The sequence below is a fragment of the Medicago truncatula genome, chromosome 2 (assembly GCF_003473485.1).
Source record: "Medicago truncatula cultivar Jemalong A17 chromosome 2, MtrunA17r5.0-ANR, whole genome shotgun sequence".
NCBI classification, from domain to species: Eukaryota; Viridiplantae; Streptophyta; class Magnoliopsida; order Fabales; family Fabaceae; genus Medicago; species Medicago truncatula.
Genome location: NC_053043.1, coordinates 15,560,886 through 15,674,118, shown reverse-complemented (window position 1 = coordinate 15,674,118; position 113,233 = coordinate 15,560,886). Strand labels below are relative to the sequence as shown.

General features: G+C 31.8%; 7 protein-coding genes and 1 pseudogene across 8 annotated transcripts in view; 7 read left to right on the top strand and 1 right to left on the bottom strand.

Moving 5' to 3' along the window:
* The first annotated feature begins 2,465 nt into the window (after window positions 1-2,465).
* Window positions 2,466-15,166, top strand: LOC120578302 (ankyrin repeat-containing protein ITN1-like; annotated as a pseudogene).
* Window positions 15,167-38,130: 22,964 nt separating this feature from the next.
* Window positions 38,131-43,086, bottom strand: LOC25491946 (3-methyl-2-oxobutanoate hydroxymethyltransferase 1, mitochondrial). 2 transcript variants are annotated; one of them, XM_039830464.1, is made up of 7 exons: window positions 42,487-43,086; window positions 41,497-41,574; window positions 40,770-41,354; window positions 39,611-39,817; window positions 39,375-39,521; window positions 38,799-38,852; window positions 38,131-38,706 (listed from the first exon to the last, which is right to left on the bottom strand). In XM_039830464.1, exons 3-7 carry the CDS (start codon window positions 41,172-41,174, stop codon window positions 38,467-38,469), a joined length of 1,053 nt encoding a protein of 350 aa, XP_039686398.1. In that variant the 5' UTR covers window positions 41,175-41,354; window positions 41,497-41,574; window positions 42,487-43,086; the 3' UTR covers window positions 38,131-38,466. The 2 variants fall into 2 exon arrangements, with proteins under 2 accessions (XP_039686398.1, XP_039686399.1); XM_039830465.1 differs by having other exon boundaries at window positions 41,502-41,574.
* A 3,571-nt stretch (window positions 43,087-46,657) lies between these two features.
* LOC25488247 (uncharacterized) lies at window positions 46,658-50,678 on the top strand. Its single transcript, XM_013607922.3, has 5 exons — window positions 46,658-47,001; window positions 48,163-48,272; window positions 48,367-48,738; window positions 49,433-49,997; window positions 50,168-50,678. The coding sequence occupies exons 1-5, from the start codon at window positions 46,782-46,784 to the stop codon at window positions 50,245-50,247; spliced, it is 1,347 nt and encodes a 448-aa protein (XP_013463376.1). The 5' UTR covers window positions 46,658-46,781; the 3' UTR covers window positions 50,248-50,678.
* Window positions 50,679-67,719: 17,041 nt separating this feature from the next.
* LOC120578165 (uncharacterized) lies at window positions 67,720-83,089 on the top strand. The gene is made up of 3 exons (XM_039830463.1): window positions 67,720-68,142; window positions 82,352-82,707; window positions 82,957-83,089. The coding sequence occupies exons 2-3, from the start codon at window positions 82,385-82,387 to the stop codon at window positions 83,087-83,089; spliced, it is 456 nt and encodes a 151-aa protein (XP_039686397.1). The 5' UTR covers window positions 67,720-68,142; window positions 82,352-82,384.
* LOC25488245 (uncharacterized) lies at window positions 69,290-73,162 on the top strand. The gene is given in 7 exon segments (XM_039830970.1): window positions 69,290-69,624; window positions 69,979-70,115; window positions 70,439-70,756; window positions 71,136-71,294; window positions 71,376-71,392; window positions 71,542-71,793; window positions 72,211-73,162. Coding segments are annotated over 7 exon segments (1,833 nt in total). The 3' UTR covers window positions 72,826-73,162.
* Window positions 83,090-86,584: 3,495 nt separating the features above from the next.
* Window positions 86,585-89,426, top strand: LOC25488244 (uncharacterized). Its single transcript, XM_013607919.3, has 4 exons — window positions 86,585-87,057; window positions 87,958-88,116; window positions 88,191-88,612; window positions 88,728-89,426. Exons 1-4 carry the CDS (start codon window positions 86,778-86,780, stop codon window positions 89,349-89,351), a joined length of 1,485 nt encoding a protein of 494 aa, XP_013463373.2. The 5' UTR covers window positions 86,585-86,777; the 3' UTR covers window positions 89,352-89,426.
* A 20,347-nt stretch (window positions 89,427-109,773) lies between these two features.
* On the top strand, window positions 109,774-111,786 carry LOC120578301 (uncharacterized). Its single transcript, XM_039830969.1, has 3 exons — window positions 109,774-109,801; window positions 110,615-111,094; window positions 111,605-111,786. Exons 1-3 carry the CDS (start codon window positions 109,774-109,776, stop codon window positions 111,784-111,786), a joined length of 690 nt encoding a protein of 229 aa, XP_039686903.1.
* A 197-nt stretch (window positions 111,787-111,983) lies between these two features.
* LOC25488242 (ankyrin repeat-containing protein At5g02620) overlaps window positions 111,984-113,233 on the top strand; it is a 1,333-nt gene continuing 83 nt past the window's right edge. Inside the window, exons 1-2 of the mRNA XM_024775635.2 lie at window positions 111,984-112,395; window positions 112,550-113,233. The exon at window positions 112,550-113,233 is cut by the window's right edge and continues 83 nt beyond it. Of these exons, the coding sequence (XP_024631403.2) occupies window positions 112,168-112,395; window positions 112,550-113,173 (852 nt within the window). The 5' untranslated portion in view covers window positions 111,984-112,167 and the 3' untranslated portion in view covers window positions 113,174-113,233. The remainder of the gene's footprint in view (window positions 112,396-112,549) is intronic.

Below are 113,233 nucleotides of genomic sequence, written 5' to 3'. Positions count from 1 at the left end.
GGGTACCAATAAAAGTTTAAATACTTAAGCATTTTGAATTTTTTTTTAATGACAAATGTTGGTAGTTAATTGTTAGATTAATATTTACTCATATCACCCTATGATATGGCATTCAATGATTAGATAAAGAGTATATACCCGACCAAATTCTAGTTCACTTACTTAAAAATGCTTTGAAATTCTATCAACAACATATATCTTTGTAAATATAAGCGCGTATATAGTCTTCACATATGAGACGATATCCCAATTGATTAATGCCTTAATTATTATACAACTTATATTCATTTTCTATTGATTTTGTCGAATGTCGATCAAACTATTGTTTTAGTGTAAGGACAATAAACTCAACTTCTATTTAAAGGGGACAACTCATTCGTGGTTAAAATTTTGAGTGATTTTCCAATATCGGTCCACTAGACCACATGAGATTTTTCCACAACTTCGCAATTACAAAAATATTGATCATAATATTTTTCTTCCAATTGCAGACTTTGCATTAAAATTGGCAAGAGATAGGAATGAACTAGCTTTTGTACGTGATGTAAATGAAGAGACAGCTTTGCATCTCTTGGCTCGAAATCTAATGGTATTGGATTATCGCCCAGAACATGTTCAAATTCATATCACAAAGAGGAAAATTGTTACAGTTGCTTGGAAAAAGATTTGTGCTCCCTATGAAGAAGGAGGTTTAAATCTAAGATCTCTTGTTTGTCTTAATGAAGCCACTAATCTAAAGCTTTGTTGGGATCTCTTGCTGTCGGAAGAACATTGGGCAAAAATCCTTAAGAGTAGAGTCCTTAGAGGTACTTCTTGTATTAATCATCATATCTATTCTTCTATTTGGAGTGGTATCAAAATGGAATTCCAGGTTATTAGAGAAAATTCATCTTGGCTAGTGGGTGATGGGAAGAAAATCAACTTTTGGTTTGATCACTGGTGTGGTGATTCTTTATTTCAGATCCTAAATGCAACTAATGATTTGATTGCTCCCTTTCCTTCCTCAGTGAATAGTTATATATCTAATAATCAATGGAGCATTCCTCAATCACTAACCCAAGTCTTTCCCTCTTTGAGAAATCTTGTGCATCAAGTTACTCTTCCTATGCATGATCAAGATGACGGTTTGGTGTGGAAACATAATCCAACAGGTACTCTATCCCTCAAGGATGCCTTTGAATTCAAAAGAAAACATCTTCCAAAGCTGAACTGGACAAAATCAATTTGGTCAAGTGACATTCCACCATCAAAATCCCTCCTTGCATGGAGGCTCATGCATGACAAACTTCCCACTGATGAGAATTTGTCCCTAAGAGGATGTTCTCTTCCCTCCATGTGCTCTCTTTGCCTGTCTTGTTTTGAAACATCTTATCATCTGTTTTTACAATGCCCTTATGCAAAAAATATCTGGAGATGGTTTGCTTCTATATTGAACATTAATTTGCAAATCCAGAATTTCGAAGACATTTGGAAAATTTGTTCTAGAAATTGGAACCCTCAATGCAAGCTTACTATTACCGCAGCCATTATCAACATTCTGAATGCTATTTGGTATGCTAGAAATCAACAAAGGTTTCAAGACAAGAAGATCCACTGGAAGTCATCTATCTCTACAATCATTTCTAATGTTTCTTTGTCTAGTAATCTTTCTCAAACAGTAGCTTCATCATCTATCACTGATTTTATCATCATGAAGAAGTTTAATGTATCTATTCATCCTCCAAAGGCTCCCAGGATAATAGAAGTTGTCTGGCATCCTCCTATCTTTGATTGGATTAAATGCAACACAGATGGAGCAGCTACTAATGTATCTTCTTCTTGTGGGGGAATTTTCAGGAACAAGGACTCTATGTTTCTCCTTTGCTTTGCAGAGAACACTGGAATAGGTAGCGCTTATCATGCTGAACTTTCAGGTGCAATGAGAGCAATTGAAATTGCTGCAAGACATCATTGGAATTTCCTATGGCTAGAATCAGACTCAGCATTGGTGGTTAACGCCTTTAAAAATCATTCACTCATCCCTTGGAGACTGAGAAACCGTTGGAACAATTGCTTACATATTGTCAGTAGCATAAATTTTATGGTTACTCATGTGTATAGAGAGGGTAATTGTTGTGCTGATGCATTGGCTAATATTGGTCTCACTTTAGACCATCTTACTATTTGGCTAGATATGCCTGCTTGTATTAGAGGCTACTATGTTCAAAATAGGCTAGGGTTGCCTGGTTTTAGGTTTGTAAACTTTTGAAGAGGTTTGGTTTGGTCCCCCTCTTTCTTGCTTTGTATTTGTTCTCTTTCTTTTCTAATATATTTTGGATAGTCCTAGCTCACTCCTAGGCTATCTTTGATTAAAAAAAAAAAATGTTCAAATTCATATCATGACCAATCCTGGTAAATCCTTGCATTATATTTTATATTTTATTAATTCTTTTCCAAATTAAATCACCAAATTTTGTATTGCAGGCATGAAAAATCACGTGGTTTTCCAATTGGTTAAATTTCTTTGGACAACGATTTTGGACCAACACTACCCTCCAGAGGAGTTACATAAAATCATAAATCAACCTTCTCAACTGATTTTTGATGCTGCAGAAGTTGGAAATTATGGATTCTTATCAGAGCTTATCAGTGTTTATCCTAGCTTGATATGGGATGTGGATTGCAAAAATCGAACTATATTACACATAGCTGTCTTGAATCGGCATTATAGTATCTTCAATTTCATACATCAAATGGGGCATATAAAGGGTTTCATATTGACATATGAAAATGATGAAGACAGAAACACTTTATTGCACTTGGCTGCAAAATTAGCACCACAAGTTCAACTTGTGCCTTGAGTTAATATGGTTTGAGGTACAATCCAACCCCTTAATTTATCAAAAATTGCTGTTCTCCCTTTCAAAATTTCTCATTCCCTTTATTCATCGGGAGTTAACTCAAGCTCAGTATTTTTCAGTTAACTCCAGCTGATACTTATAAGATCAGTTCAATCACTTCTTCAGTCGATTCAACCGATCTTAAAAATGCCTGAGGGAGTATTAACTACTGCTGGAAAAATATTGAGCGTGAATTAACTCCCATGAGTTAAAGAAATGAACAATTTCATAAGTGAGAAGGGTAATTTTTTAATTTATTTCATGAATTTGCATTTTCACAAGTTACTAGAGCTGTCAATTTTGCTCCACTAGATGCTCCCGTATTTAAGGCTGGGCTTGGCTTTCATTTTTTCTTCCAGCCATCCCGAAATTACAATTTTTTTCATTGTTCAACAACACTTAAGTGCCGATCATTCCTTGCCTATCCTCTGCATGTTTTCACGTGTCGTGCCATATGCAGGGACGGCCGCACATACACTAGTATGTGGGCTTAACCTCACTACTTTTAAATAGTATGTGGGCTTGACTCACTACTTTTAAAAAGAGGTAATGATAGTGAAATTTGACTGAGTTATTAAAGGGCCACACTATAAAATTATAAAGAAAATATATCTAATTAATAATTGCTCGGTCGGATGGCATATTTAAATTAGAGTATCCAGATCTTCCAACTGTGTGTGTGAATTTTTAAGTAATTATTGTTACTTTGTCTATCTATAAAAAAAAGTTATTAATACTTTATTTTTACCAAATTACAAATTGCATAATGAAAACCCCAATTTCGGTAAGGTTTAATGATGTGTTTTGTCCTTGCAATTAGGTGTCATTTAAAAACTAGTCCCTGTAATCGCTAATCCTGGCAATTTACCCTTGCATTGTTTAATCATTTAAAATTTCGTCCTTTGACCAACTTAATCACTGCCCCGTCATCAAATTAGCAAAATGGCATGGGAATGGACAAAAATACCCTCGTCATCCATTCGTGAAATGACATTTTTACCCCTGCCTTCATCTTCTTCTCATAATAAAGATGAGGGTATTTTTGTCCATTCCCATGCCATTTTGCTAATTTCATGACTTGGTAGTGATTAAGTTGATCAAAGGACGAAATTTTAAATGATTAAACAATGCAAGGGTAAATTGCCAGGATTAGCGATTACAGGGACTAATTTTTAAATGACACCTAATTGCAAGGACGAAACACATCATTAAGCCTTTCGGTAAAAACAAAAAATGAAAACCTCTAAATTTCTAATTCTAAATAGAAGCAACATCCCCACGGCCACAAACGGAATTGAGAACTTTGATTTTCTTTTTAAATTCTTTTTCGACCTCTTTACATGATGTACTCCTTGTATTTTTCAAACAGTATCATCATGAATCTTTAATCTGATAGTACCTACTTCAGAAATTTCTAAGGCATGATCATTTTCCATGTACACTAATCCTTCTGAGATGGGTTCATAAGAGTAAACCCAATCTCGGTGCAGAGTCGTGTGCCATGTTACACCTGAATCCATTATCCAGACATCGTTGAGTCGTGTTCCAAATTTATAAATAGTTGTTGCTTCGCTATACAAGATTCCCCCATCATCTGAGGTACTTGCAACACATCCTTGAGATGTTGAAGCTTCATAAGTGTTCTCTCCATTCTTTTTATTATTCCAGCACACCTTCTTTAAGTGCCCTCTCATTCCACAATTATAACATCCGAGATATGCCTTTCGTTGATATGCCTTTCGTCATCTTCAAAGCCTCTGCATGCTTTGAACTCTCTGGCCTTTCTTCCTTATTCTTGCGCATGGATTCTTCTTCATGGATTGCACCGGTAACATCGTCAAAGTTAAGAGTATCAGCTATGTTCATTTCCCATGTCCACTGATCCTACTAAGATAGGTTCATAAGAGTAAAACAAATCTCGGTGCGGATTCAAGTGTCATGTTACACTTGATCCATTATTCAGACATCGTTGAGCCGTCTTCCGCATTTAGAACTAGTTGATGCTTCGCTATATAGCATTTCCCCGTCATATGAGGTACTTGCAGCAAATACCTTAGATGTTGAAGCTTCAGAAGTCTTCTCTCCATTCTTTTTATGATTCCAATACTCATTCTTTAAGTGTCCTCTCATTCTACAATTATAACATTTTAGATTTTTCTTTCTTTGAGATTTTGACCTATCATGATTTTGACTCCTAGTGGAGCCAGGTTAGGTTGATCTTCCTCGTGTCATCGTCAAATATTTCTCACAGGGAAAAATTTCTCAGGTTGAATCGGAATAACATACTAAGATATTTCTTACCACTCCACCAGTTTTTTGCATCGGAATAACAATTACGAACCAATGACTCTGATAGCACTGTTGGGTGTGAGAGTAAGAAAATATTATCACGCAATTGAAATAAGAGACGAGAAAAGAGGAATTGAACACAAATTATTTACGTGGAAACCCCTTATCAAATAAGGTGAAAAAACCACGGGGCAAGAGTAGAGAACTTTCACTAAGTAGAAGAAATTACAAGACCTCTCTCTAAATGCATGGAGTGTACAATTACCATTCTATCTTGTAAATAGGAGAATACTAACTAACACTTACTAAGAGAAACCTCATAGAAAAATCTAATTTTTCTTTCTATATTTTTCCTCTCATCACTATATGAGAACAAGTACTATAGTTTTGTTACTAGTGAGGTTTAGCATAGGAAAGGGAAGTTGTTTCCCACCATGGGAAAATATTTTTTGACCATTAGATCATTTGAAGAACATAATCTAATAGTAGACTATCAACACTAGAAAAGTCATGCCCCATCCATTTATACATTTATGGCACGGTAGAAAATTATTACTATGCCAACCAATCTGAATGACCATTTATGCTGCGAACCCTAATGGTCAAATACAAAGCCATTTTGTCAAAAAGTTTCCCTGTGAATGTGATAACAATTCAACCAAAAATGGCATTATGCCCTTCCCAATGTTCAATATATATATATATATATATATATATATATATATATATATATATATATATATAGGATGTATCATATGAGAATGACGAGAATGAATCTCAACCATTAGATCAAAAATAGATGGATGGGATTAATAGATTCATTTTAAACAACACATGGATATCTCTTTATTCTATCATCTATCAACTCTGACAGTTCATCTTCCCAGTTCATCTTCTCAAGTGAAATTCAAAGCAAATTCAACTCATGTTTCCTAATAATTTATTATCTCTTTGATTCCATTCTCTCTTCGATTTGATTTTATTGTTTCTTTGGAACAACAGACGTCAAAAACACCGGCGACCGTGGCGGAGATGAAGCAAGTCGAAAACACCGGCAAGGCGGAGACAACGGTTGATGTGCGCCTTAAAGCATGGTGGCCCCGACGTTTCTTCTTCCTACAAAGAGGGTCGCCGGAACCACCCCATTCAGTAATGAAACACCCAACCAGGCAACCACCACAGCTATTGTATTTTACCTTAAAAATAAGAGATTAAATTGAATATGGAGATCTAAAGATAATTTTAGGTTATGAGCAGTTTTATTGGATCTGCAAAATTACAAACACAATAAAAGTTGAATCCAGCGGTGCAAAATTACAAACGCAATAGGATCTGAATCGTCCATGGTGATGACGGTAAGAGCAAAATGGTGGATGTTCAGCTTTTTTTGTTTCTTTGTTGGGGAAATGAATCCAGCGCATGAACAACTTACCTAGACCATTTAATCTCAGCCATATAATTTTAATCCAATGGCTAATAAACATTCTCATCATTCTCATATAATATGATACATCCTATATATATATATCGATGTTGGTGTGGTGTCCCATATTTTTAAAATTAGAACTGTCAACATGTCCGTGTCGGAATTCATGTTTCATTGGCTGAAACCGATGTGCTCTAGGCTGACTGGCCGATTTTTCCGTTTGGTCCATTGGGGAAGCATAGTTAAAAAAAGACAATTTTCTAACTTCACCGTAGAAGCTTCCATTGTCATATTATACTATATAAATTTAACACCGATTCCTTTTATATATCTATTTTACTTAACATATATAAACATTTTCATATGATAGAAAGTAAAGAAGATAATGCTGCCAGCACAAATAAACATGAGAAACTCTGAAGGCCTTACTGCACAAGAAGTCTTCTCAAAAGAGCATCAAAAACTAAGAGAAAATGCAGAGTCATGGATGAAGAAAACCGCAGAGTCTTGTATGCTAATTTCAGCCGTCATTGCTACCGGAGTGTTTGCTGCTGCAACTACTGTACCAGGCGGTATCGATGACACAGGAAAACCAAATTATTTGAAGAAACCATCATTTTTGGTGTTTGTGTTAAAACAATTAATTACCATACTGGTTTAATGAGAGAATATCTTATTTTATTGAGAACAAGAGTTTGACTTTATATAGCCTTACACATAATTCAAAAATGGAAAGCGTGAGAATAGATGCGACCACATTACAAGCCTTATAATGTGTAGACTATGTCTCAAGAGAAAAACTAAGTCATACTTCCTAATAATAGAAATAGATAACCACAACATAATTGTGCTCGCGATTTTCGGATGTCAAACCATTAATTGATTTGAATCGTCAATCTTTGAACTCTCGATTTTTATTCTTGGGAAGGGAAAAAATGAGTAAAAACCATTTTCGAGACTTTGGATTCGGGGGTTGGTTATGCGAAGGGAAGGTGCTAGCATCCTAAGCATCTACGGTATTCCGTAGGAACCGCTTACCTAGATTATCTTGTGCTAAATTTATTTGCTTACTTGAAAAATTATTACCTAAAAATCTAAGTGAAAGAATGGAGGGAGAAGAAGTATGTTTTTGGTTATTTTTATTTGATTTGGAAGGACGAGTCCTCTGCCTACGTACCCTTTTTGGGAAAGGGATCAAAACCGACGTAGTTCCACTCAAGAATTTCCTTGGTGGGTTAGGTTGATTTTAAGATTTTTTCGAAAATGGGTTTTAAGAAGAGAAAGAGGCCTCAAGGCATGAGATAAAGAAAACAAGTGAGGTTGATTGATTTTAAATTTTGAAAATGATTGAAGTTGAATTAAAATTGATTGAGAATTTGATTAAGAAAATAAAGGAAAAAAGTTATTAAGAAAATGATTTTTGAAGTTTTGCATATTTGATTTTTTTTGAAAAAATGATTTTTCTAAACTAACGGTGAAAACTAACGTAACGTCGTAAAAACTAACGGAAAGCGGTAAATAAAATGTGGTAGTGTCGGTGCATGTGTCGGTGCTTGTGTTACCTACATTATTACATCAATTCCTAAATACAACCCTAAGGCCTTTATGCCAAAATAAAATGCAAGAAATAAAATTACATCAATTCCCTATTTATACACCACTAAGTCAATGACAAAATAAAATGATGGAAAAATTAAATGTGCATGCTATGATTCAAGACAAAAAATTAAATAGTTAGTAATCACAAGAAATATTATGATGAATGAGACATGAGAAATAATAAGCAAGAATTAAGACAAATAATAATTAAGGTCATCATATAAGAAATAAACAAAAAAAAATAAAATAAAAGAAAACAAATAGAATGGATTTTTAAAATTAGAGAAAATTAAAATAGTGAGAAAAATATTTTTTGGAATTTTTCTAAACACAAAAAATGTCAAAAAAATGTAAAAACAGTATTTAAAAATAAAGACAATTAAAAATAAGAAATAATAAAACATTGGCTCAGCAGGATTAATTCTGGACCATTGGATTAAATCAATGGTCCAGATTCAGTCACTGGATTCATCACAGCCGTTGGATCCAACGATCCAAGGGTCACAAAAACAACATAGAAACAAAGGGATTAAACTGAAAACACAGTGACCGTCAGATCAACGATCTGACGGTCCAAACAGAAGCCACACCACACTCACGCAGAAAAAACACACACTTGATTTAAAAACAGATCATACGGTAGCCGTCAGATCAAGGAACGATCCAGATCTGATGGCTACTAACGCGATGGAACATCGTAAGATTATGAATACGCGCACGTATGATCCAGCAAAAAAAAGAAAGCACTATAAAAGCAATTTTAACAAAAAAAAAATAACATAAAACTAAAACACTTCTCTCTCTAAGTTAAACTTAGAGAGAGAAGCTCTCCCCTCCTTCAAAGAACACGCGACCGGAGAAGATGAAGAGGGGCGGCCGGAGCTGCTCCGGCGCGGTGGTCGGCCGGAGCGCCGCCGCGCCGGAGTTTTTTTTTGCCTTTTTTTTGAAATTTTTTTTTACATCAAAATACTCCTCTTCCCTTCCTCTACTCGAATCCAAGCTCAAAATTTCGAAAACATGCACCAAAAATCCTAGATCTACAAATGAAAATGTGAAATTTTTACCTCTTTTTCCGGTCCCCTTCCTTCCTTCCGGTTCGTTTCTGCTCCCTTTTCCGGTCCGGTTCCGCTTTCCTTCCGGTTCGGCCCCCTTGCTGGTCCGGTTCGGCCCCCTTGCTGGTCCGGTTCGCTTCTGCTCCGGTTCGGCCTGCTTGCTGTTCTGGTTCGGTTTGCTTGTTTGTGATTTGTGTGGTTATATGAATAGTTTTGAGGTTTTAGTAAAGTTTTGGTGTTACTGGATTTTCCTATGAACCTATGAATGTTCTTCCTAAACTCATACTCTTTTCTTTGTAATTTTTGGGCTTGATTTGAAAAAGGGTTGGAAAAGTGGAAAATTAGGGTTTGTGAATTGCTGCTAATTTTCTGACGTGAACAGTGACTTCTTCTCTGACCCATTTCCCAATGATTGACAGTGTTTTTATAGTGACAAACTAGGGTTGGCTCTGGTACAAATCAATGACCAAAATGCCCCTGCAGCTGAGACTTGGAGAAAAAGATTTTAACAAATAAATAAATAAATAAATAAAATAAAAACAAAATGCATAAAATAAATAAATAAAAATAAAAAAGAAAAGAAAAGAAAAGGAAGGAAGTCACTCACGTGACTTTCACTTCTTTGTTGTTTTTGTTTTTTTTTTTTTCTAAAAAAATAAAATAAAATAATAATAAACAAACTAACCTAAAAAAAAAGAAAATAAAAAGTCCCTTCGAAATCTGACATGAGGTACTTCAAAGTATCCTCCCTGCCGAAATTTCGGTTGAAATGATTAATAAAATACGCCTTTTAACATACAATTAGCCATTTTAAAATGACTTGCCTGTTATGACTAAAAGGATTATAAAATGCGTTTATAAAAATGCAAATGGAGTGATTTTAAATGTTGTAGAAAATGCAAGCGAGGACTTAAATGTAAGATGAAAGTTTTTTTTTAAATGATTAATGACGAAAAACACGAGTTTTAAAAGGTAAAAAACGAATAAAAGAGAATCTGAACTATTAAAAAATGTGGACAAAAAAGATTTCAAATGGTCCAAATTTGGGGTATGACAATAATCTAACATTCCCTCCCTTAAACTATATGCAAAATGCATTTAGTTTATTTTTGAAGCTTCAACCATTCCCATCATCCTGCGAAGTTTCAGATATTGATCTAACTTTATGGGCTTTGTCATTATGTCTGCAACCTGTTCTTGAGAATTACAGTAGCTCAATTCAACAATTCCATCTTTTACCAAATCTCTCAAAAAATGAAATCTTATATCAATGTGTTTGCTTCTTCCATGAAAAACTGAATTCTTTGAAAGCTTTATTGTAGAGCTATTATCACACTGAATGATGGTGCTCTTTTTCTCTTTATGAGCAAGTTTCTTTAACACCCCCCTTAACCAAAGACATTGACAAGCACAAGATGCAGCAGCTACATACTCAGCCTCAGTAGTGGACAGTGTCACAACAGGTTGTTTTTTAGAGGACCAAGACACTGCTGCAGAACCAAGTAAGAAAACATATCCAGAAGTGCTCCTTCGGTCATCCAAATCACCAGCAAAGTCACTGTCAGTATATGCCACCATGTTTGAGTGACCTCCTCCTTTTTTGTACAAAATACCCAATTCAGTTGTACCTTTGAGGTACCTTAGTATCCTTTTTGCTGCAAGCCAGTGAGATTCAGTTGGGCAAGACATAAATCTACTAATGAGACTTACTCCATACATTAAATCTGGTCTTGTTGCAGTCAAATACATCAAACTGCCAACCATCTTCATGTATAAAGTTGTATCAACTTTGGTTCCTTCATCATTCTTTGATAACTTTGTTCCTGGTACTATAGGATTATGCACTGAGTTACTATTATTCATTCCAAACCTCACTAAGACTTCACGGGCATACCTTCGTTGACAAACAAAAATCCCATTTGGATTTTGTATCACCTCAACTCGTAAAAAATATCGCATCCTTCCCAAATCAGACATGTCAAATTCTACCATCATTGAATTTTTAAATTCATCACACATATTTATATCATTCCCGGTATATATTAAATCATCTACATAAAGACTTACTATTAGAATCTTGTTTCCTTCCTTTGTTTTTGTAAACAATGTATGTTCACAAAAACATTTTTCAAAACCTTCTCGAACAAAGTATGCTTCTATCTTGCTATACCATGCTCTTGGTGCCTGCTTAAGCCCATACAAAGCCTTTTTCAACTTGTAAACTTTGTTCTCTTCACCTTTCTTCTCATATCCTAACGGTTGCTTCACAAATACCTCTTCATTAAGTTCACCGTGAAGAAATGCACTCTTCACATCCAACTGAAAAACATCCCAACTGTGTTGAGCAGCCACTGGAGCAAATACTTCAGTGTAGTCAACTCCATATTGTTGTGCATACCCCTTCGCCACTAGTCTCGCCTTGTACTTATCTATCTCTCCATTCTCATTGAGCTTAGTTTTATAAATCCACTTAACTCCAATTGGTTTGATTCCATTTGGTAAAACAGTAGGCTCCCAAGTCTTATTCTTTTCTATTGATTCAATTTCTGCCCTCATTGCATCTCTCCACTTATTGCATTTTCTAGCTTCCTCAAATGAGAGTGGATCATCTTCAGCAACCATCATCATTGCATTCAAATTATCTTCATCAGATAAGCCTTCACCAGTTTCATAATCTGCCATCCATGAAGGTGTTTTTCTTACCCTCCCTTCAACGACATTGGGTGAGTCATCCTCATGAGATTCACTAGACGATGAATTAGATTCATCATTGTTATTGTTATTATCATTGCTAGCATCATTGTTGCCTCCTTCTTCATTTCCCTCTACTCCTTCAATGTCAATCTCATAATCATTTTTCCACTCTAAAAGATCTGGCCTACATTCATCTTTTTGGTTGTCCCAGTTCCAACATACATCTTCTTCAAAAATCACATCCTTACTAATGATTACTTTCTTGGAAACTGGATCATATAGTTTGTAGGCCTTTGATTCGTCACTTACTCCCAGCAAAACACATTTCTTGCTCTTATCATCTAACTTGCTTCTTTTCTGGTCTGGAATATGTGCATGAGCCACACATCCAAAAACTCGAAAGTAATTAATTGTTGGCTTCACACCACTCCATGCCTCTTCTGGAGTTTTGTTTTGCAAAGCCAATGTAGGACATCTATTGAGAATATGCGCACTCCATTTTACAGCTTCGGGCCAAAACATTTTAGGAACCTTCTTCTCAACCAGCATAGATCGCACCATATTCATTATCGTCCTATTTTTTCTCTCTGCAACTCCATTTTGTTGAGGAGTATAGGCTGCGGTCAATTGTCTGCTTATGCCTTGAACTTTGCAAAATTCTTCAAATTCATTTGAGGTAAATTCACCACCTCTATCTGTTCTTAAGGAGGTGATATATGCACCTGACTCCTTTTCAACACCAGCTTTAAAAATTCTGAATATTGCAAAAGCCTCAGATTTTTCATGTAAGAAGTAAATCCATGTCTTACGAGTGAAATCATCTATAAAACTGAGGAAGTACCTTTTATTGCTATTTGATTCTGGTTTAATGGGTCCACATATATCTGCGTGCACAAGTTGAAGCTTATATGATGCTCTCCATAAGCTTTTTTTAGACATAGAGTCTCTATGTTGCTTGCCGATCAAACACTCTGTACATAACTTCTTTGGAATTTGGATTGAAGGAAGCCTATTTACCATTTTCTTATAAAAAAGTGTCCTTAATCCTTGATAGCTTAAATGACCAAACCGACAATGCCAGAGATAAGATTCATTTTCTGATACATTTTGAAAGCACGTAGACTCATTTGATATCATGGAAGCCACCAAACAAAACATTTTATTTCCACTCATGATTGTCTCCATAATTAATCCTTTTGTTGGATGATATATCATACATTTCCCATGTTGAATCAAAATAGATAAGCCTTTATCTTGTAGTTGTCCTATGCTTAATAAGTTGTTCTTTAACTCAGGAATGTAGTAAACGTTAGAAATTACCTGAGTAATACCATTCACTTGCATACGAACACAGCCTTTTCCCATAACATTCATTCTACTGTCATTTCCAAGTTTTACTATATGTCGGAAGGCTTCATCTAAATTTGAGAACCACTCCTTGTTTCCACTCATATGATTGCTGCAACCGGAGTCAAGAAACCACACTTCTTCCTTCTCCCCATGTTTGTTTTCAACATACGACATCAGCAATACCTCTTCTTCTTCTTTCTCTTCAAATTCAGCATAGTTAGCCTTTTGCTCCCAATCAGGACACTCATATTGATAGTGTCCTAACCGATGACACCGAAAACACTCAATAACAGCTTTGTTGTAGGGTTGTCTCCCCCTTCCTCTTCCCCGACCTCCTCTAAACACGCCTCTACCTCTTCCTCTTCCAGTTCTATCTTCATAAGATATCTTAAGAACTTGCTCTTCTTCTCCATGGCTTTTCATCCTTTGTTCATGAACAAGAAGACTACTTTGCAACTCATCAATAGTCATTGTGTCCAAGTTGTTGGATTCTTCAATTGAGCATACCACATAATCAAATTTTGAGACCATTGATCTTAAAATCTTCTCAGTGATGATTGTTTGACTCATAGTTTCACCATGAGCTTTCATTTTGTTAGCGATGGTTAGAGTGCGGGAGAAATAAGCATTAACTGTTTCTCCTTCTTTCATATGAAGAATCTCAAAATCCCTCCGTAAAGCTTGTAGTTGTGCCCTTTTCACTCGGTTTGAACCCTGAAATTTTTGCTTCATTGAATCCCATATATTTTTGGACGTATCCTTGTTGAGGATTGTTTCAAGCACATCACGAGAAATTGCTTGAAAAAGGTAATTTTTGGCCTTCAAGTCCATCAACTTCTGCTCTTTAATCAACTTGCGTTGCACCTCAGTTTGCTCTACTCCTGCTTCCACAACCAAAATCCCATTTTCAATGAGATCCCAATATTCTTTCGAACGAAGAAAATTTTCCATCAACATTGCCCAATGATCATAATGACCATCAAACTTGGGAATAATAGAATGTACGAAATTACTACTATCATTTTCTGCCATTCTTCTAAACTCCTTTTTCTTGAAAGAAAATTGCAATTTCTTTCTTGATACACACTTATTTTCCTCACCCCAATTGTTTCCCCTCACACTCACTCACTCACTGTGGATCAGGCCCCAATAATGGAGCTCTGGTACCAATTGTTAAAACAATTAATTACCATACTGGTTTAATGAGAGAATATCTTATTTTATTGAGAACAAGAGTTTGACTTTATATAGCCTTACACATAATTCAAAAATGGAAAGCGTGAGAATAGATGCAACCACATTACAAGCCTTATAATGTGTAGACTATGTCTCAAGAGAAAAACTAAGTCATACTTCCTAATAATAGAAATAGATAACCACAACATAATCTAACAGTTTGCAATATCAGATGCACTTGCATTTATCTCATCTTCGACAACATTGTTGATATTCTTGTCTATTCTTGTCTCGCGGTATGGAGAGTATGACTTCTATAAATCACTGCCTTCAAAGCTAATATTTGGATTGATCACATTATTCATCTCCATAACAAGCATGATGGTAGCATTTAGTAGTTCCTTCTTCATAATATACTACCATGCTTCGGTGTGGGTTCCTAGTTGCATTTCAATTATTTCCTTCCTCCCAATACTTTTCTACATAAGTTTGCAATTCTCCTTGTTGTCAGATATCATTTACTCAATCTACTATTGGAGGACTCTATCTAAGCCTCGTAAAAATTTATTTATGTACTAGAAAAGTAGTGGATTGTTACCGTAAGGAAAATGTTTATTGTTACGAAGAGAAGTTTGATAATAAACGCAAGAATCCTATGGTATGGTCGGTCAGAATATGATTGGTCAAGTATCCTTTTTTTATGCATTCTCCTTGTTTTTTGTTAATAACTTAAAGTTGTATTATGTTATTTGATTTGTTTCTAGAAGTTGTTGATGTTAGACAACGTTATGTAATAATATAGTTTTTATGTTTTTATTTACCTGCTCTTCCTTGTAGCGTTTTTCTCCTCATCCTATAGTAATTTGATGATTGCAACATGAGTGTCTGAACAATATATTCAGATACTGCATAAGAATTTCTGGTAGAAGATCCTTACTTACATGCAACTCAATATACTACGGATATCATACATGTTTAGCTAGTTACCTTTTTTAATTATATACCCAAGAAGATATTAGAACGAACCAATAAAATGGATGAGTTGGGTGAGGGCCGGAAATCATCAGAGTGGACTTCTACCAACCAGCTAAATGACATTGATTTGAATATCATATCCCCATCGACAACCATAATACGTTGGTTGTTGGGTATATAAGTCATCTTACTTATATGTTGTTCAATATTTTTACTACCAAATCAACATCTGAAGCAAACCTTTTTTAAATGGATGCAAGAATCATGGACTATGGAAAAATAAAATGCAGAAGAGAAACAAATAAACAAAGACTACATATATACTCTTCATACAAAATCAAAGAACCAGCCATATCGCAATCTCAAACCAATCCCAAAAATCAGAAATAGCTAATACACGCTCGGGTATTAGACCCAAATAAACTCAAATAAACCAATTCAAACAGACTCAGGCCTTTACCTTTGTAAACTTCAGGTGTGTGCCAGATCAAAGCCATGGTGAATTTCCGCAAAATTTCTGTTTCAATTGATCCTTGGGCATTACGTAATGTTAAATTTCCCATTCATAAAGAGCAGAAACGGTCAACCATTTGAAAATTGCATATATGTTTTCATTCATAAACTTTGAATTTTTTAACCAAATTCCGAATTCTTTTTTGAAAATACTTTGTTAATTACAATACTTAAAAAAAATTAAGCAAGTGGATGTGGCTCTTGCGTATCAACAAGCTCATGCATCGTTAATTACAATTCTAAGAAATGGAAGGAATTACTATCCAAAATAGTTGAAGATGGATCCTTAATAGAGGATTTTACTAAAAATGATAAGGGTAAGTTATGGAATTAAAATTACTATCCAAAACAGACATTTATATTACAGAGTTTAACAAAACTAATTACTTTTAAGTGTTTTTCAATTAATCTGTTCCTTACAATTTAAAATAAAATAAATAATGAAAAATCTAAATTAAAATCCCAAAAGAGCTACAAATATAATTCCTTTTTTTTTTAAATACTTAAAATTGAAATATTTGCAACTCCTTTTTTATTGTCTAATATTTGATCTTTTCAAAATGGCTAACTAATCAATAAACAAAAATAAGTATCAAGCAGAGAAATTCCTTATGAACAATGCAAACAATTTCATAGGTATTTGCAAAAAACAATTGCACTGTAAACTTGGTAGTAAATTAAATACGATCAAATGAAGGGAAGCAGTGTAATTTAACAAAATCCTTCAAGTCTTTATCATAACCTGACCCACAAACAAATCCTTAAAGTCTTGCACAATGCACACACAATTATTCTCAATACCCTTACTTAAAACTCAGATTTCTTAATAATAAAAGAGTGAAATTCCAAGGATACTGTATCGAAATTGGCTATTTGTTTCCATTCTTTTTTCTTACATTTGCATACACAATCTCTCCAATCTTTTCCTTTTTTTTTATTGTCTAACATATGAACATTTCAAAGTGGGAAAACTTGTAATCGATAAACACCATTAAAACAGAGAGAAATCTTTATGAATAAACCAGATAGTTTCCCAAGTATTTGCAAAAAAAATATATATTATTACAAACTTGGGAGATCAAATGAAGGTTAAGAATGCAATTTATCCAAGAGGTGTTAATGATAAAAGTTTGACTAATACAACTTCAAAGGAAAAAGTTGAAATATCATCTGAAACAGTTGTAAAATTTACTGTTTTTTATTATGATTTTTCCTGCCAAATTTAAAGGAAGAAGAATAAGGGTAACAGTGCTATTTGACTCAGCTTAAGGCATTCAAAACTCCATTACACCCAGTTTTGTGTTGTCTCTAAAATGTTTAAATTTACCATGAATTGCATGGTACATTACTTGTATAATGCAGCCACCATAACAAAGTTTATAAATACGTCCATGAACAATATTTGTATTATCATAGAAAAATGAGTCCAATTAAAAATAATGATATGGGGAAGGGCTATTCAGTAAACCCTCCTGCAAATAAAAATCCTCAAAAACCTCCTGAAAATAAGAAAAATCCAGTCTCAGAACAGATGAAAGGTATAAGCCATTCGGAAAAGCCTCCTCCTCCTGCGGCAAAGAAGACTACTTCGAAAAGGCCCTTAAGTGATCAAAATGCCAAACTGTCTTATAATGGCAACACTAAGTGATATGGCCAACAGGTATTTGATTTTACCCTCTCATAATATATGTTTTAGGGCATTGTGACTATAAGTAATTAAAATAGTCATGCACCATGTAGACGTGTTTTTTTTTTTTTTTTAGCATTGCTGTCAAAATCCCGACTTAATCTTAAAATTCAGGATTTTGCGTCTTTCTTCACCTTCAACAACTCAAATACATAGTAGAATCTCAAAATAGACAAAATCAATCGTTTTTTATTGCGATTTTACGATTTCATATAAACTAAGTCATTTATGATTATATACCATTTATCATATATTTAGTATTATTTTTTTGGTAAAATCCATCGATTTTGATTGCGATTTTATAATTTCTTATATCGATCCTACGAAGTAATTGAGTAAAATCCTTCGATTTTGGTTGCGATTTTATGATTGTCGATTTTTCTTTTCTCTTTCGACCTGAAGCAAAATCTCAATATTGACAACCATTTAGATCAATAAATTAATCTTAACATATATCATATGATTTAACTCTTTAAAATAAAATATCTTCAAGCCAAACCACTAACTTAGAATAGGTGTCTAGGTGTAATACAAAGTCTTCTCAGGAGGTATTTCTCCATTTTTTTTATTGAAAATAGTTTTCTTTAAAGGATAATCAAACCAGTTTTTAGGATAAAAATCATTTTTTAACAATATGGTTAAAAAAAAAAACATACACAATATAATTAAAAGATCAAAACCATTTTTTAAAATTATTTTAAACAAATGGCCTAAATTTAATTGGTTTAAACAGTAGGAATTATATGTTCATCCACCAAGCTATAATTTTTTTTTTTTTTAAATTGAGTAACCTAATAAAAATTCAAAGACTCAACTTTACATTTTTTTACATGTTCAACGATTCAATCCAGCTCGATTCTTAACATTTCATGAGCCTCAGGTCAAGTTTGGGAAAAATGTCCCATTACATAATACATCATAAAAAATAAAATAAAAATTCATAAACGATGATCAAGACACACAATAATTTTGATAGTTGACATCTAAGTTATGTCGGCACCATAATACTATGTCTTAAAATCTCAACTATGTTGACACCACAAAACATCATGTATCAAATGCACCTCATCCTATATATTATTAATAAAAAAGAATAACAATAAAAAATGCCCTTATATGATGTTTTCAATCATAATGTATTTTAGTTTGAAAATTTATTTAAGAATTCTCAGTTAATTTAAGGAGTGTCTAATTATTTTATTATTAAGCCCTTATATTTTGCATCAGGAAATTCATCATTTCAAAATAATTGCAGGATCTTTTGCTTGTGGAAATTTGACATGAAGAAACTTTACAGCAGCAACAGATTCTATAGTTTGCGAAAGATTCATCGTTTGTTTGTAATTGTTGTATTATGATATTAAATTATTAATAACTCAACATGTTAGTTTAGTTAGTTTGTTTGTTAATAAGGGTTTGTTTTCTGTTACCAGTTTGTTGAAACTGTCATGGGTGTATAAATAGGACACGGTGTATTAATAAAAGTGTGTATTCCAATATCAGTTTCATTCTATTAAATATAATTTTTTTTTTATCATTTCATTCTATAAAATTTGAGAAATGCATCTTCCAACAAATTGGTATCCGTGAGCAAAATTCTCTAATGAATCTCTTTTTTCTATTTATGCACCAAGCACAAGTGACTTTTCTATTTGTTAGATATTTCGTAGCCATGATACACTGAGTGCAGTAGCTAATATACCATCTCTAATGTACTGAGAAATGGGTTAGTGAATAAAAACATTATTTTAGATATTTATAGGAATAAAAAAAATATTTAAATCTTTATTAATTATTTATGAAATATTTTTTCCGATGATCCTTGGGCATTACGAAATCTCAAATATATGCTCTTCCTCTCATAATATATGATCTTCTTCTCAGAATATTACATGAATTTTAAAATCGGCAGTTCCTACATGCTTTTATCCCACCACGGGGGCAATATGGTCAATTATATCACCGGTTAATGGATTAACTCAATTCCCTTTTTTTCTTCTTTCAAAATAATTTTTTACAAGCTATCTTCTGAAATGAAATAACTAGGTCATATTAGCAACTGTTCCAAAAAAAAAAAAAAAACAGAGTTAAAGTTGGGCCATTTGATATTTATTGTAAAGTTGTGGACTTTATATAAAGAGATGTAATGTTAATCTTTTAGTTGGTAAAGTGATAAATACCACGTAATACTCAAACTCAATTATGAAATTTTGGGTTCGAGAATTCAGATGAAATGTTCTGATCTGTAAATATCAATATTGTAAATTGAGTTAGGTCTTCTGAACGAAGAGATATGCAATATTCTGCTAGACCTTTCATTTGGTTATAAAGTTCATAGATTGTGTAATTAAACTAAACTACTGTGTTGGTGATTAAGATCAGTTTAATTAATTGAGGGGTTTTGTACGTGGCAGGGTGATTGATTATCTTCCTTATAAGTAAGAGAGAAAAGCGACGAGGACATGTTAGATTTGCAACCTATATTGTATATGTGACTGCAAACTATGATGACTACAATGTGTATCTAGTTGCTCGATTTTACACTTTTAGATATAAAATGGTTAGGTCATTTTCTTGATCTCTATCACTCTTCAATGGTTTCACTCCCTATTTTCCAAGCAAAAAAAAAAAGTTGGACCCTTTCATATTTATTATAAAGTTGTGGACTTTAGAAAAAATAAATAAAAAGAGATGTAATATTAGTTTTTTAGTCGGTAAAGTGATAAATATCTGGTAAAACTCAAACACAATTACAAAATTTTGGGTTCGAGAACTCAGATGAAGTGTTCTGACTTGTTAATATCAATATTCTAAATTGAGTTAGTTCTTATGAACGAAGAGATGTAATATTAATCTTTTAGACCTTTCATTTGGTTATAAAGTTAGTATCTGTAGAGATTGTGTTATTTAAACTAAATTATTGTGTTGGTGATTAAAACGAGATTAATTAATGAGAGGTTTTGCAGGTGGCAAAGTGATTGATTATCTTCCTTATAAGAAAGAGAGAAAAGCGACTAGGTTATGTCCGATTTGCTACCTAAATTGTTTATGCGACTACAATGTGTAATTCGTAACTCGATTTTACACTATTAGATATAAAATGGTTAAATTAGGTCAATTTCTTGATCTCTAACCCTCTTCAATGGGTTCACTCCTTATTTTCCTAGGTGAATCACAACCGTTGAAGGTTTAAGTATGTCGAAATAAGAGTATAATTATCCTTAGGATATGTCTATCCTAAGTATTAACTGGGCGGTCTTTACGGTGTATCAAGGCTAGGGTCAGTAGTCCTTGAGCGAGAATCAATTTATGAATAATGTCTTAAACAGAAACATACGAGTATAATTGAATAAAATGATAAAAGCAACCAACTAAATTCACAAAATAATTTAAAGTTACATGAATCAAACAATTACATGAAGCTTTCTTTTTCATGATCTAATCTAGAGTGTTTTAGCTACTCATGATGTCTAAGCACATATTAAACTATATTAAACTATATGAATAAACAAACATAAAAAAAGAATCGTCAGTGATGATTCCTTGCTCTAGAGGTGCTTTGAATCTCTCTCTGTTGTCCTAGATTGCACTTTCGTTGTTTTCTGCTAGTCAAAAGGTGTCTTCTCATTGACCTAGGGGTCAACCTTGTAAGGCGCGCGTTTCGCAAAATTTTTGGAAAAGTCGGCCGACGACACTAGAAGATATATATTGCGACGCAAACCTTGACGAGGCCGATTCTGTTGTTTTCTTCATCAATTGCTCGTGAAGTGGGGTCAATAGCCAACAACGTGATCTTAACAATGGCTGAACTTGGCAATTTCTTCATCAATTGATTTGATCTTATGATTTTATGAAGTCTCTTTTCAATTCTTGATGATTAAATTGCAACTATACAAACTACTTCTACTCTACAATGACTCTAAAAGATGACAAGAAATCCTATATAGTTTCTTGTCGTTATCAAGTAACTATACTTAACCAACTAACCAAAGCTTAACAACTTTGTAACTAACATTTTATTCACTATTATGGATTAACTAACTAACAAGAAAATCTATGAAAGTTGTCTCCGTGACATTGGCAGCAAAATGTGGTATCTCTCCAAGGAAGCCACTTCTTCTTTAACCCTTAAATTTGGATCCAAGTTTTTGTTCTGCAGGATGGAACATAGCACTGAAAACTTTGAAGTCTTTATCATTAAGATTTATTATCAAAAAATAGCAAAAAGCGAAGATAATGAACAAATTTGAGGAAATATTCTTGTCGTTTGATACATTTAAATGGAAATATAACACGTAATTGATGGTAAGTTTAAGCCACGTGTATATGATATATATTTCTTAAACCACAAGAACCAGAGTGTGGTCTAAATGTATTAATTTAGTGTGAAACCTTTGTTTGATCACATATTCATATATCCTATCCAGAATATTTCGGTGTGTACATTTTTTTCTCTCGCAAATACCCAGAAAATTCTTTCTCTGTTCATTAGGAATTTCTTTGCTTTCTTTCAATTTTGTGTATTGATAACAAGGGATACTGCACCGAAATCTCTTCAAATGGTTCTTTTATTTTTAATTGTCAAATATTTGACCGTTTCAAAATAGCTAACTTGCAAGTTATAACGGATAACAAAGGCTGAGAAATTCCTTATGAACAAATCAGATAATTTCCTAAGTAAATATACGATGAAATAAAAGAAACGATGCAAGTTAACACTAGTTTAAATCATTTTGACTCAGCTCATGTCATTCATTACATTGTACATTACTTGTATAATTCAGCTTAAATGCTTAAATGAATTTAGCTTGAACTTACCATGAATTACATGGTGCATTACTTGTCTAATTCAGCCAGCATCACAAGGTTTCTAAATTAAGTACCAGGCTGAATCATGTCACCAAAGAAAAGTTTGGTACTAACCCTCCGTTGTCGCTTTATGAGTTTGATACTTGTAAATTCATTATAACAACTGTGAAATTAGATTAGAAAGTAGATTTATATAAAATTAGGGTTCAAGGCTTGGTTTGATTAGGATTATGTCATTAGACTTATTCAACAATCTCAAGACAAGAAGAGTGAGTCTACTCACTTGAGTTCATTGTAGACATATAAGAGAAGAAGAAGAAGAAGAAGAAGAAGAAGAAGAAGAAGAAGAAGAAGAACATAAAATAAAGGGTGAACTTTTATTCAAAGAAACAGTTGTCACTTATTATTTCCAAGAACAAAAGATGAGAATACAAGTTTGGTCGCTGCTCTATTTATAGTCTAACAATGACTTAAACCCTAAGAAATAAATCACTGAAGTGTTGCACAAGAAACCATGGGCTTTAGGTCAGAAATAAACTAAAATAGGCAGCTTGTTGAAGAAGCAAAAGCAGCAAAAGGAAAATTGGGAGCGTGCCAAGCTTCTATTGGTTGGCTTCATATTTTTGTACCAAATCTTCATATTTTGGTTAAGGATCTTCAAATTCTTTGCGCAAGATATTTTTGTATAAGATCTTCATATTTTTGGCACGAATCAGCTCCAATTCTCCTTTATTTTGCTCCAAGATGCAATCTTTGAAATATTTGTTCCTGAAATAATTAAATAACTTGCAATTGAAGTAAAATAGTTCTAAAAAGAAAATAATATTAAATAAAACGGACTCCAATATAAATAAAAAGGACTCAAATATTATATTAAAAACACTAAATATTGACTCATCACTTCACCTAGTGATCTTAAAATTACAAAACATCTATAAATAGAGATGTAGTTTATTTCTGCAAAACCTAGTCAGTGTAAACCGGGACAATTAGAGAGATAACATATCTTATAAGGCTTAAGACACTATTGGAGGGCTAGGAAGCTTGGATTCCAACTTGTTGATGCTTATCCAACATCTATCAACCTTCTTTTGTTAGTTATACATTTCATTGGTAACTAAACTCTCTTTTGTGTTGAGATTAGATGTAAGATAGCTAGAATTCTTTGTAGTGCTCTTAATATGGGTGGTTGTATATGATTTATGTATTAAATATAATCTTTAGTTTAATTCTGTTCTTAATGCTTTGTCGATGATGTGATGTTCCACAATGATCTTTTGATTTAGTTTGAGCCTTAGTCGGCCTTACTATCTAAGGGACATGGTTTAAATTATGTATAGGTGCTATCGTATTAGAGATAGAGGATATGTCTATGCTCATGTATAATTATCCGTGAGTATGCTATTAAAACAATCGACTATTTTGGAAACGACACACTGGAAGTCAATTGGTTAAATGGATCTTGCATCGTTAACCAAATATGAAGAAGTAAGTCGAAGGATGCAGAGCTTGTTTCTGAGAATTTGGTGGCCTGCGGCAAACCTAAATTTGGGTCCTAAATAATGAATGAGTATACAAAAGATTTTTTTTTCCAAAGTATGAAAATAATTTGCTTGAAGAGTATAGTTTTTACTAAATTAAGAAATTATCTAACAAAAATTTAAAATTCATACAAAAAATATTAGGTTTTTTATTTAATATTCAATTGCTCATAAAAAACCCATTTTCTACAGGTATTTTTAGATGCAAAGTTACTAATAATTGTATCAACATCAATATGTTATATCATATCTTTCTCAATGCTAGATCATTCAAAACCTTTTTTGTGGCATCAACGATCTCAAGTAGATTTTCAATGATTTGGCAGAAGGGTTCGGGATGGTAGAATGCTAGAGATTTGAACTCCCTTTTTAACATCATAATAAATTATAAATAGGTCAACAAATAACTAAGCCATTAATTACAAACAACCAGACCTCCAATTAGAATTTATGTAATTTTTTTAGCGCCTAATGAACCCCTAAATTTTTGTTGGGCCCCAAATTTCGTAATTTTTTCAGACCTAGGAAGGTTACAATGCTCGCTCTACCTCAGATACAGCCCTGGATAGGTGGAGTTACATTTGAAGTATAAAAAGTATACGATCGATTAAGAGAAAAAAAATACGACGAATAACTATTGAAATTTCAACCCAGCACAACTTTCTCTATTTTGACTCGTTTACTTTTGATCACGCCAACAAAACGCTTTAGTAAAACCTTGTTTATAAATTTTGTCGATAGGAGGAAATCGAGCTAAGTGCGTCTCTGTGCTTGAATAATTTATTTTTGATAAAACTCAGCGTAATCTAAGATGATTTTTTTTCGTAAATTTAAAATAGGATGGGAACAAAGAAGAAGGGTTATCATAAAAGAAGAAGAGTTTACAAGGAAATATATCACGTAATTGATGGTAAGTTTATACCACATGTATATAATATATATTTCTTAAACCACAAGAAACAGAGTGTAGCTGAGACCAAGTCTAAATGTTTTAATTTAGTGTGAAACCTTCATTTGATCACATATTCATATATCCTATCCAGAAAATTTCGAGGTGTATAACTTTTCTCGCAAATACCCAGAAAATTCATTAGGAATTTCATTGCATTCTTTCAATTTTGTGTATTGACAAGAAGGGAAACACAGGATAATAAATAATTTCACCACGAACATGGTGGTAAAAATGATCAAACAAATGGAGACAGTGAAGTTTCATTCTAATTTAAATCAATTAGACTTAGGTCATGGCATTCAAACCTAAACGTCTACAATATGTTTCGTGTGTTTTTGTGAAATTATCAAATGCATGTGATTAAACTTACCATCAATTACATTGTAAATTACTTGTAAAATTCACCATGCATGCATCACTTGGTTACTATATATAATCATATTTGTCTTCAAAGAAAAGCATTCCAAAAATATACTATTATCTTATCTAGCACATTGTTTCAACCAAATATTATTTACATACCAAAATGAGTTCAAGAAATAATCATAATAATTTGGGATATTCACAAAAACCTTCAGATAAGAAGGATTCGAGAGATCCTACTAAGAAAAGTCCAATCTCAAACCAGATTGATATGGCCTACAACAATGGTCCTCCTCCTGTGGCAAATACTGGAAATCTTCCTGCAAATCAGAATCCTTTGGCTAACCAAATGAATATTGGTTACAACACTTGATATGGCCAACATGCAGGTATATTGAGAAACTAGGATTGTATTTGAATTTTCTTACAAACAGTAACAAATTAATATGTCTCATTAAATCTTTTAATCTCCTAATTTCATTACTTATCTCATTTGTGTATCATAGAATTTTCTTAGTACACAAAATTGAAATGAGTCTCAAAAAAATAGAGACGTCTAAGTTTCGATTTTTGTGCTACGAAGGAATGTTATTCCTTCCTAACAAATTAACTATCGTAAATTTGCATTTAAAAATTAATTTTGAATAAACTTAAAATTATATAAGATATTAAGAAAAGGGTTCATATATGTTAAGCCCCTGTCATTTTTTTTTTTTAAGATTTCAATCTTGTAATTTGAAGATTTTTTGATTTTGGACCTTCATGAATTTTGACCGTACAAAATCGATGATATGGCAAGAATAAACCAAAATTCTCTCAAATTACAAGAGGAGACAATACCTTAAATTTTGAAATTTGATGCCATGAAATTTCAAAACCAAGTTTGAGAAAAATTCCCCATTACATAATACATCATAATTTTTTTTCATAAATGATGATTGAGACAGAAAAATAAGTACGGTTGACATCCAAGCTATGCCGGCACCCGAAATCACCATAATAAGATGTCTTAAAATCTCATCTACGCTGACACCACAAAACATCATGTAACAAATGCACTTTATCCTATATATTATTAATAAAAAAGAATAACAAAAAGAAAAGTTGAGGGGCTAAATGTACCCCATCCTACATACGATGTTTTCAAGCATAATGTATTTTAGTTTGAAAATTTAGTTAAGAATTCTCAATTAATTTAAGCAGTGTCTTATTATTTCATTATTAAGCCTTTATATTTTGCATCAGGACATTCATCATTTCAAAATAATTGCAGGATCTTTTGCTTGTGGAAATTTGACACGGGAAGAAAATTTACAGCAACAGATTCTTGTTTGTTAAAGATTCACCATTTGTTAGAAATTGTTGTATTGTGATATTAACCCAACATGTTAGTTAGTTAGTTTGTTAATAAGGGTTTGTTTTCTGTTACCAGTTTGCTGCAACTGTCATGGGTGGTGTATAAATAGGACTCGGTGTATTAATAAAAGTGTGTATTCCAATATTAATTCATTCTACAAAATTTGAGAAAGGAAAATGATCAAAAGCACGACAATATTTGTCGTGGAATGTGCACGAATGGTTCTATAGTTTTTTTTGACAAGTGAATGGTTCTATAGTCGTCATTTAGCTTTTTCTCTTAACTTTGATTTGATCCAAAATGATAAATATTGCATTTCCTAAATTTTACTTGTGAGAAATCACAACAAAACACTTTCTTATGCGGTGGTCTTTATCCAAATCACTTCTGCATGTGTTTTATAACTAGAATGGGTGGATTATCCATGTATTTCTTTGATGGCAGTATTTTTTTTAATATATACTACATACAAAATAACTCAAAAGCATATATATATGCATAACATAAGCTATAAGGAAGTCACTGATAAAGTATATAGCCTATGATTGAACATGTCGTGCAATTTCGTGCTTGAATATGTCGGGCTATTTAGCAACGCTCTTTGAGAAATCATTCGGTCTATTTTCTGCTTATTTGTTGTGTGATTTTAATATTTGGCATCTAGACTCTTTCAAGTGCAAACAAAGGAGTTATTTCTAACTAAAGCAACTCAGGATTAATTTCGAAAATATCTTTAAATGATTTAGTAAAATGTAATTTTTATAGCCAAGATAAAATAATCAAACAATCGCATAAAACAATAATTAGAGAATCAGAACCCTTAAATCTAATACACTTTGAGAAATACGAGCTAGATGGTAACTAAAAGCGAAAAAGATGTTTGATCACTTTTCTCGATGACTGTTCTGACTATACTTATGTATATTTCATGAAAAATAAAGGTGATAAGCTTAATATTTTCAAAGTATTGAACATAAGAGAAAAGTTGATTTTACTACATGTTTCATATGTGCTAATAAGATTACCCAAGTATAAGAAAAAAAAATTCTTCTTGTGATATTTTGAAGAAAATACTACACAACTTGTTTTATATTCAAACTTAGGGACGTGTGGCATATGTTTTCATATTCCGGACATCAAGAGAGTTAAGTGTGGTAGTAAAGTCTATGAATGTATATTCGTTGTGCATGTTTTAATAGAAGAGCATATAGGTTGTATGACCTAAATGCTATAAGTGATAATAGAATCACACAACGTTCCCATTATGTTCGCTATGTAGGATTGGTCCGCAAAGCGAACTAAGATGGTTTCAAGAAATATGTAAAGACAACTGGCTTATTCATCCAAGGAAGAAAGCTCGATTCCCAATGCAAGCCTTGCTTCATGATGAGATAAATCCGCAAGTGTACGGTTTACCGAAGTAGTAATAAGAGTATCGTTCCGACAGGGAGTTATGAATTGTAAAAGATAAAGTTCTAAAATACATATGAATTTTAATTTTTGATAAAACTGTATTAATTATGTTTTTCAATTATCAAGGGTTTAGGTAACATGTATGAAGTCTTAGGTTCAAGCCTCATTTTCTACATTGTAAATTAAAAAATAGGAAAATGCTTTTTGGTGCGAGAGAAAAATTCGTCGGAATTGAGCGAATGACTTAGCAAGTTCAAAATATTCGGCTCTATCACCTTGACCCCACAAAACATTAACGTTTTACTACTATTTTTTATTTTTGTGCAAACCCACAAACATTAACTAATAAGTAACCAACCACTACTCCCTCTCTCCTTATAGTATAAGCCCCCTTATATTATTCACATTTCTTAAGATTTTTATTTTTATTTTTTAGCAACTTTAAAAAAAAAATTATTAATGTAGTTAATGTGTTTGTTTTGTGTGTTAATATTATCAAATTTTTCTTTATTTGTATGTGTTTTAAATTTATTTTTTCATGTTTCAAGATAAGTTAGTAGTACTTAATTAATTAAGGGTATATTTAGTAAAAAAAAATAATAAATGTATCTTGTAATTTGAAAATGAGTTTATATTTAAGGATAATTTTTTAGTTAAATGTGTGTCTATATATAAAGACGGAGGGAGTAATTTGTATATATGCCTAAAATTATTTTACACATCATTTGATGCATGTATAAAATTATTTTACACATGCACAAAAAAATATGATTAATGTGTAAAATAAATATACACCGACATAATATACAATTTGATAAATATTTTTTATTTTAATAAAGTGATAGTTAATTTATTGATTAATAAAGCAAATAATAGGTACACTTCAACTTGCGTATGTTCTGTAGAAGTATATACTCTCTTTGGTCACATTTATAAACAACTTTTACTTTTTTAAATTCATTAAATAACTGATGTATCTAAAAAAGCAAAAATTGCTTATAAATGTAACTAGAGAAAATATATGGGTGCATTTCTATGTGCCTAAGGTTAAGGTGGGAATACTATTTTGACCATTTTGATTTTTTTTTTTTTTTTTTTTAAAATACTTTGTAATTAAGCATGGTTTTTTCTTTCAAAAATATTGGTTTTTTTTAAGGAAGTATGAAAATAAAATTGGTTTTTTTTCTAAGAAAGTATGATTTTGCACGTAAATTACTAGTTCGCGTGTTTTGTGCGAAATAACGTTCGCACCATATAGCACAGTTCTAAAAAATAAACAAAAAAATATCAAGTGCTTCCCCAAAAGAATATATTATTATGTACAGATGTGCTTGATTTCTAACTTGTTATATTCTAAATTACATTTATGAAAATTGTAAATACATTAAATACTCTTTCTTGTTTTTCGGAATAACGAGGCATAAAAAAGGAAATAATTGATAAAGTTTTATGTAGGTAAAGTAAAATTTTAAAGTTAGTGTTAAATATATCATTCTCAAAATATGATTTCTTTTTTGAACTTCTTGAGAAAAAGGAAATAAAAGATTAATGTTTATGAAGAAAAAAGTCAAATTTTAAAGTTTTTAATGTATTCAATGTATTTTCCCTCAAAAAAAAAAAGGTATTCAATGTATTATTCTCTTTTTGAGAAAATTGAATATTATTCTCAAATTTTTAACAGTCGCCAAAGACATTTTTTTTGTGTCAAATTGCCGAAGACATTTGTTAGCCCCTTTATATATTTTTATTTGGGTGAATAAAAGAGGTCGCGTCCTAATGAAAGTACTAAAAATCTCTAGAAAAAGCAATACAAGCAGCATTTGCTAGCAAATCATTCGAAATAAAAACAGAAAAAAAGCAAAACAATTCTAAGATTGGAGTCCAAACTTAGACCATATTTTATGAAATTATATGTAACCTAACTGACTTTTTATTAAACATGGATCCACGCTTTTTTTAGATGAAACATGAGTACATTTAATGGTTCCCGAATCATCAAAGATATTACTTACCTATTTTTCTTTTCACATTAACATATTTGTGTTTTTGTAAGACATCTACATATTTGTTTTTGCATACAACAAAATTTCTTGATTGATGTACGATTTAATATTTTTTATGGATTGAAAATTAGACTTTTGTGAAACTTTGAATATATATTGGGTAGAATTAACATAAAATAGACCTCCTTCAAATACTAAATTGATTAAATTAACATATTAAAAGAGGCTATTTGTTAAAACTTTTTAAAGAGAGGCTATTTCTTATAGCAAACTGTAGTTTTTACTTTCAAAACACCAATAACTATAGTTTACAATAAAAAAAAATAGCCTCTTTTACATAATACTTTAAAATCAATTAAAGAAAATTCTCATATAAACAAATTCACCAATATCATATATCTTCCAATGCATATTTTGATTATTTAAAGTTAATCTATGCAATTAGATACTTTGCCACTTTCCATATTGTTTGTGTGGGTATGTGTGGCCCTTACCAAAAATCCACTTCTCACTATTATCCTTTGACATTTTCACAATGTCAACCTAACCTAATAACCAAAAAAACTTGTTTCAATAAAGTCAAAATAACAACAGAATCAGAATAGTACACAACAAGTATCATACTCACACTATGATGCCCTCCCTCCAATTATTGTACTAAAATATTTCACACATTTTGTACCAAAAGAAATTGACACTTTTTTTCCTTAAAGAATAGTTACAAATTAAAGAAATAAAATATTAGTTTTATCAGTAATGAATTTGTACTTACTGGTTAAGAATTTGACCAATGACTTTTACGTACCAAAAAAGTTAATCCTAAAAAATAAATTAACCATTTCTTTGGTACAACAAGTGCAATTAGACACCAAATTTTAAGTCAAAGCAGAGAAATAAAAAATTCATTCAAAACTCATATACCCATCTTCACCCAAATATGCTGCCTCCATCCCTTCTATCATCCATCACCACATATTGGGTTCATCTTCCAAAAGAACAAACTATTCGGCACGTATTGATTTCTCAAACATTATGGCACTTAAATAAGCAGAAAATTCTAACACTACTACTTGTTCAAACTCGACTTTGAACCCAAAACTATTTGATTTGATAAAGGTTCTGTATCATAATTCATAAGGTTTTGTTTGGTAAAAAGAAGTAGACAGTAGTTAATATAGTTAATAGCAGATGAACTTGTAATTAAGTGAAAGTAGATAAGATAGTTACTTAAATTTATATTGTTTAATAAAATTAATGGTTGAACAATCTGATAAATATAAAATGACATACACATTTAGTTTTTGTCGTCTATTTAATGTCATTTACACAAACATAGTTCACTGTTAGCTATCCGCATGGACATATAGATTACGTGGCATCCACACTGCAAGTGACTCATGACATTTTTTTTAAGAAAAATTACTCATCAGAATTATTATATGATATTACTAAACATATTTTCATTTGTCCTTTATGATGGAACTAAACTTAAACTTAAGAATTTATTTTCATTTTTTTTGGTCTAGTAGCCTAGAGAATGGATCTCACACATTTAAATGTGGAGTGCGGTGTTCGGGATTCGAACCCCGGCCCCTGCATAAATTATGCAATGTCCATATCGGTTGAGCTAAACTCACTGCGACAATTTATTTTCATTTTAATCCTTATATTAAGCAGTGCTCCTTTTTTTCTCATATTATGTGTGCTATTTGGACTATTTTACCATCTGAAATTATTTATCATTTTATAATATCTATACAATATTTATTATTTTTTAAACCTATCCTTATTTATTAATGCAATTGCAAGTCCATAGTTTAAAATAGTAAACTATTTGCGCATTCTTGGTTTTTCTCTAGTTAGTTCTCCTTTTAACTATTTAGGTGTGTGATAATTTTCATTGGTAAACCTAAACTTGTCAATTTTCAACTTATCATGGACAAGATCAAGCATATACTAGCCTCTTGGAAAGATGGTCTTCTTTCTTTAATGAGAAAAGTTCAACTTGTGATTCATGGCATGCATTTATATTTGATGTTCTAGATCTTGATAGTTCTACTGTTTCAAGGCTCAATTCCAATATTGTGGCAGGTTGTATCAGAGATGGAAAATGATATTTTGCTATTATTATGCAGCCAAAAGTTTCTGACATGTGTAATGACATCAAGAACATGACCATACCAATTAGTTCAATTCTTGACACTAGAGTTTAGGATCATTTCTAATATGGAAAACTTGATTTTAAAGATGCATACACTAGCATATGTCAACCTCCTTTAATAGGGTTTCTTGAGGCAAATCCATTTGGTCTCATTGCATCCCTTTTGCCAAGTCATTGCATTGCTTTTGTGTAGAATATTTCATAATGTAGTTGCTACTAATGATAAGCTGAGAAAGAGAAGTTTGAGTATGATTTCAAGTTGTTGCTTGTGTTGCAAGCATTATGAGTGTGATAACAATATTTTTCCCCTAAGATATCAATTTGTGGAGGAATTTTCAAAGATCGCAATGCGAATTTTTTTTGTAGTTTCTTTGAGTCTTTGCGAATTGCCAATATTTTCCAAGTTGAAATTAAATGTGATATGTGCGCTATATAATTTGCCTCTAGCAAATATTGGACGAATTTTCGGCTTAAATGGTAAAAGAGGTTGTTGAGTACCAACATAGTTGTGATGTTATATCTCCATGCCATGTTTTTGCATTATGATTTGCATTTTTTTTCCTTTAAATAAAACTCAAAAATTGGAAATAACTTGTACAATAAAGCAAGGATATGACCACTTTTATTAACAAATGGACAAAACATTTTCAAGAGTCACGTGTTTTCACCTAGAAGAGCCCTACATTAGCGTGAAATCAACATATTGAGCATACCAATAAGTTGTCACTATGTGCCATTTGCTTGTCTGGTTTCTTCTTTAAAAAGGCATCTGACAATCTCTAGTGGAATGGGTCAATTTGCCAAATTGTCCGACAAATATTGCGATTTTGCAGTATTATAGACAAAACCGTTAATCAAATTATATTGCTGATTAATTTTGCATGGAAAATAAAAATTATGAGTGGTATATTTTATAAAATTAGTCTTTATTAGTGGTATATTTTCACAAAGATGCTTGAAAATAAGGTGGCATTTAGGATGCACAAGGGGAAGATTTGTGCACCATGCACAAGTGAAAGATTTTTGGACAGTTGGCGGTAAAAACACCTTTTTTACCTGCTGGAATATTTTAATGAAACATATTATATTGTAAAATATTCCATTTATTGTTTCTACTGCTCACACCCCCCTAAAAAACCACCACTATCAGCAATAACTTGTATACCCCCTAAAATTGAAATATGGAGAGTAGTAATTCAGATTTTCCTTCTTCACACGTGAAACACCACTTTAAATCATTTTGAGCTTTGTTCATTTTTCTTCATCTCCATAGCCACCCATGTTCTTGACATTTTCAGATATGCTTTCTCCTTCATGCTTAACTTAAAGTTCTTCTTCATCAACAAAATTGTTCAACATTATTTCATTTTCCTTTATTGATCTGGAAATTGCAGCTTAGTTTGGTTTATAGATCTAGATTCATTTTCAACTTAAAAGTATGAATAAAACTTTGTTTATCATAGATTGTGCAATCAAAGATTTGATGGCAAGAGGTTTGGTTAGGTTGGTGTCTGCTCATTCTAGTTAGCAGATTTACACTAGAGCCACTAATACATAGGCGGTTTTGAGGTGTTTTTTATTTTCCTGATTTTGTTTAGAGACAACATTATTATGAGGATGTGTTTGGTTTTCATGTTTTTGTCATTTTGTTGAAGGCAGTTGTTGAAAAAAAAAATTAAATTAATGATGACAAGTTTAATTTTTGCTTTTATGAAGGGAAAAAAAAAAACCTACCCATTAACTTAAATTCTTCTTCATCAACAAAATTGTTCAATATTATTTCATTTTCTTTTGAAGTTTGGAGATTGCAGCTTAGTGTGGTTCATAGATCTGGATTCATTAAATCTCTTGGTTGATTTCTGAAATCTTTCAACTTAAAGGTTTTATTATGCTATATGGTTGTTGAATACTAGTGTTGTTGGCCAATAAAAGAGGCTGAGTAACCATAACTGAAAGAAACTTTATTTTTTTTATAGATAAATTTTGGTCAATAAAAGAGGCTAAGAGACCAACACTGGTTGCACGACAGTCAGAAATGTTGGTCTGCAGTCGCGCACGGTCGTGCATAATGTTGGAACGACCGTTCGTAAATTCACTGGAAGAGAATTTATTTTAGTTTATTTTCATGCACACAGTCGTGCTCTTAAATGGCACGGTCGTGCGTGACATCCTGGAAGTGATTGTGTTTGGTTTCTACTAGTTTTGTTATGTAATTATGCATGTCTTTGGTTCCTGCAATTTTGTTGATAAAAAGGAAATGTGGGTTTCGGTGAATATGTCTTGTCCGATTTCCTGCATCCCTTAGTGAAATTTTGAAAAGAGGAAAGAAATGAAGTTAGATGTTATAATTTGATTGACATGTATAGAACGATTATAGCATATTGAAAGAAAGAAAGAAAAAATATCCAAGTTTGTGTTGCCTGTGTTACTGCCTTGTTTTGTTTTCTGAGTTTGTTTTGCGAGTGCTTGTGATTATTTCAATATATGTATGTATTATGAACTGGAAAATGGATATTCATGAAATCCTATAAATTTTCATAATTCCAAATTTAAGCAACATAGTTGGGGAAAGCAACATTACTGGGGGAAGTTCAGAGGTATCTTGAAGTCATTACATTACTGTGTAAATTATTTTTGAAAGAATCTTGGAGTCAATGTACTCGGATGAACGTTCAATGACTAATCAAACTATTTATCGACTAACCAAGCTTACATCTCTAACCCTAATGACAACTATAACCCTAATGACAAGATTCTTTAACCTAAACTACTTCCAAGATTTCAAAACGACTAATCAAACTCACAACTCTTACCCTAACTGAAAGAATCTTGGAGTCAAAGTACTTGGATGAACGTTCAATGACTAATCAAACTCTTGTTATCGACAAATCAAGCCTGTAACAACGACAAATCAAACCCACATATCTTACGCTAACAACAAGAATCTTATACGTAAAGTACTTGGATAAATATTACTACCTCCTTCCCTATATATAAGACCCTTTTGCTAAAATCACGGAAATTAAGAAAGTGAATATTTATATTAAAGTTGTTTGTAAGTACTATTGTTTTTATAGTTTTATCCTTAAGAGAGAGAGTTAGTTTATGTTTTCCATATGCTATTTATTGCTGATTCAAGAAAAAGATGTATAATAAATAGGAACATGTATCTAAAGAAATAATTAATGTAGTTGGAAATAGCAAAAGGATCTTATAAAAAGGGACAAAAAAAAAATTCTTCAAAAGAGTCTTATAATTAAGGACGGAGGTAGTAATTGATTACTCAAGATATTCACCATGTGGATTGTATTTAATTATTTTTATCGTTATTATTATAAAACTAATTTATAAATTCAATATAGATAACAAATTAAAACTATTTTTTAAACACGTTAAAATAAAAATAACATAATAATACATTAATTAAATAAACTCAGGAATAAAAAATGCAAAAAAAAAAATCTTAACAATACATCAACTCAAACTTGCTAATGTATAAATGTTTTGCTTATTTTAATGTCCATTTATCTTGACCCATTGAACAATAATGTACACACTTAGGTCACTAAAATAAGCAAAACTTGACATTTTATATTTTTTTAATAATTAATATATGTGGTCTTTAATATACATCACACAAACTATTTATTAAATAAACCTAACATGTTATATTTTGTTTATAATAGTGACTAAAATGTCTATTTTTTACCAAATTTATTCATATTCTAAAAACAATTTCTAAATTTTTATCCATTATCTTATTTTTCGAAAAATAAAAAATAATCTAATTATTAAATTTTTATCCAATTATTAAATATTCTAAATTTTTGAAAATAAAAAAATCCAATTAGCTAAATTTTAAATATGATTTATCGAAAAAAAAATCCTATCATCTAAATTTTAAAAAACCAATATTCTAAATTTATCGAAAACAAAAAAAAATTCTACTAAATTTTATTCTTTTTCGAATTAATGTATCTTTAATTTATAATTATGATTTATTGTATATTTAATTTATAAATATAATTTATTATATATTTTATTTATATTATGATTTAAGAAAAATTGCTAAATTTCCTTCTACCAAAATTAATTGATAATGTTATGGGGCCTTGTTCTATTTAAGCTTGGGCCTGGTTTGGTAATATAAGCCCAATACAATATCTACCAAAAAAACCATTAAAATACTATCATTTATTCAATCTGTGGGACCCGCGTGTACAAAAGCAGCAGGCCACCTATCACACAATTGAAGCAGATCTGGACCGTTGGAGTTTTATATTAATAAATCAATGGTCCAGAATTGATTTCAGCTCTTAAATGCACAACTTATGCATGGTGCACAAATCTTTCCCTTGTGCATGCTAAACCCCACCTGAAAATAAAGGAATTCTTTATTCAAGATAATGAAGCATGTTTTATATACAACTTCATAAAAAAAACATGTTTATATACCGAAGATTACGGCTCTGTTTGGTAAAAATAGCGGATAGCTGATAAGCTATCTGATAGCTTTTAGCTGATAAGTTAGCCGATAGCTTTTAGCTGATAGTTTTTAACTGATAAGCTAACTGAAGTGCTTGGTAAAAATAGCGGTTCAACTAGCTGATAAATGTAAAATGACATAAAGGGTATTCTTAATTCATAATAAAAATTATATCAATTAATATTTAAGTATTTGTAATTTTGTAAACTAATTTTTCTTTAAAAAAATACTTTAAATTTATTAATTTAATATATCCTATGTATTATAAATTAAATTAAATTTTATTCACTAAAATTTTATCTTATATTTATTATCATTTAAGTGTTTCCACTTTATAAAGAAAATAACATTTACCTCAAAAACAAAAAAAAAAAGATAACACTAATAGAGTAATACTAATAACAGAGAATAAAGAAAATAACACTTACCTCAAAAAAAATAAAAAATAAAAAGTAACACTAATAGAGTAATAGTATTTTGTTTCGTAAAAAAAAAACGAAGGTATATATTTTTTCAAAACAAAAAAAAAAGTCAGCTGATATATATACAAAAATTGGAATAAAGGGATAGTAGTCTTTATTACGTAGCTTATTATAAAAATTGTAATGGTAAAAATGGAATTTAAATGAAATAATAAGGTAAAATTGGAAGAAAAAACGAGAAGCCATAAGCTATAAGCTCAAACGCTACTTGGAATAGCTTCTGAAAAATAACTTATAAGCTCGTGAAATAAGCTATAAGCTCATGGTGAAAAAGTGTTACCAAACAGAGCTTTTTTTGTCAAACGAGCTTATAAGCTATAAGCTAAGAGCTAAAAGCTCTTTTTTGGGGTTTCCCAAACAGACCCTACAAGTTAAGTAGCTACTGCAATACAATAACATAAATGACACATGCTATTTGTAACTAACAGCACACTAAATCATTTTACCTAGTACTTAAATTTGATTAATGATTATATGATGATATATAGATACACAAGTTGGGTTATGTATATCACATAGACCAACCTTGGAGATGAGGGATTGAAATGAAGAGGTTTATTTAGCAGATCAACTTGCTGAGAAGATGATGATAGTGACATTAGTCAGGTGTATAAGACCATTCTGAATAATTTTCAGATGGTATGCTTGTCTGTTTCTCAGTATTTGGTGAACTTATTGAAGGTGGATTATGTGCAAAATAAGAAAATGGACAAAATGCAAAAGGTGAGAAATGATAACTCAGCAAGTGCTCTATAATACAAAAAGACACAAGACTTTGGTCCATAATACAAGCTAAATCAAAAACAAATCAGAAAACAAACATGATGTTGTCTGCAATAACACATAAGTATGCAAAGAAAACTAATTTTACAGTGGAAGCATGTTATTTTTGATAAACAAAAAGGATAGATTAGATCAATTGGTGCATAAATAAATAAAAAGGAACAGATCAAAATCAGTTTTCAACATTTTTCTCTGATACAATGCTTCAAGAATTTTCTTTCGTGATAAGTGATATCGCATTAGATTTCTATAGGTTCCATATATGATGTGGGGTGACAAAATTTGTTTCTGTAACATATCAATAAAATTTCATGAATTTGACCAATGAAGCAGTTTGCCTAAAGAAAATAACTTAAATCTATCTATCTGTTCTGCCCAAATTCTCTTCACTTATGTCCTTTGGTTTATTCTGGCATTGAAGAGAATGAAAAACATCAAATGAAAAACTGAGGAGGATTCTTAGCTTTACTAAATTGTTACTTTGTTGATTTTGTAACCATCTTCTGAACTGCTTCAGATGCCGCAGAAGCAGCCTTGTCAAAACCTAACTTTTGCAACTCATTTAAGAAACCATTAGCATCAGTTTCACTGATTTTGTATGGACTGTGTTGAGCATCAGGAAATGAACCATTCATCACATCTTCCTTATATTCCAGTAAGGCTTTATTGATGACGTCTCCGACACGAGCATACTGTTTACAAAATTTTGGAGTCACCTGCAAAAAATATGGTCACCTCAACTTCAGCACTGTACTGTATATCCTATAAAAATTGAAAGAAAAATGAGGTTAACATTTGATCTAAATACCTTTGCATGGTGAGGGTGTTGTAACATACCAAGAAGATCATGGTAAACAAGCACCTGCGTAATTAATCAAAAATAAATTAGAAATTATTTTCTTACTTTGAATTGAGAAAAAGATTCCCTTTTCTATTTGTTAATGTAAAATTATATGCTCGTAAATGATCCTCTGTTTAATTATTTCTAAATAAATGAGGGATAATAAAATTAAAACTCATCCATAAGAGACACGAGACCAATCTTAATATATTCTCGAACTTGATAAAAACATCTCCATATATTGTATTAAAGTGAAAATATTATTTAAGAGAGACAATTATCAGGAAGCGAAAGCACACAACTTGAAGAAGAATAAATGCATTGAAATAAAGCAAAGGTCAATTATTATTAGCTAAACAAAATAATTGCAACTAATGTAGGCTACTCAGTATTTGGAATCACCGTGAGTTTCACGAAATCACGGCAACATTATGATTTTGTTGAAGCTACAAAGTGTGGTTTTTGCCAAAATCACGGTAACACATCATGATTATGACTAATTTGCTGTCAATCCAAACATACATGAATATTAGGCCAACTGACCTGTCCACTGCAATAGGGACCAGCCCCAATTCCAATTGTAGGAATTTGAAGCGCCGCTGTTGCTGCTGCAGACACCGGTGCAGGCACACATTCAAGAACAACAGCAAAACACCCTGCTTCTTGCAAAGCCAATGCTGTCTCGACAACCTACACAAACTCATTCCTTTTAGAATGACCAAAACATTGTTTAAATGCAAAAATACTTGCATCATGCATGAAAGAATAGAGATATAGACCTTGACAGCACTTGCAACATTCCTACCCTGAGGCCTAAATCCTCCTAAAACACTAATGGCTTGTGGAGTAAGACCAACATGCCCAATCACAGCTATTCCAGCTTCAACAATAGCTTTTGCTGCAACAATTCTTGAAGGTGAACCTCCTTCCAACTTTATGGCATCCATTTGTCCTTCTTTCAAAATTCGAACTGCCGTGTCCGCTGCCTGGTTATGATCAAAACAGCAGCACTTAAAACCATTGCACATTCTAAGAAAGTTAAAACAATTACACAAATAAGATGTTAAATCAAAACAAAACCTATTAAAACTATTTAGTAAAGCTTAATTATTAAGAAAATGGAGGGCTAGTATTGAAAGGTCTAGAGTAATTAGATAACGGTTGTAACTTACTATTATTACTTGGTTCAGTCAGTTTAAATGAAGAAGCAACCAACTGTTAGTTGTATAAATATAGTAGCAACTAGCAAGTGGTTTGGCTTTGCGGTGAAAATATAAGTTGAAGATTTGACTAGGAGGTTGGCTATTGGATTACTGCAGGTTGTTGAACCTCAAATTTCGATGAATCATGCTCCTAAATCTACTCAGATTGTTAGTTAATGATCAAACACTGCATGTTTAAATATGTTTTCCTCAATTTAATCAAAATGTTCTTTTTGATTATTTTGTTTTAAGAGGCTATTTGCCAAAACCTTCTCAAAATATCTAGGAACTTCTATTAACTAAGACCAAGTTATACACAGTAAGTTCCACACCATAATCTCTTTTCCCAAATCCAAGTTCTTAACCTACAGAACATTCCAAGTTTAATAAGTAATCAGATATCACTGTGTTGCATGTAAACTCATCAAACAGCAATTATGGCTTAAGGTAAGGTTTTAAGTTATACAATACGTTTTTATAATTGTTCATAACAATTGGTGCTTTCATTGAGAGAATAAGCTATACTTAGACTACTCTAGCATAACTAAATTCTTCATTCATTTGATTCTAAAACATGATGAGTCATGCACTAAGATATTTAACGCAATCAACTCATTTCCTATAGAAACAGCTTACATAAACTTATACATAAGTGCTTATCATAATCAAACATGCAAATAAGTTATTTATGAAAACATAGCCTAAGAAACAAACAAAGAAAAGAAAAGTAAAGTACCTGATTAGAACTACATTCATAGGTTCCAAAAGGCAAATCACCAACAAGAAGAGGAGTTTTAGCACCACGAGCAACCGCACGACAATGAACAAGCATTTCATCTAAAGTAATAGGCAAAGTAGTATCATGACCATGAACAACCATGGAAGCAGAATCACCAACAAGACAGATATCAATGGCGGCCATATCGAGGTGAACAGCAGAAGGGTAATCATAAGCAGTGACCATTGTGATTGGCTGTGAGTTTTTATGTTTTTGTCGTAGTTGTGAAAGTGTTACTCTTTTGTTTTGTGATGTTGGACCTGTGTATACTGTGTTTTCTGGGAGATTGCTCATGTTACGGAGAAGAGATGATGAACGATGAAGGGTTTTTGTTGCTTTCAGCATTGATCTTAGAATTGCCATGGTTGCTTTCAGAGAGAGAGAGAGAGTCAAGTACTTCCTTTTTGGGTAGTTTCTATGTACTTGTTGTGATGATTCGTTGATTCATGAGAATTTGGTTTTTGCTATCAACCCTGTTCGAGTTCAATTTCTTTCCACACAATACGTGGCCTTGCAAATGTAAGGTTCATGCACACCTTATGCCTAGCCAACACAATGTCAAGTCTAGTACTATCTAATTATTCAATTATATATATATATATATATATATATATATATATATATATATATATATATATATATATATAAGTTCCTTTTACATATTAAGCTCACAAAATAAATTTACCTTACCACCAAAATCAACATGACGCGAGCAGGAGTATTCACGATACGGCTCATTTTCTTTCAACAAAATAGATGTAACCTGAAACAAAGATAAATCATTAAATAAATTCCAATTCTCATATAACCGTTGAATTGAAAAAAGGAAACTCATCTTCGAAGAGATGGTGACGCTGTGCTATTCAAGGGATATTAGGGTTCATCATGGTCTCAAGTTTCAACAAAATCCCACTATAACTTATGTTCTCTTCTAACTCTATATACTCCAAAGTTTCCAACTAATCTAAATCTAACTTTCAAGAGCACCAACATCACAAGCTAAATATCATGATCCACCATAATATAGTATAATAAACCTTAGAATAATTACGCAATTACCAATTTGAATAAACAATTACTCGATAGCTCCATATACAATTTGAATAAATATTATGATTCACCTCTAACTTATATTTCCCCAAATACTCTCAACCATGCCATAATACTCTACTGTCTTTCCATCCTACTTCTAAGAATTTATCCCAATAAAAGCATCAAAGTTTTCAAATTTCTAAATTTATTTCAAGCCTATACAAATCAAATTCTTCACTTATAACTAAACAATCCCAAGAAACACCAAAGTAACTTAAACTAACTCAATCCTTTCTAGACACAACTAAAGAGAATCATGACATTTTCATTTTATTTTCTTAACAAGCTAATAGCACAACAAGAATCATAAGCTAATACCAAAATTAATCAAACTCAAACCAAGTTATTCTTAAATTCTAAAGGAAGAGAAAGTTAATATTCAAATTAAAAGTTGGTCCTTTTTACTTGTTGAGACATAATTGAGCAAGATCAAAATTTAAATCAACTCAACAATACATTCTATCATCTCAATGTGATTATTCATATTTTAAAGAATGAAGAAAAGTTAGGGTTTCAAAAATAGAGATTGGGGTTTTCACAATTTTAAAGATAGCTGAACGATTCAAGGAAGATATAAACTCACCCTTGATGAGGAAATTCTTGTGCGGTATCTTTTCTTCAAGTTACTGATTCAGAGCAAAAATTGAAGAAAAGTTAAAGTGAAATGGAAAACAAGAAAGATGAAGAAAAGGAAGAAGATAATGTGAATCTAGACATGCACTAATCGACACAAATTTGCATTCCATTAGTCATAGAAACCAAACGATTTCAACAAATCATTACAAATAATAAAATCATTCACAGATTGCAAAGAAGAAAATCATACACAACATGAACACCCATTTCACCATTTTTTTCAATTATCAATAATTTAAACAAAACAAATAAAACCAAAGTAATCACAGATTCAAAAACCCATTTTTTACATAAAAAAAAAAAAAAAAAAAAAAAAAACAATTAAATACACAGTTGCATACAATCTGAAGCAATATAGATTAAATTTGAAAACGACCCATTAAGCAAATTAGATTAAAGATGCAAACTTTATATCTAGAGATAGGGAAAAACGTCAAAATGATTCATGGGTCGATCTAGAGAGATTGGAATGTGTGAAAAGGAAAAAGGAACCCTAAGAGAAGATGATGATAGTGGTGGCAGTGGAAACAAGAAGAAGATAATAGGTTTTGATGTTAATTACCTTGATGGAGAAAAATACGTGTGTGGTGTGTGTTTATTTGGGAAAAAAATAATTAAATAAATTGAAACTAAAATTAGGAAAGAAAAAAAAAACCAATTTATAAAATTGAAAGTAAATCTAAACTATAAATTGAAAGTTCAAATTTGTTTTTTTATTTGGCATAAATAACTCAACAAATTATTTTGGATCATTTTGATGAAGGGATACAAATGACCGTAGGTAATTCGGATGTAGCTCTGGATGATGTTGTTGATGGTGGGGTTGTACAAGAAGAATACATTGTTATTGATTCTCAATCTCCTCTCTCTGCAAGTTTTGGTGAAGATTTTGTCCCCTGTGAATGTGTTGGTCATCAGACACAAAATCATGAAGATTTTAAATATTGCTAACGATGGACGTCGTTGACCTCAATTACCAATGATATGTATGAGAAGTTTTTAAAAATGTTTAAGTACTGTGAATGTTTTAGTTTTCGTTGGTAAGAACGTCTTAGTGTTGTGGATTTGATGTTCAAGATATAATATTTGCCTTTATTGAAAGTGTTGAACGCCATAGTATATATATTTTCGGAATTTTATTAGCTCTGTAGTTATTTTTGTCTTAAAGATTAATTTCAATAGTAATTACTTTGAATATTTATCAAAGTATTTGATATTAATATTAATGTATTTGTTGGGACGTGCTTCATCCGAAAATTGAGATGTGAATGTATGTCGTCGATACACACTTTGTCAAGCATCGCAGTACAATTGTATGTTGTTCTAACTTATATTGTCAAGCACGGGTCACACACCAGTAATAATACGTTTGCGATGTGAGCATTATTATGCTGCAAAAAGTATGGCATATATTTTCACTCAATAAAAATTTCAATCAAGGGTAAGTGTTCATAGACTCCTCTATTCCATTTTGATCTAATTTTAATAGTATTCAAATGATATAATATACAATTTTTTGAGTAGGCAATGAATAACAGATAGTAAAGTAAATATTGAGACGTGTTTTGTTGACACGCTTTTTAGCGGATAATATTTGGGTGACATTATGGTTGGTGATATTGGTGACATTACCAATCACAATGTTACAAGTGTGCAAAACAACAAAAAAATCCAGTGAATAAAAAAGAAGAAAGTCACATGTGACATTGTGGTTGGCCAATGTCATCAACCACAATGTCACCCAAATGCTACCCCTTTTTAACGTCCGACGTCACATAAATATATGGTTCAAAGTTTTTATGATTATTTTTTTTCATATCGGTTGGAAAACACTAACTCAAAAATGTATTGTATGTGGTTCAAATGAAGGTGAAGTTTAGCATGGGAAAGGCTAATTTTTCCCACCATGGGAAAGTTAGTTTTTAACCATTAGATCAAACCAAGAACACATCCTTACCATACTCCCTCATCACTAGATTTTGTAATTTTATTATTTTAAAACCATTTTTTAAAAACAAAAAATATATTTCGAAATTAAAATAAACATATGAAAATAAAAAATAAATTTAAAAATATGGAAATTAATTTTCCAAAATTTTAAAAAATATAAATAAACTTGTTTTCAAAAAATTTAATTATGATTTTCGAAGATTTAATTAAGTTTTTTGAAAAAAACTTGCTCAAAAAAAAAATTTGGAAAAATAATTTCCAAAATTAAGTTTATTTTTTATTTTCATATGTTTATTTTAATTTCGAAATATATTTTTTGTTTTTAAAAAATGGTTTTAAAATAATAAAATTACAAAATCTAGTGATGAGGGAGTATGGTAAGGATGTGTTCTTAGTTTGATCTAATGGTTAAAAACTAACTTTCCAATGGTGGGAAAAATTAGTCTTTCCCATGCTAAACTTCACCTCAAATGAAATCTTACTTTTATTTTTATTTTTTTTATTAAGTTATTGATATAAACCGCTGACTGTTTGTTTAACAAATATAAATTTCTTTTAATTTGGATCAATTTGTTGTGTTTTAGTGGTGGTCAATTTGTTGTTGATAATATTATTGATGCAATGCTTTATTATATATTTTTAATTTGTATATATAGTTTATATATATGTATATATAATTCCTTCAAAAAAAAAATATATGTATATATTATTAAATACTATTGAAAGTTACAATTAAATAAAAGTGCTAATATATGATCAGAACATTTGACTGGTCTAATATTTATGAAAATATATTCATATTAAACTACTTCATTTCAATATAAAACAACAAATTATTAGAAAAAATACAGAGTCAAACAATAAACTTATTCATAATAATCTTTACTTATATAGTAATTATTTCAAATAATTTTCTAATTTGAACATATAGATGTATTTTTTTTATATAACATAATTTTTTTTTACAAGTATAATATATATATATATATATATATATATATATATATATATATATATATATATATATATATTCTGCATACCATAATTTTCTATTGGATACAAATCACATAAATAATCACAACTACTTCTTTTGACAAATTTAATCATAACAGTTTTTTTTAAGGAAATTAATTGTATGTGAACACAATAATACTTGGTAAAGTAGGTATCCATCATCCAATCAATTAATGCTATTGTCATGTAAAGTTTTTATTTAAATTTACTTTAAAATAAATTTAAATATTAAACAAATTTTGTCTAAAGAATATCATTATCCCATCAAACTTCAATGTATATAGCACACTAGAGCTGTCAAAATAGGCCGGGCCGTAAGGGCCGGCCCGAAAGCCCGAATAAAATGTAGGGCTTGGGCCGAATAATTGGAGCCCGAAATTGAAGAGGGCTTTTTAGCCCGGCCCGTAAAAGCCCTTGGCCCGTTAGGGCTAGCCCGTCCGGGCTCCGGGCTGCCCGGAAGCCCGCAAAAAATACAACTGTTTTTTTTTTGTGGTCTGTGTGTGAGAGACTGATACGGGCCCAGGCTAGCCCGTTAGCCCGGCATATTTATGTATGTTCCGTATTTAAAAGAATGGAAAAGGGAAGAAAAAAATACGGGCCAGGGCCGGCCCGTTAGCCCGTATAGGGCCGGGCTCGGGCTCATTTTTTGCAGCCCATATTCAAACCGGGCTTTTTAACCCGGCCCTTAAAATCCCTTGGCCCGGCCGGGCCGGACCTAAACGGGCCGGGCCGCCCGTTTTGACAGCTCTATAGCACACCACGCAACGTAGCACATCCGCGCTACATGTGATGTAACACGGGTATCTTAACTAGTTGTAAAAAAGATTTTATCTTAATTAATCATAAGTAGTTGATTTCACTTTGTTCACTCCTATAATCTTTACTAGTGGGATTTCTACTATGATCACACATTGATTAAATTATATCCATGATGGGTGGGAATAGGATATTCTCCCGGCTTTATACTCTTGTACTCTTTCTTTTTCACCTTTGCTTCTCCTCAACGTTCGGTAGCCTAAAAAGTTAACCCTAAAATTAAAAAAAAAAGGAAATTAGTGATACGTGTTTACATTTGCCAGCGTAAATCACACTATAGAGAGGTTATTACAGTTGCAAAGTGAAACTGTGAATAAATTAAAATTAAATCAAATTTAATACTGTAGTTAATTAGAGAGAGAAACAGAGAGAAAGAGTGAGAGAGGCATAACCACCAGCAACAACAACATCATAACAACGCGTTGTAGAGAGAGAGAGAGAGAGATTCCAGATGCTTTGGCAATGGGGAAAATTGGAAAAGATGAAGAACATGTGCAACAAGAAGAACAGAGGCAAGACGATGAAGGTGCACGGTGTTCGGTCATTCGAAGAGCTTTCAGTTTCAAGTGTTTATTCATTCTCTTTTTCAGTTTAGCGGCTTTCGTTTCTGTAATCTTTTGGATTATTCCTAAACACAATTTCGAAGCTAGTTTTGTTGCTAATGATGTAATTAAGCATAGAGGTAAACTCTCCACTTTCAATTTCGTGTTTTCGCTATTTCATTTTCTTATTGTGATTATTTCAGTTATTTATTGTTTATTTTGCTGTATGAGATTGGATTTGAGGTGTGATGAAACCGGTTTTTGATTCTGATGATATAAGTCATAATTAGGTTTTGATGTGTTTTGAATGATTACTGTGTAATTTGAATTGATGAATTATAATTTTATACTGATTATGGTGTTTGTGATCACTTTTGAGTTTTGTTTGATGATTTCAAAATTCAAAAATAGGGATTAGATTTTTCTTTTTGATCGAATTCAGGTATAACGTGTTAAGTGGATCGTCAAGAATATCTGTGAAACTGTGATTCATGCTTATTATAGATTGTTGATTTCGGAGGTGAAAATAGTATGATAGCATTCGATGCACGTAATTAGGGTGTGTGATTACTATCCGACTTCCTTTTTATGTTAACGAGATATGCGTACAAACCTTCCTATTGAGGTGTGTTTATGGAATTCATTTACATTAGTGTTTTTTAAACTGAAAAATTAAAACATGATGCTAATGAAGATTTAAATCGTCAGTAAGTGGTTATTGACTCATTGTTGACTTGCTGTTAGACTCATCGGCAAGATCAGAATTTATTATCTTTGTAATCTTGATTTCCTAAATGTACCATTCTACTGAGTGTTCTACTCACTCAAGCATATTCAGAATCTGGGAATCAGCTGCTTACTACTGTAATACAGCCTGACAATGCTTCATCACGGATAATTCTTTTGCATTATAACTTGTTTCTAAATACAGTTAGAGAATTGAGGATATTTATTCCAAATCCTGGAAAACTGTGAGTTCCATAAATTTAAACTTTGAAGGAAAATATAATTCACTTCATTGATAGATTTGTAATGTGTAATTGTCACCAAAATAACTAATTTTTTTATGTTGCATATTGATATCTTTTACTGGTGAAAACAAATTTATTTTGCAGTTCATATCCTTTGTACTGCACTATACATGTGATCCGTGCAACTATCACTCATAAGTTTGTTATGGTTTCTTTTTCTATTATTTTCCTGCGATTAATCTTCTGTGTTGAGATCTTCATTTGAATTCTTATTGTTGGTGACATTACTGAGTTTATTGACGATAATTGTTTTCCTCGACCAAATTTCAGCTCATGTTCAAGCATCCTTCAGGCTGGAAAAACCAGTTTCACAGCTTATTCCATACATTGAAAGATTAGAAGATGAAATATTTGACGAAATATCTCTGCCAAACACGAAGGTATTAGCCAAGCTTCTTCTCTTACATTTTTTTTCCTCAGGTGTCTCTACCCAGACATAAAAAGTGGCTAATAAGCTAGTTACTCTTAACACAGGTGGCTATCCTATCCATCCACCAAAGTGTTGCACCTAATTGGTCTGACGTGGTATTCGGTGTCCTCTCTGATCCAATGAACATTCCAATAAATCCAGTGTACTTGAGTGTGCTGAAGTCATCACTAATTGACCTGTTTCTCCAGCAAACCAACCTGACTTTAACAACATCAGTATTTGGGAATGCATCTTTGTTTGAGATCTTAAAGTTTCCTGGTGGGTTGACTGTAATACCAGTGCAGTCTGTTTCTATGTGGCAGATCCGCGAGGTTCTGTTTAATTTTACTCTTCATCATTCCATATCTGAAGTCCTGGATAAGTTTGATGATTTTGAGGAAGAATTGAAGTTTGGATTGCATCTGAAGTCTGATGAGGTGCAGTCTCATAACCTGTTTCACTTAATATTTTGAGAATTGCAATTTGGGTTTTATAAGTGCCATTTCACTCAAAAGTCAAAACCTTAAAGTTGCAATACCTTTCTGACTTCTCTCAAAATCGGATAGAATTTAATCAAAACAAAATTTTCTTGTCTGGTTTTTTATATTCTGTTAACAATTTTCTGAAATATTCATGGAAGGAACAAAGAAAGACGAATTTCTAATTTTTAACTTAAAGAATAAAGGCTGTTGAAGTTTATTCCACAAGAAAGATTCATTATTTATTGTTGTTGCTGCTGTTACTGTTATTATTTTGCATTTTTTGGTCAAAGATTAAAACCTAGTTCTCTATTGGTTAATAACTAGAAGCTGATAACTAATGGCGGGTCTCTAGCAATATTTTAGGGTGTACCTTTTTGAGTGGGTGAAAAACAATTTTCATTAATAAAAAGTCCAGATGCATTGCCATTTTCTACATTCTTGTTTTCATGTAATTTTATTAGGTTTCAAATTTACAATTTTCTTTCTTTGCCTAATCAAACTAGCATAGCCTAAATCATCAGTTGATTAAGAATGAGTAAATTGCTATGTTTAATACCTTGAGCAAATGAAATTTAAATATTAGAAGTTGGATTTAAGTACATTCACAGATTGATATAACAAGCATTTGCATAATTGTTTGCCATTGCAGAATGTGTATGTGCAAATAACAAATGCACGCGGCTCAACAGTAGCTTGTCCTGCAGTAGTGCAGGCTTCAGTAATGCGAGGGTTTGAGAGTCTTTTGCCACAAAGATTGAAACAAATAGCTCAAACAGTAAAACACACTGCTGGAAACAATCTTGGCCTTAATAACGTAGTTTTCGGCCAAGTCAGAGAAATCAGGTTATCTTCTTTACTGAAGGATACGCTACATGCTTACCCACCAGCTCCTGCTCCATCCCCACAGTTAACTGATCACTCTGAGCCATTAATTTCACCATATCATGCTCCCTCTTATTCTCCTATATCCCCAGCAACTGCTAAGACACCTTGTTTTGACCGTGAAGTATCCTCACCTTCACCGTCCATTGTGACTGAGCATCCTCCAGCTTATTCTCCTGCTGCTTCCCCTATATCATATACTTCCAGCCACACAACTCAGGTTTCTCCTGATCTGCCACGTGCAGCCGATGTTTCTCATGGAGTCAAGCTTCGCCAAGACGAGGAGAGATCCAAAAAATTGGCTTCTCAGTTACTTAGTCCATCCTCTCCATGTAAGTTTATCTGTCATAGTAGACCCTTCTTTCCTTTCTATTGCTTCGATATAACTAGAACTGACAATACTTGATAAGATTAGATTCTTTCATTCACTTTATAAATTCATCGAGTTCCTGTCACTGGACTTGCTTTAATGTCTCACTGCTTGTTTTTCCCTTCTGTGCAGCTTCAGCAGGCGGTGATTTCCACGGAGAAATCTTGCTAATGGGATTTTGTATGCTATCAGTATCTCTTCTTTTTCTCTGATATTACATTTCAATGATATAAAGACGTTGCCTAATGAAGGATCCACAAGCCATGCAAGGACTATAGCTTAATGATGCTTCAAAAGTTTTGCGCAGACAAAGGAAGAAGCTTCCGACAAATTTTAATTAATGTCTATATTTTCATACTGGCATGCAACCACATTGTAAAGCGTTGGTGGGTTAAGGTCAAAGCCAGAAAGTTGGCAGGCCTCTCATTTAGAACTATATTATCCTATATGAAGCTTTAAATTGATCCCAAAGGGGTCAACTAACAAACAGCATGATCCGAAGCAAAATCAGGTTTAGATGTCAAAAGAACCATTCTTTGTATTTGATCAAGTGTAAAAATTTCAATTAATGGGTTCTTTGAGCATCTGAATCTGTAAGACATCTGCGGTAATATCCAACAAAGAGATTAGTTTTTTCACACTCTGTATAGTTCCGCTCTCTCCCCTCCCTAACCTTCTCCTTGCTTCCAAAAGTAAATGAGAATTCAATTTTATCCAAAGGATAGATATGAGTAAAATGTACGAGTAGGAATCTTGTTTATTTCTCAAAATATGCCATAGTTCTTAAAATATGTGTTTTTATATGCATAAAATTATGGTAACAGAGTCTTTAGCCTTCAAGTAAAAAAACATTAAAACATGAAGAAAAAGAGTAGATGCATTTGAGAGCAATATGGATCCTCTCTTTAGCCTTTTGTTTGCGAGTTTGGAGGGAAAGGGAGGGGAAGACTTAGGAAAAAAGGAATGAGCAAGTGGAAGAAATAGAAGAAAATGGGAGAGGAGGGCTTTGGGGGTTAATTTTTCTTCATAATACAAAACCCTTCTCATTTGGAGGAACTAAAAAATTGTATTGGAGTGAGGGTTTTTGAGGGTTAATAAGAATTCTTCAAATTTAATTTATGTTGTTATAATATTTTTAAAATTAAAAATAAAGTAATTATATGCATTAATTTACCTTTCCTTCCCCTCCAAACTCGTAAACAAAGCCTAAGATGTATATAATCAATTTTGCTTCTGTGTAAGGTTTAACAAAATTATTTTTATTTCACTTGTGTTTATTTAGAAAACCAATTTTTTATTTTTTTTTACATTCTTATTCCTGTGAGAATACTTCAGTTGACAATATATATATATATATATATATATATGAGGAGGGATATTTTAACTCCAAGAGTAACTCTTTTAAGTTACTCCAAATCACATCCCTCCATTTTATTTTAATCCAACGATGCTAATTAATTATTAAATCATCTCACATAATCAAGCTCTATAAAAACATTTCCCTCATAAAACGGTTTGGGTCTTCTTCCTCCTCACACCACACTGATCTTAAGAAACATAGATTTAACTCTAACAATAGATAGATGGATTAATCACTCTCATTTATACTAATTCCAGTTTTTTTATGAAGAAATATTTTAGATATATTTTTGAATGTTACCACGTGACTCTCCTCAAATTATGATTTACAGTGTCCGCCATGCCTATACCCATCCTCCTCATTTCACCTTTTTTTTTTTTTTTAATTTTGAAATAATCCTCCTCATTTCACCTATTCAACGATAATTTTGTACATGAAATAAAATCTAAGAATTCTATGTTATTCAAAGAATAGGAGAACGAAATTATTGAAATTTAATAGAAATTGTGGAAAGTCACTAGATTTGTATTGAATCAAAATTCTATGTGGGAATACAATAACACAAAATAAAGATCAAGTAAGACATTGAAAGACGTTGTGCAATTTTATTCTTGATTATTTGTAATTAATAATTAAAGAGGATATTTTGAGAAAATGTTGGGAGGATTGAGTAAGAAGAGGCAACAAAGTATTCGTTTTTTCAGCGAAGCTGTAACCAGGGAATGAGAGAGAAAACTAGGATAGTGCTTGATCATGTGAGATAATTTAATATTTAACTAGCATAGTTGGATTAAAACAAAATGGAAGGATGTGATTTGGAGTAGCTCATGGGATTTGCTAGAACACATCCATTAGTTTTTATGTGGGAGTGTTTTAGCAAAGTTACACTTTAAGGTGTATTTAATAACTTTTTAGTTATTCATTTGCTAAAATACTCATTCTAAAAAATAAGTGGGTGTATTCTAACAAATGTCAATAGGATTTGCTAGAACACACCCATTTGTTTTTTTAGAATGTGTGTTATAGGAACATACACCTTAAGATGTATTTATTAACTTTTTAGTTATAACTTGCTAAAACACTCCCACATCTTTCTAACTAACATTTTATTCACTATTATGGATTAACTAACTAACAAGAAAATCCGTGAAAGTTGTCTCCGTGACGTTGGCGGCATAATGTGGTATCTCTCCAACATGCATGTTCTTGGGAAAGAACAAGGAGCTCTTTTGGAGTCAGGCCTCCAATTTACTAAGGCCTAAAATATTTGTAGGGATGGAGTATAATCGTCAGGGTGTAAGATAAAAAAAAAAAAAAAAAAACATTTTCATCTATGAACAAAATCAATCAATAAATGTCATTTTTCCGTAGATGAAAGTCAGGAGAGGACAACTATTTTGTTGTTAATTATTCATTGTCCATATGTAAGTGTCTAATTGTCTGTGGGTAAAAGTCATGTTTGAATATATATACTCATATATTTAAGGGTTAATAGTGTTTTTGGCTCCTGTAATATGGTGCATTTTTGGTTTTAGCCCCTGTAATATTTTTTTTTAGATTCCACCCTTGAAAAATGAAGATTCTTCAGGATTGACCCCTGACCCCAATATGTCAGCAAAATCTCCTACAGGGCAGTGATGTGTCAATTTCTTTTTCTTTTTAATTTTTTTATGTCACGCGTGTAAATTAATGTCCACCTCATTTATAAATAAAAAAACCGAAAATTTTTAAATTACATAAAATTGTTTTTTTTTTTTTTTTTGTAATTAACTATTTTAAAAAACAAATTATTTATTTAAAAAACTGAAAATCGTTTTTTTTTAATACATTCAGTGTCTTCATTTTCAACTTGTTCGGGACACGTTTTCAAATCTAACAACAGATCCATTTTCTCGACGTTTCCTGGGAAAATGGAAAAGTTCATCGACAACTTACCGCTGATGGATCTTATACGATCCGAGAAGATGATGTTCGTTCAACTCATCATCCCTGCCGAGTCCGCTCAGCGTGCCGATTCCTATTTAGGTGAACTCAGTCTTCTTCAACTTCGTGATGTCAGTTCCATTTCAGATCCCAACTTTCTTCGCCTTTCTTCTTCAATTTAGTGACGGTGTGTGGATTAAACATGTGTGATTATATTCAATTAATTCTTTTTTTTTTTGAGTGTCTGTGACGTGTTCGGTGACTATGTAAGTGATTTATTGGTATTGAGTGCGGGGCTTAAGAAATGAAGAAAATGTAGTAGTGATTGATTCAATGTTGAATGCTAATTTGTAGGATTTTAGTGACGGTGTGTAGATTGTTGAGAATTTAGAGTGATTGATTTGGATGTTCGATCTTTTGTGCTGAATAGTTTATATTAACTGATCCAAAGTGTGAGCACAGTACTGTGAAAATTTTGTTGAATCTGGTTATGGTTTGAGATTTGTGAGGTATGGAGTATGTTGCATAATTGCATTTTGAGTTGTGGAGCACATGCGAAGATTGAGTCATTAGTTTTATGACTTAATTACACTTTTGGTCATAATGTTTTGGCCTACTCACGAAAATGATCCGCCCTTTTAAAACAGAACAAAATTGTCATTCAATTATCATTTTTGTTGTATTTTTCGTCCTACCCTCCATTTTGCCCTCCAAAAACGTTGATGTGTCCAATTTTTTAATGATGTGTCCAAAAGAGCCCATAGGTGGCAGTGCATACATGGAAAATAACATTTACATATCATCAAATCAATATTTTTTTTATAAAGACTAATTAAAAAAACATTTAATTTTTTTTTGAGAGAAAAAAAACTCATTTAATAAGGACACATTTAAAAAACACATTTTACAAATGAATCTCCCAAAATCAATTTTTTAACCGAAAATTCATTAAAACATTTCAGAATTTTTTTAATTGCTATAGCAATGCATCTCCCTCACTCACTCACTCCTTCAACCATCTCTTTCTTCTCTATCCCAGGTCTGGTACAAAATAAAAAACGCAACACAAAACAATAAACATCAACAACCCAGAAAACAATTTTTTTTAATTTTTATTTGGGTTTCTGGGTTTGAATTTTTAAAGAAGCTAATGGTTGAGGGATGGATTGATGTGAGATAAGAGAGAAGATAGAAGAAAGAAATGGTGATTGAATCTGTGAATAAGGTGATGGTTAAAGGAGTGAGGTAAGATGAGAGAGAAGAAAATGAGTTTGAAATGAAGATTGAAGAAGATAAATATTGTAGAGTTTTTAATTTTATTTGGAAACCTAATTTTTTTAATTTGATATTACAATTTCCATGGATGCATTTGTAATATTTTTTAATCTTCAATTTTGTTAAAACTGTAATTCTTAAATTATTATTAAATGCGTTTTTTTTTCTCTAAAAATTTTTAAATATTTTTAATGAGTCCTTACAATATGCAATGCCACATAGGTATTTTATTTGCCACATCAGTTAAAAATCTGCCACATGTGCGTTTTTGGAGGATAAAATGGAGGGTTGGACGAAAAATGCAACAAAAATGATAACTGAAGGACATTTTTGTTTTGTTTTAAAAAGGCATGACCATTTTCGTGAGTAAACCAAAACACGAGGACCAAAAGTGTAATTAAGTCTAGTTTCATTGTAGTTGAAGATGAATGTGGTTAATTTACAACTCTTTCAATTCTTTTTTACAATTCTATAAATGGTGTTGAACATTTTTTTTTTAATTCTTTTTAAATAAAAATTGTCAAAATTACAACTGGACCTTTAAATTATCGGAAACGGCCTTGCTCTCCTAGGAAGCCACTATTTCTTATTTAATTCTTAATTTTGAATCCAAGTTGCTGTTCTGCTGAGAGGACGGAAACATAGCACTAAACTTTGAAGTCTTTATCATTTTAATATTTAGGTTTAATTACACTTTTGGCCCTACCATTTTGACCAACTCACAAAAATGGTCATATATTTTTTAAATCGAACAAAATCGTCCTTAAGTTATATGTTTTTTTGCAGTTTTAGTCCTATCTCCCTATTTCCAACTCCAGAAACGCACATAAATAATAGTTTTAGTCCAACCACATATGCTCAACCATGAAATAAACAAAGAATAAAACATGTGGGTACAAGGAATCTACTTTATTCAGCACACTAACCTAATTTTCGAGACATGTTACATACCTGAAACATGTCTTAGAAATTAGTGTTTTTCTTGGTTCGTGTGCTGAACAAAGTAGACTCCTTGTACCCACATGATTTGTTCATTATTTATTTCATAGTTGAGCATATATGGTTGAACTAAAACTGTCATTTCTGTGCGTTTCTGGAGTTGAAAATAGGGAAATAGGACTAAAACTGCAAAAAAACATATAGTTTAGGGACGATTTTGTTCGATTTAAAAGAGGTAGGACCAATTTCGTGAGTTGGTCAGAATGCAAGGATCAAAAGTGTAATTAAACCTAATATTTATTATAAGAGAAAGCAAATAGCGAAAACAAGCATCCCGAATCCTTCATGACCCATTTTAATAACCAATTCCTTAATTTATGGTAATTGACATATATGGTATGTGGTAGCTTTTTTTGTTTTTGTTACAACTGAAATCTGCCATCGGGATAAATTCGTGAGAAAATTTCATGCGAGGTATAGCAGCTCCTTTATTATAAAAAACAAATAACAAAAATAGAAGATAATGAACAAATTTAAGGAAATCTTTTTCTCGTTTGATACATTTATAAAATAATAAGATAATTTTTTTTAGTAAATTAAAAATAATATGTATAAAAAAATGAAGAAGGGTTATATCATAACATCTTTTATCCAATCTTTTTTTCATAAGAGTTCAAATGGAAATATACCACGTAATTGATGGTAAGTTTAAGCCACGTGTATATGATATTTCTTGAACCACAAGAAACAGAGTGTACATTTTTAGTGTGAAACCTTCGTTTGATCACATATTCATATATCCTATCCAGAAAATTTCGGCGTGTACATTTTTTCTCGCAAAAACCCAGGATAATGATCAAACGAAGGGAGACAATGAAGTTTCATATTAATTTAAATCAATTAGACTTAGGTCGACATTCAAACCCTCAACTATAGTATTTTCCGTGTGGTTTTTGTGAAATTATCAAATGCATGTGCTTAAACACTCAATTACATTGTAAATTACTCATAAAACTCACCATGCATTCATCACTAGCTTACATATATAATAATATTTGTCTTCAAAGAAAGGCATTCGAAAAATATACTATTATCTAGCACATTGTTTCAACCTAATATTTACTTACATACCAAAATGAGTTCAAGAAATAATCATAATAATTTGGGACATTCACAAAAACTTTCAGATAAGAAGGATTCGAGAGACCCTGCTAAGAATAGTCCAATCTTAAACCAGAAGGATTTGGCCTACAACAATGGTTCTTCTCTTCCAGTGGCAGCAAAAAGTTCTAAAAAAAATCCAACACTAAGTGTTAAAGATATGTCTTATAGCAACACTTGAAATGTCAACAGGTATCAAGACACAACGATTATATTTGATTTTCCTCTCCTATATTAGTTTAGGTGTTTTAATATTTTCCAAAATTTTGAAAACAAAAATATCGTTAAATATATATATATATATATAGGGAAGAGATATTTTGATTCCAAGAGTAACTCTAAAGAGTTATACTCCATATCCCCACCATTAGTTTTATCTTAATCTAACGAACTACATTTATGTCTTATTAATAATCATGTGCATCATCATACTTGATATTTAATTTTCATTTTTCATACTCAATCAACATTTATGTTTTACTCACAATTTTTGGTCAAGATGTTTTATTGAGAGACAATCAATTATTGGTGGAAAAAAAAATCTTATATTTCATCATGTTTTATTAACACAATTGTTTTTTGGTCAAGATGTTTTAATGAGACAATCAGTTATTGGTGAAAAAATAAAAAACATATTCTTACATTTTATCTAATGTTTATTTAGAACAAGGCTTCGGTCTACCCTTATATATAAATAAATTGTTTTCAAGTATATATATTTGTACAAATATAAATTGATAAAAAACTGATTAATACAAATACATATATATATTTTTTATTTAAAAAAAATATATATTTTTATTAATTTTTATTTTATCGGTGAATTAAAAAAAGTTGTATTTAAATATAAGTGTTATGTTTCGTCAAAAAATAAATAAGTGTGATGTTTTTTACCAGTATGAGTTATTATTATTTTTTTTTTAAGAACTTTAATCATAGTTTAATATTTGAAATTTGTTCTAAAAAAATATTTGATGAATCATACAAATAATTTCTTGTTACCAATTATTAATCGTGTTAATAAAACATAAATGTTGATTGAAAGCAAAAAAGGAAACCTAATATTGTTAAAATGATCAAGAATGATGACACATATGGGTATTGATAAGACTTAAATGTAATCCATTAGATTAAGATAAAATTAAAGGTGAAGATGTGGAGTAACTTCTTAAAGTTACTCTTGGAGTCAATATATCCTTCCCCATATATATATAGTACTAACCCCAAATATATAGTACTATTATGTAGGACATCATCTAAGATTCGATTCCTGAAACACTAACAAATATTTCTTCCTAACAAATTTACTAATTTTGAATAAAATTAAAATTTTATGAATTTTTTTATGCAATTCATATAAGTTTTGATTTTTTTTTTTGTTTTTGTTGTTGAGAAAAAGCAACTTTGAAAGCGTTTTCAAATGATTATACGTACCACAGCTTTGAAAATATAAAATGATGACCACTTGTATTATTATTAGGGTGTGTATGGTCGGATATTCTAACCGATCAAACCATATCCATATATATAGATTCATAACTATGATCTTATTTTATTGTAAACCGGTTATGAATATAGTTATTAATTTATAACCAGTTATTTTTATAAAATTGAGTTATATATGGATATGGTTCTACTAGATCAAGGATAATTTTTTTTTACTAGATCAAGGATTCGATCATAATATATTTTACTATGAAAATTTATTTAAAAATTCTCAAATAAGTTTTTTTTTTTGTTGAGAAAATTCTCAAATAAGTATTAGAATAGGTAAATAACACACTTGGATTATCCTGGTGGGTTTAAGACCTTGGAGTGTGCTCCTCCGATTCGATTCTCCGTTGTGCCAATTTGGATTGGCTAGTTTACCTTCTTGAAAAAAAAAAAGAATATAACAATCTTTTATATTTAGCAAATATGTTTTATAAGTTAAGGAGTGTTTTTGCTCAAAAAAATAAAGTTAAGGAGTGTTTTAATATTTCATTATTAAACTTTTATACTTTGTATCGTGACATTCATCATTTCAACAAACTGGCAGGTTCTTTTGCATTTGGAAATTTAACATGGGAAGAAAATTTACAGCAGCACCAGATTTTATTGTTTTTATTAAAGATTCACCGTTTATTTGTAATTGTTGTTTTGTGATATTAATTCAGCATGTTAGTATGTTTGTTAATAAGAATTGGTTTTCTGTTTTCAGTTTGTTGCAACTATTATGGTTGTATAAATAAGAGAATGTATTGATCAAAGTGTGTATATATAATAAAATCTGAGAAATCATTGGGTCCATTTTCTATGTTCTAAAACAGTTTCATTCTTTAATAATCTCTTTTGTAAGATATAGTATAATCAGTGTGTGATTCATATATGTGATTTGGAATTTGAAGAGCCAAATATGTGATTTGAACATTACATCTTTGCAAGGTATAGAAGATGAATGAACCACATTCTAAGTGATTCTCATTGAGTCATGAGGTTAGAAAATTGTTATTTGGCTGAAACACACATGTAAAAGACTTTAATGTTCTTCGGCAGTTAACTACTGTCGGTTTCAATTTCTTTGACCGTTAACTACCGAAGTTTCCTCGGCAGTTAACTGCCGCCGGATCCCTTTTCATGTCGATGCATCCTGAAGCCATAAAATGGAAGAACCTATTGAGGTAGAACCTGTTACATGTGTTTTTACACATTGTAAACACATTGTTTCAATGCCAAATAATAAATTTAATAAACGGAAATTACCAACATAATTTAAATTGAAAATTTGATACGAAAACCAACAATTGTCATAGAAATGTGTCATCGAAATACAATAAACAAATGTCATGATGATTTGGAAGAAACCAACCAACAAATCCAACAATAACTAAAAACAAGTAGACATGGCAACAATACCCATCCCCATGGGTACCCGCCCAAACTCACCCCCATTTGACGAGTTTTCCCCGCTTTGACTGGATCTGGGCATGGGTTTGGGTTTTCCCCGATTTCAAAACACGGGTATGGGACGGGTAACATGGTTATATATACCCACCCTGAACCCATACCCATACCCTTCCCAAATGTAAAAAATTATATTTATTTTTATCCTTTTTTATATAAATAGAAACACAACCCTAGATCATGTTATGTTATTTGGTTTAATAATCCCTATGTTATAAAATTTGCCTTTGATTTTTAAAGGAGCAACCAAATGATTATGTTAAGGAAATGTTAAAGGGAACATAATGCTTTACAAAATTTCCATTGAGGTTGGAAAAAAAAATACATTTTTTTTTATTAAAAAATAATTCACTACGGGTACGGGGATGGGATCCCCGAACCCGTCGGGGACGAGGATGGGATCCCCGAACCCGTCGGGGACGGGGAAGGGGTTCAATTTCTCATCCCCATTGGATATAGGTAGGGTAACGGGTAAGTATATGAGAATAGGGTATGGGGATGGGGAAGGTAAAACCCGTCCCCACCCCGACCCATTGCCATGCCTAAAAACAAGTAATAAACAAAAACATAATGTCCTACTAGTCCTGCTCCTGGTCCTGCTGGTCCTGATCCTGCTGATGCTGCTGTAGCCGACTTTGACTTAGACGGTAACCAAGGAAAGAAAAGACAAGGCTCAAACCAAGGTTAAAGTTGGTTGTTTGTGTAAGGTTTCAAACAAGGAAAACACAAGAATCCAAAGGTTTTTAATTAGATTTAATTTGGTCCTTACTGATTAAAAAGGATATTATAATGTGTGTCCATCTTAATGGGTGGGCAAGCGGTTTATTAAATAAGCAGCTGTCTGGAAGGCATGTGACCAAAAGTCGAATGGAAGGGGAGCTTCATTTAGAAGACATCGTACGGTTTCAGTTAGATGACGATGTTTGTGTTCAGAGAATCTATTGTGCTATGGGGTGTATTGAAGATTAGTTAAATGAGTGATGCCATGGTTTTGTAAAAATGATCGAAGTTTTATGAATTCATCGCCATTGTAGATGTATAGAGTCTTGATTTTATTATTAAAATTTATTTCCACCAAGTTTTTGAAAAGGGGAAAAATGGTTGAAATATCTTATTTAAATTTGATTGGACAGAGCCAAACATATTTAGAGAAATCATCCACAAAAATAATGTAATAATGAAAACCATCAATGGAATTAATGGGAGCATGCCCCCAAAAATCATAGTACAAAATTTTTAGTGTATAATGACTAGAGATAGAGGACTTATAAAATGGAAGCTTATGGCTCTTATTGAAAACACAATCAATACATTTGTTGTACAATACACTCAAAGAAATTTTATTGGTTACATGTATGAGCGGTGGGTAGACAGGATGACTTAGGCGTTGATGCCAAAGCTTGAGAGTAGGTGTCATCCGAGATGGAGTTAGAACGGGACCAACAGAGGCCACGATCCCTCCCACCCTCAAGATTTTTATAATATTTTTTCATATTAATATGTTATAATATTTTTTTGTCACTATATTTATTTTATATGAACTTTATATGATATTGTATAATAAACTTTTTTTTTTACTCAAATTATTTAGCCTTGTACACTCAAGTTTCTAAGCTTAATTACACCAACTATTATTTAGAATGCATTAAAATGAAAAATAAAGTAAAGTTTTGTTTGAAACTTACAAAAGAATATTAATCCTGAACTAATATTAATTTATGATTCCTTATAACAATTTCGCTCAAATTGTTGTACTTATTGCATGCAGTGTTATTTACGCACTCTCATGCCAAGATTCAGTGCTCATGATTTTATCATGAATGCATCCTCTTACCTTTGGATTTTGTTATTTCATGTTTTCTTTCTTTACTATTCAAAAGTCTTATTTAGTCTCTTCTTAGTAAAGCAAGCCTCAAGCAACTCACCTTTCTTATATCTTTGACATTTTTTTTTATAATTTTGGACACATTAATTTTGGAAATATCATATGGTTTCTTAAATTTCTTGATATTTTTTTTATAGACCAAAGGATAAAATATATAAATATAAAACAAAGACATACAAAGACTAGGGGGACATTATAATTGACCCAGGTACAATCTAAATGGGAAGTGATCAATCAAAACAAACCTAATCAATTCTAACAAATAAACATTCATCTTGAACGCAACCCAGCGAGCCCGCGTAGGGGCCCGAAACCAAGTTACAAAAAAGAAGAAGAGTGAGCATCTGCGAGAGCAATTAGGTCTTAGGATGGGGAATGGATGGGCTACCAACACAGAATCCATATCCATGTACCGCAGTTCCCTGAACAAATCAGCAAACATAAATCTCTTTCGGACCTGAAAACGGATAAACAACCAGCACTGGGGTGAAAACGGACTTGGCGTCTTGAGACCTGTGCCGGAAAAATAGGACGGCGTCGGAAACATAGGCAGAGACAGCCGCCGAAAAGGAAGGAAAAGAGCTGACCAGAAATAACCTCCTCCTGTTACGACACCCGGAAGCACCGTGAAAAGCCAAGACAACAACCACAACAACCTCCACTGGTCGGGCAACAAGAGCTCTAGAGAGATTTTCAGGGTGGTGCGGGTGGCTGGAACCAACCGTCGCAGCACCACAAGGCTAAATCTACATGGTAAACCTTAGATTTGGATTGGAAGGAGGTAGGAGTTGGAAGAAGAAGGTCGGGGTTCTAGAGAGAAGGCAGATAAAATTTTAGATAGAGAAGGAGAAGGTCGGTCCTAGTATTTTTCTTGATATATTAGGGTTAATAGTGTTTTACCCCGCCTGTAATATAGGTCATTTCCGGTTTTACCCCCTGTAAAATATATTTTTTGAATTTCGTCCTTGTAATTTGATGATTTTTGGTTTTGGACCTTCATGAATTTTGACAGTACAAAATCGAAGATATGATAGGGGGTAAACCGAAATTTGCTCAAATTAACGGGGGGTAAACCGAAATTTTCTCAAATTACAAGGGGGTAAACCTAAATTTGCTCAAATTACAGGGAGTGAAATTTTCCATGAAGGTCCAAAACCAAAAAATCTTCAAATTACAAGGATGAAATTCAAAAAAAATATTTTACAGGGGGGAAAACCGGAAATGACCTATATTACAGGGGGGTAAAACACTATTAACCCGATATATTATGCACAATTTTTTTTTCTTTACTAAGTTATATTCTTAAATTCGGTCCCCATAAGCTAAATTTCTGGCTCCATTCCTAGGTGTGGTGTGGGAAAGAGAGGTCTGTGGAGTGGATGTAGGAGCGAACTTGTACGCATTATCTTCCTTCAATCTGCGCAGAAGTATCTCCCCTGTGCGTAAATCATTCACCTCAAAATGCCAAGAAAAAATTCTATATTAACTTTATTAGTTTGGCATCATTTATAGACATAAATTAGATATTGTGTGACAAAAGGAACACATAAAATTAGATTTGGATTGGAAGGAGGTAGGAGTTGGAAAGAGAAGGTCGGTGGTTCAAGAGAGAAGGCAGAGAAAATTTTTGATAGAGAAGAAGAAGGTCGGTCCCATGATTTTTCTTGATATATTATGCACAAAAAAAAAATTGTTTTTTCTTTACTAAATTATATTCTTAAATTATGTCCCCCTAAGCTAAATTTCTAGCTCCATCCCTAGGTGTGGTGTGGGCAAAAAAGGTCTGTGGAGTGGATGCAGGAGCAAACTTGTACGCATTATCTTCATTCAATCCGCACAGAAGTATCTCCCTGTACGTAAATCTTTCACCTCAAAATACCAAGAAAAAAATTATATATTAACTTTATTAGTTTGGTATAATTTAGAGACATAAATTAGATATTGTGTGACAAAAGGAACATATAAAATATTTGATAATTTTAAGTTAACAGAAGAAGTGGGAATTGTGGCAGAACCAATGTGTGAGATAAGCAAGTCATTACTGTTTGCAACTTGCAAGTTATCAACTTCATCGTAGCCACTCTTGATGGACATATTTGTCATATCATTTGTTATATGATGGGAGGCGCCGCCAGAGTCAAAGATCCATGACAAAGGAGGAGGCGGATAAGATGGATTTGTGACATGGGCAACATGAGCAAAAGGATTGCGTAGTTTATTTGGTGTGCTTTGGGGTTTTGATGAATTTTATTGTTTTTTGCTTTTTTAATAAAAAAAGGATATCATTGACATTTTATAACATCAAGTGTTAAATCGGTAAAATAAATAACGAAAATATTATCTGAAAATAAGTTGAGGAACACATTGTTTAATTTTACATTATCAATATTACAAAGTTGATTTCAAATATGAAAAATCAACATTGAATATATCTATACTTAAAAAAGTAATTTAATGATCATCACACATATTTGAAACAAATTTATTATTCTAATAATTTTTCTTAATACTAGTGATTTTTGTTGCAAGGCTTTATAAAAGGAAAATGGTAACGAATGTCCTAAGGACACTTTTTAAGGCTCTGTTTAGATTCATGGAAGAGAACGGAGCGGAGTGGAATGAAACATAATGAAATCGAGTGGAATGGAAGAGAACTTATGCCCTAGTTTACATATCATTGTAAAATAATCATCGAATAAAATCATCATTATATTCAACCAATGAATTCTATTAATATTGAAGTAGATAAATAAAATACCTCAAAATCAATTATGAAACCAAAAGACCATGTAAAAAAAATAATAAACCAAAAGACTTGCAGTTATTACTGTTATATGTAGAAATTAAAATGGAAACGAAAAAACATGAAACTGTGTAGAATATGTCTAAAAAAAACATGAAATAACTTCAAACATGAGATGAAAAGTGAAACGATAATTTAACAATGCAGAAATAATTGGTGAGTTGTATTTGTTTATAAGTATTATAAAAAGCGAAACGAAAAATCATGAAATGGTGCAGAGACAACAGAAAGAAGAAATTGAGCAGAATAAAAAATGTAAACGGAGTAAGAAGAATAAGAAATGCTACAGTTCTGTGAAATAAAAAAAAAGGGTAAAAAGATAATTATGTAATTAAGAGGCTACATTCCAAGTCATACATTCCAAATTGCATACTAAATTTATTTTGTTAAATGGATAGTATCCTTACCTATAAGATATGTCTATCTCTCTTATAAATGAACATCGAAGAAATTTAAACTGGATGATATCTATGTATTGTTGTGTATGACCAAGTGAGAAACGTGACAATTTTGAATTGGTGGTCTGGTGGTACGCCCATGTGAGAAACGAGTGAGAGCATAATAAAGTGTGACTAACAAAACGACAAAAGTCAATCAAAATTGACACACAAATAAGCCGTTGGTATACTAGAAAAAAATAAAAAATAAAAAATAAAGTCGGAGTTCAAGTGCATAACATCTTACCTAACACTTTTGACATTTTTATTTGTTGAACTAGAGTATATAGACCAATATAATGGTTTTTATTTGACGATAATGTAAAACTATTTACATGGTTTGTGAATATTAAGCTCTTAATTTACTTTATATGGTGGTCTAAATATAATCAAATTAAATCATTTAAGTTATTTGTCCCTTGAACTTAGCTCAATTGATAAGGACAACACATGATATATGCAAGGTCCGGAATTCAAACCCCGAACACCAACAACAAAATTACTGAAGTTATTTAAACTACTTTAAATTAATATTACAAATGTTTTGCTTACAATTAATTCATTTAGGTAGCTAATTATTATTAATACCACAAAAATAAATTATTAAAATAGGACAAAACGGAAAACACTTGAACAACAATATTTTGTGTGTACTAAAAATAGGAACATCAATGATCTCCTTCTAACGCTAATGATATGATGTATATTGGATCATAGTGTAGTTGTAACGCATAAAGATTCGTTGATGCGGCAGTGTAATGCTATAGCTCAGGTTGAAGATAGTTCTCCGGTGAAAGTACAATGATATTATAAAGAGAAATCCTATAGAAAACTCTCTTGACAGTGAAAGTGGTGAAAAAACAATGTCCATTGGAATGGCGTGTCGTTACCCTTATATAGTGGTGTTTGACCAGTAACCATAACCGTCTCCGTGAATCCAACATAGAATGCACTAGTTTGTTGGAGATTGTATCAATGGTCTTGATCAACGGAGTAGCGCTTATGTGAGGCAATGGATTATGTGTTATTGGGTCGATGTATATTGGACCCGAGATATAGGTCGAAGCCTAGTCGGAAACAATAATAACAAAGTCTTAATAATGGTCAGTTACTCACATTTCTTTATGCCATAGGGCAGGAATGCACCATTTTTCCACGACGTCCCTTTTCTCCCTCCTTCACTTTTCCAAGATAAATATTTTTGGTTATATCTTTTCTTTCTCTATTGCTTTATGTTCTCTAACTTTGATTCACTTTTAGCTTAGAAAATCATTTCAAAAAGAAAAAAATAATCCGACATGAAATATGGGTTCACTACGACATAATTGAGCTTTAGTAACATTTGAAAAGTATTACTAAATCACAAAAATATGTTACTAATTATATCTAGTAACATTTAACAATTGATAGGTAAAGTTTGTGGTACTAAACGGTATCAGTAACATTTTTTTAGTATTATTAGTAACAATTAAAAAATGTTACTTGTTTACATTTTTTGTAACAGTTTTGAATCATCATTAGTACATAAAAAGAACATCGCCTACTTATATTTTTTGCAACATGTCCCATATTGATAAAAAAAATAAAAATAGACCTCTTTCAAATTTGATTGAGAACTCTTATTTGAATTGGCCAAAAATTGAAGATCAAACTTTAATTAGATTCAAGACTCTTGATATGTTCTTATGAAAAAAAATTGTTGTGAAAGTGCCTCAAAATTGAAGAAATTGGAATTCTGGAAGCAGAAAATCGATGGCCGATTTTCAAGGCTCGGTGGCCGATTTTGCACTCTGATTTTTTTGTCAGTTGGTTCGAAAAAAATTGGTGGCCCATTTATGGAGTTCGGTGGCCGATTTTGACAGCAGAAAATAAAACAGAAACGTATTTTCGGGCCTAGATTTGTTCCAGTTTTATTGAGGATTGTTTTACTATAAATATAGACATTGTATCAGTGTAAACCTTGAGATATAGGGGGTTGAAACAAGGGTTTAGAATGACAACAACAAAATTAGGGTTTGTATAGAGTTTGTCTCTTGGCAACAAACACTAGGGTTTGAGGGTTGATTCACCTTGGGAAACACTATTAGGATTGATTCTCTTGGTTACGGGAAGAGATTGAGACTTTGGGTAGAATTAGGCGGGAGACTTATTCTTGTAACCCATTGATATATCTTTTGTAAATTTGGACCGAACTGGGTCAACAAATTCTTTTGTGTTCTCTCTTCCTTTCTCTCTCGTTGTTTTCTACTTTTTGCTTGTGTTTATAATTGTTCAATACACTTTGTTTTGATTGCTTGATAATCCTTGCTCCACACATCAAGTTTGTTATTGGTGTGAGGTGAGTTTTCATCGAATTCACAACACATTTCAAAATTAAATTTCATAATGGAAAATGAATTATGCGACACAATTTCAATTATATACTAAAATGATTACAAATTTTCTTCCAATGTAGCATGCAATCTATAAAATTCACCCCTGCACAGTTCTTATTCTTGCAACCAAGAAAGATAGGAATGTCATCTAACACCATGACTTGAACAAACTGGTTGATTATTTTTTCTCCATATTCTAAGCCTCCTATTTAAGTTTCTGCTTGATTCTTTTTTATCCATGTTGTTGATGCTCTACAAATTTGTCTTCCTTGTGTTTCTTCTTCAAATCTTCTCACATCCTTTTAGAGTATTCAACTTTTTGTTCTGCATGAAGATAATTCACGCTGACACTTTTAAGATCGATTGAACCGACTTAAAAAGTAATTGAACCGATCTTAAAAGTGACAACGTATTAACTCACACTAAATTAAGGAAATGAGCAAAAACGAAAAGGAGAAGAACAATTTTCTACCTATAGTAGTGGTTATTGGGCCACTGTATATTGAGCCGGCAATATTGGCCGAAGCCCAGTCCAAAACAATAATAATGGTCGGTACTTGCATTTCTTTTTGCTGAAGGGATATACCATTTTTCTACACCATTCCTTCTCCTTTCCTTCCTTTATCACAATCTTCTTTTTCTCTCTGTCCTTTTTTCTCCTATAAGTAGTGTGTAAATAATTTCAGTGACATCTCTCAAAACTCAATGTTTTCCTTACTCTTTCCTTAACTTCCCTTTGCATTATGATTTCAATTTGAAAAGGGAGATTAAGATTTCAATTTGAATATACCTTCCATATATTTTCCTTACTTTTCTACACCAACAACAAGAATCCGTCTATTTTTATACTAAAAAATCTGAGTTATTTTCCTGTACATTTTTATTATTAATTTAGCTTTTTTATAATATTTCTCAGAAGTCAAAACGACATACTTAACATATTATTTGTCGATATTTGTGCAGGCAACTGTAAGAAAAAATTAAAGTCATCTTTACGCATTTCCAGGTATAGTTGTTTTGCTATTATAAGAATCCAATTTTCACCACCTTTAGGCCATGGTGTGCACCAGCACACCTTCAGTTTTGATATCTATATTAAATAGAACTTAAAAACAAAAAAAGATTAAATTTGCATATCTATATTTTTACTTGATATATATAGAGATGCATTTGTCTCAGAAATTTTTGTTTGACCCTTTTCTCTTGAACCTTGAGATCGGTTTACTTTATTATTATTTTTTTTTAATTACAACAGCAAAAATAGAAAAATAAAAATAATTTTTTTATTAATATATAATTAAAATAATAAAAAAAATTAACAAAAACACGTCCTAGTTTTGTTTCTACCTAAGTTATTTATGTTTCTCAAGCCCTTCAAGAATGTCTATTTTATTTTATTGGTTTAATGTTGTTTCTCTCTTTATTATAACCCTCATTACGGTACACTTTTTTAAAATGTTGAAATCATATAAAAATATTTAAATTCTATAGATGAAATTGAATTTTTAGTTCTCTAAATTTCCTCCACTAATTTAGTTTATGATTGACAAACTATCTTTTTAAACTTTCAAAACAACAATTAAATATAAACAACAAATTAAGCAACAAACAGCACTTAAAAAAAGAAACGTACATTTTTCCTCTTTTTCTTTTAGCCATAGATATTTCTTCTTCTTTACGGTACTATATTGTCTTTTTCAAAGGAATCGTACTATGTGATGAGACTCCACTACTAATAAGTAATCATACGATTTTCTGGTCCTTGAGTAATTTGACTCCAATTATTTTTTTTCACAAGTCTTCCTTCAAAGTAAAATTATAAATTCAAATTCATTGCCAATCTTAAAGTATGAAAATATTAATTAAATAATATTTCAAAATAATTAATATTTTTATAATTTAAGATTAATTTATGTAATTGAAATAATATATAATATTTTAAATGTTTATATTTCAATATATTTACAATAGTTTTTTTATGAGGATATGAACACGAAATAAAGATTTATTTACGCAACCTCAATCATGGTACTTCTGTGTTGGAATAATTCTAGGGCTTTGTTCTTGGTTTGAGATTAGCTAAAAAGATTGCTTTTTCTCCAGATGCAATTGAACTTTATTCATTGCAGGTAATTAATACAACTAAAAAAGTTATGAACGCAATTATTGTTGAAGGAAGATCCGTTTCAAAGCCACCATACTTCGATGGTACAAATTTAACTGAGTGGAGGGAACCTATGAAGACATTCATACAATCTGTTAACTTCGAAGTTTGGCTTGTGATTGAGAATGGACCAAAACTTCCAAAAAAATTAATAAATGGTGAAGAAGTGTTGAAATCGGTAGATGAATTCAATGATGAAGATATGAAGAACATGGAACTAGAAGCAAAAGCCAAAACTATTTTATATTGTGCCTTAAACCCGAATGATCTTGGAAGAATTTCAAGTTGCCATACGGCTAAGGAAATGTGGGAGGAGCTCGACAGGTTAAGTGCTTCGTACATTCACTTTCTGTTTAAAAACTGATTTGTGTTTGCTTTTTCTTCTTTTCTTTTGGTTACAAAGCTAATCAAAACAATAAAGAAAAGGAAAAATGAAAACAGGAAAAACTAAGAACTATTCTCAAAAGAAAAAAGTTTCACTGCATCGATCTTGTGTTTGCTTAGTTGTGCATTGATTTATCCAAAGTGGATAGCATATATTAATGATTTTTTTGAGGGAATCATATATTAACGTTAATTAAATGTTATAACTATATTTTCTCAGATTAAATATTGTAATATATATATATATATATATATATATATTGTCTTTTACATAATATATATTGTCTTTTACAGGAGAGTGACAACCTCCGATGCCAATTCTACGCCTCCGGTGACAACCTCCGATGCCAATTCTACACCTCCAGTATCACAACAAACTCCGACATCAGACCTATACAACGCGCCTAATCCTGAGTTTTTAGAGGAAACAAGTATGATTCTCTCTCTCAACATGTCTAGTCATTTTTTTCTTTTTTGCTAATAAAAAACTATAGTTTTGTGTATATTGTACATGAGGTGATGTTGGGTGGGTTTAATGTTAACGGAATAGAAATACTCTCTTTAACTGCAATTGAACCTTTGTTTTAGGTGATGATCAAAGGAAAAGGTTTCTCAAGCATTGTGTTCCCATTCACAAGCATGCTCTAAACGGAAACTGGCCTGCAGCCAAGCACATCTTAGACATATATAGAGAATAAGCTCAAAAATGCTGCCATAGCATTTGGGTCTCCTACTCTATTGCATATTGCTGCAGGTGCAAACCACATTCACTTTGTGAAGGAGTTATTGAAGATGCTTGATGACAAAGATATAGAATTGCTAGATATGAACGGAAACACTGCTTTCTTTATTGCTGCTGCTGCTGGAAATATTGAAATTGTTGACTTAATGCTGAAAATAAACCCCATTTTACCAATTATAAGGGGTACAGAAGGATATACTCCTATTCAGTATGCTGCTTTGCAAGGAAGATACAAAATGACATGGCATCTTTATGATAAAACCATAAATCGTTTTGAAAACAAGGACTGGAATTCATTGTTCTTTGCTTGTATCTACACTGGCATCTATGGTAAGGATTATTAACAGTTGTATTTCATTATTAACATTAGCAAATTTCCGCTAATGGTTTAGCGACATTTTACAAATCGATCTTTAAATCGATTCAAAGGGGGTCTCCTAGGTCTTTGAATGTAGTTTTTCATAGCATTGATTTTGTCATTCAGAAAGGATTAACGGCACAACTCATTGTTCACTTGCATTTCATTCCTCTGTAATTTCTTGCATCTTAAATATTGAGGTATCTAAACTTTTGATTTAAAGTTGCAACTTTAGCCGTCAGCAAAGTTTTGAGTGAGTTTTCATCATCGGTCCATCGTAAAGTATATGGGAATTTACCACAACTTATCGATTGCAAAAATATTGATCATAGTATTATTTTTCAATTGCAGACTTGGCCTTCAAAATGGCAAGAGACAAGAAAGAACTATCTTTTGCACGCGATGTGAATAAAGAAACAGCTTTGCATCTCTTGGCTCAAGATCAAATGCCATTGGATTCTTCTTGTCATTATCCAGAACATGATCATAATCACATCATGACCAATCCTGGTAAACCTTACATTAACTTTATATTTTATTAATTTTTTTACATTGGTTTCATTAACTTAATAACCAAATTTTGTATTGCAGGCCTGAAAAATCATATGGTTTTTCAATTCGTTAAATTTCTTTGGACCACGATTCTAGACAGACACTACTCATCAAAGGAGTTAAATGAAATCATAAATGAACCTTCTCAACTAATATTTGATGCTGCTGAAGTTGGAAATTTTTGGTTTTTATCGGAGCTTATTAGTGCTATCCAAGCTTGATATGGGAGGTGGATGGCGAAAATCGAACGATATTACACATAGCTGTTTTGCATCGGCATGCTAGTATCTTCAATGTCGTACATCAAATAGGGCACATAAAGGATATCATAGCGACATATGTTGATGATAAAGGAAACACTTTATTGCACTTGGCTGCAAAATTAGCACCACGAGGTCAACTTGAATTGGTTTCTGGAGCAGCTTTTCAAATGTGCCTTGAGTTATTATGGTTTGAGGTATAATGCAACCCATTTATAATATGTAAAAAAAAAAATCAAGCATTTTCTTTTACATATCTTTATGAGTTAAAGTGAGACGTCTTCATCCAGATTTGAACCCGAGGTGTGTGTGAGTTTGAGTAGTTTTTACCACTTTGTCTACGGACCAAAAAAAAGGAACGTACTCCTGGACTAATTTGACAACTCTACAGGGTTTTACTCATTGTTTGCATACAGAATTATCCTACTTTACTTAATAAATTTATCTCTAATTTATTTTTATATCTAACATATATACATTTAACTCTAATTTGACAACTCTACAAGGTTTTATTCCTTGTGTGCATACACAATTATCCTACTTAATAAATTTAACTCTAATTTATTTTTACTTATCTATATTTTATCTAACATATATACATTTTCATATGATAGAATGTAAAGAAGATAATGTTGCCAGCACAAATAAAGTTGAAAAACTCTGAACGCTTGACTGCACAAGAGTTATTCTCAAATGAGCATGCAAAACTAAGGGAGGATGCAGAGTCTTGGATGAAAAAAACTGCGGAGTCATGTATGCTAATTTCAACAGTCATTGCTACCGGAGTGTTCGCTGCTGCAGTTACTTTACCAGGTGGTACCGATGACACCGGAAAACCAAACTAGTTGACGAAAACACCATTCTTGGTATTTGCAACATCAGATGCATCTGCATTCATTTCATCTTCGACCGCCATATTGATTTTCTTGTCTATTCTTGTCTCGCGTTATGGAGAGCGCGATTTCTATAAATCACTGCCTTTAAAGCTAATATTTGGATTGATCACATTATTCATCTCCATAACAAGCATGATGATAGCACTTAGCAGTTCCTTCTTCATAACATACTACCATGGTTCGATGTGGATTCCTAGTTGCATTTCAATATTTTCTTTCCTCCCAATACTTTTGTACATAGGTTTGCAATTTTCATTGTTTTCAGATATCATTTACTCAACCTACTATTGGAGGACTCTGTTTAAACCTGGTAAAAATATGATTTATGTGTGATAGAGGAGTAGAGGAATATTATTGCAAGGAAAATGGTTATTGTTATGAGAGAAGTTTGACAAGAAACACAAGAATCTTATGTGGCAGCATGCAACACTTACAAATTATAATCACTCAATCTTTCATGTATGGTCAGCAGAATCTTATTAATTGTTTTTTCTAAAATTAAAGTGGTAATGTATTATTTGAAGTGTTTCTAAAAGTGTTGATGTTAGATAACATTATAGAATAATGTAGCTCTTCCTTATGTTCATGGTTTGAATGTATATTTAACTTTTATCTCCTCATCCTATATTGTTCTATGATACAATCTGAATTTCAAGAGCATATAACTAAATTAGAAATAGTGCAGGTTAAAAATGAATGAGAACCTCAACAAGCTGAGATGGTTGCAACAACAAAGGCTATCATCATCGTGGCGGTCTTCACTATATTTTGGAGGTTGGGATCGCACACGGTCAGTGAAATGGTAGGCACGACCTTGCGCGATAGATTGGCAGAATTTCCCTCTTTTTAGCTTTCTTCTCAAACAAGCTTCAATCATGCATTTTAATCCATTCTTTTGCTCAAAGACTTGATCATCCATCATTTGTGATCCTGAAAATAAAACGAACAAATTTGGAGTAAAATAGTTCTAAAAAGAAACTTAAACAAACATAATTCTATTAAAATAAACACTTAAAAACTATCTAAATTACGACTTATCAAACTTCACCATGCTTGAATATTTGCTTGTCCTCAAGTAAAAGGCAAAGAACTTTAGCAACATATGACAACAAAAACAACATGAACAACATAAATTTAAAAACTTTTGTTTCCTCCAAGGCTTTGTTTTCAGCGTACACTTATCAAAAACTCAAGTGCTTCTTATGAACCTATTCAACCCAACAACAAGTTTCAAGTGAGTGTGTGTGTGTAGTCCAGCTTTTTCTTGAGCCTATGTAAGAGATATTATGAGGAAACAGGTTCTAACCTCAACATTAAACTAACCGAGAAAAATCCTTTCTTCATTTTATATAAGAGAGGTGGAAATTATTTTTTATCATTTGACAATCTTTAGAAAGAAGGAATTACAGAAGCTACATTAGTTTTTAGGTTAACCAAATCTTCCCTAGGAGGCCCGTGAGGGCAGCTCCTACCAATCCAAGTCAATGATATATATATATATATATATATATATATATATATATATATATGATAATCAACCAGTTTTAGGTACTTGTTCATTTATTTAATGTCTTGGTGACCAATCAGTTTTGAGCACTTGGTCACCTTGATTTGACCTTTTGTTCCCTCACACTAACTTATACTACTTTTACTCTTAAAATTTTTGAGGATTAATTTACCATTGAAGTTAGAACGTGCTATTTAAAACACCTACCTACACAATTACTTAAAGACCGCAACTTTGTGCTTTTCTTAAAGAGAGAATTTCACATTGAAACTGATGCGGGTATAGCAAGAACAATCAAAGCACAAGATTTTTGTTTTCATGCACATAATCATCCTTAAATAGCCTTTTGGAAGAAACTTTTTTTTTTTTTTTTTTTTTTTTATATCAGATTACAAAACACAAACGGACATGTTGCTTATACATCGCCCTTCACTTACAAAACAAGAAAAAACTTAAATAAAAGGGAATTCAAAAACAGACACTTTACAACACTAGACACTTAAACTTTAAACAAGATACTTTATTGACTCCCACATGCTTGGACAAAACATTGTACTCAATGACTCAAAAAGATAAAGTTGCGAGAGAAAGCTCACAATATTCAGTCTTTGTTCTGGAGGATCATCATATTGTATGTGGAATTTGTTGATTCTGAAACATATCCTTTATGCGGCTTCTCTTTTAATATTCTGAAAAACACAAACAAAAGAAATGACATTAACCCGTGGGTTGCCCCACGGTTGCCTCCCACGCAGCGCTCTTTTAATGTCATTAGCTTGACGATCAAAAAGTTTCTTTTTCTTAGTATGGGTCACAAGTAGAAAAAAAAAAGGATTTCAGTATAACCGGTACTAAAAAGTTAATCAATATTATAGTGGTCTTTTGTATTCTCCTAGCCTCTCCAAATGCTTCAAAGTAATGCTCTAAGTTATTATAGTGGCTAGTGGGAATTTTAATCATGTTAGTGCCTATTTTCTAGGTAATAAACATGCACTTATCAATGTATTTGATAAATGCATGGTAGTGGGAATTTATCTCTAGTATTCCAAGCCTAGGCTATAAATAAGAAGCTCATGTAATTCTCAAATCACAATTTGAAGATTAATATATTTGAGTTTTCTCTATTGTGAGAACTTTTATTGTGAGAACTTTCTCTATTGTGAGAACTTTTCCTTTCTCAAGTTACCTGTTTTCAAGACGGTCCTAATCGGTCACGTATCACTTTTTCTCTTTGCTATGACTGCCATCAAACGAACCCATATCGAATCGTATCTCGAGTGCGAATTCAATCATGTTAGTGTTGTTTTTGTGTTGTTAAATAATATGCGAAGAACATGAGAAGAGGAAGAATGGTGACAAACCCAGAAAATTAAACAAAAAATTGGGTTTGGATTGAAGAAGAAAGGCTGAAGGTTGGATTGGTGTGGTTGAGAACTATTTGCAGGGACCAAAAACATATTTTAGCCTAAAATTATTATAACACAGATTTGAAAGATATAAAATAATAACACTACGCCAAAAAGATGTTTAATATCACTTTTTTCACCTTTAATAGCACTTAAAAGTGCTATTTTAATAGTACTTAAAAGTGCTGTTAAATGCGCCGCTATTGTAAGTGCATCCTATTTAATAGCGCTTCTAAAACGCTATTATAAACAGAGTTTTTAATAGCATTTCTTTAAAGCGTTATTGTAATAATATCATTATAACGCTGTCAAATAGGTCTATTGAATAGGATTCATGTTGTGTTTAATAGTGTTTCCTTCAAAATTGCTATCATAGGATGTGTATTTTTAATAGCCTTTTCTTTACAAAGAGCTATTAAAAAACCACTTTTTAAAGCGTACAAAATCATTATGATGATTGGTTGTAACTCAAATGCAGCCATGATCTTTTCAAATTGAGAATTTTAAAAACAATGGTAAAAAAAAAACTACATTCAATTTCCCATACCAAATAATATTTCAATTACTCATTGCATATGTAATATAATCAAATAATCAGTATTAATCCAAAAATCTTGTCTACAAATATCATGAGGAAGAGAGCATTACATAGTCAAATCTCTGGACAAAACCAACTATGCTAAAAACAAAATTTCAAACAAATATTACTTATATTTCCTCAACTAAAGAATTACCACCTAAATCAAAAAACAAGGACAAAACAACAACAACTAGTAACAACTTCCCCAACCAATTGCACTTTCCAACCTACACGCAACAACAGTTGAACCAAAAAAAAATCCAAATTGTCCATCCCTCGTAGCCGCAAATTAACACCAACACTTTCAACCTTCTAAATCAATAAGAATCACATATACAATCACCTAGTTAGAAAGAATAACAACTTCTTAGTTTCCTGTTTCATGGAAGAAATATTAATTATGTATTGTAAATTCAAAAAATCAGCTCAATATATATATATATATATATATATATATATATATATATATATATATATATATATATATATATATAGTTAGGCTTGTTAATGGTTCAGTTTTTTCCATTTACCAAATCAAACAAACTGAATTGTCCAAACAGTTTGGTAAAATCGAAAAGGTCAACTAAATAGTTATTTCGAACAACCATGTACTCTTTTCTCTTCTCGATAGTTTCTAAGCAAAATATTAACTAAAACCAACTTAACATCTCAATGTAACAACTACTAATAACATAAAAAATATAATCATCAATTTTCAAAAGTCAAACATTTAAGTCATATGTTTATATGAAATTATTACACATGTCTTTATTTTCTTGAGTTGTGTATCATTATAGCTGATAGATTACTTTTTTTATGCTTACCAAATTTGTTTTTATTTATCATAAAAATGGTACACCATATTGAAATAAAATTAAAAAACAAAGAAAAGGAAAAGGACAACAAAATCTCACCGAAAACATCATGCACCACATAGGTAGCCCAATCCTCCTTTACCTCAATTAACTTATCTTTAGAGTAGGTGCGGCATTTGTGGTCAGGAAAGTACTTAAAATAGAAATAAATAAATAAATTAAGTTAGAACTATAAATTACTTGAGAAACAAAGAAAAAGACAACCAAATTGCGTTCTATCTATGAATGATCTTCCCAATTTTAGGGTCGTAGTCCTATAATGGGATATATATATAGGATTCAGTAGACTTATTGATATCTAGTTGAGATAAATAATATGTAGATAGGTCATAGAAAATATGTCAAAATGCAAGATAGGTTCAGCATTTTCAATACAAAATAACAAAGGTAAAGTGTGAAAATCATAGAATATAGCAGACATGTAGAGAAATACTTACTTTCATACAAGGAATTCCGTAGTCAATTTCCAAACCAATAGCTCCCTAAATCTGAAGAATTTCGTTGAGCTTTTCGACAAAATTGAACTGGACCAGAAAAATTAAAAATCAAAATATGTCTAAATTACGACTAAAATTAATTAAGGGACATATCATAAATTACAAAATGAGTCTAAATTACAAAATTTTCAAAATGTATCTAAACAACTCTAAAACTGATCTTCCTTTATTTTGGTCAACTAAAACCATAGAATAGAAATTAGACAAATGTCATTCTGTACATTGACACCCTTACTAAAAATTCTTTAAAATATACTTATTTTATGTAATTTGACCCTTATAAATTTACTCAAGGTAAGAAACGGACAACTGCTTCATCTAGAAAACAAAGGAAAAAAGTGGCAGAACTAATACTAATGATTAAAAGTAATTTACAAATACTGTACTTTTAAATCTATGAAAGTGAATGATTAAAAGAAAAAATAGGAACCACTCTATAGGTAGTTGACTTGACTTCGACAATTCACTTAGAGAAGACTTAAGAAATTGGCCAGAAAGAGTGTATTGGAACTTCTATTTGAGTCCATACGTGATTTTTAACTGAGGCATGACTTTACACTAATTGTCCATTTCATGGAACCCAAAGTTTACATTGTAGAGTCCATCACAAGTTAACCAATTACATAATTCAAATCATTGCAAGAAAGCTTTTAGTCTATTAAGAATGAACACTCTTTAGATTACGTCTGTCTTGGTGTCAAACATGTGTCAGTATCTGACACTAACACGACACCGACAAATTCAATTACATTGAATTGTGTGATTTTTTCAAATTATGATCGTTAGTCAATTGAGCTGATTTGTATTGTAAATATTGATTGTTGATTTTGTTTTTAACATGAGGTAGAAAACTAAAAGCTATGAAGCAGGGATACAAACACGGAGATTGGACACGACACAAACACTGAGGCCAGCGACAGTTATTGCTGCCGGTTTGACAAATGGTAGTTAACTACCGCTAGGGGCTTTTAAGAAATTTTCATGTGTCAATATGACGTTTTTGAAGTCAGAAAATCAATGATCTTTCCTACCTGTAGTAGTGGTTATTGGGCCGCTGTATATTGAGCCGGCGATATTGGCCGAAGCCCACTCCAAAATAATAATAATGGTCGGTACTTGCATTTCTTTTTGCTAAAGGGATACACCATTTTTCTACACCGTTCCTTCCTCTTTCCTTCCTTTATCACGATCTTCTTTTTCTCTATGTCATTTTTTCTCCTTATAAGTAGTGTGTAAATAATTTCAGCCAGCGACATCTTTCAAAACTCAATATTTCCTTACTCTTCCCTTAATTTCCCTTTGCATTATGATTTCAATTTGAAAAGGAAGATTAAGATTTCAATTTGAATATATACTTCCATATATTGTTTTGTTGAGCCACACCACACCAACAACAAGAATCCATCTATTATATAATACTAAAAACTCTGAGTAATTTCCCTGTACATTTATTTATTATTAATTTTATTTTTATAATATTTCTCAGAAGTCAAAACTACATATAGTACTTAACATATTATTGGTTGATATTTGTGCAGGCAAGTGTAGGAGAAAGTTAAAGTCATCTTTACGTATATCCAGGTATAGTGTTTATGCTATTTAGCTAAAGGGTAAGAATAATACTACTACTTATATAGTAGAAGGAAAATTTCATACCTAGCTACTTAAGAAGTGTTCGAATTCAACTCCAAGTTCTGAAAGTAGAAAAAGAATTACTTTTCTCATTTTAGTTTCTTTTTTAATAGACAAAAAGAATTTTAGTATAAATAGTAGAAAACGAAATGTTTGATCCTTGTTGTCATGGTTATATGAAAAGAAAGTAGTATAAATAGTATCACTTTTTTCATTATTTATTTTAATAAGCAAAAAGAATTTTGTTTTAAAAACACATTATAAAGCACAAGAAATACTTTGAGGGTGATAATGATAGAAGCAGTTTGAAAAGTTATGATACAAACACCACTACGTACACCACCAAGCTACATGAACACAAAACTAGATAGATAGAACAAAAAGAATCATGCTGCACACCTTCAATTCTGACAAAAATACACCTATGATAGTATGTTACACATCCTAGATTTTTTATTCTGCACCATTCTAATGTAAAGACTCTCTAAATACCATGGTGCAATTTCGTCTCATATGAAATATATTTATTTTACTGCTCTATATATAAGAAAAAGCTGGATCAACAAAAATTTGTGCATTTTATATAAATTTTGAACCATATATTTGTTTACTAAACTTTTTCTATAGATGAAATTATAGTTTTAGTTCTATAACCCTAAATCCTAAACCCCACACGCACGCACACACACAAATATATATATATATATTTCAACTTACTTCATAACACGATTAAACTTTTTCATCATTCAATCAAAAATTATATTCACTACAACGAAAACATTTCAAAATTTAATATTTGTCAAATTTTTATTTTAATATTTTCTATGAATGTTAAATTTGTGAATGAATTGTTCTTCTTTTCTGTTTTACCCCTTTTGTTTTTTTTAAGTATTATTTTTCAACAGTATACTTGAATTGAGATGTGAATTTTTGAGTTTTTTTTTTCTTCATTCTATTGTACTATCACTTTAATTTATCAATAAATTCTTTCAATATTGTCATCTTTTTTCCCCATAACAAACAATTGTGAGACACTTCCATTCTCTCCAATAAATTCCTATTTTTTTAATATAAATATCTATTGTTTTGCACACATTTTATCTTTATAATAAAATTGATGAACCCTCTCTCTTCCACTCTTTCTTTCTTTTTTTTTTTAAAAAGATTTCTTGGAGTTTTTTTGTTTTTCCATGAAAATTGTTCTTCAATTTTTTTACGTGTTATTTTTTAAATTGTTACTGATTTTATTTATAAAATTTTAATTCTTCATAAACACGTTATTATATGTATCAAGGTTCTGTTTCATAGAAGTTTAAATTTGCACATAACAAAAATACAAACTTCGTTTTAAAAAATATTTAAATTTTCAAATACCTAACATTAATTAGTTCATTAAAAATGTATAAGTATGAGAAGTTGAAAAACTATATAATTGACAAATTATCTTTTTAAACAGTCAAGACAACAATTAAATATAAACAACAAATTAAGCAACAGACAACACTTAAAAAAAGAAACGTACATTTTTCCTCTTTTTCTTTTAGCCATTGATATTTCTTCTTCTTTACGGTACTATATTGTCGTTTTTAAAGGAATCGTACTATATAGTCATAAAAGGTAGACATGTTATTGGGACATCCACTATTATGTGGTCCTTGGAGTAATTTATCTCCAAGCAACTTGTTTTTACAAGTCTCTCTTCAAAGTTAAATTATAAATTCAAATTCATTCACAATTTTAAATATATATTTTTTATTTAATATGAATTTAAAATATTTCATTAATAAATCTATAATATGAATTTTATTTAATTTTAGTATATTTAGATTTTTTCACATGTTTATTTTCTAACCATTTAAAATGTTAAATCAACCTTATTATTTATGATTCTTAAAAAATATTTGACAACTATAAGATTTTTTAAGAATTAATATTATTTTTTATTTAAGTTTGTCACCTTTATTTATAATTTCGATGTTTATAAAATTACTATAAAAGTTACAAAATCACCTGTGACAAAACAACAAATAATATTTAAAATAATTTATATATTCATACTCTAAGATTAATTTATGTAATTTAAATAATATATAATATTTTAAAATAATTATATTTTAATATATTTACAATAGTTTTTTTAATGAGGATATGAAGACGAAAAAGGAGACTTATTTATGCAACCTCAATCATGGTACTTCTGTGTTGGCATAATTCTAGGGCTTTATTCTTGGTTTGAGATTGGCTAAAAAGATGCTATTGAATTTTATTCCTTGGTGATAGTACATGTCTTTGTAATGTTGACTGCTTGACAAATTGAGCTCACAATGGTAGTTTTGCTTGTTTGGAGCTCTTGAGCGTTCCTCCTAAGTTGAAGGGTATCATAGATGAAGACTTAGAGTATGAAAAGAAATAAAAAAAAAAAAAAAAAACCTCATTTCATGATAGAATTTTAACTAGACAAACAAGATAAGGGTATGAGACAAAATTGAGTTATCTTGACTTTTCGTAAAAAAAAAAAATTGAGTTATCTTTTCCTTCACCTCAGTCTCGCCTTCTCATTTCTTCTCTATAAAATTTAGATAGAGATAGATACAACTTGAGTAAAGGAGGGAGAAAGAGAGAATGATGTGAAGGAGATGATCCAAAATTTCGTTTAATAAACTTTAAATTAAAGTACTTTCACAGAATAAAACTCTCGATTAAAAAAGTCTCATATTATTCTATAAACCTTATACTCAAAAGATGGTAAGAGCACATACAATAGTCCTACTTTGGGCTCCCGTTTTGTGCTACAACCCTCTCACCTCCTAGCACCACTTGCACCCCTTTCAATTAAATGACACTTTCAAGTTGTCATCAGTCTTTTAAACACTACTTGCATGTTCAACTGGCTTAATTGGAAACCGTTCATTTTGCTAGTGTGGTTAAACCCTAATTTCTCGAAGCCCTCCTCACAAATTCAATCTCCAATCATTGGTTGTAATTAGAAGGGTAACTTCTAATATCTGCTCCATCATATATGCCAGATTTTTTAAGCTAAAATTACACTGCATCCATTTTAAAATGAATGTTGTTTAAAATTTTTACACACAAATTAAAAAACTATAATAATAAAAATGTCAAAAGACATGACAATTTTACTAAATTAGCCTTATTTACTATTGGTGTAATGATTTGGAAGCAGTGTACGCTCAATTAATTAAAGGGTACAATTGAAAATAAAATAATAATTCTGCATTGAAAAGTGCAAGTGGCGTTTATTTTAATTTTTTTTTTTGTTAAAACAACACTCATTTTAAAACGGAAGAAGTTTTAGTTAAAATAACAAAATTTTGGATCTAACAAGGAAACATATATTGCAGGTACTAACAACTAAAAAAGTTACGAACGCAACGATGGTTGAAGGAAGATCCATTTCAAAGCCACCATACTTTGATGGTACAAATTTAACTGAGTGGAGGGAACTTATGAAGATATTCATACAATCTGTTGACTTTGAAGTATGGCTTGTGATTGAGAATGGACCAAAACTTCCAAAAAAAATAATAAATGGTGAAGAAGTGCTGAAGACGATAGATGAATTCAATGATGAAGATAGGAAGATCATGGAACCAGAAGTAAAAGCTAAAAATATTTTATGTTGTGCCATAAATCCAGATGATCTTAAGAGAATTTTAAGTTGTCAGACGGCAAAGGAAGTATGGGAGAAGCTTGACAAGTTAAGTTTTCATACTTCCTTTGCCGTCTGACAACTTAAAATTCAATTTTTGTTCAATAACTGGTTTGTATTTACATAGCATATAGTATTAATGTTTTTTTTTTCTCTCAGGGAAGAATATATTAATGATTTTTTGACAAAATATATTAATGTTTTTTTTTTAAAGGCAAAATATATTAATATTAAATACTTGTTTTAACAATATGCTCTCACATTAATTGTTAATGTAATATATATTGTCTTTGACAGGGAAGTGACAACATCTGATGTCAGTTCTACATCTCCAGTACCAGTTGTTCAAAGGAGTGCATCAGCAACATACAACAGACCTAACCTTGACTTTTTAAAGGAAACAAGTATGGTTCTCTCTCAAGGCACTTAGTCTCTCCGATTTTATTTACTTTTTTGTTAATATTTTTTTTAAGAAGTTAAAATGGAATTATATTAAATGAGCAATTTTATCTTCTCCGCACAAGGAGTGACAGAGAAAGTGTAAAGAAAAAAAGTAACAATTAGATTAAAATAGGGCAAAAAATCACTTAAAAAGCAAGAAACCGAAGATACAAAGCTCAATCCAAGCACAAAAGAGGGTTCAACCACCACATGTGGTAGTTGAAAGTTAAGCTGACATGATTCATCTTCAGCCACCGAAAAGATTGAATTTTAATTTTGTCGAGTAAGAGATGAAGCACATCCTCTTTTTGCTTAAAAATACAAGTATTTCTTTCTCGCTAGATAATGCAAACAATCAAGAACCAAACCAATTTAAGAACAGCGCGTAACTTTTTAGAATAGCCTCCCAAGGCAACAAAATGAATCAAATGATATGAAATACGAGACAAATTAACCAAGATAAAGTCGAACCAGTTGTAAACAACATTCCAAATTTGACGATAAAAATCACAATGAAGGAAAAGATGATCTACGTCTTCTGATTTACCACACCCTCCAACATAAAGCTGATCAATAACCGTGAGCTCACCTCGCCTAATAAGGTTGCCATTTTTCGGAATACGATTACGGAGTAACCGCCGCACGAAGAGACAAACTTTGAGAGGAAAATCCTTATGCCAAATTAATGGAGCCTTTTCATCAATAATTTGCTGATCCGTTAATGTTAGAAAATTCCACGCACTACTAACATTATATTTTTTTGTAGCATGCAAATACCAAAGCAACCTATCATTCATACTTTTATGCAAATGAGCAGAATTCAACAAGGAATGGCCCTCTCCCAACAGATCGTCCTCCCATGCCCACAATCTCCTCCTCCATTTCCAAGCCTTACCACCCTCACGCCACACTAACTGCTTCATCTCAGCCATCGTGCCAATTTATTATCACAAAGATTAAAAAGCAACTAAATATATCCTTAAACACCCCTTTGTGTAGCAACTGATCCCACCAAAATAAGGTTGAAACACCGGCTCTCACCTCTGACCTACATTTATCATCAAACCACCTTCCTACACCCACACCGACACCATTTCTAGTGCTAATTAAATTATCCCACCGAACCTATCCTCCACCACCATCTTCGCAAATGTTTCCCCCCTTCCTCCCCATACGCCCACGCTCCTTCTTCAACCTCCAACACCATTTACCTAGCAATGCCATATTAATTAACTCCCTCAACCGCCGGACCCCCAAACCATCATACTCCGTTTTAGAACAAATAGAATTCCATTTTATCCAATATATTTTCCTAACTTCCATACTAATTTTTCTTTAAAAACATACTTTAAATTTATTAATTTAATATATCCTATGTATTATAAATTAAATTAAATTTTATTCACTAAAATTTTATCTTATATTTATTATCATTTAAGTGTTTGTACTTTATAAAGAAAATAACATTTACCTCAAAAACAAAAAAAAGGTAGCACTAATAGAGTAATAATAATAACAGAGAATAAAGAAAATAACACTTACCTCAAAAAAAAAAAAGTAACACTAATAGAATAATAGTATTTTGTTTCGTAAAAAAAAAACGAAGGTATATATTTTTCTAAAAAAAAAAAAAAAGGCCAGCTGATATATATACAAAAATTGGAATAAAGGGATAGTAGTCTTTATTACGTAGCTTATTATAAAAATTATAATGGATAAAAATACAATTTAAATGAAATAATAAGGGTAAAATTTGAAGAAAAAGTGAGAAGTTATAAGCTATAAGCTCAAACGCTACTTGGAATAGCTTCTGAAAAATAGCTTATAAGCTCGTGAAATAAGCTATAAGCTCATGGTGAAAAAGTATTACCAAACAGAGCTTTTTTTGTCAAACGAGCTTATAAGCTATAAGCTAAAAGCTAAAAGCTAAAAGCTCTTTTTTTGGGTTTTCCAAACAGACCCATAACATTTCATTAATCAAAATATGTTCAATACAATCTGATATTTCTACCAATATCAAAAAACTAGCTGCTAATGTGGTCACCTTAACTAAACCATGAGAAACCTATTTGCTTATCTCTGCACAAACTCTATACCAGAGTTTTTAAAATAATGCCTAAAGAAAGCTTTACAATTTTGAATAAGGATCCCAAACTTTATAACATCATGTTTTGGGGACAAAAAGCTATCAACCACTCTCTTTGCAGCAAGCTCAAAATCAACAGATCCCAAGTTAAGTTCATGAACCCATTCTAAAGCAGATAATATTCCAAGAGCTTCTCCAACACGTACTTCAGAGACATGGCTAAACCATTTTGTTTTATCTAAAACAAAGGTGCCTTGCCCATCTATAATAAGCATACCTATTCCAACCTTGTTAGATCATTTTGAAAAGGATTCATCGATGTTGCATTTGAAGCATCCTTCACTTGGCTCCCTCCATTTATAACTTCAGTTAGGCTTATGTGCATTGGACAGTACTTCCGAATTTTTCTAGCTGCTTTCCAATCATGCAACATGTTTTTTTTGTTTTTGTTCCAAAACAAAGGATTGCATGTCAACCACCTCATTACAAACTTAATTATTTCTTTGCTTCTAGATACTCCACAAAATACAACAAAACCATCATCATCTTGTTACACCTTTAGTATGATAAAAATAGTACTAGCGCTCTCATGTCCTTGATTGATTAAATCGCATACGGAAGGATAAGCTTCCCACATACTCCAAATATTACAACTGCTAGAACATCTAAAATAGAGATGGAAGTTATATTCGTCATGCAGACTACACAAAGCACTTGTAATATAATTTGTTTACTTCTTTATCTTTAAGTCTCATACGTGTTGGGAGACAATTCCTACACACTCGCCAAATAAAGTTTCACTTTTAGTTGCATCTTGAGTTTCCAGATTAATTCCCAAGATCCTTGCACCTTAAGTTGAGTTGTATCAAGGAAATCGTTCATGCATAATCGATAGGCACTACAAACAAAATACCCACCATAAAGGTGATTTGAAGTTTATCATGCATAATCTTATGATTTGAAGAACTTACGATGCGGGTACTAATATCATGCTTTATAAATTCAAGCAATAAAGGTGTCCTGATTTGTCATAATTCTCTTAGCCTTGCTTCCTTATCATAGCAAAGATTAAAGGTTGCCAAACTTTTGAAAGATTATAGTTTCTGATTTTATTTTACTTTTAAAAAAAATATTATTAGAAATAATGGAATAGAGTACAAGTACTAATTAATATACGCTCAAAATGGGATTAATTTCTTGAATTCTTCAAATCAATCGTGTCAATGTACCAAGGAGAATACTAACTACCCTAATATTATAACAGGTGGTTCAGCCAATCCAGATTATAAATAGGAAAATTTGAAACCTAAAAGTGTTGATGAATAATATTTGTACATGTAGATATGTAGATGGGTTTAATGTTAACGCAATAGAAATACTCTCTGTTTTAGGTGATGATGCAAATAAAGGGTTTCTCAAGCATTGTGTTCCCATTCACAAGCATGCTCTGAATGGAAACTGGCCAGCAGCTAAGCGCATTATAGACAAAGAGAATAAGCTAAAAAATGCTGCCATAACAAATGGGTATCCTACTCTACTGCATATTGCTGCAGGTGCAAACCAAATTCACTTTGTGAAGGAGCTATTGAAGATGCTTGATGACAATGATATAACATTGCAAGATATGAACGGAAACACTGCTTTTTTTATTGCTGCTGCAGCTGGAAACATGAAAATTGTTGACTTAATGCTGAAAATAAACCCCAAGTTACCAATTATAAAGGGTGCAAAAGGATGTGCTCCTATTCAGTATGCTGCTTTGCAAGGAAGATACAAAATGACATGGCATCTATATGATGAAACCATACATTGCTTTGAAGAGAAGGACTGGGAGTTATTGTTCTTTGCTTGTATCTACACAGGCATCTATGGTAAGTATTACTAACGGTTGTAATTCATCAGAAAAAATTGTCATATAGTGACCGATTCAAAGATCGGAATTGTCCAACCCATTGCTAACATTAGAACATTTGCGACTAATGGTTTGGCGACATTTCACAAATCGGTCTTTAATGTAGTTTCTCAGAGCATTGATTTTGTCATTCAGAAAGGATTAACCGCACAACTCATTGCTCACTTGCATTTCATTCCTGTGTAATTTCTTTCATCTTAAATATTGAAAACTGCAAGTGTGAAAACAAAATAATTAGAGACCGATTTACTGACCAATTAAATAATTTGGTCCTTAAATAGATTGTTTCAGAGATTCCAACAGTTCAACGATTAAAATGGTCTCTAGATAGAGAATTTTGAGTAGTTTATGTGTTCTATTACTAACTATAGGGTACCGATGCTCAATTGATCGGTGTCACTTTGACAAAAAAAACAAGTTAAGCAAGTATTAATGCTTTAATACACAACTTATATTCATTTGATATTTGTTTTGTTGAATCAACACTGATCAAAATCATAGTTTCAGTTGCAAGGACGTTGAGGTCTCTAAATTTTTAATTAAAAGTGGCAACTTTAACCTAATGAAATTGGGGACTAACTCATCCTTACAAAACCAACTTGTGAGGTTAGGATTGCCCTCACTTATAAACACATTGTCAGGCTGTCACCTATCCAATGTGGGACTCTTAACACACTCCTCTTTATATACTCTTTTCAAGAGTCTTATCTATCCGATTTGGAACATGGATTTTTCCCAATATAGCCGTCATCAAAGTTTTGATTGATTTTCCATCATCAGTCCACAGTAAAACATATGGGATTTTAACACAACTTATTGATGGCAAAATATTGATCATAGTATTATTTTTCAATTGCAGACTTGGCCTTCAAAATGGTAAGAGACAAGAAAGAACTAGCTTTTGCACGTGATGAGAATGAAAAAACAGCTTTACATCTCTTGGCTAAAAATCAAATGCCATTGGATTCTTCTTGTCATTGTCCAGAACATGATCATAATCACATCATCACCAATCCTGGTAAACCTTACATTAACTTTATTAATTTATTTACATTGGTTTCATTAACTTAGTAACCAAATTTTGTATCGCAGGCCTGAAAAATCATATGGTTTTCCAATTGGTTAAATTTCTCTGGACCACGATTCTAGAAAGATACTACTCATCAAAGAAGGAGTTAAATGAAATCATAAATAAACCTTCTCAACTAATATTTGATGCTGCTGAAATTGGAAATTTTGGGTTCTTATCGGAGCTTATTAGTGCCCATCCAAGCTTGATATGGGAGGTGGATTGCGAAAATCGAACTATATTACACATAGCTGTTTTGCATCGGCATGCCAGTATCTTCAATGTCATACATCAAATAGGGCATATAAAGGATATCATAGTGACATTTGAAGACGATGAAGGAAACAGTTTATTGCACTTAGCTGGAAAATTAGCACCACAAGGTCAACTTGAATTGGTTTCTGGTGCAGCTTTTCAAATGTGTGTCGAGTTATTATGGTTTGAGGTATAGTGCATCCCTTGTGTGCATACACAATTATCCTACCGTCCTTAATAAATTTAACTAATTTATTTTTACATTTCTATATTTTATCTAACATATATACATTTTCATATGATAGAATGTAAAGAAGATAATGCTGCCCGCACAGATTAAGTCGAAAAACTCCAAAGGCGTGACTGCAGAAGAACTGTTCTCAAATGAGCATGAAAAACTAAGGGAAGATGCAGAGTCTTGGATGAAAAAAACTGCGGAGTCGTGTATGCTAATTTCAACAGTCATTGCTACCGGAGTGTTCGCTGCTGCAGTTACTTTACCAGGTGGTATCGATAACACAGGAAAACCAAACTTTTTGAAGAAACCATCATTTTTGGGGTTTGCAATATCAGATGCATCTGCGTTCATTTCATCTTCGACAGCCATATTGATTTTCTTGTCTATTCTTGTCTCGCGTTATGGAGAGCGTGACTTCTATAAATCACTACCTTTAAAGCTAATATTTGGATTGATCACATTATTCATCTCCATAACAAGCATGATGGTAGCACTTAGCAGTTCCTTCTTCATAACCTTCTACCATGGTTCGATGTGGATTCCTAGTTGCATTTCAATATTTTCTTTCCTTCCAATACTTTTGTACATAGGTTTGCAATTTTCATTGTTTTCAGATATCATTTACTCAACCTACTATTGGAGAACTCTATCTAAGCCTGGTAAAAATATGATCTATGTGATAGAGGAGTAGAGGAATATTATTGTAAGGAAAATGCTTATTGTTATGAGAGAAATTTGACAAGAAACACAAGAATCTTATGTGGCAGCATGCAACACTTACAAATCATATATCACTCAATCTCCCATGTATGATCAGCAGAATCTGATTAGTCAAATATCCTATCATTAATTGTTTTTTGTTAAATTAAAGTGGTAATGTATTATTTGAATTGTTTCTAGAAGTGTTGACGTTTTATTACATTATGGAATAATGTAGCTTCTATATTTGTTCTTCCTTATAAGGGAGCTTTAGTCTATTTAATTGGTGTGAATATATTTTAAAATTTTATCTCCTCATCCTATGTTGCTCTATGATACAATCTGAGTTTCAAGAGTAAAGGTAACTATAAATTAGAAATAGTGCAGGTTAATAATGAATGAGAACCTCAACAATCTGAAATGGTTGCAACAACAAAGGCTATCGTTATTGTTGTTGTTAAAATCGCAACTTAAATCTTAATATTCAGCATTTTGCGACTTTATTCACCTTCAACAATTCAAATTCATAACGAAACTCCGAAACAGAAAAAATCATAGTAAAATCACATTAAAATTGTAAAATTCATGCAAAATCGCATGATTGTAAAGGATTATGTCCATTTTTTATATGGTCAAATTTGACCCGGTTCGTAAATTGACATGGTTTGTACCCGTGACCCAGTTCTATAATCTAAGAAATAGGCCATCAATTGTTCCACTTGAATAGTGGAAGGTTCTTGTTAAGTTTTGGAAATAAAAAATGACTGAGGTGAGATTCTTATTATCATGTGTGCATATATTATGATTATTATTATCTTAGTCGTATGAAACATTTTTATTTTATAGATATGTAGCGAGAGGAATAAAAGAAGTGGAGCAAAGTTTACAAGCATACATACCACCGGAACAAAAACTCATGCAGAAATACGTGATGAAGAGGTAAAACTGTTATTTTGTGTTATGCAGTTTTTGTCTTGCTGTGGCAAAGCAACATTATCTTTTGCTTTTAAAAGAGAATCGTGCACTTAGCGATCGATCTAATGTTATATTTTTGTATAAATAGACGACGAATAATCATGATAAAAGAGAACCCTCTCGTGTGGAAATGTACATTATGACACATAAGCCGAAGAGGGGAAATCCAGTATACGGCGACACCGAGAGAAATGAACATTTGTTGGATCTCAAATATCGTCGACTTTTGATTATCAGTCAGAGCTTGAGGAATTTCTATCTTTACTTCCAAATGCATCAGAACAAAACTCATCTCGAGAAGATATATTGTCCCAAGTCTTGGGAAAAGACCGAGTGCGCACCTATGGAAAAGGTGTTGTAGCTTCTGACTTATGGGGATCTAAGCCTCAAGTTGAAATCCAAAAAACTATTGAGGAAGTTAAAAGGAATGCTCACATTGAGATACAGTTTCTGCAAGAAAGATTGCAAAAAGAAATGGAAGTGAAATTAAAAGAGTAGTTAGAAGATTTTAAAGGAGAGTTATTAGGCAGTTAAACATTGTTTTAACTCAGATACGCCATTGTTACCCGAAAATAGTGTTTCCGACCTTGTTTAGCATTCAAAAGACAAATGATGTGCAAGCTGATGCTCGTTCTTTTGTTGAGACCAAAGAAGGAAAAGAAGAAAATGCTCATAAAAAGCTACATGAGAAGGGTAATTCAAACTAGTTTTCATAGTGCATAGTTTCACTTTGTTAAATCACTCACGTACTTTTCATATATATATAAACCATTATTTACACTTGAGTAGAAGGCAAACAGGCAACAAACTGCGCCGCTAGACTTTTTTGGATGGCAAAACCAATCCTCGTGAACACAACATTGGTGGACCTAGGAGACCATGACTAGGAAGCAAAGTTCCATTTGATTTGGGTAGCTAAATCAAATACTCACTTTATATTTTTAAACTAAATACCAAGGTACCAAGCCAAAAGAACACAAGGCCAAAAAATTCAAAGTTGAGAAGGATCATGATATACTTGAGAATCTGCCGAATTCTTTTTTTCTTTTATGGTAAATCTTCTTTGTTTAATATATTTTTTATTTTTATGTTGTTTATTATTAAGTAAAAAAATTATATTTTAGGGATGAGTTTGGCGAAAATTTTAAAGAAGTAGATCAAAATTTCGATGTTAATAAAATGGTCGTTAAAGCATGGAACTCCATGAGTAATGAAGTAAGTCCTCTAGTATATTACAACACATGCAATATGATCTCCTTAAGTAACATTTGTCTTTTAAAATTAATTATATTATTTAATCAGGAGAAACAACATTATTTGGATAAGCAGCTAAGCGCAAGGCAAAATATGAGAAACTTAAGAAAAAATGTATTAAGTTTATCCCAAATTTAATTGATTTTGTGTTATTGAATTCAATTTCTAATAATATTCTTTTGTATGAATTATCTTTGCTTATTCTTTTGGTGTATTTGATTGAATAAGCTGACTCCAGGATTGGTGGAATGCTTCACAGTTTGAATAATGTTAATTTTTAAATTGTCTTATTCTTTTAGATAAAAATTTGATGTTAATATCTTTGGATGCTTCAGTTCCATCCTTCTGCTTCATGTTGATACTACCACTAATTAGGATGGTATTATTGTTTCTTTTGGTTTTGGAGTGTTATGTTTTGTTGCTCAGTTCTAAGTATAGTTTTGTTTTTTTGGCTCAACAATATTAATTTGGTTTTGCTATTGTATATTGCTTTTTGATTGTTGATATCATTGCAAGTTTTTCTATGTTACTACCTATGACTATCTTATAGTTTATATGTGATTACTGCTTAAGTATGTATTATATTGTTTATTTTGGCAAGACAAAAAGTTGAATACTATAAAAGGATGCGAGAAGATTTGAAGAAGAAAGATAAGGAAAATAAATTTGTAGAGCGTCAACAACTTGGAGCAAAAAGAATCAAGCAAAAAACAAAATGGAAGGCTGAGAATATGGTTGGAAGAATAAGAACAGACCAATGTGATATTTTATAGAGTACATGTTACATTGGATGAAAACTTGTAATCGTTTCAGTATGTCATTCAAATTGTGTTGCATAGTTATTTTCATTATGCAAGAATAAGAACAATGAAGGGGGGAAATCTAGAGTATGTAATTCAAACTAGTTATTAAAACTTGTATCTAATATTGGTTAATTCAAATATGAATGAAGTCTAAGCAAAGACAAATTTGATAGATTCAAAATTTTTTAGTTGAGACAGTTTGCGACACTTTTTACAACTTCTCAAAAATTATAAACGTAACACTTTTTAATTGTTACTAGTGATACAAAAAGTGTTCTAATAATGTAACATTGCGACACTTTTTGATTGATACAGATAGTACTATAAAATGTAACTAAATCTTTTTAGTAACACGAGCTTTACCTAACAATTGTTCAAGTGTTACAAAATTTAACTAGTAACATTTTTCTTGATTTACTTACAATTTTTAATTGTTACTAAATGTAATTATCGTACTATAATGGATCATCATCGAGGCAGTCTTAACTATATTCTGCTAAAGTTCATTGAAATTGTTATTTTTTTTAGAGTTTTACTATACTGCATTAGAATCTTGTTTGTTAGATAATTTATAGCCATAATACCTTAAGTGCAGTAGATAATATCACATCTTTAATTTATTGAGAGATCATGTTAGCGAGAATTTTTTTTGGCTCATATAGAACTTGGGACTGGGATTCTCTCCCGTGAATACTACACAAGAGGAGGTTCAATGTCAGTCATGACCATTCCATGTCAGTCATGACCAAATCAATGATTGGGATTCCACTGGACCCTCCAGTGATCGGAGATGATCGGTCACATAGAACTAGTTCATTAAAAAAGGAAAAAATCGAGTAGAAGATTCTAACTCACGAATCCTTATAATTTGCACCGCTTAAAAGTATTGGTGCAAGTTATACTATTTTTTTATCATTAGATTAGATCAACCTTCTAAATTTTATCATGGTTTGACCACATCAAATCTATTTCGTTCTCTTTAATATAATGAGAACTTAGAGGGGGTCGAAGTGAGAGAAATGTTTCTCTCTCTTCTTCCTCTTTTATTCACACCCAAAGTTCCTTTCGTAGATAAAGGCAAAGCATTTCGATGCAGTTTCGAATTTGAGTTTAGGCCAAAAAGAAAGGTTGTTATATTCGGGGTTGTGACCACAAGGCTGCGGTGAACACAATAGTTGAGAAACATTCCCACAAAGATGAATTTGAGAAACATTTTATATAGGTGATTATCAAATTGAAATATATCTATGCCTATGGACCAAATTGAGAGCATCTTAGAGAGCCAATGACTGCATTTTCTTTCTTTAGCTGAAATCAACGTTGACTCTATTTTTACTTGCGAGAAGAGGATTTTCCAATATAGCTGCGGGTTGCATTCATGGTGGGCTACCAGGCAGTCCACAATTAGTTCACTTGTTGTATTTAAATATCACTATTGGATTTCCACGACTATTAAATCTAATGATAGACTTTTCAAACAAATTAGTTTTATTTTTTGTCCATCCACCATCATAATAGAGCCTAACATCCTCAAATCCATATACATCCACCATAATATGTATTCAATTCATCCATAAAAAAAGTTTAATTATTGAAATTGACCATGCAATATATATGAAATCTGAAAAATGATGCTGAAAAATAAAAAACATATATTCTAACTCTGTAATTTGAGATTTTTATTATTTTTTTCTCTGTAATATAGTTGAAGTCCAAAAAAGCTACTTAGAGGTTGAATTTTTTCATGATTTTTTTCAGGCATGTTTAGGACGTTAAAATACGACATTACACAAAAAATTAGAATTTTTAAACTAAAGACGAATTTATGAAATTTTATAGCATTAAAAACTCAAAAAAAAAAAAAAACTCCAACCTAAAAATCTAATTTTGAGTTGATTTTTTGCAGAGACATCTATAAAAATACATAAAAAGGATCTGCAAAAATTCGTAGCATTTTAAAAATGTTTCGATTTGTTTTTTTAATTTTTAGACCAAAACGTGCGAAATTGCAATTTTGTTATGATTAAAATATAATAAGAACCTTCACCATAAAATTTTAAAGTTTTTAACGAGATACAAATTAAATATTAATTGTTTAAAAAATTCATAATAAATTTGTCACTATTCGAAAAAATTTAATTTTTTGTGTGTAAAGCCATGTTTTAACATCCTAAAGATGCCTGATAAAATTCATGAAAAATTCAATCTCTCTAGATCATTTTTTTTAGACCACGCGTATATTACAGGATTAAAAATAAGAAAAAATCTCAAATTAGATATCTATTTTTCATTTTATAGGGTCATTTTTAGACATCGTGTATTTTTCGGAGTCAATTTAAATAATGAAAACAAATTTGTTAATAGATTGGTTTAGATCTATCCATTAAAATTATGGTTGGATTGATAACCATTCATTTTCTTTCCACTTGTATCATTGGAAGTAACTGTTGTTGTGTGCAAGTGAGTTATATGTCACACAACGGATAAAAGAGTAAAGGTTGAACACGTTATAAGTAAGAGGACCCATAAACCCATTGTCTTAAGATTTTGGGTAAGAGTGTGGTGTCTCTCTTGCTTGTGTGGTTGTTCTAGTCTCGATGTGGACGATCCCCGAGCTCCCCCAGTGAACCAACAGTAACGACAACGCATGTGATTATCATAACCTCCCCGATTCCACCTCCCACGTCGGCCATTAGCTCCCTCTTTAACGACAAACCTAGAAACATTAAAAAAAACATAAAGATTAAAACTTCATTAAAAAAAGTCAAAGATCAAAATTTTATAAAATAAAAAAAATATATAAGAATGATTGAAACCCATAAAAAGAAAAACAAAGATTAAATTTTTTTACATAACACTTCAAAAGAAAACAACAATATTTTTCATATACGAGTATCGCCCATCATTAAGGGTTATGCTTATGGTTTTGTATCTGTGTCTTCCGTAATCTTGGTGTTTTGCATCAACTTTGAATAACAAAACAAGTAAAAGGTTGAAGTGCTAATCAAACAACTCATAGTGTTGCCTGTTCATAAAGAAATCAATTATTTGTATTCAAAGATTAACATACAAGTATAACAAATCTCTATCCATGAGTTCTTTCTCTGCATTTTTTTTATCAGTTAACTAGTGGATGATCTTGGAAGCAAAACTCAGATGAGAATGGTAATTTTGTGAGCTTTACAATGTGCATGAAACTAGCAAATGACGCTATTGAAACTAAAGGGTCAAAATCAAACAATTGAATAACTTGGGGACAGAAATTGAATGTAAATGTAAAAATTCAGATAAAGAAAACAACCGTTAAAACAATTTTCCTTTTAAATTTTACACATTATATAAACAATTTTATTTGATTGAAAAATAACTTATTGAAATATCTATATTTTTATATGAAAAGATACTAAGTCTTGTTGTAACATTTTTCTTTCAATTTTACCCTTATTAAACTTTTATTTTACGATTTTATCATTCCTTTCCAATCAAATAACAGATTTTATAAAGCATCGGATGAATTTACAACTTATATTATTTTAATCGATAAAAGCGGAAAGACAGACCTGTTAGTGCTCATCTTGAGACTAACAGTAGTAGTAACAGCAGCAACAACAAAAACAATAACAATAACAATCTAAACAACAACAATAATCTTTTCACCTATATATAAAAAGGATAATATAGTTTTGATGTAATACTTTTTTCAATTATATTCCTCATTAAAAATATTATGTTTACCTTTTCATCATTTTTATAATATTATTTAAAAATTCAGTTATAAAATAATTAGTTTATTCCCATCACAATAGAAACAAACCTATTACTTCATAAATATATCTTATCTTAATAAGAAAAGGAAACAAGTTGAACTTTATTATAGGCAACTTATTTTGATCTTATTTACAAAATTATTTGTGTATGGTATATGTTAAAATATTTATCATCAAATTTTATAATATATTTTGTATGATTATACGCAATATAGTCGATCAGATACGTTTGTGCTCGTCTTTCCGCTAATTATATAGTGATTATATTGGTGGTGATGGTCGGTTGCTGACTAAATTACTTGACTTTGCATTTAAAAGGAACTTTCCTTTAATTAAAAGAAAACAAAGAAAAGGATTTTCCTAAGCATTTCTTTAATTATGCCATAGGGAGTCACCATTTTCCACACCCTCCCCTTCTTCCCTCCTTCATTTATCACAATCTTCTTATGGTCCATGTTTTTTTTCTCCTTTTAGTTGTGTATATATAATTTCAACTAGCACACTACTACTTTCTTCAAGCTCACAATTTTCCCTACTCTTCACTTTCCAGTTCCCATTATGATTTCCATTTGAGTTTGAATATATAATTTGGTTTGTTATTCCACTACACTTACCTAACAAGACTCCGAAATAATATTTATTATTTAAAAATCTGAGTAATTTCACTCTACATTTCTTTATTAATTTCCTTTATTCTCAGAAGTCAAAACTACATGCTGAACATATTATTCTCTTATTTGTGCAGGCAAGTGTACGTAGGAGCAACGTAAAGTCCTCTTTACGTGTATTTTTCAGGTATGGTAGCTTAACATTTTCTTTATCCGTTGAAATCTTAGCTGCAAATTAGCGGTGCTAAGTGCTTATAGTACTATAGTGGCAAACTTTCACACCGTAACATTCTGATATTACACATGGATAGCTACTTTAAAAATGTTCGAATTAAACTCTATTAAGTGAGAAACATCTTGCATAATGTAACTCATTTATCAAAGACAATCCACTTTAGTGCCCGCGGTAAAAGAACGGGGAAACATAGTTCTTTATGTTTTTTTTTAAGGAGAATTAATGAAGCTAAATTTGTGCAAAAATCTTATATTTAGACTTGGTTGGTTGGATTTAATTTCTTTTACGCTACAACGTAATCTTATTTTGTGTGTGTATCAAATTACACCAGTTAATAACTTATTATTATGAACATTGAACATATTTAATGTTCATAAATACTAGCAAAATTAAAAAGAGGAATGTTAGCAACACTCTCTTTTTAGCACTCTCTATATCACTTACTCTTTAATTGGGTGAAATCAATGTAGGATCTACACTTTGGAAATGGAACCCACAAAAAATGGTGGGACATACATTGATTTCACTCAATAAAAGAGTGAGTGTTAGAAAGAGTGTTCAAAAGAGAGTGTTGCTAACATTCCTCAACTAAAAAACGGACACTCACGTAAATCTTATTATAGCTAACAATCAAACACACAAAGTTTCTTATAAATACTAGCGAAAAAACGGGTACTCACGTGCTCGTCTTTCCGCTCTTTTTATTGCGCAAGTTTTTTATGAAATTTTGATTTTGATTAAAATTAAATATATAAATGTTTGTTACTTTCTAGTTATAACAAATTAAATTAACCATGATTATCTACTTCAACGACACCAACAATATAACAACAAAATATAATCTAAATTCTTTTTTTTCAATGACACCAACAACAATTTTTATTCTAGATAAAGTTTTTTTTATTTGAAAAAATTATAGATAAAATTGTTTAAGGGTATAATTATGATAATGAAAAAGTAAGTATAAATATAATCATCTAGTTAGTTACACTTTTTAATATTTAAATTTATTTATATATATATATATATATATATATATATATAAATATATATATATTTTTTTTAAGGGAGGAAGGATTCTTATATATTTGTTAGTTGTGTTAACTGTATTGAAAATTAAAAGCATTTTTAGAAAGAGTAAAAGTAAGCCCAAAACAGCTTAAACGGGTTACTTTCTTTATATATAGTATAGATAAAATGGAGAATGTTAATCAGTGTCCCACGGACATTCACTAAGCAACATAAACAAATAAGTTTTTATAAAAAAAGTAGTGTAATTATTACTTTATCGAAAATAAAAAAATTTATTTGAGGAATCCTTAACTAGAGTAGCCGGAGCACGGGTTAGCAAGACCCATATAAAATTTCAAACTTTTTTTTAACGATAAAATTCCTTAATATGCAATCCTTCCGTTCCTTTTTAAGTGTCGTTTTAGTATATTAACGCCAAAATAGCGAATTGTATTTTTGCTCACTTTCTTCCTATTATACCTTCATTTTAATCCACCAATATATTTTCTATTTTTTTGCATACACTTCCTTTTTCCATTAATTTAATATGTTATCTTTCTGTCTTAACAAACATTTGTTAGTTACTATGTTTTTCTCCAACTAATTCTTATTTTTTTGCACACTCTCTCTCTCATAACAAACAATTGTCAATTTTCTATATATTGTTCTTCTATTTTTTCAAACGAGTTTTCAACTATTTCTCCCTCTTCATTTTCCATCAGCCGTTTCAATGAGTCTTGCATTCTTTCTTCCTTTTGAACATTCATGGAGTCTTTTATTTTGTTTTTCTCTCAGATATGTTCGTTTACTTTGCACTTGAAATTTTTAACAATTATTACTCATCTTATTTATAGTATTTTAACTATTCATGGAACCATTAATTTATAGGTAGCAAAATTTTGTTTGAATTTTAAGATAACAAAAAACAAACTTTGTTTTAAAAGAAACAAACAAACTTTAGTTTTTCAATTATATAGCATTAATTAGTTTATTGAAAAAGATAAGAGTAATTGACAAAGGGTATAATTGACAAATCATACCCTTAAATACCAAATCGACAGTTAAATAGAAATAAAAAATACACACTAAAACGACACTTGAAAAGGAACGGAGGGAGTAGTTGATATTTACGTATATTTTTAAAACTTTTATTATATGTTCATCTAAGGTTAATTAATTATGTATGAACTAACTTTTTCTTTCAAACAAGAGTATCAACTAATTTTAAAATTTTATGAAAATTTGTGAAGGTGATCCACTAAAAAATACATAGTTGAGTTTGTTAAGCAATATATAATACTAATGTTTAGAGGGAAATATTGACCAATGTCCTCCGGGCAATGATTAAAGAAGCAAATATAATAATTTTGCATTAGAACTTGTGCATTTAACTCCTTAAAAATCTAAAAAGTGGTATTTTAAACTTAAAACTTTCTTTTTTTAGTTTTCTTAACCATTGCCCTAAAAGCATCGGTTAGCATCACCCATGTTTAATTTGTACTCTATTTGACAGTTGAATTTGTTAAGCAATATAATACTAATTTTAATTTGTAAAAGAAATTTCCTCCTTTTCTCTTTCAACTTTTCTCTATTTTGTCATATATGTTCTTCTTTTTCTTTTCTCTAATTTGTGCCACTAGCTTTACTAAAAGACACAAAAAAAAATATAAGATAGTCGTATAATATTGACTTACATTCTCTATTCAATGAGAAAGACAAGTAACTATAATGCAATAATTCAGGGAGACATGCATGTTAAATAGGACATCCACTAATAAGGAATCATATGTGGTCCTTGGAATAATTTTTGTCTCCGATTGCGTCTCTAATAATCAAACAATTTTCGTTCTTTCAAAAAAAAAAAAAATAATCAAACAATTTTCGTTATATTCTTTCAATTTTCGTTATATTTTTTCGTCCTTTTGGTTTAACAGAATTCTCAATTTAGTTATTTAAATTTTAAAAGTTTTAAATATGTCCTTTTAGTTGATAAACTATTTCACCATTATCTCTGCTGTCAATTAATAATTAACTGATGTTGATGTAGCCGTTAAATTGTTGACTTTGATCAAAACACTATGTTTTAAAATCTCCAGGGTGTCAAAATATTACGTTTAATTGTCACAAATGATCATTCTAGCACTATAAATGCCGTTTAATAGTGCAAGAAAAACATTTGTTGTTGTAAATAACTGTCTTTCTAGCACTATGAATGATCATTTATGAGCATTAAACGTAGTGTTTTGACACCCTCGAGCTTTTATAGGCCCCATTATGATCCAAGTAGTCAATAACTTAACAGATACATCAATATCAGTTAAACAGAGACTAACAGTAGGGTTAACGGTGAAATAGTTTATCAATTAAAATGACCTCTTTAAAACTTTTTAAACTTAAAGGATTAATTTGAGAATTATGTCAAACTAAAAGGACCTAATTGAACTATGGCCTTATAAAAAAATGACTTAATTGAAACTTTCATAACTTAAAGGAGTAATTTAAAAATTCTGTCAAACTAAAAGAACCAAAAATAGTATTTAGCCAAAACTTTGTGTATAAGCACACATAGTGCAACATACATATGTTCTAGCATTTAGTCATTTAAGATCAACAATTTGTTTTAGGTAATCCACTCTTCAACCCAACCCAAATAAAAAATTAATGAGTTTGCATAAACCCTAGTTGTCCCTCATATTGAAGTACGAATCCTATATAATTTGGATCTTATATTTAGTCAAACTGACTCATATAAAACCCTAGTTGTCATAATTCTCCCCGTCAAACTTTATTTTATAGGAAAATGTTAACGAGTGTCTCTGTGGCACTCTTGAAACACTTTAAATAGTAAGTTTGGAATGAAAAGTTGTGTATTGAATGTATTGAAAATTATAATAGTTTACTTTTTGAAAGAATAATTATTAAATTTGAAATACTTAAAGAGTGTGTTGAAGACACTCGTTAACGAGACCTTATTTTATATACTCTAAAGTTTGTAATAGACACCCACTCAGCTTCTAAACCCCAGTTGCACCCTGTTGTGTTCACACGTGCTACGAGCCACTCAGTTTCTAAACCCCACTTGCACTCCTTGAAATGACGCTTGCATGCAAGCTGTCTTAAATATTGAGTATAAAATTCGGTTTTAATTGGAATTGAACAACCATTTTATGAAAGAATCGTGCAATCAAGATATACAGAGCAGATTATGTTACAAAAATTAAAGTAATAGAAAGAGAGAGAAATAAAAACATAATTTGAGTAAGAGAAAGAAAGTTATCATAAAATAGTTGTTCAAATATCATTTCTTTTTAATTTAGTGTGTTCAACTGGTTGAATCAGAAGTCGACTTTCATTGTTTTATTAGTAGTATTATTATTTTTACTAACGGTTGACTGGCACGATGCTTGTTTATCTATTTTTTATTGTGTTGACACATGTAAATTACGAACAATAACTTTTATGAAATTTTGATTAAAATTATAGGTATAAATAATAGATATTTTACACTTTTATATTGTCACAAACTATACTTATATATTTCAATGATACAATATAACAAATATTTATCAACTGAGTTAAGCTCATGGCAACATTTACTATAAATATATATTTTTGTTAAAATGTTTAGCATAAAATATATTTAGACAAAACATATATGAGTACATATTATGATGACAACTTATAATTATGTCAGAAAATTTATAGCATTATTTCTTCAAAAGTGAAGACACCTTAACATTTAAAAAATATAGCTTCTCTCCACATCACTGCGAGGAAATCTGCTATAAACATATTCATGTGTCTAACTAGAAACATCTTTTAAGCCGAAAGTATATTAAATGAAGAAAAATAACAACAATCTGAGCCTAATGAGAAAACATGCATATACCATTGCAGGTGATATACAATTAAAAAAGTATGGACACAACCATCAATGAAGGACGATCCATTTCAAAGCCACCATTCTTCGATGGTAACAATTATACGGAATGGAAGGAAAGTATAATGATATTCATACAATCCATTGACTTTGATCTTTGTCTTGTGATTAAGAATGGACCAAAAATTCCCAAAACAATGATAGATGGTAATGAATTGGTGAAATCTGAAGATCAATTCAATGATGAAGATAAGAATATTATGGAACAAGAAGCAAAAGCCAAACATATTTTACGTTGTGCTTTAAATTCAGATTATCTTGAGAAAATTTCAAGATGCCAGACGGCAAAGGAAATGTGGGAGAAGCTTGCCAGGTTAAGTTTTTCAATTTATTTCAAAATTTTAAGACTTGATTGTATTGTTGGAGTACAAATTTGACGCATTCACTCAATTGGCATATGATATGCAATCTTTAGAATGATTTAAATTTTCATTTTCCTATTTTTATTTTAAAAAAATTAAAATTTGTCTTAAAACATGGATCAATATGAGGTTATTAAATCAAGATTAAACATCTAGGTTTAGATTTTGTTATTTTTTATATAAAAATTTAATAGAATACGGATCATTTGATTTCAGTAGGGTTAAAATATTTAATGAGAATACGCCACATGTTTGAGTTCCTTAAAACTCGAGATATTAGTCTTTGAGTTGCGCGTGGAGAAAACTTATTTTACATAAAAAGAATATGCAACGCCATAGTATATGCCAACTGTATGAATGCGTCGCATCATTAACCTCATGCAATCTAATTTCAATTTCAAAATAAGTCTTTTAATATTAAATTGCATGCTTATTTTTTGTGTGTTCAACAACTTGTGTGAGATTTTTTAGGGTTTCCCATTCATCGTTTAGTTTGTTAGCTTTTCTTAAATTTTTCTTCTTTTCTTTAATTTTTCTTCTGTTTTAAAAAAATAAAATTGTGTGATATTTTGTCAAAAAAAAATTGTCATATAACTTTTGTGTGTCCCTTTAAAAACACTTTTGTGCGTCTCGTGTAAACTTCGGTCATTGAAATAAATAAACTTTTGCTTGGAAATTATAATTTTGTTTCATAACAAATTATCTGTTGATTTTATTTATTTTTTGCCAAAAAATTATCTGTTGATATAGCCTATTGCTTGAAATTTTTGTTTGAAGGTATATAAATTTTGCTTTAAAGAAAATACGTAATTGCTTTTTTTGTAAGTATGTGGAACTCAGGGCACATTGATCTTTACCTCAATTTTTGTTCAAATTCAATATATATTTTTGGGCGTTTGGTCCTGTTTTTGTTTACGGTGTTTTTCACTATTCCTGTGACATCTTGTTTAAGATGGTTCGTGTTTTTTTTTTTTTTTTTGTGGTGGCCGGGGTTTGACCTCCAGACTTTGCATAAATTACGCATTGTCCATACCAATTGAGCTAAGCTCACGGGGATAGATGGTGCGTGTTGAATATTAGTAGCCATTTTTTGAAGGAAAAAAAAATGAGTACATTTTTTTTTTGTGTGTGAAAAATATCTATTTCTCAGATTGAAAATTGAAAAAAAAAAATTATTTCTTTGACAGCGATGTGTCTGGTGTAAATTCTACAACTATAGAATCACAAGCCGCATCAACAGAATTCAACGCTCCTAACCTTCAGTTTTTAGAGGAAACAAGTATGATTCGATTCTCTCTCAATCTATTTTTTACTCATGATACCAAGAAAGTAGCAACCTTTATAGAAAGGAAACAAAATGTTTTCATATCCAGTTGCTAAGTTTAGAATATTTGAGAAATATTATATTAGTTATTTAATATAATTTATAACCAGAAAAACGCTTAGATGAGATGACACATGTCTCTCAAGCTTAACCAATGTCATGAGTTTGAATGTAACATTTTGCATGCAGCAGCGTTAAAACTTTGCGTACTGTATTATATGTATATCAAGATTTAAAACCTAGATTTTTCACTTTTTTAGATTCGTCACTTGTTCATAATTACATGGTGAAATTCTAACAACTAAGCTATTAAACAACAAAAATTATGAAATAATTTTTTGACAACAAATATTATATCAAATAAGATATATCCTTTGATCTTTGATTTTTTAGTGTCTTTCAAAATGTCTATCTTGTGATATATACTAAATAAATCATCATTAATTTAATGAACTTGAAAAAAAATTTGCTTCTCTTGTATTTAAGATCTAAAGGAGTATTTAACCTTAACTAGTATTATGTGAAAGGGAAGAAATTTGACTTGTTATAGATTTTTGAAAAATATATTTGTTATATTGTTGGTATCATTGAAAAAGATAAGTATAGTTTTTTTTTGTAACAAGGCTAACAAAAAGAGGAAAATAGATAGAAAGCAAACGAACAGAAAAAGAAAACTAACGCCTTAAGAAAGGTGTTCCTAACTCATCCAACTGCAGTAGAAGGGAGAAGGCCTTCTGGGGGGTTGGAGTGAATGGTCAGTTCCGCATCATTCGAAGCTCCTAGCTTGGCAAAGAAATCGACACACTGGTTCCCTTCTCTTAACGAATTATGGAGAGAGAAATTTCTTGAAGTGAGGAGGTCCTTGATATCCTGAATAAGCACGACATAAACATGGAAATGGTTTAATTCTTCCTTGATCAGATTAACAGTTAGGAGGGAATCTGAATAGCATGCTACTTCCTCATAATTCAAATTAATAGCCAAAATAGCGCCTTGATAGAGAGTTGTAAGCCCAGTAAACAAAATATCCTGAGAGTGATTGATAAACCCTAAGAAAGCAGAAATATAGGTACCGGAATGGTCCCTGAGAGTATCGCCATAACCTGACCTGAGGATTATTTTTTCCATTAACATTGCCCCAACAGCTTTATAATTTGCCGAATTGTCAATTACAACCTGAACTACATTTTCTTCTCTTACTTCCTCTACTATTTGATCAAGCATGCTAAAGATTTTATCAGCAGTTTTTGTAATGTGTGATGCATCTATAGACTTTAAAAATACAGTACCTTTGGGGCTATTCACTAAGAAGTTTAATATTGTCCTTCTTCTTTTGTCCGTCCACCCATCACTCATGATTGTGCATCCTGTTTTCTTCCAAATCATCTTGTGTTCTTCCATGGCCTTTTCTGTCTCCTCCATTTTTTGTTTCAGATACTTTCTTCGAATTTCATGATAGGACGGTGGTTTGAATCCAAGACCATGTCTGAAAACCTTTTCCAACATTCTGCAAAATTCTTCACTCTTTGCTACGTTAAATGCAATGGCATTATTGTAGAAAAAGGAAGCAATATCTAAACAAGCATCTTCCCTCAAATTCTTTTTGAAGATGCTGTTGAAAGTGGCCTGACTGCTCACTCCTCTCTTCTTGAAAAGATTTGCAACTGTATCATTCCCATCATCCTCCACTGGCCTTTTTCCTCTTACATTTTCACCATCAGTATCATCTGCTTCTTATTTTTTAAGCAGATTGGTTTCCAAGGTTTTAACAATCTCCCACATTTGCACTTTCACTTCATCAGGTACAGACTTTCATCCTACAACAATTAACTATGTATAATCCAAATGATGTTTCAACCTGTAAACTCCTCCAATATCTATTTTTTCCACAATAGTTACACTTGATTTTTCTTGTTCCTCCATCAATAGAAACTCCATGCTTCCAAGCAATATCACTTATGGAAATTTTTTGAACTCTAGGGGGTGCAGATGAGGAAGCACCGGCAACTGGGATTGATGAAGACATATTTGGGGTAGGGAATTTTTTTTACCATTAATTTTTTAATTTTTTTTTTTGAATTGCAAACTGTGAGATGAGAATGAGAAGTGTCAAGGAATGATTGAAATTTATAGAAAAAATGAAGGAATAAAGGGAAAGGATCATTGAATGAATAATTGAAACAATTATAGTTTCAGAGAAAAAGAGGAGAAAAATTCCCAAATTCGGAGAAATATCCAATTCCCTAACCTAATGATTCAATTAAACACCAACAACTCCCAAAAAACAAAATTAATGGTATAATCTGACCTTATCATGTGGAAACGAGTCGAAAGCTGACGAAACGGGGCAAATTCAAGTTGGACAGTGTCGGGTCAAAATCGGGTCGGGTCGGTCTTCAAACTTTGAATCGGGTCGAAACCAATTGCAGAAAAGCGCTGATTCTGCAATCTAACGCTTTTCCTCGGCGCTCCACCGTCGTTTCCTATCTTCTATACGATCCAGATCGGTGGTGGCCTCCGGAATCGCAAGATCGTACGATCTTGGGTGTTAGATTGCAATTTTAACAACCTTACCTGACACCTTCTTGAAATTAAGCTTTGGATGCAAAGTAAGTCCCAACCTCCCACTTATAATCCACCATACTATCTGGTAGCTTGAACAAGGGGTACTTTGGTCTCTCAGAATCTTCTTCATCAGTATCAACTCCATTGTCCAACTCATCACTATTATGTTCTTCACCTTCACTAAGACCCATGTCCCTACTTAACTGACCAACACCCCCAACCCCAACATTGTTAATAGAGTTTCTTACAGCTTCAATAACTTCATCTTCAAACACACGATCTTCTGCATTCAAAACCTTTTTTGGCCTTCCTCTCCTTTTCTTAGGTTGACCTTCCTTTTCCTTTCCCTTTCTAGATGCTTTCTTAGGACCACTATTACTTGTACCAGTTGCATCTGCATTGCCATAATCAACACCTACACTTGCATTAGAGAAGGATAAAAACCTGCATTATACTCTTCATTTATATTCGAATTCAATAACAGTAGTAGGCTAATGGCATGAATCTGAAACATTGATAATTAATAGTGAGAATATATACTTACCAAAATCAACACCTGCATTACTGTCAACAACACCTGCACATGCAGTAGGTTCCGCATTACCAGAAACAAACCCATCTGCATTACTAGAAGCAACCCCATCTGCACCATTAATACCATCACCTACAATCACATTATCTTCACTATCAACACCTTCAAAATGTTCCCTCATTGGATCATCATTAAAAGCTTCACCCCTTCCTTTTTCATCATCAAGTCTGCCTATTTCATTGTCAAAGTTACCGGCTAACCAAAAGTCATCATCTGAGTCCCAAACCTTATATTGAGAGCACTGTCATCACTCTCACCTCCTTCCTCTAAGTTTTCCTCCACACCAGTTTCCTCATTTAACCTTACGCCACCTGCACCAGTTTCCTCCACACCAGTAGGTTCTGCATCAACTTCCACACCACCTGCACCATCTTTACAAACAGTAGGTTCTGCATTTATATCCACACCACCTGCATCATTTAAGTCCACACCACCTTTCTCGTTTATATCAGCACCACCTACATCATTTAAGTTTACACCACCTGCATCATTTAAATCTACACCAACACCAAAATCATCATTTGCTCCACTCTCATCCTCCCATACTGTATTTTCAGTTTCAAATGGGCCAAAATCATCCAGACTAGGCCCATTTTCTTGCAAACATGTGCCATTACCTATGATTGGGCCGTCAGGTATTTCATCAACCCCTATGGGACCAATTTCACTTGCTTTCTCAACTGTGGTCCCCACACAGTTGGGAATATTCTCCCCTGCATTTTCTACTTCTGTATGACCTACAACAGATGGTTCATGTTCTTTTTATTTCCCTTTAGTGGACCCTACAAAGGTTCCCTCAGATTGTTTTTCTTTCTCGCTAGTGGACCCTACAACAGATGGGCAAGCTTACATGTCATTCTCATCAATATAGGGGGCAATATATTTTGCATGCTGAGCCATAATTGGGTATTCAATTAAGGGGTCTAGAGCAACTATATTAGGTTTACACACAGTGTGAGTGACATATAAGTGGATTCTATCATAGTTTTTAGCAATGTTTTTCATCCTTTACCGCCTCTCTAATACGTAATATTATTTAAAAAAGGAAAAACTGTACAAAGGAGGGGGACTAGGCCAATACCCTCAAAACAAAGCATAAATAAAACAGAAAAAAAGACAGAAAAAGCTACAATAATCTATAGTTGGGCAGCCCATTTCTATCTCTAGTAAAATCAAATGACAGAGAAACTGACATAACATGGAACCAAGAAGTGTTAGATAGCTCATGCCCCAAAGAAGCCAAAGCGTCTGCACAACAATTTACAAATCTCGAAAACCTAACCGGGAATCATTGCTACAAATCCCCCAAATGTTCCAAAAAAATAATCTTCATTTAGAGGTTGGAAGAGGACCCTGTGAACGGGTTTTGGTTTGAAAATCTACCTTCTGCTTATTCAATTTTTTCTTATGAGACTTGGAGAGCACGGGGGAAAAAGGCACTTCTGTTGCAGCAGCCTTATCTAACCATGCTTGCATAAAATCCATTTCTTTCCGTAAAGTAGGGTCAATATTTGCATTAGGATCTGCCTCTATAGAGGAGACATCTAAAGTCCGGACCGGCGTTAAAATTGGATCATCATTAATAATTTCAGTACGAACAATTTCATCTGTAACATTATTATTAAGTTGCATACTGAAAGAATTTTGCGACAAAGTAGTGTTGTTTACTGTGGCTGCCTGAATTGGTATATCACTTGTCTGCTCCAAATTCTCCGCGTCATGAGTGCTCATGGTTGCGTCTTCCACATGTTGTGCATCTGAATTATCTACCTCTAGGGTCTCGGGTTGGACGTCCTCTGCCGTGAGTGTAATCTCTTGTTGAACGGGGACATGGGCAGGGACATCCGTGGCTGTATGATGTGGTGCTGGAGGTGGAGGCACCTGTGCTGTTGGTGGTGAAGGCACCTCTGCTGTCGGTTCTGAAGGTGGAGGCACCTCTGCTGTCATTGTTGGTGTCACATCTTGTTGAGGGCAAGTGAATGCAAGCGAAGACCCTATGCCGGAAGAATTTTCAGTAGTAGGAATCCATGTCTGTTTCTTTGTTGGTGCTGGTTTTTTCCCCTGTGCAACTGCTTGTTTGTGAGCATTATTATCCTGGCGGGAGTAAAGCCATCTACAAACTGTGACATCATGGCCAATGTTTTGGCAGTGTGAACAAAATTCAGGGAGCCACTCATAGGCCACCTCTACATTAAAAGAGTATCCTTCCCTTTCAACCGTAATTTCATAAAACATCTTGCGAGAAAAATCCATATCAACTAAGATGCGAGCATAGTTTCCATAAAGTCTCTTGGACGTTGCATTATCAATAATGAGCGGTGTGCTCACAGCACTAGCAATTTCTCTTAACGTCCTATCCATCCAATACTCTTGTGGCAATTCCATCAAACGAATCCACACTTGAGCATGAGTGTTCCTTTGCTTGTGCATGTTCAAATCTGTGGTCCATTCTAATAGTCTTAGAACCCCCGGCTTGAGATTTACAGTTCCTGATGCCCACACTATGCGTAAGTCATTATCAGAAGCAAATGTGAATTCAAAAAATCCCCTCCCTAGGGGCCTCATGCTCCATTCACCAGTCGTCTTCCACTGTTTTTGTAACATTAGGTAAATATCCCTGGTTGTGTAGGGCTTGTCTCCCTTGCTTAGGACCAATCGGCCCCTTAGGTTATGCTTGCAAATGGCCAAACCTTTTTCATAGATGTTCTGCAAATGGCCAAATCGGCCCCTTAGGACCCATTACCTTTATCTTCCACATTATTGCAAAATAAGACCATAAATCTTCATCAACAACCCATACATTCTCACAACCATAGTGGTCTAAGTTAGTTAACCCAGTAAACCTGCTTTGATGGTGAACAACAACCTAAAATCTATTATCCATCTGTTTTAACAATAGAATAAACAATAGTCAAATCATAATAATTGCACAAATTTCGAAAATAGACCAAAAATACATATATTTAAATAATGGCTACATGACAGATACATCCAAAACAAGGAACAGTAAACCCTAAACTATTATAATACACACGCACACATACAAATTCCACCTTTTTCGTTTTCAAAACCCTAGAAATTTTTAATCCCAAAAAAGAAACTAACATAAAACACATAAAAACCCTAACCCTAACTTTAAACAATCAAAAACATCATTAACTTTAATCAATTAGAAACATAAAAAAATTTAACCTTTTTTCGTTTTCAAACTTGTATAAATAGTTTAACCGAAAAAAAGCAACTCAAATAATAACCTAGGAAAACCCTAACCCTAATTTTCGTAACCCAAACCTTAAACATAAGAAGAAGATACGAAGAAGAAGAAGAAGATACGAAAGACAAATCTGAGGATCTTCTTCACCAGCCACTCAATTTGTTTCCTTCGTAATCCTTTGTTCTCACCAAGGTCTCCTTCGTTTTTTTCGCTTTCTCTCACTAATCTACTCATTCTCTCTCTATGTTTCTGGAAAACAAAGAGTTATGCCACGTAAATGCCCACCTGGAGTGGACTTAACGTTTTTTTGAAAAAAAAATTGACAGAAAGGACTATATTAGGTAACAGATGAGTTAAGGGACGTGTTTGTGAAAGTTAAGACTTATGGGACCAAATTGAATAGAGGGTATTTTTAAATTTATTCTTATTTTTTTGTTACATGTGTTATTTGTATTGAAAATTGAGAGTATATTTAAAAAGAAAAATCCAGCCAAAAGTGCTGAAAGGGGTAGTTTTCTTTATATATAGTATAGAAGTATAAATAATATATTTTCCATTCAAAAAAAAAATTATTCTCTTTAACTGCAATTGAACCTTTGTTTTAGGCGATGATCCAAACAAAAGGTTTCTCAAGTTTTGTGTTCCCATTCACAAGCATGCTCTAAACGGAAACTGGCCTGCAGCCAAACGCATCTTAGACAAACAGAATGAGCTTAAAAATGCTGCCATAGCAAATGGGTGGCATACACTACTGCATATTTCTGCAGGTGCAAACCAAATTCACTTTGTGAAGGAGCTATTGAAGATGCTTCATGACAATGATATAGCATTGCAAGATGCCAATGGTAACACTGCTTTCTGTATTGCTGCTGCAGTTGGAAACATGAAAATTGTTGACTTAATGCTGAAAAGAAACCCCGATTTACCTATTATAAGAGGTGCATTAGGATATACTCCTATTCAGAATGCTGCATTGCAAGGAAGATACAAAATGGCATGGCATCTATATGATAAAACAATACATTGTTTTGAAGACAATGACTGGGAATTATTGTTCTTTGCTTGTATCTACACTGGCATCTATGGTAAGTACTACTAACAGATGTAATTCATCATAAAAAACTGTCATATGGTGACCAACTCAAAGATCAAAATTGTCAAATCGGTTGCTAACATTAGCACATTAGTGACTAATGGTTTAGCGACATTTTTCAAATCGGCATGTATTTGAATTAATAAAAAAATTACTTTAGCGACTGATTTGCGGACCGATTTAGATCGGTCTCTAAATAGAGAATTGAGTAGTTCATATGATCTATGAAGTACGTACCATTGCTTAAAAATGGTTTGAAACTCTGAACAATATTAATGATCCTCGTAAGTATAAGCTCGTAATATTAATCGTCTTCCCATATATGGAACTTATATTTGTTCTATTGATTTTGTTGATCAACACCGATCAAATCATTGTTTCAACTAACTTTTTTTTTTCTTTTTTTATGCACGCTATCAACTTCTTTTGTAGACCACATGGGATATTTCAAGAACTTTGCAATTGCAAAAATATTGATCATAATATTTTTTCCCAATTGCAGACTTGGCCTTGAAAATGGCAAGAGGCAGAAATGCACTTGCTTTTGCACGTGATGTGAATGAAGAGACAGCTTTGCATCTCTTGGCTCAAAATCAAATGCCATTGGATTCTTGTTGTCATTGTCTGGAACATGATCATCATCCCATCATGACTAATCCTGGTAAATCATTTCATAACTTTTAGTAATTAATTTTTCTTCATTATCTTAACGACCAATTATACCCTTTTGGGTTGGATTTGGTCCGGTGATGTTGGGTTGGGACCTTGAAGTGTGTTGCTTTAGTTTCAGATTCAAATATCTTCGATACCAATTTCAATGAGCTAGTATGGTTTTTTTTTTTAAATCAAATGACCATATTTCGTATTGCAGGCATGAAAAATCACGTGGTTTTCCAATTGGTTAAATTTCTTTGGACAACGATTCTAGACAGACACTACACATCAAAGGATGAGTTAAACGAAATCATAAATAAACCTTCTCAACTAATATTTGATGCTGCTGAAGTTGGAAATTTTGGGTTCTTATCGGAGCTTATTAGTGCCCATCCAAGCTTGATATGGGAGATGGATAGCAAAAATCGAACTATATTACACATAGCTGTTTTGCATCGGCATGCTAGTATATTCAATCTCGTACATCAAATAGGGCATATAAAGGATGTCATAGTGACATTTGAAGATGAAGACAGAAACACTATATTACACTTGGCTGCAAAATTAGCACGACGAGGTCAACTTGAATTGGTTTCTGGAGCAGCTTTTCAAATGTGTGTCGAGTTAGTATGGTTTGAGGTACATGTAATGCAACCGTTTTATCTTATGGCTTTGCATTTTCAATTTTGGCTCCTCTGGATGGACCCTCAATTTAGACGAGGCTGGCCTACGTGCCTGATCCTATTTTAACTATATTTTACTTAACATCTGTATATATGTTTTCGTATGATAGAAAGTAAAGAAGATAATGTTGCCAGCACAAATTAAGTCAAAAAACTCCAAAGACATGACTGCAGAAGAACTGTTCTCGAATGAGCATGAAAAACTAAGGGAAGATGCAGAGTCTTGGATGAAAAAAACTGCCGAGTCTTGTATGCTAATTTCAACAGTCATTGCTACTGGAGTGTTCGCTGCTGCAACTACTTTACCAGGTGGTACCGATGACACAGGAAAACCAAACTACTTGAAGAAACCATCATTCTTGGTGTTTGCAATATCAGACACATTTGCATTTATCTCAGCTTCGACCGCGATATTGATATTCTTGTCTATTCTTGTATCGCGTTATCGAGAGTATGACTTCTATAAATCACTGCCTTTAAAGCTAATATTTGGATTGATCACATTATTCATCTCCATAACAAGCATGATGGTAGCATTAAGTACTTCCTTCTTCATAATATACTACCATGGTTCGATGTGGATTCCTAGTTGCATTACAATACTTTCCTTCCTCCCAATACTTTTGTATATACGTTTGCAATTTAAATTGTTTTCTGATATCATTTACTCAACCTACTATTGGAAGACTCTATCTAAGCTTGGTAAAAATATGATTTATGTACTAGAGAAGTAGAGGATTATTATTGTAGTGTATATGGAATTATATTCTGTTACTAGAAGTCGTTGATGTTAT

Excerpts from the sequence above, each read along its gene's own strand:
- LOC25488244 (XM_013607919.3), top strand. The coding sequence starts at position 86,778 with ATGCTTGATGACAATGATATAACATTGCAAGATATGAACGGAAACACT. Across the intron at positions 87,058-87,957 it reads TATCTACACAGGCATCTATG|ACTTGGCCTTCAAAATGGTA; the intron begins GTAAGTATTACT and ends TTTCAATTGCAG. Across the intron at positions 88,613-88,727 it reads TCGAGTTATTATGGTTTGAG|AATGTAAAGAAGATAATGCT; the intron begins GTATAGTGCATC and ends TTCATATGATAG.
- LOC120578301 (XM_039830969.1), top strand. The coding sequence starts at position 109,774 with ATGACAGATACATCCAAAACAAGGAACA. Across the intron at positions 109,802-110,614 it reads TACATCCAAAACAAGGAACA|GCGATGATCCAAACAAAAGG; the intron begins GTAAACCCTAAA and ends CCTTTGTTTTAG. Across the intron at positions 111,095-111,604 it reads TATCTACACTGGCATCTATG|ACTTGGCCTTGAAAATGGCA; the intron begins GTAAGTACTACT and ends TCCCAATTGCAG.
- LOC120578165 (XM_039830463.1), top strand. The coding sequence starts at position 82,385 with ATGGTTGAAGGAAGATCCATTTCAAAGCCACCATACTTTGATGGTACA. Across the intron at positions 82,708-82,956 it reads GTATGGGAGAAGCTTGACAA|GGAAGTGACAACATCTGATG; the intron begins GTTAAGTTTTCA and ends TGTCTTTGACAG.
- LOC25488247 (XM_013607922.3), top strand. The coding sequence starts at position 46,782 with ATGGGGAAAATTGGAAAAGATGAAGAACATGTGCAACAAGAAGAACAG. Across the intron at positions 48,739-49,432 it reads TGCATCTGAAGTCTGATGAG|AATGTGTATGTGCAAATAAC; the intron begins GTGCAGTCTCAT and ends TTGCCATTGCAG. Across the intron at positions 49,998-50,167 it reads ACTTAGTCCATCCTCTCCAT|CTTCAGCAGGCGGTGATTTC; the intron begins GTAAGTTTATCT and ends CCTTCTGTGCAG.
- LOC25491946 (XM_039830464.1), bottom strand. The coding sequence starts at position 41,174 with ATGGCAATTCTAAGATCAATGCTGAAAGCAACAAAAACCCTTCATCGT. Across the intron at positions 39,522-39,610 it reads ATGTTGCAAGTGCTGTCAAG|GTTGTCGAGACAGCATTGGC; the intron begins GTCTATATCTCT and ends GAGTTTGTGTAG. Across the intron at positions 38,707-38,798 it reads AACACCCTCACCATGCAAAG|GTGACTCCAAAATTTTGTAA; the intron begins GTATTTAGATCA and ends TATTTTTTGCAG.